The sequence below is a fragment of the Stenella coeruleoalba genome (genome assembly GCF_951394435.1).
Source record: "Stenella coeruleoalba genome assembly, chromosome: 8".
Classification (NCBI taxonomy): Eukaryota; Metazoa; Chordata; class Mammalia; order Artiodactyla; family Delphinidae; genus Stenella; species Stenella coeruleoalba.
Window position 1 is genome coordinate 4,539,866 of NC_137154.1, and position 142,923 is coordinate 4,682,788.

The 142,923-nt window shown below is 47.9% G+C and overlaps 2 protein-coding genes and 1 pseudogene across 6 annotated transcripts; 2 read left to right on the forward strand and 1 right to left on the reverse strand.

Annotated features, from left to right (window-relative positions):
* Positions 1-28,037: 28,037 nt before the first annotated feature.
* Positions 28,038-91,650, forward strand: CPT1A (carnitine palmitoyltransferase 1A). Of its 3 annotated transcripts, none has more exons than XM_079928371.1 (19): positions 28,038-28,167; positions 44,941-45,094; positions 47,666-47,805; positions 52,608-52,779; positions 54,654-54,755; positions 55,560-55,697; positions 56,614-56,691; positions 58,036-58,143; positions 59,145-59,232; positions 60,009-60,204; positions 62,638-62,826; positions 63,717-63,822; positions 68,910-69,026; positions 71,276-71,440; positions 84,193-84,327; positions 85,832-85,984; positions 86,937-87,050; positions 87,295-87,387; positions 89,469-91,650. In XM_079928371.1, the coding sequence occupies exons 2-19, from the start codon at positions 44,954-44,956 to the stop codon at positions 89,553-89,555; spliced, it is 2,322 nt and encodes a 773-aa protein (XP_079784497.1). In that variant the 5' UTR covers positions 28,038-28,167; positions 44,941-44,953; the 3' UTR covers positions 89,556-91,650. The 3 variants fall into 3 exon arrangements, with proteins under 3 accessions (XP_079784497.1, XP_079784499.1, XP_079784498.1); XM_079928372.1 differs by lacking the exon at positions 28,038-28,167 and adding an exon at positions 28,499-28,609; XM_079928373.1 differs by lacking the exon at positions 56,614-56,691.
* Positions 91,651-95,984: 4,334 nt separating this feature from the next.
* Positions 95,985-134,545, forward strand: TESMIN (testis expressed metallothionein like protein; the record flags this gene model as incomplete). 2 transcript variants are annotated; one of them, XM_079929663.1, is made up of 9 exons in its annotated part: positions 95,985-96,461; positions 99,921-100,079; positions 102,100-102,220; positions 104,076-104,152; positions 106,910-107,001; positions 126,423-126,525; positions 130,376-130,513; positions 131,798-131,973; positions 133,713-134,545. In XM_079929663.1, the coding sequence occupies 9 exons, from the start codon at positions 95,985-95,987 to the stop codon at positions 133,918-133,920; spliced, it is 1,551 nt and encodes a 516-aa protein (XP_079785789.1). In that variant the 3' UTR covers positions 133,921-134,545. The 2 variants fall into 2 exon arrangements, with proteins under 2 accessions (XP_079785789.1, XP_079785790.1); XM_079929664.1 differs by lacking the exons at positions 102,100-102,220; positions 104,076-104,152.
* On the reverse strand, positions 127,195-128,085 carry LOC307189731 (glutamyl-tRNA(Gln) amidotransferase subunit C, mitochondrial-like; annotated as a pseudogene). The gene has a single exon. The product of its transcript is annotated as a glutamyl-tRNA(Gln) amidotransferase subunit C, mitochondrial-like (transcript).
* Positions 134,546-142,923: the final 8,378 nt, after the last annotated feature.

A 142,923-nucleotide genomic window follows, 5' to 3' on the forward strand; every position in this document is an offset into this window, starting at 1 on the left:
CATGGAGGCTAAACAATATGCTACTAAATAACCAAGAGATCGCTGAAGAAATCAAAGAGGAAATCAAAAAATACCTAGAAACAAATGACAATGAAAACACGATGACCCAAAACCTATGGGATGCAGCAAAAGCAGTTCTAAGAAGGAATTTTATAGCAATACACTTCTACCTCAAGAAACAAGAAAAATCTCAAATAAACAACCTAACCTTACACCTAAAGCAATTAGAGAAAGAAGAACAAAAAAAACCCAAAGTTAGCAGAAGGAAAGAAATCATAAAGATCAGATCAGAAATAAATGAAAAAGAAATGAAGGAAACAATAGAAAAGATCAGTAAAACTAAAAGCTGGTTCTTTGAGAAGATAAACAAAATTGATAAACCACTAGCCAGACTCATCAAGAAAAAAAGGAAGAAGACTCAAATCAATAGAATTAGAAATGTTAAAGGAGAAGTAACAACTGACCCTGCAGAAATACGAAGAGTCATAAAGGATTACTACAAGCAACTATATACCAATAAAGTGGACAACCTGGAAGAAATGGACAAATTCTTAGAAAAGCACAACCTTCCAAGACTGAACCAGGAAGAAATAGAAAATATAAACAGACCAATCACAAGCACTGAAATTGAAACTGTGATTAAAAATCTTCCAACAAACAAAAGCCCAGGACCAGATGGCTTCACAGGCAAATTCTATCAAACATTTAGAGAAGAGCTAACACCTATCCTTCTCAACCTCTTCCAAAATATAGCAGAGGGAGGAACACTCCCAAACTCATTCTACGAGGCCACCATAACCCTGATACCAAAACCAGACAAAGATGTCACAAGGAAAGAAAACAACAGGCCAATATCCCTGATGAATATAGATGCAAAAACTTCAACAAAATACTAACAAACAGAATCCAACAGCACATTAAAAGGATCATACACCATGATCAAGTGGGGATTATCCCAGGAATGCAAAGGTTCTTCAATATATGCAAATCGATCAGTGTGATACACCATATTAACAAACTGAAGGATTAAAAGCCATATGATAATCTCAATAGATGCAGAAAAAGCTTTGACAAAATTCAACACACATTTATGATAAAAACTCTCCAGAAAGTTGGCATAGAGAGAACTTACCTCAACATAATAAAGGCCATATTTGACAAACCCACAGCCAACATCATTCTCAATGGTGAAAAACTGAAACCATTTCCTCTAAAATCAGGAACAAGACAAGGTTGCCCACTCTCACCACTATTATTCAGCATACTTTTGGAAGTTTTAGCCACAGCAATCAGAGAAGAAAAAGAAATAAAAGGAATCCAAATCGGAAAAGAAGAAGTAAAGCTGTCACTGTTTGCAGATGACATGATACTGTACATAGAGAATCCTAAAGAAGCTACCAGAAAACTGCTAGAGCTAATCAATGAATTTGGTAAAGTAGCAGGATACAAAATTAATGCACAGAAATCTCTTGCATTCCTATACAGTAATGTTGAAAAATCTGAAAGAGAAATTAAGGAAACACTCCCATTTACCATTGCAACAAAAAGAATAAAATACCTAGGAATAAACCTATCTAAGGAAACAGAAGACCTGCATGCAGAAAACTATAAGACACTGATGAAAGAAATTAAAGATGATACAAACAGATGGAGAGATATACCATGTTCTTGGATTGGAAGAATCAACATTGTGAAAATGACTATACTACCCAAAGCAATCTACAGATTCAATGCAATCCCTATCAAATTACCAATGGCATTTTTCACAGAACTAGAACAAAAAATTTCACAATTTGTATGGAAACACAAAAGACCCCAAATAGTCAAAGCCATCTTGAGAAAGAAACACAGAGCTGGAGGAATCAGGCTCCCTGACTTCAGACTATACTACAAAGCTACAGTAATCAAGACGATATGGTACTGGCACAAAAACAGAAATATAGATCAATGGAACAGGATAGAAAGCTCAGAGATAAACCCACACACATATGGTTACCTTATCTTTGATAAAGGAGGCAAGAATATACAGTGGAGAAAAGACAGCCTCTTCAATAAGTGGTGCTGGGAAAACTGGACAGCTACATGTAAAAGAATGAAATTGGAACACTTCTTAACACCATACACAAAAATAAACTCAAAGTGGATTAAAGACCTAAACGTAAGGCCAGACACTATAAAACTCTTAGAGGAAAACATAGGAAGAACACTCTTTGACTTAAATCATAGCAAGATCCTTTTTGACCCACCTCTTAGAGAAATGGAAATAAAAGCAAAAATTTAAAAATGGGTCGTAGTGAAACTTAAAACTTTTGCACAGCAAAGGGGACCATAAACAAGACGAAAATACAACCCTCAGAATGGGAGAAAATATTTGCAAATGAAGCAACTGACAAAGGATTAATCTCCAAAATATACAAGCAGCTCATGCAGCTCAATATCGAAAAAACAAACAACCCAATCCAAAAATGGGCAGAAGGTCTAAATAGACATTTCTCCAAAGAAGATATACAGCTTGCCAACAAACACATGAAAGGATGCTCAACATCACTAATCATTAGAGAAATGCAAACCAAAACTACAATGAGGTATCACCTCACACCAGTCAGAATGGCCATCATCAAAAAATCTACAAACAATAAATGCTGGAGAGGGTGTGGAGAAAAAGGAACTCTCTTGCACTATTGTGGGAATGTAAATTGATACAGCCACTATGGAGAACAGTATGGAGGTTTTAAAAAAACTAAAAATAGAACTACCGTACGACCCAGCAATCCCACTACTGGGCACATACCCTGAGAAAACCATAATTCAAGAAGAGTCATGGGGGCTTCGGGGGCTTCCCTGGTGGCGCAGTGGTTGAGAATCTGCCTGCCAATGCAGGGGACACGGGTTCGAGCCCTGGTCTGGGAGGATCCCACATGCCTCGGAGCAACTAGGCCCGTGAGCCACAACTACTGAGCCTGCGCGTCTGGAGCCTGTGCTCCGCAACAAGAGAGGCCGCGATAGTGAGAGGCCCGTGCACCACGAGGAAGAGTGGCCCCCGCACTAGAGAAAGCCCTCGCACAGAAACAAAGACCCAACACAGCAAAAATTAATTAATTAATTAATAAATCCCTACCCCCAACATCTTCAAAAAAAAAAAGAGTCATGTACCACAATGTTCATTGCAGCACTATTTATAATAACCAGGACATGGAAGCAACCCAAGTGTCCATCCACAGATGAATGGATAAAGAAGATGTGGCACATATATACAATGGAATGTTTCTCAGCCATAAAAGAAACAAAATCGAATTATTTGTAGTGAGGTGGATGGACCTAGAGTCTGTCATACAGAGTGAAGTAAGTCAGAAAGAGAAAAACAAATACCATATGCTAACACATATATATGGAACCTAAAAAAAAACAAAAACACAAAAAACAAAAAAAAAACATGGTTCTCATGAACCTAAGGGCAGGACAGGAATAAAGACACAGATGTACAGAATGAACTTGAGGACACAGGGAGGAGGAAGGGTAAGCTGCAATGAAGTGAGAGAGTAGCATTGACATATATACACTACCAAATGTAAAATAGATAGCTAGTGGGAAGCAGCCGCATAGCACAGGGAGATCAGCTCGGTGCTTTGTGACCACCTAGAGGGGTAGGATAGGGAGGGTGGGAGGGAGACACAAGAGGGAGGGGATATGGGGATATGTGTATACATATAGCTGATTTTATTTGTTATACAGCAGAAACTAACACAACATTGTAAAGCAATCATACTCCAATAAAGATGTTAAAGAAAAGTGGAGTCTTGCCAGCCCGGCAAGGCTGAACCCCACTTCTGCCACTTATTCCGTCTGTGCCCTGAGCAAGTTCTTACTGTGTGCGTTGGTTTCCTTGTTGCAAAGTGGGGACATTAGCGGGACTTCCCTGGTGGCGCAGTGGTTAAGAATCTGCCTGCCAGTGCAGGGGACACGGGTTCAAGCCCTGGTCCGGGAAGATCCCACATGCCGCAGAGCAACTAAGCCTGTGCACCACAACTACTGAGCCTGCACACTAGAGCCCGCGAGCCACAACTACTGAGCCCGTGTGCAACAACTACTGAAGCCCATGTGTATAGAGCCTTTGCTCCGCAACAAGAGAAGCCACCACAATGAGAAGCCCGCGCACCACAACAAAGAGTAGCCCTGCTCACTGCAACTACAGAAAGCCCACGTGCAGCAACGAAGACCCAACACAGTCAAAATTTAATTAATTAATTAATTTAAAATAAAATAAACTTACATTTTTTTAAAAAAGTGGGGACATTAGAGGCACCCGCCTTGCCTGGCACCAGTGGGTGTGCTGGGGTGAACGTGGGCATCATGCTAATTGTTAAGGCACGTTGCTCAGCGGCTCACTGACAGTTTCTTACCTTCCAGAAAGTTCTCTTCACAGGACCGTGCGATGCGTACAAAAGGAAAGATGTGATTTGCCTGCTCCTTTAAGGAAGACTCTGCTTTACTGTCAAACCCATACCTTGAAATTGAAACTGGTATTTCACCTGATATGAAAAGTTCCTTAAGAAAACCTTCCAGGAATTCCCTGGCATCCCAGTGGTTAAGACTCCACGCTTCCACTGCAGGGGGCACGGGTTTGATCCCTGGTTGGGGAAGTTCCACATGCCACACGGCCGAAAAAAAATTTTTTTTAATTCAAAAACATGAAGGGACTTCCCTGGTGGTGCAGTGGTTAAGAATCCACCTGCCAGGGGCTTCCGTAGTGGCGCAGTGGTTAAGAATCTGCCTGCCAATGCAGGGGACCAGGGTTCGAGCCTTGGTCCAGGAAGATCCCACATGCCGCGGAGCAACTAAGCCCGTGTGCCACAGCTACTGAGCCTGCGCTCTAGAGCCCGCGAGCCGCAACTACTGAAGCCCGTCCACCTAGAGCCCGTGCTCCACAACAAGAGAAGCCACCGCAACGAGAAGCTCGCGCACCGCAACGAAGAGTAGCCCCCGCTCGCCGCAACTAGAGAAAGCCCGCGCACAGCAACGAAGACCCAACGCAGCCAAAAATAAATAAATACATGAAAACATTTTTTTTTAAAGTGAAACTTGAGGGGACTTCCCTGGTGGTCCAGTGGGTAAGACTCCGCACTCCCAATGCAAGGGGCCTAGGTTTGATCCCTGGCTGGGGAACTAGATCCCACATGCCGCAACTAAGACCCAGCAAAAATAAATAAATATTTTTTAAAAAAAAAAAAAAGAGTATTAGAACTTTAATTAAAACTTTAGAACTTTAATTTTTTTTTAAAAAGTGAAACAGGAATTCCCTGGCGGTTCAGGCAGCCCAGTGGTTAGGACTCCACACTTCCACTGCAGGGGCCATGGGTTCGAGCCCTGGTCGGGGAACTAAGATCCCGGAAGCCATGCGGCATGGCCAAAAAAAAGTGAAACAGTGCCTCTGAGAACATAACAACGAAGTAGAAAGAAAATGACCAAATGCACAAAGAAAAACTGTAAGAGACCTGTGAATAGAAAAAACACCTGCATGTTTCTTCTCTGCTCTGCTCTTACGACCACCCTCACACTGCTCTGCACTCAGGACTTCATGTCTGGCCCCCCAGTGTGGAGCTTTCCCCACACCAAGCAATCCTCAGAATCTCGGGACACCAGCTGAGGGTCCTACAGCTGAATTCTGACACCATCCACCTGGGGAGAGCCCAGACCCGGTCCCACAAGACAGCCCCACTTCAGACGCCCATGGCAGGTCCAGGTTGTCACCTGTGCTTCTGACCGACAGCGATAGACTAGAGATTTCCATGACTCCCTCCTCAGGGCTGACTGTTTGCTAGCAAGCCTCAGAATGAAGGGAAACAGTTTCCTTACTAAATTACTCACTTATTACAGAGGATACTAAAGGATGCTAATGAACAGCCAGGAGAGGAGGCACACAGCACAGGCCTGGACGGACCCTGAGCCCAGAAGCCTCTGCCCCCGTGGACTTTGGAGTCACCACCCTCCTGGCACATGAATGTTCCTGTTCACCAAACCTGAAGTTCTCCAAACCCCGCGCTTTAAGGATTTTTAACGAGGCTTCATTATAGAGGCATGACATTTATTTTTGGCGGGGGGGGGGGGGGGGGGGAGTTTTTTTCCCAGCTTTATCGAGATATAATCGACATGGAACACTGTGTATGTTTAAGGTGTACGACATGATGATCTGATACACGTAGATATTGCAGAATGTTGACCACCATGGCGTCAGCTAACACCTCCACCGCATCCCATAATTACTAAGTTGGCAGGATGGATTAAATCATTGGCCGCCAGTGATTAACTCAACTTCCAGCCCTTCTCTGCTCCTCAGAGGTGGGGGGTGAGGCTTGAAGTTCGAGCTAGGAGCTTTCCGAAAGTCACCCCATTAACATAAATCAGGTGTGGCTGAAAGGGACCAGTTATAACAAAAGACACACGTTCCATTCTGGTGACTTTTATCCTTTAGGAAATTCCAAGAGTATGTTTAGGAACTCTGCCCCAGAAACAGGGATGAAGACCAGATATACTTTCCTTATTACAAATCGCAACACAGCTTGGAAACGGTGTACAGCAGGGGTCCCCAACCCCTGGGCCGTGGACCGGTAGCGGTCTGTGGCCTCTTGGGAACCCGGCTGCACGGCAGGAGGTGAGCAGTGGACGAGCGAGCGAAGCTGCATCTGCCGCTCCCCGTCGCTCGTATTACCGCCTGAACCATCCGCCCACCCCTGGTCTGTGGAAGAATCATCTTCCACGAAACCGGTCCCTGGTGCCAAAAAGGTTGGGGACTACTGGTGTACAGGGTGTATAATGCAGGGAAATGGTTAAAGGAAATTCGAGAGGATCGGTAACGTTTCTAGGATGATTTGCAGGAAAAGCCAGCAGGAAGGAAGGACTAGAGAAGGGTCAGATTCACGGGAGCCCTCAGTCAGCTGCAGATCTGATGGGTGTTGGTAGCGGCAGGTGGGCAGCCAGGAGGTCTTAAGGAAGGCCCAGAGCTCCCTCTGGGACCGTGGAGGGCTACTGCTGTCACAGCAGGATGGGGACTCATTGCGGAGGTCCCACCAAAGCAAAATTGGCCAAAGTGGTCCCAGCTGGACACCTGGGACCCTCCAAACACCTCCCCTCCCCTAGAGACTCTTGCCTTGTCTTTCTTGTCACATCCCCATCCTTCCACTGGGGATGGGTATCTGGACCCCTGGGACCAGTGGCCTTTGTCCTTCCCTGAAGAGTGGGGAGGGGTCCAGGGGTGGGTGCAGGGCTAGGATGATGAGACCTGTCTTGCTGCCCCAGAAAGAGTGGGGCACCTGGAAACTTAAGACCACCATTCCGCACCTGTCCTTCTTACCTGATGTCTATTCCAGAAGGAAGGGATTTGCCTGGGCCGAGGTGGCGGTTCCCAGGCTCCCTTCAACTTTGACCTTCCTGATTTCTGCTGTAGCCTACCAACATGGGCGTTAATACCTAACACTTCTCTCTAATTTCCCTCACTTTTGTATTTTTACTTAAACCCTTCCTTTAGCTTTGTCATGAGCCATTAGAGCTATGAAGTCCTAGCCTTGATGTAGCAGCTGTTTATTGACACAGATTAAACAAATGCCTAACTGTGAAAATCGATACTGTGTTCCTGTGTCACCCGAATCTCATCCTGTGCCCGGACGCACCCAGACCACTTTCGGTTCCAGCCTCCACTGATCACTGGCTACGGTCTGGAGCCAGTGCTCGACCCTCTCTAAGCCTCAATTTCCACCTCTGAAAAGTGGAGGGGACCTGGCAGGTGAGGTCACTGGAGGTCAGTTTACAGGTGGACTGCCTAGTGACCCACAGCAGGTGTGGGAGGTCTCCGCCTCTACAAGGTGTCTGACTCCGCCCCAGGCCAAGCTAAGCATGCAGGCTCCGCCCACTCCATCACTACCTTTCATCCAGTGCTTGCTGTAGGCCAGGTGCTGTGCCAGGCACTTTGCCGTGAGATACCATGCTGTGAAAATTAGTAAAGGGAACCCTCATTAAAATGGATTCAGGAGGCCACAAGGGGGAGCTCTCACCACTTGACCTTAATTCAGATTCTCCTCCGGAAGTGACACTGCTTACTTACTACATCCAGCAGGAGAAACAAAGATTTTCTCCTTGCCTGGCAACAGCTCAGCCAATGAAAGACTGTCATAACTCAGCCAATGAAAGGCCACTACACTTCCAGCCCCCAGTTTCCCCCAGTGGACTTTTTGTTTATAACAGTCCCTCCCAACTCCCCCTTCTCCTCTATAAAAGGGTTTCCTCTCCTCTGCTTTACTGGACTGGCATGTGGTTTGCCATGTTTGCATGTCTGTATTGCAATTCTTTGCTGCTCCTGAATAAACCCGTTTGCTGGTAAAATAACTGGCTATTTTGTTGTTTTAGGTTAACAACATTTAATCCCCCCAAAAATCCCATTGTGTTAGTCAGGGTTGTCCAGAGAAACTACCAATAGGATATATATAGATATAGAGAAAGAGATATATTATGAGAGATTGGATCATGCTGTTATAGAGGCTAAGTCTCTCAATCTGCCATCTTCAAGCTGGAGACCCAGAAAAGTATAATTCTACTACAAACCTGAAGGCAAGAGAACAAGGGAGCCAATGATGTAAGTCCCACTCCAAGTCCAAAGGTTAAAAACCAGGAGCACTGATGTCCGAGGGCAGAGGTTGGATGTCCCATCTCAAGCAGAGAGCAAACTCACTCTTCCTGGGAATTTCCCTGGTGGTCCAGTGGTTAAGAATCTGTCTTCCAATGCAGGGGACACAGGTTCAACCCCTGGTCGGGGAACTAAGATCCCACATGCCACGGAGCAACTAAGCCCGTGTGCCACAACTACTGAAGTGGCACGCTCTTCAGGGAGCGTGTGTGTCCCCTGCATTGGCAGGCAGATTCTTAACCACTGCACCACCAGGGAAGTCCCAATAAATAAATATATTTTTTAATTATGAAAAAAAAAAATTTCCCTTCCTCTCCCTTTTTGTTCAATTCAGGCCCTCTGTAGGTTGGATGGTGCTGTCTCATTGATGAGGGCAAGGCCACCTTCTTTACCCACTCTGTGATTCAAATGCTAATCTCTTCTGGAAACACCCTCACAGACACACCCAGAAATAATGTTTTACTAGCATCCCTCAGCCCCGTCAAGTTGACACATACAATTGACCATCACACCCATGTAATTCTCACAATAATCTTACAATAATCTTTTATTATCCTTTAATTATCAATACAAATAAGGAAATTGAAGCTGGGAGAAGTTAAAAAAACACATCCAAGTCCACACCGCGAGTAAGTGGAGGCACCTGGATTTGAGGCCAGGTGGCCTGTGTCCCGAGCCTCACTGGGGAGGTTTGTGCCAGCAGGGGAGGAAAAAACTATTTTCCTCTACCCATCATAGGTTCTCCAGCCAGGGCTCTAGAAATGAGATGGACCAAAGACAGGTTAATAAGAAAAAGGCAGGGACTTCCCTGTTGGTCCAGTGGTTAAGACTCTGTGCTTCCACGGCCGGGGGCACAGGTTCGATCCCTGGTGGGGGAACTAAGATCCCACATGCTGTGCGGTGCAGCCAAGAAGAATAAAAAGACAAAAAGAAGTTCATTAACATGGTCATCTCATGCGGACACAAGGGAGCACGAGTGATGAGTAACCCACTGCGTTCATTAGAACTTGACCTTAAATACTATCTTAGCTTAAAACCGAGGAAAAGGGTATTTGGGCTTTGAGGTGGGAGGGTACAAGTTATAGGAAGGTGACTGGGAAAGAACGATAATCAAGCGTTGTTTAGGAAGGTTTGCTATGCAGGTTTGTCTTTTAAATTTTATTTTTATTTATTTATTTGGCTGCGTTGTGTCTTTGTTGCTGCACGCAAGCTTTTCTCTAGTTGCGGCGAGCGGGGCTACTCTTCATTGAGGTGTGCGGGCTTCTTATTGCGGTAGCTTCTCTTGTTGCAGAGCACAGGCTCTAGGCACGCAGGCTTCAGTAGCTGCAGCATGTAGGGTCAGTAGTTGTGGCACACGGGCCCTAGAGCACCTTGGCTTCAGTAGTTGTGGTGTAGGCTCAGTAGTTGTGGCTCACAGGCTGTAGAGCACGGGCTCAGTAGCTGTGGCGCACGAGCTTAGTTGCTCCACAGCATATGGGATCTTCCCGGACCAGGACTCAAACCCGTGTTCCCTGCATTGTCAGGTGGATTCTTAACCACTGTGCCACCAGGGAAGTCCCGCTATGCACATTTAAGTCTTATCTTCTCTATTGATGAGAGTTTCAAGTTCTCTACCTCCTTGACGGGAGAAGGAGACTCTTCACAAAAGGAAATTGCCTTTATGAATAAAAATTTCTGGGAATGGGCTTCCCTGGTGGCGCAGTGGTTGAGAGTCTGCCTGCTGATGCAGGGGACGCGGGTTCATGCCCCGGTCTGGGAGGATCCCACATGCCGCGGAGCGGCTGGGCCCGTGAGCCATGGCCTCTGGGCCTGCGTGTCCGGAGCCTGTGCTTCGCCATGGGAGAGGCCACAGCAGTGAGAGGCCCGCGTACCGCAAAAAAAAAAAAAAAAAAATTCCGGGAATGCCCTGATGGTCCAGTGGTTAGGACACGGCGCTTTCACTGCCATGGCCCCGGGTTCAATCCCTGGTGGGGGAACTAAGATCCCACAAGCCGTGTTGCACAGCCAAAAATAAAATTAATTACTTAATTAAAATTTCCTTTACAAAGGAAAACCTGTGCCCCATCTTTAGAGCTTTTCCTGTGTCTACTGGTTCTCAATGGCCTTTAGGTCAAAATAATTCAAAGGCCAAAGGGGCCTAGTTTGCGGTGGCATGTGTGGTGCCCCCACCTGCCTCAGAACTGCTCTCAGCCACTCTGAGGACCCTGTGCCTGGAGGCCCAGACTCCATCAGAGAAGCCTGTTGAGCTCAGAGAAGTTGATCCAAGGTTTTTATCTCACCATCCTTGATGCAGAAGTCTTCAGACTTCTGTAGGGTGGGGCGTGGCTGAAGGAGGGCTGCTGGTGCCATCACAGCGTGCTCTGGGCAGGACCCTACCGGGGTACAGAGTGCTGTTGGGTCACAGGGAAGAGGCAATCCCATCAGATGTTAATGTTTGTTGCTTTCACAGCCACAAAAGTACCTCCCCCAAACAGCCAGCCCTTATTCCAAGCAGAAACATCTGAGCCACACTTGGAGCGTTAGCTGCTGCTGCTGCTGCTGCTGCTGCTGCTTCTCTTGTATTAAAAAGATTCAACCAAAAAAAAAGAAAGAAAGAAACAACAAAGAACAACAAAGAAAAAAATTAAAAGAAAAAATAAAAATAAATAAAAACAAAACGATTCAACTTTCCAGAAAGAAAACCAAATGTAAAGTGAATGTCATACCTAGCAAGCCTTACAAAGAGGGTTTGACAAATTGTCCCAAAAGTCTTAACCTTCATAACCTTCGGTCTGATAATATCAGTTCTAGGAATTTGTCCCCCAAAAATATTCAGATATGTGGAGATTTATGTTTGTACAAAGATGTGCATCCTGGCTGGATTAATAAATAGCAAAAATGGGATAAATGCAGATGTCCAACAATATAGAATTGCTCAAATAATTATGTAACAGTCACATAGTAAAAACTATGGAATCATTATCAAAAAGCAGATTGTTGGTTGCCTGCAAAGGGGAAGGAGTGGGGAGGGATCATCAAGGGCAGGAGGAACTTTTCGATGTGCTAGATGTGTTCACTATGTTAATCGTGGGGATGGTTTCATGGGTGTATGCAGATGTCAAAACTTACGAAATCATACACTATAATTATGTGTACTTTATTGTGTCAACCTTAAAATAAAATAGCCAGTTATTTTACCAGCAAGATGATTCAGGAATTCCAATTTGGGACATGCAAGCTATGGCAAACCACAGGCACGTTTGGAAAACTAAGGAGAGGAGCATTCTTTTATAAAGGAAAGGAGGGATTTGGGAGGGGCTATTATAAACAAAAAGCCCATTGGAGGAAAGCCAGAGTTCAGGGTGGTGATAGTTTCTCATTGGCTGAGTGGTGGTGGTTTCTCATTGGCTGGGGTGGTTTCTGGGCTAGGAGAAAACTTTCTTCCTCTTGCTGTAGTAAATCAGTAATCTTCTTCCTTCTTCTTTTAAACGTAAAACTTGAAAGCATAGAAGTACTAAAAGAGAATATAGGAAAATTTCTTTATGACCCTAGAGTGGGGACAATTTTCTCCATAAGTCAGAATTTGGAAGCCATAAAAGAATAATAAATTTATAGAAAAAAAATTCATTAAAAAAAATCAAAGTCAAAAGACAAATTGGTTAGCCCTCAAGGAAATGCAAATCAAAACCATAATAAGATACTCCTTCATATCCACTAGGATGGCTATAATCAAAACTACAGTGGGAATTCCCCGGCAGTCAAGTGCTTACAACTCCACACTCTCAATGCAGGAGACACGGGTTTGATGCCTGGTCGGGGAACTAAGATCCCACATGCTGCACGATGTGGCCTAATAAATAAATAAATAATTTAAAATTTTTTTAAAAAATCAAAACTGCAGGTAATAACAAGCATTGATGAGGATGTGGAGAGAGTGAAGCCCTCTTACACTGCTGATGGGAATGTAAGATGGTGCCTAGCCAAACAGTGGAATAGCCACCAACAGATGAATGGATTTTTAGAGGTGGTACATCCATACAATGAGACAACATTCAGTCACAGGAAAGAATTAAATACTGACGTGCACCACCACACAGATGAACCTCAAAGACACGGCGCTCGGTGAAAGAAGCTGGACTCAAGGGCCCCATGTTGTATGATTCCATTTACATGAAATGTCCGGAACAGGCAAATCCATACAGACCTAAAGTAGATTCATGCTCAGAGTAGATTGGTGCTTAAGCCTAGAGAGTTGGGGGCAAATGGGAAGTGACTGCTAGGGGTAGGAGGTTTCTTGTGCAGATAATGCAAAGTTTCCAAAATTGACTGTGGTGATCATTGCACAACTCTGTGCAACTCTGTAAATATACTAAAATATATACATTGCATACTAAATATATATAAAATATATACTAAATATATAAATATACTAAAATATATACATTGCATACTAAATATATACTAAAATATATACTAAATATATAAATATACTAAAATATATACATTGCATACTAAATATATACTAAAATATATACTAAATATATAAATATACTAAAATATATACATTGCATACTAAATATATACTAAAATATATACTAAATATATAAATATACTAAAATATATACATTGCATACTAAATATATACTAAAATATATACTAAATATATAAATATACTAAAATATATACATTGCATACTAAATATATACTAAAATATACATTGCACAACTCTGTAAATATACTAAAAACCATTGAAAATACACTTCAGATGGATGAATTACATCTTATATGTGAATTTTATACACACACACACACGCGCGCGCGCGCGCGCGCGCGCATTTCTTTTTTTTGGCCACACTGCACGACTTGTGAGATCTCAGTTCCCTGACCAGGGATTGAACCTGGGCCACAGCAGTGAAAGCCCGGAATCCTAACCACTAAACCATCAGAGAACTCCCATGAATTATATTTTGATAATGCTACTTTAAAAAAGACACACTGGTGAGGGTATGAGGAATAATTTTATATGTCAACTTGACTGAGCCACTGGAGGCCCTGAACTTTGGTCAAACATTATTCTAGGTGTGTCTGTGAGGGGGTTTCTAGATGACATTGACATCTGAATCAGTGGACTAAATAAAGCAGATTGCCCTCCCAAATTTGGGTGGGCCTCATCTAATCAGTTGAAGACCTGTATAGAAAAGGCTGACCTCCCCCTGAGTAAGAGAGAACTCCTCCTGCCTAACTGCTTTGGAAGAAGGACATCAATTTTTATCCTGCCTTCAGACTCAAACTGAAACATTGGCTCTTCCTGGGTCCTGAGGCTGCTGGCCTTCAGATTGGAACTACACTACGGGCTGTTCTGGGTTTCCAGTTTGCCAACTGCAAATCATTATTATGTGAGCCAATTCCTTTTTTAAAAAATTTTATTGAAGGGCTTCCCTGGTGGTGCTGTGGTTAAGAATCTGCCTGCCAATGCAGGGGACACGGGTTCAAGCCCTGGTCTGAGAAGAACCCACGTGCCATGGAGTAACTAAGCCCATGCACCACAACTACTGAGCCTGCACTCTGGAGCCCGCGATCCACAACTACTGAAGCCCATGTTCCTAGAGCCCATGCTCCACAACAAGAGAAGCCACCACAATGAGAAATCTGCACACCGCAAGGAAGAGTAGCCCCCGCTTGCCGCAACTAGAGAAAGCCCGCACGCAGCAACGAAGACCCAATGCAACCAAAAATAAATAAAATAAAATAAAAAATAAATAAATTTATTTTAAAAAGATTAAAAATTTTGATTGAAGTATAGTTGATTTACAATATTGTGTTAATTTCTTCTGTATAGAAAAGTGACTCGGTTATACATATATATTCTTATATATATATTCTTTTTCACATTCTTTTCCATTATAATTTGTCACAGAATATTGAATATAATCCCCTATGCTATACAGTAGGACGGTGTTGTTTATCCTGTATATAATAGTTTGCCTCTGCTAATCCCAAACTCCCATTCCTTCCTTCCCCTACCCCCTCTCCCCTTTGGCAACCACAAGTCTGTTCTCTATACCTGTGAATCTGTTTTTGTTTTGCAGATGTGTTGACCTGTATTTTAGATTCCACATATAAGTGATATCATATGGTATTTGTCTTTCTCTTCCTGACTTTCTTCACTTAGTATGACAATCTCTAGGTCCATCCATGTTGCTGCAAATGGCATTATTTCATTCTTTTTATAGCTGAGTAATATTCCATTTTATATATATATATATATATATATATATACACCACATCTTCTTTATCCATTCATCTGTCGATGGACATTTAGATTGTTTCCATGTCTTGGCTATTGTAAATAGTGCTGCTATGAACATAAGGGTGCATGTATTTTTTCGAATTATAGTTTTTGTCTGGGTATATGCCTAGGAGTGGAATTGCTCTATCTTTAGTTTTTTGATGAACCTCTATACTGTTTTCCATAGCGGTGAGCCAATTCCTTATAATTATTACTTTATATTATATTATATATAAAATTGTATGTATATGTATGTATATCTCCTATATCCGATTGGTCTGTTTCTCTGGAGAACCCTAATACAGAGGGCAAACAGTAACACACATCAACACTGTGCACACACAAGGCCTTGACCCAGCTATCACAGTTCTGAACATCCACTCTATTGATTGACTTCCAGGTGGGCAAATTGACCTTTGTATAGTTATTCACTGCAACAATGTTATAGGGCAAGAGACAGGAAACACCCTGTGTCACGCTCTGTGTTACAGGGCACAAATAGACTGTGGTAAAATAAACCATATTGATAGAACACTGTGTACCTGAAACAATTTACAAATAAAGTTGAACAAGGAAGCTCTCTATGTGATGACAGGAAAATAGCGCCAAGACATATAAGTAAGCAAGCTTCCTTTTACACGGGAAAGAAGGGAAGTATACATAACAACTCTTTTCTACTTGCATTTTCATAAGGAAATTCTGGAAGGATAACACAAGGAACCAATGAGTGGCTACCCGTGTGTCCGATGGGCAAGTGCGGGAGTAAGACATTTCCCTCAATACTTTTTTTTAATATAAACTTATTTATTTATTCATACTTTATTTTTGGCTGTGTTGGGTCTTCGTTGCTGCTCACGGGCTTTCTCTAGTTGCAGCAAGCAGGGGCTACTCTTCATTGCGGTGAGCGGTCTTCTCATTGTGGTGGCTTCTCTGAGTTGTGGAATATGGGCTCTAGGCACACGGGCTTCAGTAGTTGCGGCTCGCGGGGTCAGTAGTTGTGGCTCACGGGCTCAGTAGTTGCGGTGCACGGGCTTAGTTGCTCCACGGCACGTGGGATCCTCCCGGACCAGGGCTCAAACCCGTGTCCCCTGCATTGGCAGGCGGATTCTTAACCACTGCACCACCAGGGAAGTCCTCCCTCGGTACTTTTTTATACTGACTTGATATTTGAACCATATTAGTGATTGGAACCGTCCCTATTTAAAAAAATAAAATACCCGTCCTGACCCACCTACAGTGTACTTGTCAGTTGCCCTTGTAAAAGGTCAGGCCCAGGAAGGTGGTGTCTATTTTGTTCATTATTGTACTTTCTGAACCTAGGAGAGGTCTGGGTCTGGCACACAGCAGGTGCCCCAGAAACGCATTTGGGATGAATAGCTGAATAGAGAGAAACTGGAAACAAACGAAAAACAGCAAACAACAGAGAATGCTCGACAGGAATGAAGGTGCAAAGCATGGAATATCATAACGGAGTTAAGAAAGAGGTGTATCTAGACCAAGTGAGTTCCAAAACATACCGTTAAGTTGCGGGGTGGGGGGATTCCAAACAACCCAATCTGACTTATGTAAAAGAGACCCCTAAGTAAAACTATATGTGTGTGTGTGTGTGTGTGTGTGTGTGTGTGTGTGTGTGTGTGTGTGGTGTGATGTAAAATGTGGAAAGATCTGGAAGCACATCCAGCAGAGAGGGGAGTTGCCTGGGGTGGGGAGGGAGGTGACCAGGGGCTTCTGTGCAGTTTCCATGTATTCCAAGAGAATGCATCTAGTACTCGGGGAAAATGAATAACGTCAAATCAAAAAAAAACCATAGAGACGCTTGTGTACCATACGACTTCCATTTCGTAAACACGCACGACATGAGAGTGAAAAGATACACAGAAAGTAGCGCCATGGAAAGACGGCAAGGAAATGCAGCCGCGTCTTATCAGAGAGTGCGATTCCAGGCAATTTTAAAACTTTTTGATTACGGTTCAGTGTTCCCTGTTTTCCCACAATGAATACACCTTAATTGCGTAATTTAAAAGGTTAATAGAGGGGTGGCCTGAGCAGCCAACCTTGTAAGTCAACTGCCGCTCCAGCCCCTGCGGCGACTGGCCGCGGCGTAAGCGGATCCGCCGGGGTTGCACGGACCGAGGGCATCCGGCTTGCGTAGACGGAGGGCACCCCAGGAGGAAGCGCGCGGCCACGAGGAAGCCCCGCGCGTGGAAGGGCGCAGGGAGGGCGCGCCCGGAGTACCACCGGGGCTCCGCGCTCCGGCCCGGCTCGGGGCTCCGGGCTGGAGGGCACGCACGCCGCCCCCAGCCTCCTCCCTGCGGCCTGAAATCGGCCAGGGGGCGATTTCACACGCCCGCCCGGCTCGGCGCCGAACCGGTCCCTCCCGAAGTCTGACTCTGACCCCGCGGGCGCGGCCCCGGGCGGCCTTGACCCTCCGCGATCGCCCGCCGGCCGACCTCTGCTGACCCCGGGCGGGTGTGCGGGGAAACAGCGCGCCGCCGAGGCCGCCTCTCCCTCTAACCTCCAGCTCCTCCTCCTGCGTAAAAGAGCGGCCCTAGGGCACCCGGGGACGCACAGGGGCCGTCGGCGGGCGCCGAGAGGAGGCGGGGGAGGGAGAGCGGAGGAAGCCGGGGGGCGTCCCGGGGCCCCCTCCCCACCCGCGACCAACGCCTCCCCAGCGAGCAGGACCGGCGGCTGCGCGGGACGCCCAGGACCTTGACCTTCCCCGGGCCTACGGCGGGCACCCAGGCGGGCAGGGAAGGGGCCTGCAGCTTCGGGATCGTCCTCCGAGCTTCCCACGAGAAAAACAGATTCGAGGGAGCAAGACAATTGGGCATTTTTTCAACTGAAACTGCGTTCGGCAGCCGCCAGCAACCGCTGGTCTGCCGCTCCCGCCCCACCTGCCCCCCCCAATCCCCCCCAGCCCCGCTGCTGGGGCTGTCATTTCCTCCTCCGCACCCCACCCATCCCCGAAATTCCCCGGCTTTCCTCCTCCCGGCAAAGGCAAGAGATCTCAAGGAAACAATTAGTTTATGTGGCGGCCAGTTAGCGTCTAGCCAATCCCCCTCTCTCCTTTCCACAAAAGGTTTGGCGGGTTGGCAGAGTCCAAACGCAGGGGCTTCAGAAATGGGACTCCACCGCGGTTCCGAATCTGGAGTGGGGCGGGGAGACGCCTCAGGTCTTAGAAAAGGCAGGTGTCCTGGAACCAGGCCCGGTGGGAGGGCCCGAGAAAGGGGTCATCAGTCTATTTGGGGTCATCTGAGGACGCTTCTTGGAGCTGATGGTGTCTGAGTTGGACTTTGAAGGTTAAGTGGGAATGTTTCTGGTGGGAATGTTTCTGGTGGGAAGGGAGACGGCCAGCGGCTTGTATTTCAGGGTCAAGGTCAGAGTGGGGGGCTGCACCCCTCCCCAGCCCTCCCCCACAGGCAGATTGGCAGCCGGTGTGTGAAAGAGCTGTGAGCATCCATCAGGGGCTGAATGGATAAATAAAATGTGGCATACCCTTACCATGGGATATATGCGACCCTAAAAAGGGATATGAAGCGCTGACACAGGCTACAACCTGGATGGACCTTGAAGATACTATGCTCAGTGAAGGAAGCAGACATAGAAGGCCACATATTGTAGGATTTTATTTATATGAAACTTTCAGAATAGGCAAGGCTATAGAGACAGAAAGTCGATTCGTGGTTGCCAGGGCCTGGGGGCCTGGGAGGAGCGCTGCTGACGGGGGATGGGGTTTCTTTTAGGAAAAAAAGTTTTGGGGAACGTTCTGGAACTAGATTGTGGTGATGGTCGTATAACCGTGTATATGTAAAAACCACTGAATTGTACACTTTTTTTTTTTTTTCTTTTCGGCTGCCCCCTGCACGGCTTGCGGGATCTCAGTTCCCCGACCATGGATTGAACCCAGGCCATGGCAGCGTGAATTGTACACTTTAGGAGGATAATTTTATGGTACACAAGGGTCATATCTTAGTAGATTTTTTAACAGGGAGGAGGGCTACGAGCAGAGCCCCACGTGGACCCAGCGTCGTCCTCGTTGCTGCCTGTTTTGCAACAGAGGGAAAGTTGGCCCGCTTTGGGCCTCACAGCTGGAGAGAGCCACAGCTGTGCCAGAACCCAGATGCCCTCTGAGCATCTTCTCTGGGGAGTGGGGACTGGGTGTGGTTTTCCCCATCTCCCTTCCTGGCACCTAGCGCACGGCATGGGAAGGCACACTGGGTGGTGGGAACCGCGAGAATAGACGCCCAGAGGCCGGAAGTGAGGTGTGAGGTCTTGAGTGGAAGAAGCATCGAGCTCATCGAGGCTTTTGTAAACACCGGCTGGCGCGGTCTCTTGGGTGCAGACCTGGGGAGGTCTCGTGGCCCCGTCCTGGAGACAGGGCCGGCTGCCTGAGTGTCCCACCCGTGCGGTCGCAGGGCCAGCACTCGGGAGAGCCCTGTGGTTGGTGTAATGCCTCGTTGTCACTGTCTTGAAATTCTTACTGATTTTTGAACAAGGCTCTGCATTTTTGCTCTGTGCTGTGCTGGGCACATTACGTAGCTGGGTCTGCATGAGGTCACAGGAGGCATCAAAGGTTTTGAGATGCAGAAGGTGACTTTAGGAGCCCTAAGAAGAAGGACAGGCAGGAGTGAAGTTTAGAGGGGTTCCTGCAGGGGACTTTGAGATGGGATGAGGGCCCGGAAAGGAAAGGCCAGATGGGAGGGGCCCCAGGGAGCTAAGCCGGCAGGGCCCTCCCTCCATCTGCCCACCCATCCATCCACTCAACCATCAGTGAATCAGGCAGCTAGCATTTCTGAGACCATATGATGTATCAGGTGCTGGTTACAGCGTCCCCACCCTTTGGAGCGTATGGTCCATTGAATACCAGCTCCCATCCACTGCGTCCTAGGCCATGCACACTCTGTCCCACTTTCTGTTTTGTTTTGTTTTCTCATTTTCCCTTTCTTTTCACATGAGAGAGTGTTTGTTTCTCGCCTGCCTCTCCCACCAGAGTGTGGACTCCTGAGGGCAGGCCTTGGTCTAAAGGCTCTGTCACTACTGAGTTGCTCAGTATGTATTTGCCAAATGAATGAATGAATGGACAAATGAATGAATGGACAAATGAATGAATATGGGTAAGAAGAGGGCTGGATTCAGATCATTCGAGAGCCCTACTTGCTAGAAGGATTACGGTAACCTCTTCATGGGTAATTTAAAGGATTACGGTAACCTCTTCATGTGTAATTTAAAAGATATATACTAAAATAAGTGTAAGAAAATCCATCAAAGTTCTCATTCTTCCCTTGAGGGCTATTTGCTGCTTTCTATAACATAGAAAATATAACACCCCTCGCCCATTTTTCTTTTCTCTGTGGCCCTGCTTTGCTCGCACCTGAAGTTTGACTTCTCCTCCTGGTGGGTGACAGCCCTAGGAAGCAAATGAGTCAAGTCATTTCTCTTGGAGAGGGCCCCTCTGTTGGGGGTTTGGGAGGATCAGAATGGGGGTGCCAATGTGGCAGGGTGGAAGCTCGCAGGAGAGCAAGGCTAGTGGCAGACGCAGGGCCAAGGCAAGAGGCCGGGAGCCTCACCTAGCCTGGGGTGGGGGCCAGACAGAAGGCAGCCAAGGAAGGCATCTGAGAACAGGTCCCAGGGGAGGGGAGAAGTGGGGCAGGGGTGACGCACGGGTTACAGAAGGAGAGGATTCTGGCGGGGGAAGGGGGGAGATGGGGCAACAGTGAAATGCAGCAGAGGGTCCCAACAGGATGGAACCTGGGGAAGAGGCAGGTGCGGCTGGTCACTGGGGAGCCCTGTTGTCTCTTCATCTGACTGTTCATCTGCATCCTTTATCACATCCTTTACTGAGTTGGTACATGTGTTTTCCTGAGTTCTGTGATCCACTCTAGCAAAGCAAGCAAACGCAAGGGTGGAACCTCTGATCCGTAGCAGGGGGCAGAAGCACAGGTGATAACCTGGACTTGCAACTGACCTCTGGAGTCAGGGGACAGTCTTGTGGGACTGAGCCCTTAACCTGTGAAATCCGATGCTATCAATGGGTAGATAGTGTCAGATTTGAGTTGATTCTTGGATACCCTAGTGGTGTTGGAGAATTGCTTGTTGGTGTGGGGAAAACATCCACACACTGGGTGACCAGAACTGTCAGAAGTGAAGTGTTAGGGACTTCCCTGGCGGTCCAGTGGTTAAGACTCCACGCTTCCAATGCAGGGGACGTGGATTCGATCCCTGGTCGGGGAACTAAGATCCCACATGCCATGCAGCGCGGCCAAAAACTTTTTTTTTTAATTTTGAAAAAAGAAAATTCTTTTAAAAAAAATAAAAAAGGAAGTGAAGTGTTTCCTGTGAGCAGTGAAGAAAACAAACAGGGAAGAAACACATAGTGGGGAAGAGCTGGGGGTTTCCCTGCACAAGAAGGGTAGACAAAATCTGGTTTTCCTAAATAGGTACAAAACTGGTTAATATTCTACATGGCAATAAAAACACAACTTTGGCGAATACTTTTTTTCAACTGAAAGAAATCCTTGCATTGCTTTTTCTTTATTTAAAAAAAATTTTATTGGCATATAGCTGATTTACAATGTGTTAGTTTCAGCAAAGTGAATCAGTTATACATGTATAACATATATCCACTCGTTTTTAGGTTCTTTTCCTGTGTAGGCCGTTACAGAGTATTGAGTAGAGTTCCCTGTGCTCTACAGTAGGTCCTTATTAGTTATCTATTTTAATCCTTGCATTTTTGTGGGACAAACATCTACCAGTTACATGTAACTTTGTAAGAGTCTGGGGCTTAGTCAAAACACAATTCCCTAGAGAATGAGCCAATCCTTGGATGGGCGGGGTCAAAACACAATTCCCTAGAGAATGAGCCAATCCTTGGATGGGCGGGGTCAAAACACAATTCCCTAGAGAATGAGCTAATCCTTGGATGGGTAGTTAGACGGTGAGACAGTGAAACGACATTCCAGACATCCTTTTGCTTTGTTTCAAAATTTTGGATACATTTTTCTTAATCTATGTGGGTCAGGAGTTGATAAATGGGCTTCGGAAGGTCCAAGACTGAAATTATTTACCACTGTTGACGTGTGTGTGTGTTTTTCTGTAGCTGTCATCAGGTTTCCAAAGGGTCAGTGACTGCCTGCAACTCCCAAGTTTCAAAACTATTGACTCAAGGTATTACCTCCTCATCTCCTTCTGCAAAGGGGAAGAATTAGCATCTCGACACAGAAGTCTTCTGCCGATGCTTACTTGGATATTCAGGCATCGGTTCAAATGTGCTGCAGGCTGGTCACCTCTTCCCCATCTCTGGGGTCCCAGTGTCCAGGCAGGCCAGACAAGATGCCAGCTTCAAGGAGCATCTGCTGAGGTGTCGCCTGCTCTTTGCCCAGCACGCTGCTCTGGTCACACCAAGGAGCTCAGGTCCTGGCCCGAGCTCACATTCTCCAGGTGGGCTGGCTGGTGGGACCCTCAGAGATGACTGGGATCTGAGGAGGTCATAATGCTGACCTCTGAGCTATTCGGACCTTTCCAAATAGCCTTAGAAAGGTCCCACATTTATCTGAAACGAACCTACATGGATCAAAGTGCGCATGTCGTCTGCCCCTGGCTGGCAGCCCAGCAGGTCTTGGCGATCCCTGCGCTTAGAGGCAAGCATCTCTTGAAGGAATGAACACATCTCATGCTGATTGTAAGATGGCAATTGTGCCCATGTTTCTGATTAATAAATGAGGAAATAAGTCATTAAACGTGCTGTTTATAGACAAAAGCTTTTAAAACATGTGCTCCATAGAGGGAGAAGGATAATCACAGCCAACATTTATATGGCGCCTACTGTGTACTGGGGAACGTCCTAAGGGCTTCCCATCAGCTACTCAGGTAATCTTCATTAGGATCCTCCAAGGCAGCTTCCATTCCTCTCCTCATTTTCCAGGGGAGGAAACCACAGGACATAGAGGTTAGGATCACTTAGCTGGGAAGCAGCTGAGTCAGGGTTTGAAGGCCGTCTAACTTTGGAGTTCACACCCCTAAGTGACTAGAATTGCTGCTTCTTCAGATAAATAATGGTGGCGACAGACTTAGAGAACAGACTTGTGGCTGCCAAGGGGGAGGGGGGAGGGGAGGGATGGATTGGGAGTTTGGGATTCCCAGATGCAAACTATTATATATAGAATGGATAAACAACAAGGTCCTACTGTACAGCACAGGGAGCTATATTCAATATCCTGTGATAAACCATAATGGAAAAGAATATGAAAAAGAATGTACATATGTGTATAAATAAATCACTCAGCTGTACAGCAGTCATGAACACATTATAAATCAACTATACTTCAATTAAAAACAAAGGTGGTGAAAAGTTTGCTCATTATCGGCCCAGCGAACGTCCTCGTTTTTTTCTTTTAATTAATTAATTTTTTAAAATTTTATTTATTTTTGGCTGCGTTGGGTCTTCGTTGCTGCGCACGCAGGCTTTCTCTAGTAGTGGCGAGCGGGGGCTACTCTTCGTTGCGGTGTGCGGGCTTCTCATTGCAGTGGCTTCTCTTGTTGTGGAGCACGGACTCTAGGCATGCAGGCTCAGTAGTTGTGGCTCATGGGCTCTAGAGCGCAGGCTCGGTAGTTGTGGCGCACGGGCTTAGTTGCTCCGCGGCATGTGGGATCTTCCCGGACCAGGGCTCGAACCTGTGTCCCCTGCATTGGCAGGCGGACTCTTAACCACTGCGCCACCAGGGAAGTCCCTTTTTTTTTTTTTAAGTGAAGAAATTGAGGCCCAGATGGGGGAGCAAGGCACCCACAAAGCCAGCCAGGGTCAGACCTGGCCCAGGGTCCAGGCGTGTCCACGCCTGGCCACTGTGATGCCTCCCTGGGAAGGCAACCCTCACCTCTGCCCACCATCCTTGTGTCTACAAGGGCCCCAGCAGGGCCCTGGGTGTGGTGAGGTGCAGAGGAAAGAGAGTGGAGTCCACGCCCTGGAGAGGAGGGGGAGGCGACAGGACAGGAAGGAGAAGAGGGGCTGGGGCGCAGGTTTCCTTTGCCACTCCTGCCCACAGCCCTGCCACCTCCCTGGCTGCGGACACTCTCCCCGCTGCTCTCCCTGCCGCTCCCCTGCACCAGCGAGGAGCTGGCAGCTGTCCGCACTCTTTCTCTCCTCCCCAGCTCCGCAGTCGTCCCAGGTGACCCAGTGTCTCAGCTGCATCACCTCTTCATTTCATGACCACCCAGATGGCCTCACCCCTACCACCAACAGTCAATGCCCTACTCACCTCTAAATCTTTTTTTAAGTTTTGATTATTAAAATTGAGGCCATGGGAATTCGCTGGCGGTCCAGTGGTTAGGACTCGGTGCTTTCACTGCTGGAGCCCAGGTTCAATCCCTGGCCGGGGAACTAAGGTCCGCAAGCAGCGAGGCATGGTCAAAAAATAAATTAAATAAATAAATAAAATGAAATTGAGGCCTCACATCCAGGAGAAAACACCATCAAGTGTATAATCTTATGCATGTGGAGCAAGGCATTTTCATACACCCCGCCTCCCCCCACCCCACCCCCACCATGGGCTCCTTTGTATATTTCTAGGTCAATAGCCATCACCGCTGTTAATATGTCTCACTTGGGACTTCCCTGGTGGCACAGTGGTTAAGAATCCGCCTGCCGATGCAGGGCACACTGGTTCGAGTCCTGGTCTGGGAAGATCCCACATGTTGTGGAGCAACTAAGCCCTTGTGCCACAACTACTGAGCCAGTGCTCTAGAGCCTGTGAGTCACAACTACTGAGCCCACGTGCCACAACTACCAAAGCCCGCGCTCCTAGAGCCCGTGCTCCACAACAAGAGAAGCCACCGCAATGAGAAGCCGTGCATTGCAGCAGAGTAGCCCCCAGAGCCCGTGCTCGCTGCAACTAGAGAAAGCCCGCACACAGCAACGAAGACCCAACACAGCCATAAATAAATAAATAAAAACTATCAGAGAGAACAGAAAGAAAAAAAAACTGAAAAAAAAATATATCTCACTTATGTTATTGAAATAATACAGTATATTTATTTGTGTGTGTGTGTTTGGCTTTCTTTTGCTTAACATAAGCTCTGTAAGATTCATCCACCTTGTGTGTGTCAGTAGTTTACTCTTTTTTCTGGCTGTGTATTATTAAACTGTATGGAGAAACCACGATTTATTTAACCATTCTACTGCTGATGGGCATCTGGGTTGTTTCTGGATTTTTGTCACCTTGAGTAAATCTTCTGTAAACCTTCCTGCCTGAGTCTTTGCGTGGACGTGGGTTCTCATTTCTCTTTGGTGCATACCCAGGAGTAGGATTACTGGGTCATAGGCCAAGCCCATTCAATTAAGAATCCGTTGTCACTCTGAGGTCCTTTCACTGGCACATGGTCTAGCCGCCTTCGTCCTTTGCTTGCATCTGCATTATCTCATTTTGTCCTCACCAGATCCCAGTGATGCTGGCAGAGCAAACATTGTCACCTCCCTGATGTGGAATTGCTACTATTTACTCACTGCCAATGGGGCTCAAGGTCCAAGTTCAGAAGTGCGGAACTCTGCGATTATAAAATTGTTTCCTATGGGAAATAGAAACTGAGTTCCAAAAAGTCTCACACACTTTTGGACCAGAACCTGCTGGGAGCTGCCAGCAAGAAATGAGGCTGGCAAGGGTGGGTGGGACTCAGCTGTGCTCTTCACAGGCCCAGAAGGCTTTACAAGTTTTGTATTACAATTGTTTCTCTATTTTAGGTTGGACAATGGCATTGCCATTCTGTTTTTTATTTAAAAGGACCTTTATCTTTTTTTTAGCGATTCCTACTCAAGAACTTGTGGACAAAACGACAAGATTTCTGGGTTTGCTTTAAAGAAATCAGAAAAAAAGAGGGACTAGTTCAATATCCGAGTAATAATAAAAACATTACACGCATTTTTTTTAAAAAGTGCTCTTTATGGCCACAATAGGCGGCTGCTACAGTGTGTTCCAATCAAATCCGGGAAGAATTTCAAAAAAACAGAGCTTAAGAAAGATTACTTTCTGAGGCAGACTCTGGGATATTTTTGGCCCCAAGGGAACTCAGGATCCAACCAGGCCGGAGCTCCCCAGGGACCTAGTTCCTCAGTTCTTTATTAATAGCCACCCCGGGGAGCTGCAGTCCCAAGGAACAGAGCTCAAGAAGGGAATGAGGCCTCCACCGCTCGGCTGGAGTCGCCAGCAGGCGTGGGCTCATTATCGTCCCCGGAGAGAGTCCAGCCTCTGGAGCACAGGTGAAAGCGGAGGTGACCGCGGTCCCTGCCCCTGCCCCTCCCGGCCTGCAGGTGACACTGAGGCAGCGCGCAGGGAGGGGTGCACCATCAAGGCCACAGAGCCCTGGGAACAGACGGACGCCGGGCGCACGACGGGGCAAGGAGGGAAGGAGGAAGTGACCTTGGGACGGGGACCTGCAGACAGCTGGGGTTCCAGGAAGAGGAGGGAAGGGCATATGGGGTAGAGCGACAGTCCAACTTGGGAGGCACAACCCAGGAAGGTCCACAGGCTGGTAGAGGCGCGCAGGTGATGCTGGAGGAGCCGGGGTAGGTGCGGTGCAGCCGAGCCTCGGGCAAGTGTGCCTCGGCCCAGACCACCTGCCCTCTTGGGCCACGAGATCTTCGGGGTTCGGGGCCTGGGATCGCTCGCGGGCCAGACAGGAGCCAGCAGGGGAACGAAATCTCCAACTTCTAACTTCAAAGAAATGCGAATGAAAATAAGGGGAGATACCCCCCCCCACACTTTAGGATTGACAGCCAGCGGTGGTGATCTCCTGGAGACCAGGCCGCACTTCCACAACCGGGGAGGCAGGGGCGGGGGGTGGTGGACGCTTTTCCAGAGGGCAGCTCGGCAAGTAGCACCAAAATGTCACCAAGGTGTCTCACGTGCCCCTTGACCTGGCTGCTTCGCTTCTAGCGATCTACCGAGAGATGCAGGCGCTCAGAGATGCACATTGACGGCCCACACAGCTTCATTTGTGCCCGCTGCGGTGCAAAGGGGCCTAAGTGTCCATGGGGCGCGTTACATACCGTGAAAGCCTCGGTCATCTCTGTGCCTCGACAGGGGATCCCGTCCCCGACATAAGCCAAGTGAAATCAAAGGAGTGTTACAAACTGCACTCATCCTATGACTTCATTCAAAACAGCCTGGAGAGTGTGCGCCAACAGTGCACTGGGGGCGGAGGGGGGTGCGGAACTAGACAGGACTTTCATTTTCTCTTTGAAACCCATCTGGAAAGACAGAGGCCAGCAGGGAGGTTTCGCCGCCCGGAGGAGCGGCTGACTTTTAGGAAAGCCCGGTCTTTGTTCATAGAACTGGTTATTTTACGGAGCACCTGCTGTATGCGGGACCACCCGCTGGGGCCTGGGAAGCATTTTCGGCAGAGATAGGGAAGGGGCTGCTCACGCCGCGGGAAGCGCGGACCTCCACCCCGCGAAGTAGCTGCAGGTGGCAGCTACTGAATAGTTTACTAAATCTTACCTGAATAGTTTACTAAATCTTACCAAAGCCCAGCAAGGGAGCAATTTTTATCCCAGTTATATGAAGAGGGGCTCAGAAAGGTCACTGGAATAGGCATCACCGTGTCGGTGTCGCGAGCCACGCTGCCTCAAGATCCTATCAGCTGTCACTCCTGGGATAAGGTCCAATGTGGAGTGTGGGCTCTGAAATCAGACCCGGGCCCAATGTCGAATCCACCTTCTTAGTGTGATTGTGGGCAGTTTAGTGATCCCTCCTCTGACCCGGGCTAGGATCAGCTATTTATAGGGGTGCCGTGAGGATTATACGGGGCAATGCCTATAAAGGGCGAGCTTGCGCTAGTCACTGTGCTAAGCGCTTGTACGGGCATGGCCCTAATGAGTTGGCCCATTTTTCAGATGAGGAAACTGAGGCTCGCAGGGCGAGAAATCTCGTCCTAGGCATCAAGCTGGCAGAGGCGGAGGGGGCCTGCACCCCTGCGAGCCTCAGTTTCCTCGCCCGACCCGCTCCTCAGGGCGCCCGCCCCTGCTGATGCCCCGCCCCGTTCGTCCAGGTCCCGCCCTTGGCCCGCCGAGCGCCGGGAGTCGCCGCACAGCCCCTCGCGCCTCAGCCAATCGGCCGCGGGCGGCGTCGGGTGCCTTCAACCTCGCCCGCTGTCCTCCCGCCCGGCGCTCGCTCGCTGCCTCGCTCACTCAGCCGCCGCTGCTGCTGGGGCTGTTGCCGCGTCTCTGTCCACCGACTCGGTAAGGCCGGGCTAAGGCCGCGCGCCGCGGGGGGGGGGGCGGTGCTGGCGGGAGCCGGGGGCTGGCTGCGGCGGGGCCCAGGGCCAGGGGCGGACGGGGACTGCAAGGGCCCGGGCCGAGGAGGGGGACGGGGGGCCGCCGCCTGTGTCGGGGCGCCGAGGGACAGCGGTTCTTAGAGAGCTCGAAACCGGAGCGGGGCGGGACTCCCCATACCCCGCAGTGGATTGGGTCTAGGGCGTCCGCGTCAGTGTCAGTCCGCATGCGGGCAGGTCCGGTGTGGCTGCGGGAGGGATGCTCAACCCTTCGGACTTAGCAGGACGCCTCCGGGCTGGGGCCAGTAGGGCCACCGGCTATCTTTCCCTTCCCATCTCACCGTCACTTCCCAGGAGTGGGTTGATTGGGTCTCGGGGTCTGCCCGAGGATCGGTCGGCCTTGCGAGCAGGTACTGTATGGGAGCTGCAGGGACGCTTGACTCTCCGGACTTGGCAGGATGCCCCCGGCCAGGGGACCCCAGGACTGCCGGTTCCCTTTCGCCAGCATCCCACTCCCCTCGCCGAAGTGGATTGGGTCTGGGGATCCGCGGTAGGGCGGTGGAAAGGACGCGACGGCGGGATGGATGCTGAGCCCTCGGGATATGGCAGGGCGCCGCGGATCCTTCCTTTATCTAGCCCCATCCCCTCCCCCTCCGAGAGTGGATTGGGTCTGGGGGGCCGTCCCGGGGTCGCGGGCCGGCCCAAGCGGGAGCCAGAGGGAAGCTAGGGACTCAGCAGGGCGCCGCAGACCCCCTCCAGGCTCCCGACCCCCTCCAGGCTCCCGCCCCCGCAGCGCCGCCGTGGGGACACGCCCTTGGCGCTGGGACTCCAGGCGGTGTCCAAGCGCCCTAGGTGGATGCGAATGGAGGCGCCAGGCCTAGGTCCCCTCTTGCGAGCATCCTCCATCCCCCCATGCGGCGCGCGGTCTAGGGCAGGTGGGCGAGGAGAGCCTGCCCAAGGTCGCGCCGGGCCGGGGAACTTGCCTTGCAGGGGGTGGGAGGGTGTGGGCGCTTCACGTGACCAGGCCTGGGCGAACTTGGCCTGCGAGCCCGGACGGCACGGTCAGGGCGGTAGAGCAGCCCGGGCTCCGGGGCCCCTATTCCGGCAGCCCCTAACCCCATCGCCCGGGGCGAGCAGACAGTTCCTTTCGTTTTGGAAAGGCTGTGGATCAGTGTCTTTATAGTGTAAATCGGTGGTTGACTCGCATTAAAGCCGAACTGAACAAAGATGATCTTACTTTTTTAACTCCAAGAGTTAAAAATCTCGAGAAATCAGGTTGAATACAGAACTTAATATTCCCAACTCGGAGCTGCTTTCGGTTTCCTCTGTGCTCCATGTGATATTAAAATATTGAAGGGCAGATTTTAGTAGGCAACTGCTAACTTTGTGAGTCACCAAATAAAATCAGTTTAACCTTTTGAAAAGTGTATTTTGTTACACCATTTTCTCACACAGGCTTCCGGTTTCTGGTCATTCCAGATATTCAAGCATGCTTATTTCCTTCTAAACCACAAACCAAATGAATAAAAAAATGGCCGAACACACTGGTCTTTTAATTTTTTTTTATGCCAGCAAGCAATCACCCCCCCTTTCCAAATTATTTAAATGAGAACATTAATGCTGATGATAATGCTTATCGTTGAGGCGAGGGAGTGTTTAGTTGTAAGTGATAGGAGCTGAATGCAAAATTCTCGTTGGAGTTTGGGGTGGTTCTGCCCCTGCGTGCCCGGGGGCTGCTTTTCGTATGTAAATGAACGGTTTCCTTCCAAAGATGTGTGGCTAGACCTGATCTTGCACATTGAACTCCATCTGAACAGCTGTTGGAATCAGAAAAAGAGCCATCTTAAGGAGTGCACATACTTTGTATCAAGAGTGGCAGAAATTGGCGTCATGCACAGGCCGAAATAACCTTTCGAGTTTGTACTGAAAACAAGCGGCCTAACCCAGAGGTGAAAGGAAGAAAGCTGGCGTCGCTGCCGCCCGGCCTTGGCCCCAGATCCAGCCCCCGTGGTCACCGAGCGGTCAAGCCTGGGTCTCCGGGGAGTCCTGGGGCGAGGGCCCGGGCTTACGCAACTCTGGCCCCGCGTGCCCATTCATGGAAGCACAGTTAATTGTTCCTTGGGCTGCGCGGTGAGCCCCTTCCGGAGGCGCTCTGGGCTCGCGGGGCGCGGGGCAGCGTTTCTGGTGTGGGTTGCCTTAGGGCACACCAAGCTCTTAAATGTCCCCAAAGTTGACCATGCAGGGCTCGGCCTTCCCACCCAGAGGCGCTGCATTTCGCCCGCTGTTGCCGGAGTGGCAGCGCCGCCGACGCGCGCCAGCTCGCTCCGGAACGTGGCTCCGAGCCGGCCCGGTGGAACAGGATCTGAACGCCCGGGGCGCGCCAGGCCGGGGGCGGGGCTCGCGGTAACCTTTCCCCTACTTTTCTCAGCCGTCACGTGACGCCCGTGGGGGGAGGGGCGGGCCGCGCCGACCGCAGCTGCTGGCATTGCCTGTGAGGACGCGTTCCAAGCGAGCAATTAAAGTTGCAGCCTGGAGTCTAAAGGCGGTGGGAAGGTGGGAGGCGGAAACGCTTACCCGCTCCGGCCCGGGGCTGCTTCTGCACTTTGATCCAATGCATTTTTTCCTTTGTTGGAAAAAATGTTTAGTCACTCTGCATGGTTATTATTGGCAGACCTGACAGTTCAGTTACCGGTGGGCGCCTGCACTTTGAATTCCGGAAAAATTGCTGCTTTTAAGAATAAAATTGTTGTTCAAGCTGGTGTGTTTCAAGTGTGTTTCGGAGACTCTCCCTCTTACTTTAACGAGACCTCTACTTTCTTCGAATGGCTTGAGCCCCTCTCGAGCTTTTCCGGCGAGGACTTTTCTGTTTTAAAAATAAGTACTACAGGCACACGGTGCAAAATGAAGGGGGTGCAGGTGGGAATTCAGCACAAAGCTGGCCTCCTCACCCGGTACCCCTCCGCAGAAGCTACCACTATTAAGTTTCCTTGACAACTGTAGAAATAGTCTAGGCTGTACAGGGCATTAAAAAAAAAATCTGTTAGAGACATCTCACAGCTTCATCAACATCAAATTCTACTGCCAAAGAAACAAACGAATGCTTTATAAAATACAGAATTGGGAAGAATTAGGGAAGCAGAGGCCAAACTTTCATGGATATGTAAGTAAAATAGCCTTTTTGAGGGGGTTTCCTTTGCATTATATTTGTACACAATGATATTTATAATCTATATAATTATATTTTGAAAGATGTTGCATAAAAATAGGCAATATATGAATAATACTACCAACCTTCAACAGTTCATCCTAACGACATGGTAAAAATATGGATAATCTAAAGGAAGCTCTTAAAGATGTCTGTTACTTAACACGAGGAATATTTTCTGCTTGTTGATTTCTGATATTCTGCTGCGTTTTGTGAACTTTACCTTTTACCCCAAGCAAATATTAGGTGACTGAGAGCCTCAGTTCAGTGGAATGGCCTTTAGTTTTTTTGCATGTGAGCTGTTTTTATGTCCAGGAATGTTTAGGGAAGTTAATAATTGAAAGCAATTGTGCTGCCGAGTGCGGTGTGCCTCTCCAGGCGTACAGTAGGGTAGTGGCCACTATGGAGGGTTGGAAAATAGGGTAGCTACGCTCAGCTTACGAAGGCTTATCGGCTAATTGTTGGACACCGAGTTCTCTACGTAAAAAGGAAAGGAATCGTTCATACACTCCATGTGGTGGTTCACTCACCCATCCCAGGAATCTGAGGGTCATCCTAGATTCTGCTTCCTAAATGGCTCGTTTTTTTTTTTTTAATATTTACTTATTTATTTGGCTGTGCTGGGTCTTAGTTGCGGCATGCGGGATCTAGTTCCCTGACAAGTTTGTATTAAAAGCTAGAGTCTGTCATAGAGTGAAGTCAGAAAGAGAAAAACAAGTACTGAATGCCAACACATATATGTGGAATCTAAAAAAAAAAAAGAAATGGTTCTGATGAACCTAGGGGCAGGCAGGGATGAAGACGCAGATGTAGAGAATGGACTTGAGGACACGGGGGTGGGAGGGTAAGCTGGGATGAAGTGAGAGAGTGGCATGGACCTATATACACTACCAAATGTAAAATAGCTAGTGGGAAGCAGCTGCATCGCATGGGGAGAGATCAGCTCAGCTAGGTGCTTTGTGACCACCTAGAGGGGTGGGCTAGGGAAGGTGGGAGGGAGATGCAAGAGGAAGGGGATATGGGGATATGTGTATACATATAGTTGATTCACTTTGTTATACAGCAGAAAGTAACAACATTGTAAAGCAATTATATTCCAATGAAGATGTAAAAAAAAAAGCTAACACAAAATAACCTTTCCTTTAAGAAGCCGTCATATGCTGTAACTCGTACTTTGCTTTTTATGAAATAATACTTCATTTATAAGATTATACATGTATCACTGATTTTCCCAAGTGTCGGCCTCTCCGTGCCCTTAAAAAGATTTAATGCACGGAGTTTTGGTTTCTTTCTCCTTTTGCAAGCAGGCACTGTTGCGCAGAGTGAAGTACAGTAATGCTGCTGAAAGTTAAATGTCAAAGACGTTGGGCTGGGGTATCAAACGCAGTGGGAAGAGGAAGGATGGAAATCCACATTCTTGGAGGACTGCTGCTGGCCTGTGGCTGCAGTTGGGAAGGTACAGAGTATGTTCCTGCATTGGAGACCTAATGTGAGTTATGGGTAGCGTGCATACTTTATTTGACAGGAAACAGATCTTACGAATGGCGATGACATGTGCTCTAGCCGCCCCCCCCCACACACAGACGTCTAAGTGGCAGACCTGGAATTTGAACCCGGATCTGTGTTCTCCAAAACGTGTGCCCCCTCCTGCTGACAGGCTGCTTCCCAGACCACGGTGCAGGCAGAGGGCCTGGATGTTGGCACCTCCCCCAGCCCAGGGCCCACTGGATGTGACATTGAATCAGCTGTGTGTGTTTCTGGGTTTCCACTTCCTCATCTCTAAGGCGGTGCCTCTGACAGCTGTCATCCTGTCTCACAGGGGTTTTCTGAGGATCCAAAAGAGGCCAGGTGTGAGAGTAGCTTTGAGGGTGTGAAATGAATACAGCTTCCAGCAAACAATACCATGGCCGCAGGCAGGACTTTTTTTTTTTTGGCTGCATTGGGTCTTCATGGCTGCACGCGGGCTTTTCTCTAGTTGTAGTGAGCGGGGGCTCCTCTTCGTTGCTGTGCGCGGGCTTCTCATTGCGGTGGCTTCTCTTGTTGCGGAGTACGGGCTCTAGGCGTGCAGCCTCAGTAGTTGTGGCACGCAGGCTCAGTAGTTGTGGCACGCAGGCTCAGTAGTTGTGGCTCGCAGCCTTAGTTGCTCCGCAGCCTGTGGGAATCTTCCCGGACCAGGGCTCGAACCCGTGTCCCCTGCGTTGGCAGGCGGATTCTTAACCACTGAGCCACCAGGGAAGCTCCGCAGTCGGGTTTTATGGATACGGCTGCCTTCTGCAGCCCCCAGATTGTAACGTGTGGTTTGACCAGTTCAACTGTACTTCTGGGTGCAAAGGAGAAGCACGTGCGTGGGAAATACGGGGCACCCCCTGCAAGGTTTTAGGGACGTTTGAGGGAACCACACCCTGGTGGAGAGGAGAGGTTCGGGGACTTCTCTTGGGTGGATGCATGCCTCTCCCAGCCGTTCTAGCTCAGGCCATTGTCCTGATGTTGGCCAGGCTGGAGGGGGTCCTTCTGGATGGACGTACAGAGAAAAACACCTGAAGAGGTAGTGCAGGTAATTGGGTTAGACTATTGTATTGGCAGGTTACGCCTGCCAAGACATTCTGTATTTTCTTTCTTTTTTTTTGGCCACTCAGCACAGCATGCGGGATCTTAGTTCCCGATCACGGATGGAACCCGCGCCCCCTGCAGTGAAAGCGCGGAGTCTTAACCACTGGACCACCAGGGAAGTCCCCAAGACATTCTGTATTTTCTTTCTAAAAATGTGACCCTCGATGACCTTTCCCCAGTTCTTTTTCTTGGTGAAATCACATTTCTTTGTATTTAACTGATTAACCATTACTTGTTGATACGGCACCGTATAAGGGTTACATTTGAATTTGCTTTATTTTTACAGTACCTCGGTAGGCAGAAGCTGTCGTTTCTCGAGAGCCATAGAAGAAGGGATAACGATTCAGGTTTCCCCTCTAACCTGCCTTGACTCAGCATCTTTACCCTGTAAATGTGAACGGTTTATTATGACGTACTTCACTTCGGGAAATGAACCGTGTGGCCCGTTTAATTCGGCTATTCAGTGCTCTGTCATCAATTCAAGATGTAGCCATTCATAAATGAAAGTTCCTGCGCCTTGCCTGTGCACGAAGCCCTCCCCCAAATTTAAAGTGAGTCCTGAGTCTCATGTTCTTGCTTCTAAGATGCCTCCCTCAGATTAGGGAAAGAATAATTTGTATTTGTTTGTGTATACACTTGCTGAACAAACACAAGAGCACAATTACAGAGGATCATGTCTCCAAGGAAATAAGGACTGGCCCGTGGTGTGCAGAGAGGTGGGGTGCCCACACGCTAGTGGAGAGGAGCCCTTTTATGTTTTCTTCCCGTCACTGCTAATTTTTGCCTGCATCTAACCTCTCACCCTCATTAACAGCAAAATGGCAGGAATACTAAATACTAAAGAGCAAAAAGGAACCTGAGAAGACACATGAACCCCTGGGCTGGTGAAGCCTTTCCAGAACCTTCCTGGTGCTTTCCTTGATGTGCTTCAGGTGGCAGTGCTGAGGTAAACCTGGGTACCACCTTGGTTGTCACGTATGGCAGGAACATGGTCTCCCCAAGTTGGAGCCAGTCCTGGAGGGCAGAATCAGCTTTGTTAGCTGAACCCTCCCAGGCGTTGGTCACCGGCCCATGGAAGAATATGTGGTAGATGGTAAGATAATTGCTCTGCCCCCCGCTAAAGATGGTGCTGCAGATTCTTTGCCTGCACTGGCTTCTCACAGGAGGTTTTCCAGGGGTGGCAGCGCAAGTGTCATCCAGCCTCACTCTGATGAGGGATGCAGGCTGTGCTCCTGGAGACCCTGCCCGGCACTCGTGCTGCGCTAAGCTGTCGCTTCCTGTGGGTGACCTTTTCTCAGAGGATTTCCAGCTCAGCTGTTTGCCTCTAGATGAGGTGGATTTTAATAGAAGGCAGGGTCCGCTCCTGGGGGCCTGTGAACTGTGCAGTTCTAGTGGGAATACTGGAAATACTGCAACATGGGGATAATTTCAGAGTTGGCACCCACTGTATTTGTAGTTACTGTAGTTTGACTGCTGGTTGCAGTCACATCATTTTGGTTACGACAGAGTGACCTAATTTTATATCTGTGTTGTAACGTCAGGAATCTTAAGGAGAACTTTGTGTGGAGTACTTACCCCCTAACTTGGTAGGTAAGAACGTGAGTTTTGGAGCTGGACCTGGGACTGATTCCTCGCTCTGCTGTTTGCTGGCTGTGACCTTGGGCAAGTTTCTTGACATCCAAGTCTCCGTCTTCTCACTTGTAGGTGGGAATAGCAGGAGTAACCAATTTCTAGAGTTCCCGTCAGAATTAAACGGGGTAATGCAGGTAAAATACGGATCGCATTGGCTGGCACATGCCAAAGACTTCGGTAGGAAGAATATTTTGTATCTTCCTTGTTAAAAGCACAAAAATTAATCTGTACGCCTTACCTATCTATCTACCTACTAGCTACTTCTCTCCTTATCTGTTAATTTCATGACTGTTCTGAAAGGCTTCTGACAACACATAATTTATCATATATTATATTATTATATTCTGTAAAGGCCGTTTTCTGGGAAACCTGCTGTCACATGGCCAGTTTTTATTGTTTGTTTTTCATCATAGAGGTGATTTTCACACCTCAGTTTTCCCCAGGCCTGTTTTGAAGTCTGGCCCTGTACTTTCCATTGGGTGACCTTTCACCTCCTTTCCTGCTGCCTGTTGAAGAACCTGGGGGGGGGGGTGGAGGAGGACGGCTCTGAAGGAGGCCAGATGCCCTTGAGGGAAACAGGATGTCTTATGGATGACTTTTTAAAAATTAATCTGTTTATTTATTTATTTACTGTTGGCCACATTGGGTCTTCGTTGCTGCGTGTGGGCATTCTCTAGTTGCGGAGAGCGGGGTCTGCTCTTCGTTGAAGTACGCGGGCTTCTCATTGCGGTGGCTTCTCGTGGCACGGAGCACGGGCTCTTGGCGTGTGGGCCTCAGTAGTTGTGGTACGCGGGCTCAGTAGTTGTGGCGCACGCGCTTAGTTGGTCCGTGGCGTGTGGGATCTTCCTGGACCAGGGCTCGAACCCGTGTCCCCTGCATTGGTAGGTGGATTCTTAACCACTGCGCCACCAGGGAAGTCCTTATGGGTGACTTCTTGATCACATGACCAGTGTTACAATTTGCAGGCCACTGACCTCTGAGGTTAAAGGCTTTTGTTAAAAGGAATTGGTTGTGGAGAAAGAGGGCAAAGTGAACACATTTGACAAACAAAGTACAGACCAATTTATTGGCCAGGGAGTTAGAGGGTGGCAGTGGGCTGTTAAAACGAAGGTAGTCTCACCAAAATTGAATGAGATGTTGCAGCATTTCCCCCCCAGATTGTTCACTTCACGTTCACTGTTGGAGAACTGTCTGTGGGCTCATGGTTGGTTCAGAGAATCCAACAAGGATTCGTGTCCTGGGGAGCTTTACAGCTTATGTCGGGAGATTAAACGAATAACTGACAGGTGAAGGTCACTCGCCAGGAAGTGCAGCTGAAATGGCTAAATGTAACTGGTGGAATTCCTGTGCTTCCGGAAAGGAATTCCGAGGCAGGCACCTGGGCGAGGGGAGCTGTAAGCTAGGTGTGAAGCAGGAAAAGGGAAATCGAGAAAGGTCCGAGACATCCCGGCTCTGAGTCGGAGTTCACAGGCCACAGGGCATGACCAGTGGGCCTGGCCAAAGAGGAGGTGACCGGGAGACTGAGCTTGGGAGGGCCTCGGGAATAGCGGCGTAATTCAAGACCAGAAGTGTGACTTTTAAAAACTGCAATAAATAGGTCGTCCTTCTCAACCCGAGTGTCTTATTCTGGACCTCGGTGTTTTTCCTGGAGCGGATTAGCATAAGGTGCTTAAGCGCTCTGGCACAGACCTTGGTGACTGACTCCCTCCTTTAGTGGCCCTCCTGGTTTCTAAGGCGGCACCATCGCATGGTTGCCACCACGTTCAGCTGGGCGGGCAGCAGCGCCCAGGTGTGTCCCGGGCCGGCAGGTTTGTGCACGATCACCGTCAGGTGGGGCTCCAGGTGGGCGCTCTCCACCTGATGTGGCCAGAAGTGATTTCTGTCCTCCCAGGGGAAATAGACGGGTCCGTAGCCCCACAGCCAACATGCACACAGAGAGGGCTTTGTTTTCAGTATGTTGGATCAATTTCTGGATGTCTCCCCGCAGCTGGGGGGTTGCTGCCACCAGCGGCCACCTCCAGTTTACCCCCGAGCTGGTCTGGCGGAGCACTGCAGGAGGGGCCTCACACCAAGCACAGTCCCCAAGGGGCCTTCTCCCCCCACCTAGCCAGACCTTCAGCAGGGAGGAGCAGCCAGCCTGCACTTCCAGAAGGTTCTTCCACTGTCCCCCTGTTCCCTCCAGTTCAGAATTCTTGTCCGAGGGCCTCCGGTAGCTGCCCAGTGATGATTTGCGAGAACAACCGAGTGCAGAAGTGGAGACAGTTGGTGTGTTTTCCTCTCCAGCCTCCGGAGAATCCGGGGCACAGGTGCACATCCTGTGGGTGGGTCCCTGGGGAAGCCACGGCTCTCCACCCAGGTGGAGTGGTACTCGGGGAGAGGGGCAGCATACCTTCCCAGGACAGCAGGTTCTGGTGCTGGCCAGCATGGGGTGAGGGATGGAGTGAGGACTGCCCTAGCCCGTCCGTGACCCGGCGTGGCAGGCGGTTGGAGGTGTTTCAAGGAGAGAGTTGGCCGGGAGGATACGGGAAAGATGCAAGGTGGGTTTTCAGTTGACTTGGTTTTGGCATCAGTGTAGATGAGTTTGGAGAGAAACTCATGTGCACAGATACAGGGCAAAGCCCTGGGCAGGGCCCTGTGGGTGGTTGAATCCCGGGTGCAGAGGGGCTGGAGGAGGACCCTCAGCAGATGCACTGGTAAGACAGTCTATGCACCTGGTGACCTTACGTGGAAGGGAGAGGAAGCTGGAGAGGGGGCCGGCGCGTGGACACTCGGGGTTTAGCTGCACACCGTGTGTGGGCACGGCAGAGGCTGCGCCAGCCCAGGGAAGCTGGGAAGGGGGTGCTGCCCGCTCGCCTGGCCCTTGGGGCCCTGCCGTACCCTTTTTTTTTTTTTTTTTAATTTTTTGGCTGTGCCGCGCAGCATGCGGGATCTTAGTTCCCCGACTAGGGATGGAACCCGCGCCCCCTGCAGTGGAAGCGCGGAGTCTTAACCACTGGACGGCCAGGAAAGTCCCCTAGCGCGCCCTTTGCCTTCACCCTGGAAGGTGGAAGGGATGCAGAGAAGAGGCTGCCCAGGGTAAGTGGCCCGGATCCAGACACGGTCCCCAGCCTGCCAGCTGGCCCCAGGGCCCTTCCTCTCCTGGTGTGTTGAGGTTCCCAGCGGTGCTGACAGTGACAGGACAGCCGTGCCAGCCTGGGCTGGTGCGCCTCGGGGCTCCAGGGATGCAGGCCAGGAAGGGAGAGTTGGGGACAGGGCAGTCTCCGGTCCACATGGCGAAGTATTAGTATCTGTTCCTTCCGGGAGGGGATATGTAGGTGTGATTCCTTGCTCTCGTGCGTTGGCGGTATCTCCTGCTGTAAGACAGAAAACATCCTTCTGTGTTAACACAGTGAAGCTCACTGGGGCTCTCTTGCGCTCCTCATAACTCCTGATGTTCCTCGAGTTTATTACTGGCGTGCCTCCTTGCACCTGGAGCAGGTCTGGCCTCTCCCGGCATGGCAGGCGGTTGGAGGTGTTTCAAGGAGAGATCTGCCAGCAGTGGGGAGGCCATTCGTCAGCAGTGGCCCTTCAGCTCCAGGCACTTCTGCCAGCCCTGCGGGGCTGCTGACCTGATTGACTGCAGGGAAGTATCCGGAGGAACGGCTTGGCTCTCTGCTGGCGAGGTTCGCACCATTCTCACGGTGGTTTTCAGACTCTGGTCTGGAGCCCTCCACCCCTCAGGGCCAAAGGGAGGAAGAAGAGGGTTGAAAGGCTTTATCCACGAACCGTTCCTGTGTGTTTACATTTGAAGAAAAAGGTCCCCATTTTTAGAGATGTTAGGAACCCTCTGGGCGAGCGACCCAGGGGAGCTGCTTCATGTCCAGCGGCCACGGTCAGCCTTTGGGAAGTGATGGTAGCTGTGTCTTCATCAATTACTCCAGCTGCTGCTTCGGGGCGACTCGAAGGTGGGAGAGGCAGGGCAGTGCGTTCAGGCTGCACCCACACCCACCTGGGTTGGGTGGAAGGTAGGAGCTGGGGGTATGACCTGCGAGGGTGCCCCAGGGCAGGGGGCGCAGTGACCCCACAGGCAGCCTCGCCCTTCCTTTCTTCTTGTTTCTGCAGGTGTGGTTGGGTGGGTGAGCAGCTATTGAAAGTTGGTCTCTGGGTGTGAGATTTAGCACCGGCTGCAGTGGATACGTGTTTTATTTTCTTAAACATATTTTAAGCAATTATTAGAGCAGATGACAAACATACAGAAGAGACACAGGTGAGAATTCCCTGGCGGTCCAGTGGTTAGGACTCTGTGCTTCCACTACAGGGAACTAAGATATCCCGCAAGCCATGTGGCATGGCCCCCCCGCCAAAAAAAAAAAAAAAGAAGCACAGGCATAAGGATTCTCACTTGGTCACAGCCCAACTTCACCAGTTCTCACATATGGCAGTCCCTACCCCTGTCCATCCTTCCCCCACCTCCAGTGGTTTTGAAGCAAATCCCAACATGATAAAAGATAAAAGTGCATTGGTAAATATTTCAGTATGTATCGCCAAAAGATAGCAGCTCTTACCATTCAATTAAAAAATAGTTTTCTAACTTTGATTGTAAAATGTGTGCATATTATATTTGAAACAGTTGTTTTCAGGCACCTGCAAAAAGTCTCATCCTGATGAATGATAACATACAATACACCATGTATTTATATTTCCATGTGTATTGGTGAAGCAATGCATAGAATTTAATTTGAATCACAAAGTTGGTGATTTGACATTAAAAAAAGACAGCAGCTCTTTCAGAAAATAACCACCATATCACGTGACACTTAAAAGCATTTAATAGTCATTCTTAAGGTTATGAAGTAACAGTTGTTTAAAGGGGTCCTTAGCGTGAATGCAGAACTGGGGCACATCGGGGGAAAGGAGTAGTAATGCACCCGCCTGAATTACATGTCTGAGGAGAGAAGGTTCAGATGCATGAGTGTTAAATAGATAACACTTCTGTTTCATGAGACAGCGGTGTTTCTGTGACAGCTTTATTGGGAGATCATTCACATCCCATACCATCCACCCACCTCAAGTGTACACGTCAGTGATTTTAGTATATTCACACGTATGTGCAGCTGTGACCCTCATCAATTCTGGGACATTTCATCACCCCCCAAAGAAACCCTCCTCTCCTTAAGCCCCACCTCCCCCCGGCCCTAGGCAACCACTGCTTTCTGCCTCTGCGGATGTGCCTGTTCTGGACATTTCCCATAGGTGGAATCGTACAATACGTGGCCATCTGTGTCTGGCTGCCTTCACTCAGCATCATGTTTTCAAGGGTCACCCGTGCGGTGGTGTGTGTCAGCGCGTCATCCCTTCGTATTGCCTGTAAGTAGCATCCTGTTGTATGGACAGGGCATATTTTGTTTACCCCCGTTCGTCAGTGGGAGGGTGTTTGGGCTGCTTCCACTTTTTGGTTATTATGAATAATGCCGCCGTGAACATCACGTACAGGTTTGTGTGCAGACGCACGTTTTCATGAGCATGAGCCTAGGAGCGGAATTGCTGGGTCGTGTGGTAACTCCACATTTGACCGTTTGAGGAGCTGCCAGACTTTTCCGAAGGGGCTGTGCCGTCTGACATCCCGGCCAGACGTGCACGAGGGTTCCGATTTCTCCACATCCTCTCCAGCGCCTGTCATCGCCCATCCTTTTGATTATGGCGGTCCTGGTGGGTGCAAAGTGGTATTTTACTGCAGCGAAAGCTCTGCATTGTCCTGGTGGCTGCAGGGGGCAGTATTCCAAGGCTGAGTGTTTGCAAGTGCGAGGCTGTGGATGCCAAAATCGAGGGTGGAATTTTCACTCGATAGATTTGCAGAGGGAGCTTCTCAAGCCCTTGTCATCTGGTTCACTAACTCCTGCTTCTGGCTCAAATCGGGGGAGGCCGGCTCACGATCGTCATCCTGGCTCCTGCAAAACTAGAAAAACAAATTGTCCACCTGGAGGGCACTTAAGACTCTTCTATTTGGTTTTTAGTCTGAACCAATCAAAACAAGCAAATCACTAGTTAAATTCAGAGTTTTTTCATTTTTAAAAAGAATAATTTTTAGGGACTTCCCTGGCAGTCCAGTGCTTAAGACTCCATGCTTGCCCTGTAGGGGCCATGGGTTTGATCCTTGGTGGGGGAACTAAGATCCCACATGCCACATTGTGTGACCAAAAAATAATAATAATAATACAATAATTTTTATTAGAGTACAATTGATTTACAATGTTGTGTTAGTTTCTGCTGTATAGCAAAGTGAATCAGTTATATGTATACATATATCCACTCTTTTAGATTCTTTTCCCACGTAGGTCATTACAGAGTATTGAGTAGAGTTCCCTGTGCTATACAGTATAGGCCCTTATTAATTATCTATTTTTCAAAGAGTTCTGATAAAGGCCTCCAGAAACGGAGGCTGTAAATATCCTTGTCTGTGTGCCCCTGCCCAGCAGAGGTTAGCTCCCCGAGCAAACACCGGACACATACCTTTGGAGAGAATTGGCTACAAACACTACGTTTAGTCTACTGCCATTAATAATCCCTTCCTGTTCTGCAGAAAGCCCTTGAAAGATTTTAAAAATCATTGAGGGACTTCCCTGGTAGCACAGTGGTTAAGAATCTGCCTGCCAATGCAGGGGACACGGGTTCGAGCCCTGGTCCGGGAAGACCCCACATGCCACGGAGCAACTAAGCCCATGAGCCACAACTACTGAGCCTGCACTCTAGAGCCTGCGAACCACAACTACTGAAGCCCGCGTGCCTAGAGCCCGTGCTCCACAACAAGAGAAGCCACCGCAATGAGAAGCCCGTGCACCGCAATGAAGAGTAGCCCCCGCTCGCCACAACTAGAGAAAACCCGCGCACAGCAATGAAGACCCAAAGCAGCCAAAAATAAAAATTAATTAATTAATTTTTAAAAATCATTGAAAGGGTAGCCAGTCACATAATTTTATTTGCTGTGATGCATGCTGTGCAGAATTCTTATCTTTGTAAGACCTGCTTTGTGTTCACCCCAAGGCTTTGATGGGGGGAGGGCTTGAGTTAACCTTCAGGTTCTGGAAACATCTTAAGAGCCACCTTGGGTAGCTTTTCGAGAAATTGATTCCAGCTGTTGGTTTAAAATGTCTTCAGCATTTTCAATTTACCTGTAGCGAGCTTTTGCTTAGAGTCGTGCTGCTTTCAAATGGCATCTGTCTTCATAGTTAGCCAGGCTCTGGACGTTTGCTCTGTGCCAGGTAAATAATGTGTAATTTTTCTTATCCTTCTTTTTGCCCACGCCACACGGCTCGCAGGATCTTAGTTCCCTGCCCAGGGATCGAACCCAGGCCCTCAGCAGTGAAAGCACAGTGTCCTAACCACTGGACCGCCAGGGAAGTCCCAAATAACGCGTAACTATTCTTGAATGCTGGACACATGGCACCAGGCCAAGGTTCCGTGAGGGGGATGCAAGTTTCGCCGACTTGCTTTTTTTCTTTCAAGGTCATCCGAGCAGCACTCTCGGGTGCCCATCCCAGCCACTCCGTCTGCCCCAGCATCTCCACGTGGGTGCCCCGGTCCATCCCGGGGTGAAGGCTCCACTCCCAGCCCACCCCGCGCTGTGGCCTTTCTGTGTGTGGAGGCTCAGTGGAGCCCACACGGTTCAGACCCCAGCCCCAGGGCACCTCCGAAACCTGTCTGGAGCGGGTCACCCTCCCCGTCCCCAGTGTTCCCACTCTGGGCCACGCTCTCCTGGAAGACCACCCCAGCTTCGTACTGGTCTCACTTCCTCACCCCACCTGCCCCTGGCTCCAAACAGCGGCCCGAGTGGTCTTCTTTAGAACAGACACAGACACAGGAACTGACGCCCCTGACTCACAGCCCTGGGATACTTTTCCATTGCCCTTAGCATGAAACCCGACTGCCTCCGGGACCTCCCTTTCTGAATTTAGCGCCCACCTCGAGCCCAGCCACCCTGCACCTCCAGCCCTTTCCCAGGTCTGCCTTCAGGCCTGAAAGTCTTGCCCTCTGGCCAATCCTTCTCCTGGGCTTCCGTGTCGCCTGGGAGGTCCCCTCTGTCACTCCCTCTTCTTTCCACCCCCTGTCTGAGCTGCAGGGGGGCAGGGGGACCCCCATCCTCCCCACGGCTGGCACATAGGAGGCACTCAGCACACTCTTGTTGAACAAACCAGTGAGTGAAAGTTGAGATCATTCGTCCTGATCTGCTGAAGACTAAGCTAGTTTGACTTTTGTAACTGGGTGTCTCTGAAACCGCCTTGCCCTTGATTTTGACGGGTCCGACGTCTGCCCCCAGTGGGCTTATTACACGGGTAAATAAAGGAGACATAGCCTGCGATGGGCATACACACACGCACTCCCAATTTCGGATCTTTATTCTGGTTTGTTCTGGATTTTTAGCTCTTTATCCACGTGTGCTTGGTGCCACACGGTTTAGGAGGAGATGGTACCATCGCCCGCCTTCAGAAGGTTGGCAGAGGGGCTGGTGCTGGGGAGGCCAGGAGGGATCCCGCCAAGGAAGCGGGTGAAGGGAGACCGGATATACCCAGCAGGGGAAATGCAATGCACTTGCCTCTGCCAGGCAGGGAAGCCTGCAGGGAGGGCTGAGCCTGCAGCGGGGGAGGGAACGTGATACTGGCTGTTGACGGCAGTTGGATTTCTGCAGCCTCTGAGGAGGAAGGCCCAGCCTGTCTTGTCCACACCCCACCTCCCCCTGAGGGTTCTGTGCGTCTGGTTTTCGTGGAGTCCTTTGTGGAGCCTGAAGGGGTTTCTCGGGCAGCAGCCTCACGCATACCAGGGGCCAAGGTGTTTGGCGTTGGTCCTGTTTTCCCACCGTTGATCCCTGAAGATAAGGGATCAGGGGCCATTGTGGACGCATTTGTGGACTTTCTGTGCCAGCCTCTAGGCTGGCTGGTGGGCGGGAATGGGATTTGCCTCCCATTTGCGGGGCAAGTTGCTAAACCTCCTCGGGCTTCCTGGGTCAGCCGGGTGTAGACTGGGCGGCAGAGTTGGGTGGATGGCGGGTAGTGGAGGGAGGAACGAGGGGTTCCCGCTCCTGGACTCTGCTGACCACCCAGCGCCTCTAAGCAGAGGCCGCAATTGTCTGTATCTGGCTGGACCAGCAGGGGAGGGGTGATGGCTAATCACAGAATCGGGTGTGTTAATGAAAAACTTGTAATCTATCAAATGGGAGGAAACAATCAGATTCAGAATGGATTACGCTTCTCTACAAGTTAGAGGTTTTCTAACATCCGGTCAGTGCCCCCTCCATGTTACGTTCTCCCCTTGTCTTTCCAGGAGCTCGATAACCATGGCGGAGGCTCACCAAGCCGTGGCCTTTCAGTTCACGGTCACTCCCGACGGAATCGACCTCCGGCTGAGCCACGAGGCCCTCAGGCAGATCTATCTGTCTGGACTTCATTCCTGGAAGAAGAAGTTCATCAGATTCAAGGTTTTCAGACACTTGCTTCAATCTGTACAGTATTCCCTTTATTGAAGTTTCAGCGTGTCAGAGTGGTAGTTGACACATCATGTATGTTTCCGTGGTCCTTAAGGCTTGTGAAACACTTTCCCATGGATTGCCTCGCTGAATTCTTGGAGAAATTCTGTAAGGCAGGTAGGGTGAATCGGGGCCCCGTAGGGCAGATGAGGAAATCAGGACTCGGAGAGGGTAAGTGACCTGCTCGGAAGAAGCAGAATAAAGGCTAGACTCCACGTCTGGGCTCCGAGTCCAGAACCCCCTCTACACCTTGTAGGAAAAGGATTGTTTTTCAGCTGTGTGAAACCGCAGCGAGTTCAACAGCAGTCTCGCCAATAAAATAGTCCAGCGTTGAAAAACATGCACGTAAATGCAAATACAGCTAACCACTCATGCTCTCCATTCTGTTTACCTGCAGGAGTGGACATGCATTCACTGTTTTTAAGCACGTGTCTTGTTTTTAATTCACTTATGTAAAAAATTACAAAAGTCATGAACATGCATGTACCCTTCGCTTAAAACTTCCCCAATTGTGCTGTTTAGGGAAACACTGCTGGGGAAGATCCCCGGGGTGCTCCTTCCCTGCTGCTTGTAAGAATAAATCCTTCCTTCTCCCGAAAAAGAGAAAATAAGAATCACAGAAGGACAAATGCATGTTTAAAAAAATTCAAACAAGACGAAAGTGCACCAGGAGTGTCTGCCCCGCTGTTCCCCAGTTTGTGTGTTTGTTGTCCAGTTTTCCCTTCAGAGGGCAGCTCCAAGGCGGGCTTTTGAAAAGGGACTTCCCTGGTGGTGCAGTGGGTAAGATTCCACGCTCCCAATGCAGGGGCCCCGGGTTCGATCCCTGGTCTGGGAACTAGGTTCCACATGCATACCGCAACTGAGTTCACATGCCGCAACTAAGGAGCCTGCCTGCCGCAACTAAGGAGCCTGCGAGCCGCAACTAAGACCCAGTGCAACCAAATAAATAAATATTAAAAAAAAAAAAAGGCCCAGGAGCTAGGGTGGATGGGAACAGTGACCAGGGAGACAGTGGACCGGCCCCTGGGACCTGGCCAGGCTGGACAGGTGTTCCCGGGCTCTGCCAGAGGGGTCTGGGGCTCAGGTACATGGCCCCGTCACGCTGGTCCCTTGTGGGCGCCAGCAGCATGACCCACCCGAAGTGGAGGAGGGCGCCACCTACAGGGGAAAGTGCCCTTTGCGCTCCTGACCTTGCTGGGACGCCTCCTTTTACCTACAAATGGAGGAAAGTAGAAGCTTGGGTGCCCCGGTGTGGCCGTTGTCGTAACCCAGCGTAGACGTTGTTCCCGGACTTTAAAAACCTTGTGGTACTGCCGAGGAGGCAAAACTAGCGTACGAAAACAGTGCACAGCAAGGGTGCATCCTAACCACGTGGTTCCTTAGGGGACCGTCTGATGCTCAGAGGAAGCGGGGGGAAGGCTTGCATAGCTGCTGCCGGTCGGGGGGATGTGGTGAGCAGAGACCTTTAATCTAGAAACGTCCTCCCTCCATTTTAATTTAGCGTATGTACCTGTTTATTTTACAAGAACGGTTCAGAGAACACCAGAAGGCCCCCCTGCACCCAACCACTTTGTTTAAAATCTTTTGTGATTCTCCATTATGAGAATAACATGTAGGGATGTGTAAGTCTCTTCTGAGAGAATTCAGATAAAGCTTTGAGAGTTTTTTAATCTATTATCTTAACTATTATCATGGCTTCAGTAAGATTTTTTTTTTAATTTTTTATTTATTTTTAAATTTTTAAAATATTTTGCCTGCGCTGCGTGGCATGTGAGATCTTAGTTGCCCGACCAGGGATCAGACCTGGGCCCCCTGCATTGGAAGTGCAGAGTCGTAACCGCTGGACTGCTAGGGAAGTCCCAGGATTTTTTAATTGGGAGTTTTGAAACATACGCAAAAGTAAAGAGGGTAATAAAGCCCCACTGCTCGTTTGCACAGCTGTCAACGTTTTGCCAATTTGGGGTCAGGTGTCTTCCTTCCCCCTCCACTGCTCCTTTTTTTTTTGAAGGCAGGCTGGGGGAGCTTTGGCTGAAGCATCTTACGGCAAATTCTTGACATGAAGTGAGGTTTCCTGGAAATACCTCGGGTTGAATGGTGTCTGATTCAGGAGCAGCAGGAGGGGTGGTTTTGGAGTTGGGGGGGGGCTGTCCAGGCATCCTGGGTGTAGCATGTTGGGGAGAGGACATCGTGGTTGGCAAGGTGGCCAGTGTCCCGAGTCAGTCTGGGTGAAGCTCGGGAATCTGTATGTTAAACTAGTGCTTCGGGTGAGTCTAATGTCCTGGGGTCACTCTCTGGGGGAACTGTTTTAGGAAGGGTTTTGGCTCAGAAGTAGAGGAAGGGAAGGAGCTGGACAGAAGTCGGAGCAGCTGGGGGCTGGAGGCTCAGGGGAACGTTTCCAGTAGTGATAGTGTGGCCGCTTAGCTGCCCCTGTGTGCAGACCGCCCACCCCTCCACTGCCTGCCAGCTCACGGGCCCCCACCACCAGGAGGGACGTTGCTCATGCCGTGCGTGTCTTGTGTTTAGAATGGCATCATCACCGGCGTATACCCGGCGAGTCCCTCCAGCTGGCTCATCGTGGTTGTGGGCGTGGTATCAACAATGTACACCAGGATCGACCCCTCTTTGGGAATAATTGCAAAAATCAATCGGACCCTTGACAGGACGTAAGTAATCCTTTCAAATCTCCAACCGTCTAGGGAGTTATTGACTTCTTTGTTGCTGACGTTTTCATGTCTTCTCACACGTCATGGCTGTTGTGGATTCAGTTTGAGGCTTTTGCTGTGGTTGTCATGTCGGCTTTCTCCCCGTTTCCTGGACTGGTATGAAGGTCCCCTCGGGAGTTTGGGGACCCTTGTGGCCCTTTCTCTGGAGACCAGGGACAAGAAGGGCAGCCTTGGTCCTGGGGTACCCGCCAGGACATGTCAGGGCCCGAGGTGGGAGCCAGCAGTGGCAGTCAACTTAGCCTGGCCAGGGGGACCCTCGAAACGAATTTCTGCCCCAGAAGCCGGTTCTGGACAAGGTCTCTTCCCTGCACTGGGGTCCGTCCTGGAGTTCTGGGACCCCGGGAACTGACTGCTGTCGGGGGCTCTGGGGAGACCTCAGCCCCTCAGCTCCCTGTCTGATTGGCTTAGAACACCGGCGGGACCCCAACACTCTCCTGGTTGCTGTAGATTTTTCTAGAAGCTTTTTTAATACCATGATATTCGGCCAGGCGGGGCCTTGGGTTGATATTTTTCTTGCAAGGTACGTGGTGCTGGGGTCTCATGCCAGAATGTTGGCCGTGCCCTCGAGGGCATTTCTGGAGCCCCTCTTTCTTCCCTCCGGTCCTGGGGGTGGCCCTGGCTCCCGTGTAGCCTCTCCTGCCGTCTGGCCCCTGCGCTGCAGTGACCTCTCTCCCTGGGGTCTCCGACATGAAAAAGTGAGGAAATGTTCAGAGGTGCAGATTCCTGCCCAGAGTCACAAAGAGGGGAAGTGGGGAGTTGGAATCCAGACCTAGCTCCGCGTGGTCGGACACCTGTGCTTCCTTCAACGTGCCCTGAGCCTCCCCTCGGAGAACCTTCTTGCCAGGCAAACGCAAAAAACCAGCACCTCTGGGGGCTTCCCTGGTGGCGCAGTGGTTGAGAGTCCGCCTGCTGCTGATGCAGGGGACACGGGTTCGTGCCCCGGTCCGGGAAGATCCCACGTGCCGCAGAGCGGCTGGGCCCGTGAGCCATGGCCGCTGAGCCTGTGTGACAGGCTCTGCAACGGGCGAGGCCACAGCAGTGAGAGGCCCGGGTACCGCAAAAAAAAAAAACCCAGCACCTCTGCCTTACTGGTGTTTGAGTGGCCAAATGATGGGACACACACAGGGCTGTTTCCATTACCCCATTTGTGATGGCGGCCGTGGCTCTGGAAGGCACATTTACAATGTTTGTTTTGGCTGTACCAAGCAGCTTGTGGCGGGATCCTAGTTCCCTGACCAGGGATTGAACCCGCGCCCTCAGCAGTGAAAGCGCCAAGTCCTAACCGCTGGGCCGCCTGGGAAGTCCCGTGGAAGACATATTTTTATCTTCTGGTTGGAAAGTACTCGTGCCTCCAGCTCGGCTGTGGCTGTCCCCTGCCAGACCTTTGATCCTATTCCTGTGTTGCTTGTTACCACCGGAGGACGTCGTACGTCTGTTACTAGAGAAATAATAGTCCCCAAGTCCTCGTCCCGTGCTTGGGCTTTGCTTTTCGCGCCACGGGTTTTGGGAGGCAGGTGGGGTCTGTGAGGGATGGGGTGCATCCCAGGTGTGTCTACGGGGTCCCTGGGCCGTAGCTACAGGGTCGGGGCTGGGCCTGAGCTAAACAGATGAACTTCTGGGCCTTTTACTAAATCAGTTGGTTGTTTGGATTTGAATATCGTTCTTTCAGAAAAGAACAGGAAAGTAACGCGGCCAAATGTGACATAAAGGAAAGCTCCCAGCTCAGGACTGAATTTGATTCCGATCACTCTAAAGAGATGATTAAGCGGTTTTAAGCGAAAGGTCTGAATCTTCTTACATTGCTTTGAGCGGGTGCCCCTCGCTCCTGAAAGCTGCCCCACATTCATGGTGTCCGGGGAGACGCGAGAGTCACCGCGAGTCCAGCTGAGCCCCTCGGAGCCTCCGGCCACCTCGGGATCGCTGGCTCCTGCCTTTATAAGCGTCCGCAGGGCCCAGGATACAAAGCCCTGTCATTGCAGTGGAAGCACGCCTGTGCTGGACGCCTGCCCGACTCCTTGCTCTGCCTGGGGGCTGGGAAGCCAGGCAGGGACCCTGTCGCTCTCACCTCCCTGCCCCAGCCTCTCTCTTCCCCTCCTTTATTTCCGGGGAGCCGCAGGCCTGCGCCCCCTGCAGACAGTTCACCTCCGATTTCCTGTCTACTTGGGTTTAACACAATTTTTTAATTTACTTTTGAATGGGGGCCGTCTCTTTGCACTGGATTATATTTAGAAGTGTTGCCTATTTAAAGCCCTTTCTAATCTGGGTCTTTATAAGATTTGTTTCTTTGTCCCTCTAAACCAATTGCAGTAAACTGGGCCATCCCTGGCCCAAATTTAGAAAGACCAGGTGAAGGGGCCAGCGTCTTCCAGGTTCAAGGGCTGTTCTGCAAAGTCTTCCTGGAGGGGGTTCCCAACGTCCTGAGGTTGCAGCTTCCCCGAATGCAGGTGTACGGCGTGCTCTGTGTAAGCCCATCCCTTGCAGCCTCGGAAGGGGCATGCCCTTTAACAGAAAGCTATTAAAGCTGATGCTTGCTGTCAAAGTGCCTGTGTGCATATATATAAAAAATGCTGGGGGACTTCCCTGGTGGTACAGTGGGTAAGAATCCACCTGGCAATGCAGGGGACACGGGTTCAAGCCCTGGTCCGGGAGGATCCCACATGCCGCGGAGCAACTAAGCCCGTGCGCCACAACTGCTGAAGCCCGTGTGCCTAGAGCCCACGCTCCGCAACAAAGAGTAGCCCCCGCTCGCCACAACTAGAGAACGCCTGCATGTAGCAACAAAGACCCAACGCAGCCGAAAAATAATTTAAAAAAAAAGAAAAAAATATTTAAGAAAATGCTGAACACATCATTTGTTAATGTAAAAATACTACTTGATTTTTGTGAATCAAGTGGGTGTGTCTTTTCCAAGTTCAGTGACATAGGACTTAGAAATCTAAAGCATAGATTGTCTGAAACACAGGTTCTTAAATCCAAATTTGCTTGTAGATCAGACCATCAGAAAAGAAGGTAGAGGTTTAAAGTAGAGACTACAGTTAAACTTGAATGCAAGAATTGACAGGTTATAGAAAGAGACGTTTTGAAGCAGACGTTTTGCCAGTATTTTACTGTTCGTTTCTGTGTTACTGAAGTAAGAGAAGATGTTTAATTGGTGGTTTCCAAATATTGGCGAAACCTTTAGGTTAAGGGTATAATTGACGTAAAACATTGTATTAGTTTTTAGGTGTATACCATAATGATTTGATATATGTATATATTGCAAAATAATTACCAAAGTTTTGTTAACATCCGTCACCAAATATAGTTACAAATTGAAAATTTTTTAGATTTCATGTATAACTGAGATTGTACAGTATGTGTCTTTCTTTTTTCAACATTTTTTTAAAAATTGAAGTACAGTTAATGTATGATATTGTGTTAGTTTCTGGTGTACAGCAAAGTGATTCAGGAACATATACATATATATATTATAGTTTTCTATATCTGTGAGTCTGTTTCTGTTTCATTAAAAAGCTCATTTGTGTCATATTTTAGATTCCACGTTTAAGTGATATCATATGGTATTTGTCTTTCTCTGTCTGACGTATTTCACTTGGTATAATGCCCTCAAGGTCCATCCATGTTGTCACAGTGGCAGGATTTTCTGCTTTTCTTCCTAGCTAAATAATATTCCATTGTATTGATACATACCTACCACCTCTTCTTTATCCATTCGTTTGTCCATGGACACTTAGGTTTCCATATCTTGGCTGTTGTAAATAGTGCTGTCGTGAACATGGGGTGATTTCATTTTCTTCAGATAAAAGCCCAGAAGTGAAATTGTGGAATCATATGGTAGTTCTATTTTTAATTTTTTTTTGAGGAACCTTCTACTGTTTTCCACAGTGGCTGCATCAATTTACACTCCCACCAACAGTGCGTAAGGGTTCCCCTTTCTCCGCAACCTCGCCAGCATTTGTTATTTAAATTATTTTTATTTTGAAGATATATTGTGGTTTCCAAAACAACTAAAACTACAGCCCACAAAGGTGAATGAGTAGCTGCATTTCTTCTCATTTTTGAAGTCCCATCTTTACCAGGTAATATATTACTCTCCTTAGCAAACGAAAACATTTTCTTCGTCAGTTTTCGATTTAAATGATCATTTTACGTCATCAGTGTCTACGTGTATTCACGGTAAGTGTTCCTACCCAGATCGAAAACAAGCTCTTTAGATCTAAATGGTTGAAGTAATAGTTGTGCCAGTTGATCTGCGTTTCTTACGCATCCTGGTGAAATCCCAAGGTGTGTTTAAGGAAAAAGCGTCATGAGTAGCAGGAAGGGAAGGTGCAGGATTGCTGCCGGCTCCCAGCCCAGGAGAAAGCAGGTCAGTCTGGGGCTGAGCTCTCATCGTGGACAGGCCACCGCCTCCCCCGTAATCTCCGTCCTCATTCCTGGGCCTGGAGGAGGTCGTCCACGCTCCCCAGTTGTGCAGATTAGCCTTGGTTTGTTTCGAGGACCAGCAAAGCAGATGCGGCTGGTTCATCTCAAATCCAGGAGAAAGATGGCCGAGTCTTCTGAGAGTTGACCTAACACGGGTTGTCGTCTCCCTGATCAGGCCTGACTCCGATTGGGGTCTGTGGCCTCAGCTGTGTCCGCAGGAGACCACCCACCTTGTAGCACGTGGCGCCTCTCGGCGCCGTTGCCCGTGGCCTCCTTTCCACGCGGACGAACCTGTGGCTTGTCTGGTCTTGTCTCGGCAGTGGCTACATGTCCAGCCAGACGAAGAAGGTGGTCAGCGGCGTCCTCTTCGGCACGGGCCTGTGGGTGGCCCTCATCTTCACCATGCGCTACTCTCTGAAGGTGCTGCTGTCCTACCACGGCTGGATGTTCGCCCAGCACGGCAAGATAAGCCGCGCCACCAAAGTCTGGATGGTAATGATGCGAACTCGCCCCAGGGCACAGCTGGGGTGGGCGTTTCTAACCCGCTCTCTCCAGGTATGCCTGACACCTGCGAAGCCGCAGCTCTGTCACAGCCTGATGTGTTCGGAGATAAGTGTGCACTCGTGACGCCTTCATCACTGCCAAGGCCACAGATTTATCCACTCTCCAGAAGTTTCCTCGGGCCCCGCTTAGGCCTCTTGCCTTTGGCCGTAAGAGCATTTAACGTGAGATCTGCCCTCTTAGCAAATTCGGAGGAGCCCAGCACAGGAGTGTTGGTTCCAGGCCCGATGCCTTAGGGTAGGTCTCCAGGACGTACTTATTTCTTGGAACCGAAACCTTGTCCCTTTTAACCATCCCGCAGCCCCGTGTCCCCAGCCCCCGGCAGCCCCCATCCCTCCTTGCTGCTTCCATGGTTCCACGGACCTGTGAGACCACGCAGGATGTGTCCTTCTGTGCCTGGCCCATCCGTCAGCTCCACATCTGGTGTGGGAGGCTTTTCCTTCTGAAAGGAAGGTCCTCGCTGGGCCTTTACCCCGGGGTGACTTTTTTTTTTTAATTAATTTTTGTTGGGGTATAGTTGATTTACAGTGTTGTGTTAGTTTCAGGTGTACAGCACAGTGAGTCAGTTACACATATACGTATGTCCATTATACATATATCCATCCTTTTGTAGACTCTTTCCCGTATTGGTCATCACAGAGTGTTGGCTAGAGTTCCCTGTGCTCTACAGTCCCCTTGGTGACTTGAGCGTTGCCCTGTACGTGCCAGAGAGCTCTGATTCAGCGTGCCTCCTTGTTTGGGCCAGACGCTCTTTTTCTCTAACGGTCTTAGTGGGTTCTGAACATCTGGTATTAATGTCTGCTGGGTTTCTCATTCATGTCACCCATCAAATAAAAGTACCATCCGTCCGCTTCTTTGTAGCTTTTCTAACCTTAGCCGACCAGTTGACCGGGACTCGCTGACTCACCCTTAGCTTCTAGTACCTTCCATCAGCTCACCTCAGCCCTTAGTCCGCCTGTCACTTACCGGCCACGTGCGTGGAGGTTTGTCCCGTGATGGGTTCATCGGTGGCTGAATGCTATCCCCTGGGGCTCCTCGTGAAAGGAGCAGGCACCCTTGTGCCCAAGCCCACCGTACACCCTGGGCTTCACTCTTCCCGAACCGACTTCCTGCTGTTGCTTGGATGTAAGATTTCTGATTTCCAGAGAAGTAGAATTCAACTCCCAGGAGAGATTCTGAGATGGTTTCCACACTTTACAGAGCAAGGTAAACGACCTTCCCCAGGGTGGCCTTCATGGCTGGTGTCCAGGTGAGTCCCACCTGCTCTTCGACATCAAGAATCACCCCCCTGTCCACACTCGCACTGTGAACCCTAGAAGTTCCTTTGAAGTCTGGTCTGCATGAGATGACCAGTCATCACAGCAATTTAGATCATTCCAGACTAGAGCAGGCAAGTATGTGCCGCCACCAGGCTTGATACTGACCGAAGGGGCTGCACTTGGCTCCAGGCCCCGGGAGCCAATCCCGAAACCGAGGGCCTTGCAGAAGTAGGTGGGTGGAACTTACCCGCCGTGCAGAAGTGCAGTCAGACCCAGTGTCAGGGTGCCCGGGGGACAGCACCGCCTGGACAGGGCAGGACGTCTCAGGCATCTGTCAGACCTAGGGTTTTGTTCACCCTGGGTCTTATTTGGGGTTACTTGTTTGCTGAGGCCTGCAAGTGTAGGGGCAGAAAATGGACTAGAGGAAATGAACCAGCACAGAAAATCAGTCCGCGGTCGTCAAGTTGTATATCCTGGAGAACTGGTTTCGGATCTCTGACAGAGCTCCTCTTTGAGAATGTACCTTTTTTTTTTTTTTTTTTAAAGGGTATGGTCAAGATCTTTTCAGGCCGCAAACCTATGTTGTACAGCTTCCAGACATCTCTGCCACGCCTGCCGGTCCCAGCCGTCCAAGATACCGTCAACAGGGTAGGTGCGGCTTCACGCGTCCCCAGAACGCCCGCTCTGAAACGTTAAGGTCTGTGACTCGATGGGACTTCCCTGGCGGTCCAGTGGTTAGGCCTCTGTGCTCCGAATGCAGGGGGCACGGGCTGGATCCCTGGTTGGGGAACTAAGATCCCGCGTGCCCCACGGCATAGCTGGAAAAAAAAAAAAAATCTCATGGCAAACCCAGGGCCCAGCAGCAGTTTTGTGTCCCGTAAGTTTGCTTATGCACGTGGTAGATGCGGTTGAGTGCTGTGAACTGCTGCCTGCCTGCTCTTACCTGCAAGGGCCAGAGCAGATCGACATGGGGACCCCGAAAATTCTGAACTGGAGGCCTGGCCTTGACCTGGTGGCGTGACCTTCTCCGTCCCTATCATTCTGGGTCCTTTCCCGTCCTGGTGTCCTGAACACACCAGCCTTTGGTCCTACCCTTGGCTCTCAGGGCCTCCCCACCCATCTCATTGGCACCTGTGAAGGTGCTTAGGTGAGAGTAGAGCTCTTATTAAGGACCAGATGACGGAGAAAAAAATACACATTGAAAGTTCCTTGTCGATCAAACCTCGATCTTGTCAGTCTAGCATCCACTTTGATGATTTTTGTGGTGATTCAAGATCTGGGAGCTTGTATGCCAGTAAAGGACAAAAAAGTTTACTTGTTGAGTTATCACTGACCTAAAACATCCTTTAGTATTGGAGTTAGCTACCTTGTGTGAAGACCTGCCTTTGTCTAAGGCACGAGGAAGGAAACCATCTGTTTTAACTAGGCTTATGTTTTTTCCATCAACCCCAGTACCTGGAATCTGTGAAGCCTCTTATGAAGGAAGGAGACTTTACACGGATGACAGCTCTGGCACAAGATTTTGCTGTCAATCTCGGGCCGAGATTGCAGTGGTATTTGAAGCTAAAGTCCTGGTGGGCTACCAATTATGTGAGTATACATACACGCTATTTTTCTTGGTGGAATTTTCTGTAGGAGCATATAATCTGTTCCATGAGCCAGCTAGCTTCCCTGCGCATGGCGGGCGGGAGGAGACATTGGCTGATGAAATGAGGCCGGGGTGGGGGAGGGGGGGGATGAGGTTTTGAGGAATGGCTAGCTTGGAGGAGAAGGTGTGACCCAGACACACCTGGTGGGTGGGGCTGCAAGTGGGCGGTGGCTGGAGAAAACCCGCCAGAGGCCACGGTGGGTGGGGCAGGTCGCCTTCAAGTTTGATCCTGCGCTGGTTACAGGGCGTGTTGAGTTTGTAAACATTTTCACACGTACGCTGAGGTTCTTAGATGCGCACTGTTCTGTATGTGTATGTACTTTACAAAGTGAGGGAATCGTGATCCTTGGGTCCTGGAGGTTGTGGATGTGGTTGGGACGAGGTTGCTGGCCTTCTAGGGGACATCGGGAGGACAGCACACATGGACCCTGTGTGGCTCTGAAAGGGAACTGAGCACGGCTGAGTCAGTGGCTGCCTTGGGGAGCCTTGGCGGCAGAAGGCGAGAAGCAGTCTGTGGGGCGGTTTGGGGTGTTGTTGATGGTCAAGAAATGTTAGCAGTCCGACATTTATCCCTTCTTTTCCGTTTGGTCTTTTTTTTTTTTTTAAACCCTGTATAAAATGAAGGTGATCTACCTTCTAGCTATGTCCTGACTCAAATAAAACCGCTTTCCAGTTCCTTCCCACTGTTCTGCATTCCATCTAGTTAGGGCTGTCTTGGCCCCCAAGAGAGGGAGAAATGATGTCAAACATACATGACAAAGCACGAAATGCACCCTCCCCGAGCCCCCCACACCCCGCCTCCGCCCTGGGCAGCCTGGTTAAGCCTGTCGGTTGGTCTCTCCTGTGTGCACCTGACAGGTGAGTGACTGGTGGGAGGAGTACATCTACCTCCGAGGACGAGGGCCACTGATGGTGAACAGCAATTACTACGCGATGGTGAGTCCCGAGCGGTGTCTGATGGAGACGATGCACCAGGGTGGCCTCTTCCCGGCCCTGTGGGCTGCCTGGGGACGCTGTGGGTTTCCCCGTGCTCCTCTGGCCCTGCCGTCCCCGTCCGAGGCCTCACGCCCCTAGCAGGGAGCCCAGGACCTGCTTTGCACACTGGAGAGCCCCGTGGATGTCCTTTTGGAATTGCCAGGTAGCTCAAGGCACCCACCAATCTGCTGCAGAGAAATTCGGATCGCACAGGTCCTCTCGTGGCGACTGACTTTCCTCGTGGCAGCGAACCTCTCCCTCTTTTCCTTCCCTCTGTTTTCCTGATGGAGCCTGCGTGGCGGTGAACGATCACATCCCTGCCCACCCCGAAAAGCTCAGGGTCTGTGGGGCGGCTGAGAGTTTGTCCACACGCTGAGCTTTGTTCTTCTGGGCCCTGGGACGCCAGGGGTGCTGCGCTGAGTGTCGTTTTCACATCTCCTCGGTCTTTCTTGCCTTTTGAGACATAGGTGGTCTGCAGAGCACACCCTGTTATTTTGTTAGAAGCACCTCATTGGGGTCTAATAAGTGGCCTTAAATAACTGGTGAATCTGTCTTTCCCTTTCTTTCTGCTCTTTGCTTCCTTTGAGTTTTTCCACCTTCTTCTGTCTGTTTGCTTTTTCTGTTTTTCTCCTTTAAAATTTCTACTGTTTAAAAAAAATTTTTTTTCCATTGGAAACAATCGCAAACTTAGAGAAAAATTGTTGGTGTGGCCCAGAAGACCACTGTTTGAGAGTGAGCTGTCCACCTGGTGCCCTTTCGTTCCTGAAGACTTTGGTGTCTACTTCCCACGTAATCAGGGGCAGCCCTGCACATAGGTTCTCTCAAAATATAGTTGAGACAAGCATCCCTTGGACTTGAAAAATGTAGACACTTAGAAATGTGTCCCCAGATTTAGAAAGTTGCAAGCACTGCTCTATATAAAAGGTTGTTTTAACCTTTGGTTCCTTCTCATTCGGAAAACTTCCTAATTATCTCATTGCTCCTTTTTTCTGCTTTCCTTTTGATGCATTCTGTGAGGATAATTGGGGTGAAGCGCTGTTATCTTTTTTTTTTTTTAGGCTTGAGTTATATTTATTTACAATTCACTTTTAAAATATACTGTTACCTTTCCTAGCCCAAGAATTATCTGGGGGCTTGAAACGTGAACACAATAAAACTGAAAAAGTGTAGAAAATGAAAACGATTTCTTTTCCAGCAGAGCAGATGTCATTAACACATGCATAGAAATATTTTAACTGTGTGTTGAAGTTCACTTGTCTTTTCCTATGCACATTCTCCCTGCTGTCGTGTGTTTTCTTGTATCAGGATTTGCTGTACATCACGCCGACGCACATTCAGGCAGCGAGAGCAGGCAACGGTATCCATGCCATCCTGCTTTACAGACGCAAACTGGACCGGGAGGAAATCAAACCGGTATGGAAACAAACTGCTTTCTAAACAATTCTTTTCGAGCAGCTTTATCAAGGTGTAACTGACGTACTGCACACGTTTGAAGCGTCCGCTTTGCCAAGTTCTGATGCACTGATGTGTATCTCTGTACTCGTGAAACCATCGCCGTAGTTGAGTTAGTGAACCGCCCCCAAGAGTTTGCTGGCGTCCCTTTCCACCGCCCCCCACCGTCGCCCTGACCTGCTTTCTGTCACTCTAGGTTAGCTTTGCATCTTCTAAAACTGGTGAATGGAATTTGACAACATGCATTTTTTTTTTTTTTTTTGGTCTAGCCTCTTTCACTCAGCATAATTACTTTGAGATTTAATTCTCCTCTGTATCCTAAATGGATATATGTTTCATGTATTTTAGTTCTGCAGTCTGTCCTACGGAGAAACCCTCACTTGCTTGTGAAGGAAATGATATAGCTGTCTAGCTACTCACGAGAAGGCATTTTTTCCTTCTTTCTCCTTTTTTAAAATTTTTAGTAGAGTATAGTCGTTGTGTTAGTTTCAGGTGTACAGCAAATTGAATCAGTTATGCATATACGTATATCCACTCTTTTTTAGCTTCTTTTCCCATGTGGGCCATTACAGTGTTGAGTAGAGTTCCCTGTGCTATATAGCAGGTCCTTATTAGTTATCTATTTATATATAGTAGTGTGTATATGTCAATCCCAATCTCCCAATTTATCCCTCCCCCCCCGCCGGCATTTTTTTTTTCTTAAATACCCCTTTGGTTTAAGTGTCAGTTTATAAATGACCCGTTAGGGTGTGTTATTTGGGAATAAGAAGCAGGATGTTGTACGTTGGCCTGGTTCTGCAGACTCCAGGGCAGCACGGTGTCCCAGGGAGCCCCCATTCTTTATAGTGTTTGGAAAAGATGAAGTCCAGCCACGCTCTGTGCACAGAAAAGAAATCCAGCCTTTAACTGTGTGGACTGGGTCTGCTCCTCGGATTTGTGTTTGATACATGCTTCTATTACAGATTTTTCTTTTGGGATCTACAGTTCCGCTCTGCTCCGCCCAGTGGGAGCGAATGTTTAATACTTCTCGGATCCCAGGAGAGGAAACAGGTGCGTGACCTGCTCGGGGTTCCTTTGGGAATCAGAACGTTCCATCCTTATGCTCAGGAGTTGGTGGAGGAGACCACACTGATGAGCGCTGACCTTCTAAGATTTCAGAGATTTCAGGCTCGTCAACCTTCCTTCTGTTGAATTTCCTTTGTCTTTCTGAGGCCTGGACAGTTGACCGATTTTCAGACCTCAGTTTCTCTTTGGTTGAAGGCTGTCTTACGGTGGAGTTTTTTCTAGGTTGGGTTAGGAATATTCCTGTTTCTTCATCTGGATCTTTCAGGGGTGTTTTGCTCTGGCCCCCACGCAGGGCTTATGGTGGAAAGCGCCCTGCATCGTGCTCAGGGAAACCAGATTTGTGGTTCAGCAGCTCACTTCCGGCAGCCTGACCTGGGACACCTGACCCGCCTCCTTTCCCACTGCCCAGCATAGGGGGGCCACATCTGTCCCAGCCGGGACACCCTCAAGAATGTAAGGGAGAGACAGTGGCGCCCCCCGGGTCCATCCCAGGCCCGCCAGGGCTCAGGCTTAGCGAGGGTTGCGTCCTTCGCTCCAGGGGACACGTCCGGCGAGCGGCCGAGCAGAGCTTAGCACTCAGGCCTGTCTGATCCCAGAGCTCTCGATCGGGCGCTCTCCCAAGTCCTCTGCGGACCTTCGGGAAGTGGACGCGTGAGCTGGGCGGAGCGATGCGGGCAGAAGAATTGGTGCTGTCACGGGCGGTTTCCTCCCCTCCCCTAAGCGGGTGCCTCTGGATTCTGTCTCCCCCACCCCCTCCCCAGACACCCTCCAGCACCTCAGGGACAGCAGGCACATCGTCGTGTTCCACAAAGGCCGCTACTTCAAGGTCTGGCTCTACCACGACGGCCGGCTGTTGAAGCCCCGCGAGATCGAGCAGCAGATGCAGAGGATCCTGGATGACCCGTCGGAGCCCCAGGCTGGCGAGGCGAAGCTGGCGGCCCTCACGGCGGGAGACAGGTGTGCAGCCCCTCTGTGATGCCGTTGTGTCTGGGGGCCATCGGGGGCGGGTGCCCCGAGTGCTGTCCTCACCCAGGGTCCCATCTGGCGGGGAGGTGTGTCCACTACTGCGGTGCTTGGCTTGGCTCTGTCCCCTGGGAGCGGGCTCTGCCCCCACCCTCAGGTCCCCTTGGGCATCTCTGTGGGACAGGCAGGCGTGCATGTGCGCGGGTCCCAGGGCACGTGACACGAGGAAGGAGGTAGGCGTCTTCCCCGGGCTGCGGCATATTTAATCTAGAAACAGACGTGTTTAACCAGGGCCTCTGCGTTAGGGTTAACTTCCTGCCTCGTCTGAAGCTCGAGGACCTGGCTTGTGCAGCCGCGGCTCTGATACCTTTGGGGCTGGATAAGTCTGTTTTAGGTGGCGGAGGGGAGCCCTGTCCTGTGCACCGTAGGGCGCTAAGCAGCATCCTTGGCCTCTCCCACCGGATGCCAGTAGCGACCCCCAGCGTGGCAAGCAGATCTGTCTTCAGGCTTTGCCAGGGCCGCTGGGGCAGTGTGGTCCCTGGCTGAGGACCCCTGAGATCAGCAGTGTGGCCACCGTTAGGGCAGCACCGGGAATACGGCGGTGAGTGACCGACCTGTGGAGAAGAGGAAGATGCCCGGGTGAGGGCACACAGAGGCCGGCAGTGAGCCGTGGGGACCGACAGGCCGCAGAGGCGTCCGGGGAGCAGATGCTGGGAGCCGTGGAGTGGGCCGGGGCGCCGGAACTCCGGGTGGGATGGGTCCCATGTGCCCGGCTGTACTTGGGCTTGATTCTGTGATGGGCTGCTGTTAAAGGGGCCGTGTTAGGCTGGCGCGACCTGAGCAGACTTGGGCGATCGTTCTGGTCCAGGGGCTCCTGGAAGCAAGATCCTTGCCGCTTGAGGACCAGAAACAGGCAGTGTGAGTAGGAAGGGAGGCTCAGTCCGAGAAGCTGGAGTGGTTGGCCATCTCTGGGGGGCAGAGACTCAGCTGGAACAGAGGAGCCGTGTGTCCTGGGGAATGAGCCCTGGGTCCCCAGTGCTGATTGAGTGTCATTGGGGCACCCAGTTGGGCAGAGGTGGGGCGGGGCGGGATGCAGGCTCAGTGAGCTCCACCCTGATGCCCCCCCCCCATGGGGGCATCGCCCATTTCATCTGCCTGAGCGCTGACGCTGTCGCCAGGCACTGAGGAGAGCGGTTGAGGCTGAGCCCGTGATGGGACCCGTTGTGTTTATGGCCGTTTTGGCCCCATGGGCGGCCTCAGCTGAGCACTCGGTGCACGGGGAGAAGAGGGTGGGAGACAGAGGCCAAGTGGCCCTGACGTGGAAGGGTGGGCGGGGGCCTGAGTGGGGGGGCCCAGGAGCCATTCGGGGAAGCCACGGCTGGGGTGGCTCTCAAGAAACGGGCGTCCCGTTAGCTCTGTGTACCCCACGTAGGGCGGGACGGAAAAGGATCCCTGAATTCCGCTCCCGGGGCGCCCCTTATCACGGGGGTGTCGTGCGGTGTTTGTAGCATGGACGCGTGCACCTGGGGCAGGCTGGCCTGGGTAGGAGCCCAACCTGCCACGAAGGAGCTGTGACTTCACCTCTGTGCCTCAGTTTTTTCATCTGAAAAATGGGACAGTGGTGTCGGGGCCCGTGAGCTCGTCCCAGCACCAGGAAAGTGCTCTTGGCCCTCACTGTGGCTTCCGTGGGGTGGTTCCGTGGAGGGGGGCTGGGCGCGGGGCTGGGAAGGATGTGAGGGGGGCCCTGCCTGCCTGTGGGTCCGCTGCCCTGGACGGCGGAGCTTGGGGCCCGTCTGGATTCTTGTCCTTCACTTGGCATTTATGGACGAGGTTCCATGCCTGCGACCGCCCTGGAGCAGGTACAAGGAGAAGGCGAGGCCCCTGCCCGCAAGCAAAGCAGCCCAGCCGGCAGGCAGGTGGGGGCCTGCAGATGCAGGAAGTCGCAAACGTGTAGTTTTCCTTAAATCCTTACAACACGGGAAACTGAAAACCGTTGTCGTTTCAAACATCCCACCTAAAGAGATGTCACCAAACTGCTGCAGGTTTTTTTATATGTTTCTTTTTCATTTACTTCTTTTCATTTTTGGCTGCGATGGGTCTTCGTTGCTGCGCAAGGACTTTCTCTAGTTGCGGCGAGCGGGGGCTGCTCTTCGTTGCGGTGCGCGGGCTCTAGGCGCGCGGGCTTCTGTAGTTGTGGCACGTGGGCTTCAGTAGTTGCGGCTCATGGGCTCAGTAGTTGTGGCACATGGGCCCTAGAGCGCAGGCTCAGTAGTTGTGGCGCACGGGCTTAGTTGCTCCGCGGCATGTGGGATCTTCCCGGACCAGGGCTCAAACCCGTGTCCCCTGTGCTGGCAGGTGGATTCTTAACCACTGCGCCACCAGGGAAGTCCCTGCTGCAGGTTTAATTGTATTTAATCCTCGCTACAGAGTCCCCTGGGCCAGGTGTCGCCAGGCCTATTTTGGACATGGGAAGAACAAGCAGTCTCTGGATGCAGTGGAAAAAGCCGCGTTCTTCGTGACATTGGACGAAACAGAACAAGGGTATAGGGAGGAAGACCCGGTTACGTCGATGGATAGTTACGCCAAGTCTCTGCTGCACGGCAGGTGTTTCGACAGGTATCATGCTTACCTTCTGAAACACAGTGGTTTGCCTGTGGACTTGGAAGAAATGTTACACGTGGCTGACACCCAGCCGCAAGCATGTATCTACGCTCTTAAGGAATAAGGCTAGCGTGAAAATATGACTGGTAACTCTCTTCTTTCCACCAAAACTGTTACACACACACAGCTTAAGCAGCAGCTTTGAGGTCCTTCCCCTCTCTGTGCACGACACCTCCACTTGGAGTTGCTCGTGAGGAGTGGCTGTGGGTCACCTGGAACCAGGTGGGGGAAGGTGGTACCCGGGGTCTGACCTGGATGTCGGCTCTGGCTTTGCTCACCGAGCGTGTGATTGTGGTGAGGCTCTTCCACCTCCTGGAGGCTCCTTTGCCTTGTCTGTAAAGTGAGGTCCTGCCTGCCCATCAGGTTGGGGGTGAGGATTGGCTGGGGTGGGGGAGGGGTGCGGCAGGCACAGTTGGTCTTCCGTATCCGCAGGTTCAGCTAACTACAGACCGTGGACCGTTGTTTAAGAGCCTCGGTTGTGGAGCCTGCGGATACGAAGGGCCAACTGTGTGGGGCTGGAGCATCCTCAGGTTTTTGGTATCGGCAGCAGGTCCTATGACCAACCCCCCGGCAGATACCGAGGGACGACTTTGCAGCCTCCTACTTCTCCGCAGTTGCCTTGTGCATCCGTTTTTGTTACAGTGATAACGCCCTGTTCTCCTGCTGTCCGGTACCTGAATGCGTATCTCAGCGTCTTACCTGCTTTTATTGTTACCTGCAGAGACCCGTTCACCCCTGCGGGTGCCAAGTCAGCGAGCCCATCCAGAGGAAAACAAATACATCGTTTGGGTTTATTTTTGTCTTTGTAAACATGTAAGTCATATAAACATTTTTGTTTCGTGTAGGTGGTTTGATAAATCGATCACATTTGTCATCTTCAAAAACGGCAAAATGGGCATAAACGCGGAGCACTCCTGGGCCGACGCCCCCATCATCGGTCACCTTTGGGAGGTGAGTGTCTGCAGGTTTAACCTGAGTGTGGAAATTGCTGTTGGAATTTCTGAATTTTTAACTTCATAGTATCTGTCTGGTGATAATAAGTGTTTTCAGCGGGTATCGGCACCGAATGTAAAGTTAAAACAGTAACGGAAGTCATTCCTGTCTTCATTCCCTACGGCTGAGGTTCCTTAAATGGAAACATTTAATGTCATGTCGTGATGGAGCTAAAATAGTGAGATGGCCTCAGCTCCAACGCAGTGACATCAGGGTGGAACTGAAGCTCAGTTATTTTGAAATAAACCACCCCTTCTTTGCTGTGTTTTCTAGATTTTCCTATCTGCCGAGCGTTAGGCCAAATAAAGGCAAGGGTATTAAAAATCTTGGTTTATAAAAATGCAGCGTGCCTTTTACCACTTCACTTAATTCTTAGAATTACCAAGTTCTAAGAAAACCCACCAAATCCTTGTCATCCTGTCCCTCCACCTAATATTTTATTTTTATTCTTTTGGCTGTGCCGTGCGGCATGTGGGATCTTAGTTCCCTGACCAGGGATCGAACCCGTGCCCCCTGCAGTGGAAGCGTGGAGTCTTAACCACTGGACCACGAGGGAAGTCCCCCACCTAACATTTTAAAATACAGTGCGGGGCTTCCCTGGTGGCGCGGTGGTTGGGAGTCCGCCTGCCGATGCAGGGGGACACGGGTTCGTGCCCCGGTCTGGGAGGATCCCGCATGCCGCGCGGCGGCTGGGCCCGTGAGCCATGGCCGCTGAGCCTGCGCGTCCGAAGCCTGTGCTCTGCAGCAGGAGAGGCCACAACAGTGAGAGGCCCGCGTACCGCAAAAAAAAAATAAATAAAATAAAATAAAATACAGTGCATATTGGCCCTGCCACTTTTAAACTGTTTTAAAATTCATTTGTGTCTGAGCTGTTTGACCTGTGTCATGTTTGGCATGAAAAGCTGAGTGAAGGTTTTGTTTTCTGAGTTCGCCTGTCAGGTTCTTTTGTAAGGAAATTGCTAAATTCTAGGCCTGTCAACAGTGGACTTGACAGAGAAAGACAAGTACTATACGATATCATTTATATGTGGAATCTAAAAAATAATACACATGAATCTATATACAAAACAGAAACAGAGAATTCCCTGGCGGTCCAGTGGTTAGGACTCTGTGCTCTCACTGCTGAGGGCCCGGGTTCAGTTCCTGGTCAGGGAACCCGAACAAACTTTTTGGCCAATCCAATAGATAAACAACAAGGATTTACTGTATAACACAGAGAACTACATTCAATATCTTGAAATAACCTATAATCTGAAAATATATACATAAGAGGGAATCATTTTGCTGTACACCTGAAACTGACATAATATTGGAAATCAACTATACTTCAATTAAAAAAAAAAAAACAAGGGACTTCCCTGGTGGTCCAGTGGCTAAGACTCCATGCTCCCAACGCAGGGGGCCCAGATTCGATCCCTGGTCGGGGAACTAGATACCGCATGCCGCAACTAAAGATCCCGCATGCCACAACTAAGACCCACGCAGCCTAAATAAATAAACATTAAAATAAATTGGGTGTCTTTAAAAATAAATAAATAAATACAACAACAACAAAACACAGTGGACTCGACTCAAATTGTGTATCATCCCCTTTGACCAGACTTGAGGTGACTTTGTTGAACAGAGAAGCCCCTTTGAGAGTCACAGTGAACACAGTATTTCTGCAATCTTCATGTTGCCGCCGCCCTAATAAATGGAGTGGAACACAGTGACTCACTGTCACTGCCCATGTGGGAGACACACGCCCGTGACCGTGACCGCAGGCCGATCGCCTCACTGTCCCGCCCAGGCCGTAGAGCCCGGGTCTTGTCCCTGAAATCAGATCGTGTAGTGCACTTGTGATGACATCCACAGGGGAGCTCCTGCTGGGTCTTTCCCACTTTACTTGACTGTCTTCCCTGTGGTTAGGGTCTCAGCAAAACCTAACCTGCCGTTCCTTCAGCCAGGGGAGGTTTTCTATGTGGGAAAACCTTTAAAAAGGGGAAAAAAATGCTCCAGTCTAAGACAACAGCAGCGTGGTCCTAAGACATTTATCCATGATAAGAACAACCGGGTATCCGTAAGGCTCATCACCACCCTGGTCTTTGCTTCTGCCGACAAAGGCTTAGAGACCCTTTCAGCTGCAAATCAAGCAAAGATCAGCCCCCCTTCGGCACCACTGGACACCACAACAAGACCGTTTAAGTCTGTTGGCACAGGATAATGATCTAGGTCTGTTACACCCTGTTCCAAGGACTCTCCCAGTAATAAGTGCATAAGAGCTGTTTCTTGGTAAACGGGAAAAGACTCTGAATCCTAGGCAGTCTGGACTACGTAGGGTACATTTACCAAACAGAGAAATCTACTGGCTGCTGACAAGGCCAGGCTTATTTTTTCAGTACTCTGGATAAGATAAGGTAAAGGGATTTAGTCGCAGACCAGGGTGACCAGTTGGAAGTGGCAGTGTTTAACTGTTAACTGCCCAGTAGACAGAATGGCCTGTGACTCCAGGGGTCAGACAGGAGCCCAGTTGCTCCCCGCACGGATGGGAACTGACCCACTGTCTTGTCGTGGAGGCCCACGCCAGAGCCAGTTAAGGGGCCATTACAAGGACGCCAGCCATGCCAGCTAAAAACAAATCTGGTCCAGGCTGAATCCTGTTGGCTGTCGGTGTGTTCCTGATGTGTAATTGTGTTGGACTCTTTAGGGGCTCTGACACAGTGCAGACACAGATAGGCTGGGCTCCCTCACCTGCCCAGCTCTGCAGGATGCCGGCCGCACATGCATGTGGCCCCGCTCCACGCTCCCTCATCCTGGAACCCCCCTGCCCCCCTCACCATTTGACAGTATCACCATCTGACCTTGGGTTGTTTTTTTAAATTTTTAAAAAATATTGTAAATTTTATTATTTATTTTGGCTGCGCCGGGTCTTAGTTGCAGCACGTGGGAACTTCCTTGCAGCATATGGACTTCTTAGTTGCGGCATGCATGCGGGATGTAGTTCCCCCACCAGGGATCAAACCGGGGCCCCCTGCATTGGGAGCACCCACTGGACCACCAGGGAAGTCCCTTGAGTTGTTTTTTGTTTGTTTGTTTTGCTTCCCCCACTGGAATGTAAGCTCCCCCAGTGCAGAGATTCCTTTTTTAAAATACTTTTGTTTCTGTTTTATTGGATGTAATTCCCATACCATGAAATTCACCCTCTTAAAGCAAACAGTTCAGTGGCTTTTGTACATTACGAGGTGGTTGTCTATCCATTGCCACTAATTCCAGGACGTTTTTATCACCCCCCTGAGGAAACTCCCCACCCTCAGCCTCTTGCCGCAGCCCTGGGTAACCACTAAGCTCCTTTCTGTCTCTGTCAGTTTGACTGTTCTGGCCATTTCATAGAAACGGAAACACACAGTACGCAGCCTTGTGTGTCTGGCTAATGTTTTCAAGGTTCATCTACATTGTACTGTTAACGGTATTTCATTCCTTTTTATGGCTGAATAGTGTTCCTTCGTATGATTAGACCACATGTTGTTAATTCATCACTCAGTGGACATCTGGATTTGTTCCACTTTTTTTTTTTTTTGCGGTACACAGGCCTCTCACTGTTGTGGCCTCTCCCGCTGCGGAGCACAGGCTCCGGACGCGCAGGCTCAGCGGCCATGGCTCACGGGCCCAGCCGCTCCGCGGCATGTGGGATCTTCCCGGACCGGGGCACAAACCCGTGTCCCCTGCATCGGCAGGCGGGCTCTCAGCCACTGTGCCACCAGGGAAGCCCTTTTTGACTACTATAAATAATGCTTCTGTGGACATTAGCATACAAGTTTTATGTGAACATATGTTTTCTTTTTCTTTTCTTTCTTTTTTTTTTTTTTTTTTGCCGCACTGCGTGGCTTGTGGGATCTTAGTTCCCTGGCCAGGGATTGAACCCAGGCCCTCAGCAGTGAGAGCGCAGAGTCCTAACCACTGGACTGCCAGGGAATTCCCTATTTTCATTTCTTTTGAGTACATACCTAGGAGCCAAATTGCTAGGCCATGGCCACCTTTAACCTTTTGTAGAAGGGCAGACATTCTTGTCTGTTTTGTTCACTGTCCTATCACGGGTGCTCAGAAGCATTGCTGACCCATAGTGGGTGCTCTGTAGATACCGTTGAATAAGCTGACTTAGGTTTACCTGCCAGTGAACAGGAAACATCCACACCTGGGCCCACATCCTGGCTCCCTGAGGAGTGTGAACTGGGACAGACTCTTCACCCCTCTGAGGCTGCTTTCTCATTTATACAAGCAGGAATGATAGTTAGTACTTTACAGGCTAGTGTAAATATCCAGTGGGGTAGCACCCGGAGGGCACTAGCGCACAGCCTGGGACCTCGAAGCAGGCTCTGAGCTGCTTTCTGTGCGTCAGACGCTCTGCTCACATCCTGGCTGTGCTCTTTACCTGTCCAAACGCTGTTGAACCTCTCCAGGTCCATTTTTCTTGCCCCTGAAATGGAGGTAAGAATATCTCATTAGGTGGCTGTGCAGAGGATGTCAGATGCACAGCAGACTGTAAGCAAGTAGTTATGGTTAAGTCTTTTTTTTTTAAATAAATTTATTTATTTATGTATTTTTTAAATTTTTGGCTGGCATTGGGTCTTCATTGCTGCGCGCAAGCTTTTCTCTAGTTGTGGCGAGAGTGGGGGCTACTCTTCATTGCGGTGCGCAGGCTTCTCATTGTGGTGGGTTCTCTTGTTGCGGAGCACAGTCTCTAGGAGTGCAGGCTTCAGTGGTTGTGGCACATGGGCTCAGTAGTTGTGGTGTGTGGGCTCTAGAGCGCAGGCTCAGTAGTGGTGCATGGGCTTAGTTGCTCCACCGTGTGTGGGATCTTCCCGGACCAGGGCTCGAACCCGTGTCCCCTGCATTGGCAGGCGGATTCTTAACCACTGCGCCACCAGGGAAGCCCTATGGTTAAGTCTTGATGTTATCTCTAGAAAGAACGCGGGTTTGTCTACTTTGGGAGGTCAGATAACTTTTGTGTAACGCTATTAGCTGTGATGAGCTCTGACTTCACAGATGTATCTTTTTATTTTCGACAGTACGTACTGGCCACGGACAGCTTCCAGCTGGGTTATGCAGAGGATGGACACTGTAAAGGGGACACCAACTCAAACATCCCATACCCCACCCGGCTACAGTGGGACATCCCGCAGGAAGTAAGTCCCAGTGATCAGGCACTTGTTAATTATGTTGGGTGGGAAATGAGTTTAAACTGTAACAGTCGACTTTTCCAGCTGTCCTTCCTAAGTGTTCACGAGGTCAGTTGAAGACCCCCGAGATGGAAATCTGTCTGCCTGGGGGTTTCTTACTGGGACCTCAGAGTTGCTACAGCTCCAGTTGCCTGGGAAGCCCCAGTAAATATTTCTTCTTTCATTTAAAGCATTTGGCTAAGATTGTCAGTGAAAATTCCAGCTCAAACTTAGCTAGACATCACAATGAAAAAGTGAAAACCAAAATCACTTGCTTTGGAGTTGGAATACTCTAAATCACTAATTTGTCATTTTTGTTCCTCTAAGTGTTCTCCAATGCAGTTCGCTCAGTGGAAGCCATTTCCGGAAGGAATTTAAGGGTTGGAAATACCAAATCCTAGCTTACCCAAGCCAAGCAGGAATTCCTGGGGCCTGTGAAGTGTTTTTCTTTTTTTTTCTTTTTTTGGCCGTGCCGTGCAGCATGCGGGATCTTGATTCCCCAACCAGGGATTGAACCCACACCCCCTGCAGTGGGAGCACGGAGTCTTAACCACCAGACTGCCAGGGAAGCCCCAAGAAGTCATTTTTTTTTTTTTTTTTTTTTTGTGGTACGCGGGCCTCTCACTGTTGTGGCCTCTCCCGTTGCGGAGCACAGGCTCCGGACGCGCAGGCTCAGCGGCCATGGCTCACGGGCCCAGCCGCTCCGTGCCATGTGGGATCTTCCCGGACCGGGGCACGAACCCGTGTCCCCTGCATTGGCAGGCAGACTCTCAACCACTGCACCACCAGGGAAGCCCCCAAGAAGTCATTTTGATGTGGAAAATATTGCATCTAGTCCTGCAGTCTTGCCCATCTGCACTTTTTTGTCCAGTCTGCCTTCCTGGGGCTGATGTGTGTTCCTCAGAGAGATGTAACCTCTGCTGAAGTGTGTGGTTGAGGGTCCTTTTAGCTAACCAAGTCACTTACCGTTTATTAAAAAAAATTTTTTTTGATGGACTTTATTATTTAAAGCAGTTTCAGGTTCACAGCAAAGTTGAGTGGAAGGTTCAGAGAGTCCCCACGCTCTCGCTGCCCTCAAACATCACAACCTCCCCTGCGACCAAAGTCCCCTGCCACTTGGTGCGTCCGTAACAGTCGAAGAAGCTGCACTGACAAGTCAGTATCACTAGAGTCCGTAGTTCACGTCAAGGCTCACTATTTTTTTTCCCTCTGTCCGTGCCGTGTGGCTTGCAGGATGTCAGTTCCTTGACCAGGGATTGAACCCAGGCCCTGGCAGTGAGAGCCCAGAATCCTAGCCACTAGGCCACCAGGAAACTCCCCAGGGTTCACTTTTGGTGTTGTGCATCTGTGGTGTGGACAAAGGTGTACTGGGGGTCATCATAGTATCATACAGAGCAGTGTCACTGCCCTAAAAAACCTTTCCTCTGTCTATTCATCCCTCTCTCCTGCCTCACTCCCAGCAACCAGCGGTCTTTTCACTGTCTCCATCATTTTGCCTTTCCCCGAATTTCATAACTGGAATCGTACAGTCTGCACCCCTTTCAGATCGGCTTCTTTCACTTGGTGGTAATCATTTAAGATTCCTCCATGTGACTTCACGGTTGAGGGCTCATTCCCATTGTACGACTCGACCACAGTCCCTTTCCTTTTTACTTTATTTTTCTAATTTTTTGGCCACACCGCATGGCGTGCAGGATCTTTTTTTTTTATATTTATTTATTTGGCTGCGCTGGGTCTTAGTTGCGGCACATGGGATCTTTGTTGAGGCATGCAGGATCTTAGTTCCCCAGCATGGCTCGAACCCATGCCGCCTGCAGTGAAAGTGCGGAGTCTTAACCACTGGACCACCAGGGAAGTCCCAGTCCATTTCCTTTTTAAAACTAGTTCCTCAATGGCCAGCATATAACAAGAGTGGATCTCACGAAACAGAACCTGTGACACTTTGAAATGCCCTTTGGGGTCCCACTGGGAACCAGGAGTTCCTCCTGCTTGGGCCACCCCACTGCTCTTCAAGGGCAGGGGGGGTTGCCATGTTGCTAACTCATTGCAGCTCTTAAGTTAGAAAGGTTGGGGAAAACCGAGAAGAAAAAGCGATGTGTGTATTTCCAAGCGGCAAGTCTGTCAGCTGTGCTGAAAGCCAGCTTGCTCTTTTCTTCAGAGTATGTGTCAGTATTTTCCCTCCCATTAAGTGAAAGCTTTTCTCCTTTTTTCCCAAGTGTCAGGAAGTCATAGAGACTTCCCTGAGCAGCGCGAACCTCCTGGCCAGCGACGTGGATTTCTGTTCTTTTCTGTTCAGTGCTTTCGGTAAAGGGCTGATCAAGAAATGCAGAACCAGCCCGGACGCCTTCGTGCAGCTGTCCCTCCAGCTGGCTCATTACAAGGTGAGGAGACCCCAAGCTGGGGTTTTCATCCTGAGGGCTGCTGGGGTTTTCATCCTGAGGGCTGCTGGGGTTTTCATCCTGAGGGCTGCTGGGGTTTTCATCCTGAGGGCTTCTGGGGTCCCTAAGTGCAGGTCCAAGGCCGTTTGCCCAGCGGATAGGGAGGACCCATCATGGGAGCAGGTCGTGCCTGTCATGGTGTGGGGGCTCCTCCCACAGACAGATGGGACAAGCATCCAGCAGAAGCGCCTGGAGCAGTGGCGGTTTCCTGTATTGCGCAGGAGTAGAGGGAGAGTGTGGGGGATGGTAGCCAAGTGAGCTCTCATTGCTCCACAAAGTGGGAAATAAACCTTTAGGCTCCCAGTCCTAGGGTTTGGTAAAGCAGAACTACTTAGGGCAAATGACTGGGTGTCTCTGACCTTTGACACCCTCTTTCATAAAAGTGGATATGCCAGGCCCTGGGAGGTGCTCTGGGATAGATGGGGTCCCTGTAGGATCAGAAGCTCGTGGTGTTTCCACTGCCTCTCTGGGCCTCTGGGCACATTCTGGCTTGCACGTGACGGTCCCATCAGAGACATAGCCCAGGCCCCAGGAGGACCTTAGTGGGATTCTTTTCTGTTGGAGGGAGCGTTCCACCCTGAGAGGGCACCCCTAGTTTCCAGGGCTGGCAGAAATCCTAGTGGCATTGGCTCAAGATATGCCCTGGTTTTCTGTTGTTGTTGTTTGTTTGTTTTTAATGTTTTTTGTTTTCATTTTTGTTTTTTCTTTGGCCATGCCAAGCAGCAGGCAGGATCTTAGTTCCCTGACCAGGGATCGAACCCATTTTGTTTTTTCTTTAAGAATTTTTTTTTGATGGGGAACATTTTTAAAGTCCTTATTGAACTTGTTACAATATACTGCTTTTGTTTTATGTATTGGTTTTTTGGCCACGAGGCATGTGGGATCTTAGCTCCCTGACCAGGGAACGAACCTGTACACCCTGCATTGCAAGGCAAAGTCCTAACCACTGGACCGCCAGGGAAGTCCCAAGATGTGCCCTGTTTTTAACAGAGAACTTTCGTTTTAAAGCTTGAGTGCTGTGCCCAGATGCAGTGCAGCATCCCTGGATACCGGTTCTGCCCTTGTGAGTTTTGCTTTGTGCCAGGCACTGGTCTCAGCGCTCTCACAGTCCCCTCACTAGGGAGGAGCTATTGTTCGCCCATTTTACAGGTGAGAAAACAGAGGTTCAGAGAGTTGAGGTGACCTGCCAAGGTGACACTGGAGTCGGATGGATCCAGGGGGTGGCCTGTAGGTTCGATTCCTCTATAACTCAGGTCAGGAAGATAAACAGATGCAGAAGAGCACAAGAGGCAATGTTAGTATCAGGTAAACGACAACTGATGGGCCACAGTTGTACCTAAAATTAACTGTAATACAGTTCTTAATAAAGATGGTCATGATCGAGTCCCTCCCATCAGGGAAACTTGCACAAGCCTCTTAGATAGCCTAATCCACCAGAAGGCAGACAGCAGAAGCAAGAAGAACTATAGTCCTGCAGCCTGTGGAACAAAAACCACATTCACAGAAAGATAGACAAGATGAAAAGGCAGAGGACTATGTACCAGATGAAGGAACAAGATAACACCCCAGAAAAACAACTAAATGAAGTGGAGATAGGCAACCTTCCAGAAAAAGAATTCAGAATAATGATAGCGAAGATGATCCAGGACCTCGGAAAAAGAATGGAGGCAAAGATCGAGAAGATGCAAGAAATGTTTAACAAAGACCTAGAAGAATTAAAGAACAAACAAACAGAGACAAACAATACAATAACTGAAATGAAAAATACACTAGAAGGAATCAATAGCAGAAACTGAGGCAGAAGAACGGATAAGTGACCTGGAAGACAGAATGGTGGAATTCACTGCTGTGGAACAGAATAAAGAAAAAAAATGAAAAGACATGAAGACAGCCTAAGACACCTCTGGGACAACATTAAACGCAACAACATTCACATCATAGGGGTCCCAGAAGGAAAAGAGAGAGAGAAAGGACCCAAGAAAATATTGGAAGAGATTATAGTCGAAAACTCCCCTAACATGAGAAAGGAAATAGCCACCCAAGTCCAGGAAGCGCAGAGAGTCCCATACAGGATAAACCCAAGGAGAAACATGCCAAGACACATAGTAATCAAACTGGCAAAAATTAAACACAAAGAAAAATTATTGAAAGCAGCAAGGGAAAAACGACAAATAACATACAAGGGAACTCCCATAAATTAACAGCTGATTTCTCAACAAACTCTACAAGTCAGAAGGGAGTGGCAAGACATATTGAAAGTGATGAAAGGGAAGAACCTACAACCAAGATTACTCTACCCAGCAAGGCTCTTATTCATATTCGATGAAGAAATCAAAAGCTTTACAGACAAGCAAAAGCTAAGAGAATTCAGCACCGCCAAACCAGCTCTACAACGAACGCTAAAGGAACTTCTCTAAGTGGGAAACACAAGAGAAGAAAAGAACCTACAAAAACAAACCCAGAACAATTAAGAAAATGGTAATAGGAACATACATATTGATAATTACCTTAAACATGAATGGATTAAATGTTCCAACCAAAAGACACAGGCTCACTGAATGGATACAAAAACAAGACCCATATATGTGCTGTCTACAAGAAGATCCACTTCAGACCTAGGGACACATACGGACTGAGAGTGAGGGGATGGAAAAAGATATTCCATGCAAATGGAAATCAAAAGAAAGCTGGAGTAGCAATACTCATATCAGACAAAACAGACTTTAAAATAAAAAATGTTACAAGAGAAGGAAGGACACTACATAATGATCAAGGGATCAATCCAAGAAGATATAACAATTGTAAATATATATGCACCCAACATAGGAGCACCTGAATACATAAGGCAACTGTTAACAGCTCTAAAAGAGGAAATCGACAGTAACATATTAATAGTGGGGGACTTTAACACCTCACTTACACCAATGAACAGATCATCCAAACAGAAAATTAATAAGGAAGCAGAAGCTTTTTAATTTAATTTTATTTTTTTTTTCTGTACGCGGGCCTCTCACTGTTCTGGCCTCTCCCGTTGCGGAGCACAGGCCCCAGATGCGCAGGCTCAGCGGCCATGGCTCACGGGCCTAGCCACTCCGTGGCATGTGGGATCTTACCGGACCAGGGCACGAACCCGTGTCCCCCCCTACATCAGCAGGCGGACTCTCAACCACTGTGCCACCAGGGAAGCCCCGAAACACAAGCTTCAAATGACACAATAGACCAGATAGATTTAATTGATATTTATAGGACGTTCCATCCAAAAACATCAGATTACACTTTCTTCTCAAGTGCGCACAGAACATTCCCCAGGATAGATCACAGCTTGTGTCACAAATCAAACCTCAGTAAATTTAAGAAAATTGAAATCATATCAAGCATCTTTTCTGACCACAACACTATGAGATTAGAAATCAATTACAGGGAAAAAAGGTAAAAAAACACAAAACACATCAAGGCTAAACACTGCTGTACTAAATAACTAAGAGATCACTGAAGAAATCAAGAGGAAATAAAAAAATACCTCGAGACAAATGACAATGAAAACACGATGATCCAAAGCCTATGGGATGCAGTAAAAGCAGTTCTAAGAGGGAAGTTTATAGCAATACAATCCTACCTCAGGAAACAACAAACACCTCAAATAAACAATCTAACCTTACACCTAAAAGACCTAGAGAAAGAAGAACAAACAAAACCCAAAGTTAGTAGAAGGAAAGAAATCATAAAGATCAGAGCAGAAATAAATGAAATAGAAACAAAGAAAACAATAGCAAAGATCAGTAAACCTAAAAGCTGGTTCTTTGAGAAGATAAACAAAATTGATAAGCCATTAGCCAGACTCATCAAGAAAAAGAGGGAGAGGACTCAAATCATTGAAATTAGAAATGAAAAAGGAGAAGTTACAACAGACACCACAGAAATACAAAGCATCATAAGACACTACTACAAGCAACTCTATGCCAATAAAATGGACAACCTGGAAGAAATGGACAAATTCTTAGAAAAGTATAACCTTCTAATACTGAACCAGGAAGAAATAGAAAATATGAACGGACCAATCACAAGTAATGAAGTTGAAACTGTGATTAAAAGTCTTCCAACAAACCATAATTCAAAAAGTCATGTACCACAATATTTATTGCATCTCTGTTTACAATAGCCAGGACATGGAAGCAACCTAAGTGTCCATCGACAGATGAATGGATAAAGAAGATGTGGCACATATATACAATGGAATATTACTCAGCCATAAAAAGAAACGAAATTGAGTTATTTGTAGTGAGGTGGATGGACCTAGAGTCTGTCATACAGAGTGAAGTAAGTCAGAAAGAGTAAAACAAATACCGTGTGCTAACACATATATATAGAATCTAAGAAAAAAAAAGTCATGAAGAACCTAGGGGCAAGACAGGAATAAAGACAGACCTACTAGAGAATGGACTTGAGGATATGGGGAGGGGGAAGGGTAAGCTGGGACAAAGTGAGAGAGTGGCAAGGACATACATACACTACCAAATGTAAAATAGATAGCTAGTGGGAAGCAGCCGCATAGCACAGGGAGATCAGCTCGGTGCTTTGTGGGTTAGGGAGGGTGGGAGATGCAAGAGGGAAGAGATATGGGGATATATGTATATGTATAACTGATTCACTTTGTTATGAAGTGGAAACTAACACACTATTGTAAAGCAAGTATACTCCAATAAAAATGTTAAAAAAAAAATCTTCCAACAAACGAAGGTCCAGGACCAGATGGCTTCACAGGTGAGTTCTATCAGACATTTAGAGAAGAGCTAACATCCATCCTTCTCAAACTCTTCCAAAAAATTGCAGAAGAAGGAACACTCCAAACTCATTCTATGAGGGCACCATCACCCTGATACCAAAACCGGACAAAGATACCACAAAAAAAGAAAATTACAGACCAATATCACTGATGAATATAGATGCACAAATCCTCAACAAAGTACTAGCAAGCAGAATCCACCAACACATTAAAAGGATCATACACCACGATCAAGTGGGATTTATCCCAGGGATGCAAGGATTCTTCAATATATGCAAATCAATCAATGTGATACACCATATTAACAAATTGAAGGAGAAAAACTATATGATCATCTCAATAGATTCAGAAAAAGCTTTTGACAAAATTCAACACCCACTTACAATAAAATCTCTCCAGAAAGTGGTCATAGAGGGAACCTACCTCGACATAATAAAGGCTATATATGACAAACCCACAGCAAACATCGTTCTCAATGGTGAAAAACTGAAAGCATTTCCTCTAAGATCAGGAACAAGACAAGGATGTCCACACTCACCACTATTATTCAACATAGTTTTGGAAGTCCTAGCCACGGCAATCAGAGAAGAAAAAGAAATAAAAGGAATACAAATTGGAAAAGAAGAAGTAAAACTCACTGTTTGCAGATGACATAATACTATACATAGAGAATCCTAAAGATGCCACCAGAAAACTACTAGAGCTAATCAATGAATTTGGTGAAGTTGCAGGATACAAAATTAACGCACAGAAATCTCTTGCATTCCCATACACTAATGATGAAAAATCTGAAAGAAAAATTAAGGAAACACTCCCATTTACCACTGCAACAAAAAGAATAAAATACCTAGGAATAAAACTACTTAGGGAGACAAAAGACCTGTATGCAGAAAACTATAAGACACTGATGAAAGAAATTAAAGATGATACCAACAGATGGAGAGATATACCATGTTCTTGGATTGGAAGAACGATTATTGTGAAAATGACTATACTACCCAAAGCAATCTACAGATTCAATGCAATCCCTGTCAAATTACCAATGGCGTTTTTTACAGAACTAGAACAAAGAATCTTAAAATTTTTATGGAGACACAAAAGATCCTGAACAGCCAAAGCGGTCTTGAGGGAAAAAAATGGAGTTGGAGGAATCAGGCTCCCTGACTTCAGACTATACTACAAAGCTACAGTAATCAAGACGATATGGTACTGGCACAAAAACGGGAATATAGATCAATGGAACAGGATAGAAAGCCCAAAGATAAACCCACGCACCTATGGTCAACTAATCTATGACAAAGGAGGCAAGGATATGCAATGGAGAGAAGACAGTCTTTTCAGTAAGTGGTGCTGGGAAAACTGGACAGCTACATGTAAAAGAATGAAATTAGAACATCCTAACACCATACACAGAAATAAATCCAAAATGGATTAGAGACCTAAATGTAAGACTGGACACTATAAAACTCTTAGAGGAAAACATAGGAAGAACACTCTTTGACATAAATCACAGCAAGATCTTTTTTGATGCACCTCCTAGAGTAATGGAAATAAAAACAAAAATAAACAAATGGGACCTAATGAAACCTAAAAGTTTTTGCACAGCAAAGGAAACTACAAACAAGACGAAAATACAACCCTCAGAATGGGAGAAAATATTTGCAAACAGATCAACGGACAAAGGGTTAATCTCCAAAATATATAAACAGCTCATGCAGCTCAATATTAAAAAAAACAATCAACCCAATCCAAAAATGGACAGAAGACCTAAATAGACATTTCTCTAAAGAAGACATACAGATGGCCAAGAGGTACATGAAAAGCTGCTCAACATCACTAATTATTAGAGAAATGCAAATCAAAACTACAATGAGGTATCACCTCACACTGGTTAGAATGGGCATCATCAGAAAATCTACAAACAGCACATGCTGGAGAGGGTGTGGAGAAAAGAGAACCCTCTTGCACTGTTAGTGGTAATGTAAATTGATATAGCCACTATGGAGAACAGTATGGAGGTTCCTTAAAAAACTAAAAATAGAATTACCATATGATCCAGCAATTGCACTACTGGGCATATACCCAGAGAAAACCATAATTCAAAAAGACACATGCACCCCAGTGTTCATTACAGCACTATTTACAATAGCCAGGACATGGAAGCAACCTAAATGCCCATCAACAGATGAATGGATAAAGAAGAAGTGGTACATATATACAATGGAATATTACTCAGCCAGAAAAAGGAACGAAACTGGGTCATTTGTAGGGGCCTGGGTGGATCTAGAGACCGTCATACAGAGTGAAGTAAGTTAGAAGGAGCAAAACAAATATCGTATATTAATGCATATATGTGGAACCTAGAAAAATGGTACAGATGAACCGGTTTGCAGGGCAGAAATAGAGACACAGATGTAGAGAACAAACGTATGGACACCAAGGTGGGAAAGCGGCGAGTGTGGTAGTGGTGTGATGAATTGGGAGATTGGGATTGACATATATACACTAATATGTATAAAATGGATAACTGATAAGAACCTGCTGTATAAATAAAATTCAAAAAAACAAAAAAAAAAAGATGGTCGTGATGATGATGACGCTTTCTTTTCCCAAGTATCACATTCCCTGAAATGAATGCGCCCCAGGCGGTTGGAGAGAAGCACAGTCATTGTAGGGGACTTGAGCTTTGTCTGACAGATGAAGTGAATAGAAGATATAATGGGATTGAGGTCCTGGATCTTAGATTTAATTATCTTGATTTTTAAAAATTGATAAGCAAATGGCACGTAAGTCTGCAGCGTTAGGAACTGAGGAGGTGGTGACCCTTCAGATACAGAGACGATTTTAATCAGAGGATCCCAGGTTCCATAGCAACACGTTTGAAAATCTCGAGGAAATGAGGATTTTCTGCAGGAACACAAATGCGTAAAGTGGGCCCCAGACAAGGTAGACAGTCTGAGAAGGTCGGTGTGCGTGGATGACAGACAGGTAGTTGGAGAGCTGCCCACCCGCCAGTGTGAACCGGCAGGCAGCAGCTTCGCGGCTTTGAAGAGCGGGCAGCTCCAGAGGCTTCAGGAAGGAAGGAAGCTGCCTGATGGCCTCCCAGGACTAGCCTCACTCTGGTCGTGACAGTGACCTGCACGGAGCCTGCCCAGTGCCGGGCTGAGTGCTGGCAGCAGCCGGTTAACCCTCATAGCAACCCCGAGGAGGGTACTTTCTCATCTCCGCTTTTATACTCGAGGAGGTGGGGTATCCTGCCTGCAATCTGTAGCTCGTTTGTGGCAAAGCTGAGGTTGGATCCAAGCAAGCTAGTCCTCAGCCGCTGTGATACAGCTTTTCAGCTGATGGTTGCACGAATAAAGGAAGCCATGGGTCAATTTTGCTCACAAGTGCAGATGCAAAAAATCTGAGTATAAGAAGAGCGAATAGCATCTACCAGTACAGGGAAGATACAATCACCAGCAATAGTTGATCCCAGCGGCAGGAGGACGGTTTGGTATTAGTAAATCCGACAGTAGATTAAATCATATTACTAGATCAGAGAAGAAGCCAGTCATTGTGGCAGTTGCTAAGAAGGCATTCAAAATGTAGCATCCTGTCTCGATAACTCTTAGTATGGGGGCTGTTTCCTTAACACAGTAAATCCCATCCTGCATCAGCCACCAGCGTATTCCTCAAAGGTAAAGCGTGGAGGCGACCCCATTAAAACAAGAAGGATGAGGAGGCCCCAGGAGGCTGTTCCCAGACAGCTTTCCGTGAAGTACAGCGAGTGCAGCCGACAGGCTCATGGGGCAGGAGGAATATTCGCTCATCTGCTCAGAAGATGGAGCGGGCGGAAAAGCTTTTACGGTTAAGAAGCGTGTTCAGGAAGGAGGGCCGGTGCAGAATTATGCAAAGATCAGCATCTTCCTCGTAGAGCCACAATAGCCAAGCAGGAAACATCGTAGGAAAATGTGATGCAAACTGGAAACAAAAATCTGGGACCCCAGGTGTTTCTTTCTTTCTTTGTTCCTTCATGCAGGCAGGCGTGCTGTGCCACGCGGCTTGTGGGATCTGAGTTCCCCGACCAGGGATCGAACCTGGGCCCTAGGCAGTGAAAGCGTGGAGTCCTAACCAGTGCACTGCCCAGGCGTCTGTTTATAAAGCAGACGGGACCTTTGGGAAGGAAGGCCCAGAGCTGTCGAGAAGCGATGGACTCTCAGAAAGGGAGAGAAGGCTGTGATTTTGGATAGAAAGACTTGTCACCGTGGAGATGGATGTTCCTGGTTCACGTGTGCAGTGTGAACATAGTAAGAGGTCTGGAGGTGATTGTAGGAAAGGAGCTGACGGCTTTACCTTCAAGTTCATCTGGAGGGCTAACGTTTATATGAAGCTTATAGTGATTAATATGGTATAGTTTTGGTGCCAGAATAGTTCTGTGAAATCATATAGCGATTCATTTAACATTGATGGGAAGGAATGACTTGAGTCATCAGTGGAGTTGGAAAAACGGGCTAGATGGTTCCACTTCGGGAAAATAAACCGCCCAATAGAAAAACATGGAGTCAGAGCAGAAATTGGTGGTTCACAAGAGAAGAAAAATAGCAACAAACAGTCAGTGAATGTACAGCAAGAGTTTAATCTTACCAGGAATCTAATAAGCGCAGCTTAAATAAGACTGAGTTTTTGCCTGTGCAGTTTGCAAAGAGCTTTTCTACATTCTGTGTTTGGAAGGGTGGCCTGAGAAAGGGGTGTTCGAACTCAGCAGTGGGAATGGTCATCTGTGGGGCGCACACAGCCTGAAGAATCACTGGGAAGGCACACCTGTTTACCCAGCAAATTCTACTCTGAGAATTGTATTCAGTGAAAGGACAGGTTGACAAAGATGAGTTTAAGCTTGCCCCTCTGTAAAAATTTGAAGCAATCTAAAAGGTTCTCAAAGTGAAATTTGTTAGACTGTGGCATTTTTATACATGGAGTATTATGTAACTATTAAGTGATTTCTATGGTGTATTCTGGGAAAAAACTTAGTCATAAAACAAGATGTTATTCATTGTTTACAAGGGATCTGCAAACTCTGGCCCACAGGCCACAGGAGCCCTTCAGCTAGTTCACATGGCCCTTGAGTGGAGAATGGTCTTACTTTCTTTGTTGTTTTTTTGGCTGCGTTGGGTCTTCGTTGCTGTGTGCGGGCTTTCTCTAGTTGGGGAGAGTGGGGGCTACTCTTCGTTGCGGTGAGCGGGCTTCTCATTGCGGTGGCTTCTCTTGTTGCGGAGCACGGCCTCTAGGCCTGCAGGCGTCAGTAGTTGTGGCACGCGGGCTCAGTAGTTGTGGCTCGTGGGCTCTAGGCGCGTGGGCTTCAGTAGTTATGGCGCACAGGCTTAGTTGCTCCGTGGCATGTGGGATCTTCCTGGACCAGGGCTCGAACCCGTGTCCCTGCATTGGCTGGCGGGATTCTTAACCACTGCGCCACCAGGGAAGTCCCTGGTCTTACAGTTTTAATAGTTGAAAAAAATTAAGACTGTTTTGTGATAGGTGAAAATCAAATGAAATGTCAGAGAGCAGAGATCAAGTTTATTGGCACGTGGTCATACCCACTTTTTGGCGTATTGTCCACGGTTGTTTGTGAGCTACGGTGGCAGAGCTGAAAAGTTGCAGCAGAGACCACCTGGCCCACCAGGACGATGATATTTACCACCTGCATTTTACAGAAAACGCTTCCTGACTCTCACTTTATTCTATGCAAAGTCTGGAAAGGAGAGAGGGGAAAATACTGGCAGGCAGCGCTCTGAAGATTGATCTTCATTTTCTTATATTTTTCTATGTTTTAATTTTTGCATAAGCATGTATTACAGTGACTCTTAAATCAAGTTACTCTTTCAAAGTTAAGGATTATTTGTTTTTTGGTTTTTTTTTTGCGGTACGCGGGCCTCTCACCGTCACGGCCCCTCCCGTTGCGGAGCACAGGCTCCGGACGCGCAGGCTCAGCGGCCACGGCTCACGGGCCCAGCCGCTCCACGGCATGTGAGATCTTCCCGGACCGGGGCACGAACCTGTGTCCCCTGCATCGGCAGGCGGACTCTCAACCACTGCGCCACCAGGGAAGCCCAAGATGGCCATATTTTAAAATTGTGGATATAATGCATGATTGCGCTGACCACTTATACAGTTGAAGTTTGATGTTGGAAAGCTGACTTCAAATAAATCATTGCATCATCTATCCCAAGTTAACCTGTATTAAATGACTAAAATACTACATTTATACTTCTTCCTTGTCCCCTCCTTCCCTCCGTGCTCCCCATGATGAGCCCCTTGGAAAGCACCCCCATAGTAAGCTCCCCTCCTGTAGGGAGTTCTCCCAAAGGCATATTTGGTAAATGACCTGGGACCCCCTGCTGACCGTAGGCCAGAATGAGGAGTTAGAACCTCTCGGACCCCATCCAAGGGAAATTTAATAACCGGTGTATTAAAGGACAAGTGTTGTGAGCTGGTAGGTCTTTGTGCTGGGTGCTGGGGGCCACCAGAGGCTGGGATGGCACTCAGACCCCATGGCCAGCTGGCTTCATCCCTGTACATGCAGGATGGTGGGAACAGCCAATGTTAAGTCAACCCTACCGGCCTTGGGGGTCGGGGGAAGAGCCCTGCAAGGCTACTCACGGGTCTGGCTCACACACCGGAGGTTCAGCCTTGCCCGCTCCTGAATTAACAGTATCGGCCTATTGCAGGGTGTCCCCTGTCACCCTGGGGCCACCAGGACCCAAATGCCCAGAGGGGTGTCATCTGGTCAGGAATCATCTGGGTCTACAAACTGCCGCTCAGCACTTTTCCCGTCCATGTGGGGGAACTTGGTTGTCTTCGAGCAGGTGGTTTGCAGATGGTTTCCTCCCATGGCACGGGTGCTGGGCTGCCCCGAGCTCCCGTGGACCTGACCCAGCTCTCATGCGTCACCTGCTGTGCCATCCGCATATCACCTGCAGGGTCCCAGCCCCAGGCGCCTCTAGCCCTTTCCGTCATCCCGTCTCCTCTCTGCTCCTTGACACCAGCGTCCCTGGACCCCATCAGGGCCTCCACCCTGCCCTTTCCTCTGCCCATCTTGCCTCCCTCTTTTTCTCTCTGGACTTGGATTCCACAGCCTGTCACCATCACCCCGACCTCGGCCCTGGGGCCCCAAGCACAGCAGACCCATCCCCAGCGCGGTCCAGGTGTCTGCCTGCTTTGGTCCTGCACGGCCGGAGAAAACCCCCAAATCGCTGGCTCATCTTCCTTAATTCATGAGCCCTGACTCTGATGGCCCCAGACCACCACTCTCTGTGCCCTTAGAGCCTGTTTCACACCTGCTTTCTGACTCCGGTGCCGTCTCCCCATCCTCACTCTGAGTAGATGAACTTATTTCACTGAGAAAACATGAACATTCTAAAGAGACCTCCCGTCTGCCTCCCACCGCCTCTGCCAGCTCCCACACAGCTGTTCCCTCCTGCTTTCTCTCCCTCCTGTCTACCGGGGGGGGGGGGCAGGGGGCTGTGCGCTGCAGGCGCTGGCCACCCACCCACTTCCCGCTCCCTGGAGGAGGACGTTCCCAACCGGTCCCCTCTCCTGAAGTTAAATAATTTCCTACTCTTGCATGCCGATCTCCCGGTCCTGTCCTGTATCCCTCCGTAGTCACGTCTGCACTCCGGCAGGTGTGTGAAACTCAGGAAATCGGGTCATGGCCCCAGCTGCATTTGGAAACAGAAACCTGGACCGCCCCCTTCCTTTGCAAAGCTAGTGACGTTTCCACCTGCCTGCTGCATAAGCCCGAGTAAAAATTGACGATGACTATAAACTGCAGCTGACGGTGAAGTGTGTTTTTCCCGGCTGATCTTAAGCGATGCCTTCTCATGCTTTAGTTTGTCAACATGCCCTGCCTTGTGTTAAAATATTTTTCCTTTCCCAGGACATGGGCAAATTTTCCCTCACCTACGAGGCCTCCATGACCCGGCTCTTCCGAGAGGGCAGGACGGAGACCGTGCGTTCCTGCACCACTGAGTCGTGCAACTTTGTGCTGGCCATGGTGGACCCCACGCAGACGGTAGGTGCTGCCCGGCCGGGAGCGGGACAGTGCTTTTCACAGAACAGCCCCTGAGGTTGACACGCAGCCTTCCCTGATTAAATCCCGTGCATACTTTCTCCAGCAGGTCTGTATCCAGCATCTCCTTTCCTTCACCCCTCTCGAAGGGACAGAAAATATTAAAAGGTGACTGTCGGGGTCTTCCCCGGTGGTCCAGTGGTTAGGACTCCGCGCTTCCACTGCAGGGGGTGTGGGTTCAACCCATGGTCGGGGAGCTAAGATCCTGCATGCCTCGTGGAGTGGCAAAAAAAAAAAAATTTAAAAAAAGAAAAAAGGAAACCGTCAGGACAGACACAAAGGTTCATGTTTGCATCAAGCTTCTGTCCTTCTGTAACTCCTATAAATCAGATTATACTTCCTAAGAGTCTTCAAATCAGAGCAGTACACAGCCAGTGAATAAAGGAGTGGCAGGGAGATGCTGCAAGACAGTGCAGGTAGTCGGTGTCTGGGTGGGAAAACTGACTATCACAGGAGCCTTCTGCTCGGGGTTCCTGAAGCCCGCTGCCCGTGCTGAAGCTCCTTGAGCAGGCTTGGGGCTCCAGGTTTTCTGTACGTCGCCTTTGACGATCCTAGCGGTGGCCCATGACGTATCATCAGTTCATTTTTGTAGGTAAAGGAACAGAGACTTAGATGGATTCAGCAAACTGCTGGGCCGCACACCTGGTTAGGGGCTGAGGTCCATCCACAGCCAGTTCTGCCTGACCCGGAGGGCAGGTGCCTGCTGACCCCCGAGGAGACATGGCCCAGGGCTCTTGCTCTGCCCTGGAGGAACCTCCGTTCTGGAAAGGCTTTCGATTCTGTGGGAAGAGCTCAGGAGGTCTTGTGACGGATTGCTCTGATCTGTCACTAGCTGCCTTCAGAATCAGCCTTGAGGACCGGTTCTGGAGTGGGTGGGCCAGAGCCCGGATGGGCCTCCACATCCCACGGAAGGGTGCCGTGTCACCTCGTTCTGTGATTGACTGAACAGGGCCCAGACGAGCTGAAGCAGGCTTTTCGGGTCCAACCTGAAGGCCCCGGAAGCGCTGTTTTAGTAGAGCTTCCAGACCACTTTGGAGGGTTATTTATGACCCGCAGGAACATCACAGCCCGCTGAGAGGGACAGACCGTCATTTCCACCTGATGAGGCTTGGAGGCTGGCGCTTTCCTACCTGCTTGGTGGTCTCATTTGTATAAAAGGTGGAATGATTGATGCCCAGTGGGCTGCACACAGGACCCCGAAACTGCCTCTCCAACAACTTGTCCCCCTGCAGCCTCCACGCCGCCCCGTTTGCAGCGTATCTGCGGAAGGGGCAGTCGGCCAGTGGGGTTTCTGGTCAGGTCGCCTTGGCAACCACCCAGAGACACCCCACACACACACCCGCACCACCACCAGTGACGTGCTTTCTCAGCACCCCGTCGGACCGCTGGATCCTGGAGCTTAGCCCATGACGCACGACTTGAAAGTCCCCGTCTTTTGTTATTTTAGGTTGAACAGAGGCTCAAGTTATTCAAGATTGCGTCCAAGAAGCATCAGCACCTGTGCCACCTGGCGATGACCGGCTCCGGGATCGACCGCCATCTCTTCTGCCTCTACGTGGTGTCCAAATACCTCGCTGTCGACTCCCCTTTCCTGAAGGAGGTGAGTCACTTCTGGGGCAGCCCACTCAGCTTTCTTGGCTAAACCAAAACTTCGTAGATCAGTAGCACAGCTTTGCCAGTCGGAACTGGCCTCACAGGTGAGTCTTGGGGCTCAACTGTCCTCACCATGGAAAATTGGAGCCGCATTTCTTCATCCCCTGGGATGCCATGGCTTGTACTAAAATAATTAGCAGGGGATGAGCTCTGAGTGTTGTTTTTCTTTTTTTTCGGCCGTGCCACGCAGCATGTGAGCTCTTAGTTCCCCAACCAGGGATCGAACCCAAGCCCTCTGCAGTGGAAGTGTGAAGTCTTAACCACTGGACTGCCAGGGAAGTCCCAATAAAATTTAATTTTTAATAATGGCTGTGTTTGGGCTTCCCTGGTGGCGCAGTGGTTGATAGTCCGCCTGCCGACGCAGGGGACGCGGGTTCGTGACCCGGTCCGGGAGGATCCCACATGCCGCGGAGCGGCTGGGCCCATGAGCCATGGCCGCTGAGCCTGCTCGTCCGGAGCCTGTGCTCCGCAGCGGGAGGGGCCGTGACGGTGAGAGGCCCGCGTACCGCAAAAAAAGTAATAATAAAAAAATAATGGCTGTTTAACAAGCAGCTTGGAAAGTTCCGGAAATCTGGCAGCCATCTTAGGGGAGCTGGTACCAGTCAGCTCCAGCACACCACTGCCCCCGTTCCAAATCTTACGTATCTGCCACCTTCCCTGCCTTAAGACCCCATCAGCCGGTGTTGGCCCCTCCAGTCCGGGTGTCCTCACCTGCTCCATCCCTCTCTGCAGACCTCCTGCCCCGAGCCGGCGAGGCCTTCAGGGACATAGGCCTCTGGTGTCTGAAACAGTGTGAACACCGAGCAAGCCCTTTCTTGTCTTCCACCCGGGCTCCTCGGGGCCAGAAGAGAATGGAATTGGGAAGTGTCGTTGGAACATTTCCTTGTTTTACTCCACAGGTGCTATCTGAGCCTTGGAGATTGTCCACCAGCCAGACCCCTCAGCAGCAGGTGGAACTGTTCAATTTGGAAAGGAATCCGGAGTACGTGTCAAGCGGAGGCGGCTTTGGACCGGTAAGCGGCCAGGCGTCTGCAGATACTGATGGCAGTCTCACAGTGAAAATGTCAGAAATCCCCTTTGCCCATGGCCGCGTTGCCCAGGGTTCTACTGATGGATTGGCCGTGCCCCGCGGCATGCAGGATCTTAGTTCCCCGGCCGGGGATGGAACCCGTGCCCCCTGCAGTGGAAGCGCGGGGTCTCAACCCTTGGACCGCCGGGAAGTCCCCCACGGATCCATTTAAACCTTCTTTTCCGCAGGTTGCTGACGACGGCTACGGGGTGTCGTACATTCTCGTGGGTGAGAAGCTCATCAGTTTCCACATTTCTTCCAAGTTCTCCTGCCCTGAGACAGTGAGTACGAAACAAAAGTTCTCTTTTCTAAAGTTGGGGTTTTTCACTGTTTTCTTTTGAGCACATCCTTGATTTGACAGAAAATTTCAATTCAGTTATGTACTCTTGCTTGGTTGGGACATTTTCAAAACAAGGATTTTGAAAGTCTCTTAATAGTTTTAAAGGGATCGATCTTATTTGGTTGAAAGTGTGTATCTTTGCTGGTCACAGTGGTTTTAGATTGTAACGTTGGAGTGCTTCTGCAGCTTCCAGACTCTCTGCAACATTGGAGGGTGGATTAAGATTCGTGTGCACACGCTAAGAAAGACATATACACATTGAAGCAGGGGTCTGCAGGGTTCTCTGTGAATGGAACCCGCGACCACCTTCCTGGCATGGCACATTTAATCCTTGTTTATATTCTCTCCTTTCCACATGGTACATAGCCTGACAGGCAATGCCAGGCTCACCTTTAACAGAGAAGATTGGAATTCACTTGCGTATTGTGTTTTATGTAACGTATTGACATTAGGGGAAGCCGTAGATTAGGGGAAACCACACCCACACAGAATGTAAATTGGTGCAGCCACTATGGAAAACAGTATGGAGGTTCCTTAAGAAACTAAAAATAGAGCTACCATATTACCCTGCAATCCCCCTCCTGGGCATATATCCAAAGAAAACTCTTCATTCAAAAAGATAACATGCACCCCAATGTTCATAGCAGCACTATTTACAATAGCTAAGACGTGGAAGCAACCTGAATGTCCATCAAGAGATGAATGGATAAAGGAGATGTAGTGTGTGTGTGTGTGTGTGTGTGTGTGTGTGTGTGTGTGTGTGTGTGTGTGTGTACGTGTACACACACAGTGGAATATTACTCTGCCATAAAAAAGAATGAAGTAATGCCATTTGCAGCAACATGGTTGGACCTAGGGATTATCATACTAAGTGAAGTAAGTCAGACAGAGAAAGATAAATATCACATGCAATCACTTAGATGTAGAATCTTAAAAAATGATAAAAATGAACTTATTTACAAAACGGAAATAGAGTCACAGACATAGAAAACAAACTTATGGTTACCAAAGGGAAAAGGGGGTGGGGAGGGATAAATTAGGAGTTTGGGATTAGCAGATACACATTACTATATATAAAGTAGATGGTCAATAAGGACCTACTGTATAGCACAAGGAACTCTACTCAATATTCTGTAATAACATGTATGGGAAAAGAATATGAAAAAGAATGGATATATGTATAACTGATTCACTTTGCTGTATATCTGAAACTAACACAACATTGTAAATCAACTATAATATAAAATAAAAATTAAATTAAAAAAACAAACTATCAGAGTTATTTCACTGCAAAAGATAAAGTGTTGGAAGCTAATGGAAACTTCAGCAGGTGTGTGACAATTAGCTGAGGCATGGAAACGATGTTTGCTCCATACAATAAGTTATATGACAAGAATAAGACAAGTACTGTTCAAACTACTCTTTTTTTTTTTTTTTTTTTTTTGCTGTACGCGGGCCTCTCACTGCTGCGGCCTCTCCCGTTGCGGAGCACAAGCTCCGGACGCGCAGGCTCAGCGGCCATGGCTCATGGGCCCAGCCGCTCCGCGGCATGTGGGATCTTCCTGGACCGGGGCACGAACCCGTGTCCCCTGCATCGACAGGCGGACTCTCTACCACTGCACCACCAGGGAAGCCCCAAACTACTCTTAATAAGTTGTTTTTACAAAGAAATAAAGCACCTTAGTTTTCAAAAACAAAACAAAACAAATATACACTACTATATATAAAATAGGTAAGGAACCAAGTCATACTGTACAGCACAGGGAACTACATGCAGTGTCTTGTAATAACCTATCATGGAAAAGAAAAAAAACACACACTCACACAAACATGTTTGCTATCTTTTTTAACCCTTAATATCTCTCCAGACGCTATAACTTAATGATTAAGCGACTAAGTCAAAGCTTAGAGAATTGGTAAAAAGGAATGTTAGTTCTTCGAGTCAGATTACAAGTGAAAAGCCTTGAAATGTGAGAATTTCCACGTTGTAACCTGTTTCTGTTTTTTGTTTTTAAATGAAAGGATTCTCATCGCTTCGGGAAGAACCTGAAACAAGCAATGATTGACATCGTGAGTTTGTTCGGGCTCAGCTCCAATTCCAAAAAGTAAATCCCTTAGCGCTGCCGGGAAGGAAAATGAGCTCTTCGGATGAAAAACCAAATGAAAAGTAGCTGTGAATCCTGATTGTAGTTCAGGATGAAAATTTGCTCTAAAAGACTCAGACGTTTCCTTTCCTTCGAGGGTTTGGTGTTTTTGCTTTTCTAGATGGCAGGCTCCACCCCATGAAGTATAACCCTACTCCTTCCAAGCAGGTCCTAACCTGGGGGACATTGGATAAAGTCCCCCCTAAGGTCTTCCCATCGCCTTGTGTTTCTTAAGGGGTGAAACTGTCGTTGAGCGATTTATGGAATGAGTGGGGCTGTGGCTTCATACGCGTTGGAAACGACCGACCCGGCACGCTTCTTCGGCGGCCACTGGACACTTGGTACTTACGGGCATTTAATTTTATCAGAGCGATGTAAACATTTGTTTCCTTCCGGGAGAAAAGCATTGTTTAAGCTGCAGATGTTAGCAGTTAATAGCCAACGCACATGCAATGCACTAACCAAGAAAAGTTGTGCTTTTGGAACCCATTCTGTCCCTGTGGTAACTCTGTCACTGTCTAGTTTGGTCGTCTGCATTTGCCTCCATGTTTGAAGCATGTAGTATGTCTCATCTTTAGTTTTCCTGACCTTGCAAGTCTTCAAAACCCAGTGCCTTAAAAACGGGAGGCCCTAAATGTAAGGGAGACTGCACGAGAGATTTATTTTGTAAAGTCTTTAGGTGGAATTGTGGGTGTCTTACTCCTTCTCAACTTACTGGGTGGATAACCCTATGTAGGCATTTTACTGTGGTGTCCCTGTATCCCAGAAGGACCAGTTCCCTTACGAGGGCAGCTGTGCTGCATTCCCCCATCAGACTGCCTTCCTTATGCTTCCTCCTTAAGCTGCAAAAGAAGACGTGGGCATGCCTCAGAAATGGGGAGCGAGGGATGTGGTGGTCGAAGATTATGTGTCTGGAGTACTCACCGAAAAAGCAAACATCCTAGGTACCTCAGGATTCCTGCTTACCCAAACTGGCGACATTTGCCACTGAGGAAGGAACAAAACTTGAGAAAAGCAAACCTCAGGGCAGTCAGAGTTGGGCATCCCAGCTGGTGGGAGAGGAGACCCGCTCCCGTTTCCAGGGAGACGGAGGGAGATGGGTTATCGGTGACCTCCTAGAATGTCGCAGGTGACAGGTGCTGGGTTTAACACAGCCTACCCTTCGGATGGGAGTGCCTTGATCGAGTGACCAAAAAGCGATGAGGCGCTGAATCGTCTTCAGTATTTTAAAAGAACGGATCATGGAATGAAATAATACCCACTGCCTCTGGGCTGTAATGACAAGCTTAGCTGTCCGTCTGTTAAAATCATGTATTTATTTTTCTGACCACTATGTTCTGGTGGGGCTCGCCTCTCTAAGAGTTCTGAACTCCACTGATGCGGGGACGAGGCCGAACCCTCGGAGCCGGAGGAAGGCGCTTGCTGCAGAGCACGTGCATATTTTATCCCTGTACATGTTGTGATGTAAAAACCCCACCTAAATGGGCCAAAGACTTTTTTTTTTCTTTTAAAAGCAAGCAGAAATGAGAACAGACAAAAAAAGCAAAAAGGGATATCTAACCACCACAGCAACAAAAGGCCCTGTTCATCTGTGTTATGTAGTCAAGGAGGCGTGAGGGGTACAGCCCCTCTGCCTCAGCGAGGCGTAGCTTCCAGTCGAAGCCAGGGCCACTGAAATCATACACTGTTGACCACTGAGCAGTCTGTATTATGATTCACGGGTGAATTCGTGTTAGCAGACGTGTTAGCACTCAGACTTATTTGGGCTTGTCTCTCAGGTTTTAAGTGTTTCCAATGTAATCACTGCTAATCCGTGCAGTTATCAATGCAATTTTATATTCCCTAAAAGGAGGAAGAGTGGGTTTTTACTGTACATGTTGAAAGCAGGAGGTAGGAGTGTGATGTATTTAATTGAATTTGGAGTAAGCCATAGTCTTCACGGAGCTGTGGTCTGAATTTGTGATCTTGAATTGGCCATTGCATGTAAATACAATATGCTTTTTTGGATAAATCTTAGAAATGCAGTATGAATGTTATCATTAATAAAACCATTAATCCCAGTCTACCACAGTATTGCTTTCTGTCTCTTTTGTTATACTGATAAGGAGGCTATAGGTCAAGTTCCAGGCTCAGGCACTTGGGACAAAGGTGACCGACAAGATATGCAGAAAAGGCCTCGGGTTGGGCAGAGTGGGCATCGCTCGATTCACACACCTGACAGAGAAGGGTGGCTGCTAAGAAGGGCTGTGGATTTTGCTGTGTTCATTTGTGCATCCTCACCCTTGCCCCGGGGCTTAGAACAGTGCCTGACATAATAGGTGCTCAATAAATACCTGTTAAATACATGAATTCTGTTTTCTCCACAGTTCTTATTGAACACCTACTGTATGCTTAGCTCTGTTCTAGGCACTGGGAATACAGCGGGGACCCCAAAAGGTTCTGGCTGTCGTGGAGATCAAATTTCATTGGGAGGAGGTTGAGAACCAAGGAAACCTCTCAAAGGATCTTAAGGGTTCCTGGGCACTTGTATGTGTGTGTGGGGGGGGTGGGGGAAGAGTAGCTGGCTTGGGGAGGAGGCTGATTTAGAAATGGGTTTGGGGGAATTCCCTGGTGGTCCAGTGGTTAGGACTCCTCGCTTCCTCTGCAGGGGGCCCGGGTTCCATCCCTGGTCAGGGAACTAAGATCCAGCAGGCTGCATGGCCAGAAAAAAAAAAAAATGGGTTTGAGCTGAGGCCTGAATGACAAGACAGAGCCGGCCTTGGCCAATCCAACAGGGCCAGAGGAGCATCTCAGAACTGCAGGTGCTCAAAGGCTCCAGGCCTTTGATCCTGCCCGGCATGGTGACACACAGGTGGCCACGCACGCCTGACCCATGGGGACTGCTCACTAGAAATGTCTGATGTGTGAAGGAGTGAGCAGTACGGCCTGGGGGTTGATGTGCTTCTCAGGCTATTCAAGCTCTTCACGGTTTTTCACTTGGGTTCTTCAGTTTATATTGCCTACAGTTTGGGAAGCCTGAGTTGCATTCTCAGGCCTGCCCCCAAACTCAGCTGAGTTCAAAAAGATGTGGCTTTTCCAGCCATAAAATTAAGAGTAAGGAGATCCAGGGCTTCCCTGGTGGTGCAGTGGTTGAGAATCTGCCTGCCAATGCAGGGGACACGGGTTCAAGCCCAGGTCTGGGAAGATCCCACATGCCGCGGAGCAACTAGGCCTGTGAGCCACAACTACTGAGCCTGCGCGTCTGGAGCTTACGCTCCGCAACAAGAGAGGCCGCGACAGTGAGAGGCCTGCGCACTGCGATGAAGAGTGGCCCCCGCTCGCCACAACTAGAGAAAGCCCACGCACAGAAACGAAGACCCAACACAGCCAAAAATAAATAAATAAATAAAATTTAAAAAAAAGAGAGTAAGGAGATGCACATGCACATGTGTATGTTGATCTCCAGAGAAAGGGCTGGAAAGATGCACCGCAGACTTCACAGGGATTCCCTCTGAAAGGCAGCGTGATCGCGGATGGTAGGGAACCCAAGGGGACTTCAGCTTTATCTGTAATATTTAATTATTTCGGTAGGAGAGTTTATGTACTGTACAGGTCTTCATCGACCTGTGATAGGGTTAAGTCCTGATAAACCCACAGGAAGTCATAAATGCATCTAATAAACCCACCCTACCAAACAGCACAGCCTAGCCTAGCCTACCTGAACTGTGCTCAGAATACTAACATTAGCCTAACATTAGCCTAGCCTACCTGAACTGTGCTCAGAATACTAACATTAGCCTAACATTAGCCTAGCCTACCTGAACTGTGCTCAGAATACTAACATTAGCCTACAGTCGGGCAAAACCATCTAACACAAAGCCTATTTTATAATAATGTGTTGACTGTCTCATGAAATTTATTGATACTGTCCTGAAAGTGAAAAACAGAATGGTGGTAAATGTATCGGTTGTTTATCCTTGTGATTGCGTGTCTGAGAGCTGCCCAGCATCACTAGAAGGGAGCATACATATCCCTAGCTTGGGAAAAGAGCAAAATTCAAAATTTGAAGTTTGGGTCTTCCCTGGTGGTGCAGTGGTTGAGAGTCCGCCTGCTGATGCAGGGGACGCGGGTTCGTGCCCTGGTCCGGGAAGATCCCACATGGCACGGAGCGGCTGGGCCCATGAGCCATGGCTGCTGAGCCTGCAGGTCCGGTGGTTTCTACTGAATGCATATCACTTTCCAACCATTATAAAGTTTAAAAATCCTAAATGTCCATTGACAGATGAATGGATAAAGAAAATGTGGTACATATATAAAATGGAATATTACACAGCCATTAAACAGAATGAAATAATGCCATTTGCAGCAACATGGATGGACCTGGAGATTATCATACTAAGTGAAGTAAGTCAGAGAAAGACAAATATCATATGAAATCGCTTATATGTGGAATCTAAAAAAAATTAGAATGATACAAATGAACTTATTTACAAAACAGAAACAGACTCACAGACTTAGAGAAGGAATTTATGGTTACTGGGGGGAAGGGTGTGGGGGAGGGATAGATTGGGAGTTTGGGATTGACATGTACACACTGCTATATTTAAAACATAACCAACAGGACCTACTATAAAAAAAATCCTAAATTACAGATATTCTGTATAACTAAAGAAAAAATCTGTCCTAATTTTAATCTGAAGAAGCAACTAAAGCTTTCTATGGAGTCCTGCCCTATAGATCATAGGCACACAGGAAATGAATTCTCCAAGAACTGGACAGTATTTCAAGGCAAGTATGTTTGCAATGAACTAGTGGCTGGGAATATATTTTAAGTCGTTCACATGGTAGGAAAATTCCAACAGTGAGAATTTAATTACATTATGTTCTTTTAATGTCAGCTTTTAATGTCCCATTATAATTTTTCAGATAAGAAAGTCCCAGCAACTTAAAGCTGTGCCTTAAATTTCCGGATTGTCGACTGTGCAAAATTTTCTTGCGATTTCTTGAACGCTGAAGTGTACGGCCAAATAGTGCATAGTGCTGGTGTGCCTTGGTTACTACTGTTTGATTTAGGAACGTATTTTTTCAGTGAGATTAGAAAGCGAATGTCTTACTTTTTTTTGTTTTTTTTGGCCGCGCCGAGGGTCTTGAAGGATCTTAGTTCCCCAGCCAGGGACTGAACCCGGGGATTGAACCCTGGGCCCTGGCAGTGAAAGCCCGGAGTCCTTGGGTTGCTTACATTGACAAGAGACGCCTAGTCTTCCTCCCAAGCTCCGGCACCAAGGACCTGAAGTGCACGCTAGGTTGGGAACTTGCATGTGCCGATCCCTGGCCGTCCACCCACCCGCGGTGCTCCGTGGCTGGCCGGGCTCTGTCCTGAGGAGCTGAGGGGCAGAAAAAATACACGGTCAAGATTAAGGTCTGAGGTCAAGCCAGGGAGTCCCAGCCAGCGCTGCCTCAGACTGGCCTGGGGGCTTCTGGTTCCCCACCTGAGCCTGGAGCTGCTGGTCCCGGGAGTGTCCTTCCCCGTCCACCTCCCCTCAACTGGCCGGTCCCTGGCCTCCGGCCCCGACTCCGCCCAGCTCGCCCCGCCCACCACCCTCCAGCACTGTCACGGGGGCCGCCTCCCCCGCCCCCATCCCTGCTTATCCCCTCGCACTTCCGGGACCCGCCCATGCCCCCACTAACTTCTGCGCCCCGCCTTCGCATCACCCCCAACCTCTCCCACCCTCTGACCCCGCCTCACGTGCCCCGCCTCCGCCTCCGCCTCTCCCTGGCCCCGCCCACCTCCGCGAGCCCCGCTTCCGCGAGCCCCTGGCCCTGCCCCAGTCCGTGGCCCCGCCTCCTCCCCAACGGCCAGTTGCTCGGCCCCGCCCTGCGCTCGGTGGTCTGCCAGCTCCCGGGGCCACAGGTGCGCCGTCTGAGGAGTCCTGACTCGGCGCCTCTCCGGTGCCTGAGACCCCGGCCGCCGTCGGGTTTCCCCGCGGCCCCCGGCCCGGCCTCGGGTCTGCAGAGGGGAGGGGGACGGTGGGCCCCCTAGTCAGCCTCGAGGGGGCGGCGGGACCCCCCTCTCCAGTCGTCCCCGTCAGGGGCGGCGGGACCTCCAGGTCTGCCCCTCGGGAATGACGGACCTCCGCCCCTTTCAGTCCCAGTCGGCCGGTCGGGCCAGCAGGGCCCCTTCTCCGGTCGGCCTCGCCGGTGCGGGGTGGGGGGTGGCCCCCTAGGCCGGCCTCTCGGGAGCGGCGGGCCCCCCCGGGTGAGATCCCCGGGAGCGGCGGGCCCCCTGGGTCGGCGGCCGGGGCGCGTGGGGGCCGCCGCCCTGACTGGGCCGCGTCGTTGCAGGTGTGCGGTTCCCGCCGGATCCCCCTCGCGCCGGGTGCGGGGCGATGCCCGGGCCCGGGTGCCCCCAGTGGACATGGAAGAGGCCCCTCTGCTGGGCGGCATGTGCAGCCCCGAGGACGAGATGATGACAGACCTTTTCAGCGCCGAGAGCCAGTTTGTTCCTGAAAACCTTCCCCTGAAAACCCCGGTGTCGGTGAAGCACGAGGCAGACGAGTTCCACGTCTTCAAAGACGCGTACCTGGGCTCCGCGGACCCCAAAGAGCCCCTGCTGCACGCCTTCAACGCCCCGCTCGACGGGGACTGCAAGGGCACAGTCAAAGTGGAGCTGCTGGTGGATGAGAACGGAGATGAGGAAACGCGCGGGGAGTTCCCGAGTCTTCCCAAACTCAATCCCCTGGAAGACGCCGTTCTTCCCGCCGCCCAGCAGCCGCAAGCCTACAACCTCTACTTCCTGTCCTCCCTGCTGACCCCGCACAGGAGTCCTGCTGTCGGGCCCCTGGGCACCTGGGCCAGGGAAGGAGCCGCCCACCCCGGCGTCCGCGTGATTCCAGTAAGATCCACGTCGCACAGTACCCCCTGCACCCCTGCCCTAGTGGAGACGGGAGACTTCCTGCTTCTACCAAGATTTTTCTCTTGTCCGTAGCATCCCTGATCGGATTCACTCATTCCCTGCAGGGCGCATCCCTTGCTAAACGCGAGATGCATTATCCAGCCAAGCCATTCTACCTGAAGGTGAATTAGGTCCTCGGTCCCTGGTTCAAACCTGGCCTAACCCAGCAGAGATCATACAACAAAAGAGGAGGGAAACAAGTAGATTTTTTTTTTTTTTTTGCAGCCAGGCATGTGGGAGCTTAGCTCTGTAGCCAGGGATCCCACCTGTGCCCCTTACAGTGCAAGCGCGGAGCCCTAACCACTGGACCACCAGGGAAGTCCCTAGGAAGTTTTAAAAGTGGCTTTAGGAAAGAAACCCTAGTGTCTGTGAAAACAAATGCAGCGGGAGTCTTCACGTGCCCAGCTTTTACATTTTTCCGCTTTAGATTGATAAGGGTTGTAACTCACAGCCAGGACTCACAGTTAGCACTTGTGTTTGGTGAGCCTTGAAATCAAGGTGTTAGGGCTTCCCTCTGCTAATAAGTGGTTGTTCCTCAAGCGTATGTAACATGAATCAGAGTCTCCACGAATTCATGGTAATTGTCGGCCAGCTCTTTGGCTGTGGATAACTACCGGCAATTTTCTGCTTTGTTTGTTTCTCTCTTTATTTTGAACCCGGACACTGGGCAGTGAAAGCACAGAGTCCTAACCACTGGACTGCCAGGGAATTCCCCTTTTCTGCTCTGTTCTTGCTGAAGCTGAACAAATCAGTTTTAAAGGAAACAAAGGATTGTAAGGACATGTGTACTGGCCCCTCAAAAGGATCTAGTTTGGAAAACTAGATTACTCAGCTGTTAAATCATTTCAGTAAGTCATAAATTAAGCTTTTGTGGAACATTTTTGAATTGGTGTTGAGATGGCTGGAGCCTGACTTTGTTTGCATATCATAAGCCGTAGCAGCAGGAGCTTAGATTTGTTTTCTGGTGTTCTTTGAGCATAATCACTGCTCCTTAGTGACAGGAAAGGTGGGGAGGAGAGGCTGGGGCCTAGAGAAACCAGAGAGCACACCTAGTCCCACCAGCTTTCAGCTGGTGCAGAGGTCTTCCTCGGAATCTTTTTCAGATGGCTTGAAATGTCAGACACTCCATTTTGCTACCAGACCAAACGTGTGTCCCAGCACCGTTTGCCTGTTGGTTCTCGCACGGCTCCCTTCCTGTACCAAGGGGACTCAGTGAGCATTCACCAGAGCAGGAAAGGAACTAGCTCACGTTAAAATAGTAAATTCTCTTTAAATGTAATTCAATTTTAGCAAAATAAAGGAGAGACTATTTGGATGATATTTCTTTGTTTTTTTTGAATTTTTATTGACAATTTCCTAATTCATTAATAAAATGAAAAAGACTTAGCATGGACATGTTTGTCTTTTAAACAGAGTGGAACTATTTTTCAGTAAATATTCAGGGTTAATTGCTAATTTCCTTTTTCTAGAAATTCATTCCCACATATTGACCTCTGTTTATTCTGTAAAAATAGGATTTCACTATACTGTAAGTAGTTCAGATATCAGTTGCATGGGGCTGAGGAATTGATATATTTACTGCATAAGTATTTGTTAATTACAGGGAGATAAGTTAAATCTAAACTTTGATGATGTGGGACTTCCCTGGTGGTCCAGTGGGTAAGACCCTGTGCTCCCAATGCAGGGGGCCTGGGTTCCATCCATGCTTGGGGAACTAGATCTCACATGCCTGCCGAAACTAAGGGTTCCAACGCCACAACAAAGATCCCGCGTGCTGCAACTAAGACCCGGCACAGCCAAAATAAATAAATAAATAAATAATTTTTAAAAATAAAAATAAACTTTGATGATGTGTACATGACAAATTCCCCAAAGCAGAAAGCAGAGGAAAATTGAAAACTTTCTACGTTTCTATAAAATTTGAAATATCTAAATAAAGTTATAACTTGAAATATAGCTAAACTTTCCTCTGTCTTTTGAAACATTTATACCTAGATGCTAGTCTGCTGTGCTAAGGGATTTGGCAGTCCATGAAAACTATTAATTGTTTAGATCCCAGATTTTAAGTTAGACGATCTCCAAGTTTGGAGTCAACACCCACACTTTGAAAGATAGTTGTCTGTGCTGTGATTTTATATGAGGTCTTTAGAAAGTTATCACAGAATCACTCTTCTTTGAAGGACTTTATGACCTGCCTCCTGGCCTCTGGGGAAGCTCACCTGTACTCTCTAATAGGCAGTCTGGGCAGGTGGAGGTTAAGGAGGGGAGGGAGAGATGATGTGAGTGCAGGCTGACTGCTGCTTCCCAATCCTCCGCACATTATCAAATCTTAAAAAGAAGCACCCTGATTTTAAAACACTTAAATCTAAAGGTTATTATTTTTTTAATCATCGAGACTTTTTAGTTTTTTAAATTCTGTTGATTTTCAGTAACATCATTGGTATCTCTCCGTATTTTTGGTAATTTTGCCGGTGTGTCACTGAGTCGTTGCAGAGGATAGCTTAAAAACAAAGTTAAAGTTGGCAGTTATTCCCTACCGTCACTGTTTTCATGTTAATTATTGTCCTACCATTCAGTTAGGGAAGTGCTACTATTTACTTACAAACATTACTCTAAATACATTGTAAGTTACAATATAAATATTACTGAAACATCAGCAAGGATGTCAGGCTTCTTGATGGAAAAGCCAAACAATAGACTAGAACATTAATACAGCCTAGTGAGTGTGCTCCGAAAGCGGCCATAGAGGAGCAGCATTTCACGCGGTTTTAAGGAAGGTCCCATGAGGCAGCAGCCCCTTTGGAGTAGGGGGCTGTCGAGGAGCTCAAGGGGCAGCTGACCAACTACAGAGTCTTCTCAAGCTACTTATACTGTGTTTTTGAAGCCGCAAGAGGGCCACGTTAAAATCACATCTCCACACCTCGTGGGCAGATGGTCCTTGTCCTCGGGGTCCTTGATCCCCAGTGAGGCTGGTCAGAGGACTTGTCACCCCATCTTGCTGCCCCAGAGAGAGAATAATAGTTGGGGAGAGAGGACACTAAGGGTAAGGCTGCTCTTTACTTAAAAAATGTAACTTCTAGGGGGCTTCCCTGGTGGCGCAGTGGTTGAGAGTTCGCCTGCCGATGCGGGGGGCACGGGTTTGTGACCTGGTCAGGGAGGATACCACGTGCCGCGGGGCGGCTGGGCCCGTGAGCCATGGCCGCTGAGCCTGCGCGTCCGGAGCCTGCGCGTCCCGAGCCTGTGCTCCGCGGCGGGAGAGGCCGCGGCAATCGGAGGCCCGCGTACCGCAAAAAAAAAAAAAAAAAAAAAAAGTAACTTCTGCAAAGAATTTTCTGTATTATGCAACTGTAAAGTACAACGTCCAAAATGTGATTTCTAAAATAACGTTTGCTTTTTTAGGTTGAAATCAAGGAAGCAGGTGGTACTATCGCAAGTAACAATCTGGAGGAAGCAACTTTTCAGAGCCTTCCGGCCCAGGAGTCCTGTTGCAAGTTCCCAACAGCACAAGAAGCAGAGGATGCCTCTGGGGGCTCTCATAAGAAAGACTCTAACCCAATGGTAATTATGCCAAAGAAAATGTGTCTGACTAACATATCAAATGTTTGACCCTTACCATTACTAAGTCAACAGTAATATATTTTCAGTCATTATTTTTCATTCTGTTTACTTGTATCAGCATTTTTGGTTGTCTTATCTATGAAAAGAGGGATATAATTAGAGCCTTTGTAATGTTTCTGTCACGTCTAAGATTCTCATTTCTACTTGATCTTAGCAAATCAAACAGAGATTAGGACACCGCTCTCTTTGTTAAGGAGAGAAGCCATAAGTGACATCAGTCCGTGCAGACCAGCGGTTGGCCCAGGAACGGGGCAGCTGGCTGAGCTGCATGGTTTGGCATGTTGCTGGGATGGTGAAGCTCCCGTTCTGTGGCTGCAGCACAGAGGCTGCTTTCCTTCCTGCCTGCCTCCAAATTCCTGATACTAACATGCATGTAAGATAGGTAATCAGTAACATTTGTGGTTTATGCGATATTTTTGCATGTTTGTAATTTCATGTAATCCTCTATCAACTCTGTAGGGTATGCATTGTTTTTATCTGCGTTTTATGGATAAGAAAACAGAGATGTTACATAGTCTTCTTGTAAGTGGTACGTTGAGGACTCCAGGTCTCGGTGTCATGAGGACTGGGAAGTGGGGGGAGCTAGGGAGCCCAGCCCCAAGCTTTATTTTAGCGGAGCCCGGAGAACCAACATCTGCCGTCCCCCCATCAGCTCCTTATTCCGATAAAGGAGGCCTTAGCCCTAAGGCATATACTTTAACTAGAAAATACTGGAAAATGAGCTTAGCTGTGGCATACACCAGTACTCGCCTCTGTCCATGGTTCTCAGGCCCATGCGTTCTGAGAGCAGAGCTGTTCCAGGACACCTGGAGCAGGTGAGCAGGATGAGAGCTCCTCCAATTCCACCAGCCTCCTGAGTAATGTTAGAAGGCTCCCAGGAGGGACAGGGCAGAGCCCAGAATTGTGCAATAGGCAGAGGTCTGGAAGGTCCACTCTGAGCCTTTCCCCCCAGTTTGTGCACCTGTGTGTCTGTGGCTATAACTTTATCCTCCACATACAAATAAAATTCCAACCAAACATGAATGCTGGCCTCTTATCCACCGTCAGGATGATCTGAAGGTTTGACCCAGTGATCAGCACCTCATTAACGTAGGCTCTGTGTGTGTTATTTTGGTAACATTGATCCTTTATGGTTATTTGGGTTTTCCTGTCTAGGAAACCCAAAGGCAACCTAACAGCAGAAGCCATAGCTTCTCTGGGTATCTGTGGTTTTACCGTCCGAATTAGAAGCTATGTGCAAGCAGAAACAGTGACTTCTCTCACCTTCATGTTCAAGCTGCATCCCTGTGGACAGGGCTGACTGGTGTGGTTGACCGGCCAACTCACCCGGCTCACTGAGGACGTATTTATGGTCGGAGCCCAACTAGGTGATCTTAGGGTTAACCTTTCTAAAGCGCACTTGTAGGAAATGAAATAAGTGGGTATTTTAAAAACACCCTACATGTTAACTAATAACATGTGCATGTGGCAGGAAAGAACAGCTGCCGTAAAATTGACGATTATTCTAAGTATCTGGTCAGCTACAGAGATGGAGTCAGGGGGGCAAAGTCCTTCGTATAGTTCACTGGACCTGAATGGGGCCGGGTCTGGATCGGCACACTCTCTCCGTTTACGATGACCACGGAGCACGTGGACAGGTGACGGAAGCTCGGGCTCACAGTCACCTGTTCCCTACCCTAAACCTCAAGGGCCAGACACCCGCAGAGAAAGGCGTGAGCAGGAACTTCTCTTAACACACTAAGCACATCTCACAAGACATTTCCCAGGGGTTTTGCCCTGTGGTACCTCCAGAGAGCACGTTATTGCAGGGTAGGAAACTGAGAACATGTCTATAGTTAACCGCTTTCCATGAAAACTTAAATTCTGGATTAAAACTGTGTTCTCAGATTTAAGTTTACTTAGGTTCATATTACTGGATATCTTTTGAAAAATGAAACCTGATCATTATTTTTCATTTTAGGTGATATATCAGTTGAAAGGGGGTACACAAATGCTGTGTATAGACAATTGTGGCACAAGAGAACTAAAAGCACTTCATTTGGTTCCTCAGTATCAAGACCAAAATAATTATCTACAGTCAGGTACAAAGTAAATTAATAGAAAAATATGTCATATATCACATGGAAGTTGGTAAGTGACTATGTTTGGCTTTGTATAGAGAGTAAAAGTGAAATTGGCAGTGAGGCAATTTGGCAATCCCCATAGCCCATATGAGTGAGCTAAGAATAGAAAAAAATATCTTTAGAGATTAATTTATGTGCATTGTACTGACAATCTCAAATTCTTGGATAGCTTTCCTCTCCTTCTGCTAGTTGCAGAGAGCTTTGTGATCCTACCAGGTGACTACTTGTACCCATGAGTGCTGTGGATAGAGGTACCTGGGTTGAAACATCAAGCTTTCGCAGATTGGGCGGCGGGTTGACTGTTCAGATGTGGTAAAAACTGCATATGTTTCAATGTAAACGTTTTCATGTAGTCAGTGAGAACTGCCACCCTGCTTTAATCACCATGAGTTCTGAAATGACTATATCAAATGCTGATTTATCTGCCATTCAGTTACTCAGAATCGTCTTTAAACTGGTGCGATAGTAATAAATGATCTATAAGTACTTGATTACCATCAAATGACTTAGGAATGAGTAAAGAAAGGCCAAATGACACAGTTTTAGGATTGTGTTTACAAAGGTTAGACATTAATACTTGAAAACTGGGCCCCTATGTGTACTGTATACATAATTGCGTTACTCTAAAGCTTGGCCTAACCAGAGCCTCTCATTATCAGATGATTCACGGACCTTGTCAATAATTTAAATCAGTATTACATCCAAATGTCATATCAACGGGCCTTTGGAGCCCAGTGCAAAAAGAAAGAGTGTGACTCCCATTCCATCCTGGTGGTCTCTTTATCCAGGGACAGGGAACATGCCTTTCGGACAGTTACTTTTCTATGGTGCAGAGCGCCTTCAGGAGCGCTTTGCTGCACATCAGCCACGGCTTCTCCGGCTCCGTTCCCTGCGGGTCAGAGCTGCATCTGCTCCTCTACAGGCAGAGGAGGGTTCTTCCCTAATTCCCTTCCTTCTGGAACACAACAAAATCCTAATGCCTTTAGATCACCTACAGAAGGAAGATTTACATAATGCTCTCCAAGTCTATTTCCGTGTCATGTCATCGTAACTGCCCCCCCAGCCCAGTCTCCTTTGTTTTGCTGTGCACACATTAAATATCACCATAAAATAAATGCATTCTGTTACCGAAGTCTTAAGGTTACATCATTCAAAGAATGCACAAGCCTGGAGCAGGAAATGTGTTCAGCTGGTGGGCAATCAGGAGACTAAGACACATTTCTCTGGCCACTTTGACTCAAACATAGAGTTTCACAGGGACCTTAGTGTCTCAGGGATGTTTTGCACGGCACCCTGAGGCCAAAGAATACCTATCGGTTCCAGTCTTAAGTAGTTTGGTCCCAGTAGCCTAATAAGTATTTACATCCTGATTAGTTAGTAACCATTTGAAGAAGAGTGCAGGTAAATTGAAAGTAGTTCATGTGGCGTCCTACAGATGGTGCTGTGCTCTCCTTGAAAATGTGACATGCCTAGCGCGTCCCTGGTGAGTTCGGGGCAGCACTGGAGGGCACCTTAGCGCACAGCTTGGGAACCTGGGCACTGACAGCATTTTTTAGCATAGCTATCCCTGGAAGCTCGAGTGAAGTAGCATTATGACAAAGAAAAGGGTGTAATAAGTAAAAAAAACAACAAAAAAACCCAAAAACATTGACCAGAAAGGTTTTATAGAAAACATAAATAGGATCAAGATAAGTGGCAATGACTTTGCACATGTCCAACTCAGGATACATGGTCATTTTTGTACTTTCTTCCATGTGCAAGTGGGAGAGGAACAATATATGCTATCAATTAATTGTAATTGTCTTCCTTACAGATGTCCCTAAACCCATGACTACTTTAGTAGGAAGATTTTTGCCAGTACCAGCAAATTTAAATCTCATTACACAACAAGTGAGTCATTGTTTTAATAAAAAAAAATACAATAGGGGGCTTCCCTGGTGGCGCAGTGGTTGAGAGGCCGCCTGCCAATGCAGGGGACACGGGTTCGTGCCCCGGTCCGGGAAGATCCCGCATGCCGCGGAGCGGCTGGGCCCGTGAGCCATGGCCGCTGAGCCTGCGCGTCCGGAGCCTGTGCTCCGCAACGGGCGAGGCCACAACAGTGAGAGGCCCGCGTACCGCAAAAAAAAAAAAAAAAAAAAAAAAAAAAGTTTAAAACGCTTTTATGATTACACCATAATATGCATAGATTAAATATAAGAAAAATGTGCTCTTTTCCTTAAGTCTTGTTTTTTTTTAATTTTTCAGTTTTGACAGTCTAGGGTTGTATTTTTTTAAATTAATTAATGTATTTATTATTTATTTTTGGCTACGTTGGGTCTTCGTGGCTGCGCGCGGGCTTTCTCTAGTTGCGGCGAGCGGGGGGCTACTCTTCGCTGCGGTGCGCGGGCTTCTCATTGCTGTGGCTCATTGCGCAGAGGTGGCATTTAAAGCCACGAGACTAGAGGAGATCTCTGAGGCAGTGGGTATAAATAGAGTGAAATATTTGCTGAGTGAGTAAATAAATACTTCTCGAATGAAGTATTTATTAGCCAGGAGGGGCAAGGAGTTAATCAGGGCCGGAGATGAGTGTCAGCCTGATGCTATGAGCGCCTGATGCAAGTCTCTGTTGATGCTGCACGTAGGCCTCTACCTCCTTGCCTCCTCCACACCACCCGTCTTGTTTTGCTAATGGTTTCAGCCCCAGTCAGCAAGGCACACGTTGGACTTGCTTTTCTACCACTGAACTCGTGCACTGAAAGGCCCCTTTGGACCATAGTCTCCCTCTTTCTGCCCCTCCCCTCTTTTCCTTGGCTGTGTTTAGACCTACCTCATTTTGGCTCCTCTGACCTCTTATCCAGTGTGGACCTTGGGGTAATTATTTTAGCAATGCCTTTGCTGCAACCCTAGAACCCCGGCTTCCTTGCCAAACCCCGATTCTGTATATTCTTCAGCTCTTTGCTACTCAAAGTGCGTGCGGTGTGTGGACCAGGAGCGTGGGCATCACTAGGAAGCTTGTTAGAAATGCAGGATCTCGGGCTCCACCCCAGACTCACTGACACAGAAACTGCATTTTAGCAAGATCCCCAGGTGACATGACGGGGAAGCACCCTCTTAGGTTTTATTTCTTCCATCCTAGGCAGTTCGACATTGCCGAGGAAAGTCATGGATTCTAGTATAAAGCTGCCCTAGATTTACCACCTATGTAGTACTGAAAAGACATCTCTCTTTCTCTGCTTTACTTTGGGGCTAAATAAGCAAAGGAGAAAAAGAGCAATTGTATCTGGTTTATGCAAAGAATTGTCTCAACCCCAAGGACTGTGAAATCCTTTCTTCAAAAGAATGCAAAACTTTGGACTGCCACCTGGAGATGTTGGCCCAATAATTAGGTGTCTGGGTGACTGCAAAGGAAACAGTTGCAGTAACCTGTGAACACTTCCCTCCAGTAAAGTGAGTGAGAGGAGAGCAGAGCCCCCCAGCTCTCGGCCAGACCCAACAGGGCAGGTCCTGGGGGTGACTTCTCAGTGGGACTCGGGGTTTGGGGTGGGGGGCGGATTTGTAATGAAGGAGTTGGACCCAGAGCGGTTTCTCAGTGTCTTCAGGCCCCAACAGGGATTACACACTATTTAAAAACAGGCAGAAGAGAGAAAAGAAGGAAGATGAATAAAATGTGTTTTTCTAAGACCATGCTTTTTCTTTCTTTCTTTCTTTCTTTTTTTTTGGCCTCACGCTTGTGGGATCTTAGTTTCCCAACCAGGGATTGAACCCAGGCCCTCGGCAGTGAAAGCACGGAGTCCTAAGTCCTAATTCCCTGGACCGCCAGGGAATTCCAAGACTGTGCTTCTTAAATAAAGCTTATTTTTAAATTTCAAGTTTTCAGGGACAAGGATAGGATGTTTAACTGTGATATATACAAATAATCTCAAAACCTAAATTTATTCAACACTTTAAATTTCTTCAAGCTTCTGATAAGAAGAAAATTAGGTCAGTGTTGATGATGCTACCCTTTCCTTTCCCTGTGAGCCATGCTAATGGATAATATAAAGGAAAATGAGAACGGAGAAAGCAAAGGACATGGATGATGCAGAGATTATGACATTGCTTTTGAATTTGTTAAAATTGACTACAAAATTTTTTATGACTAGATGAAAAAGTAATGGTTGCCAATGAGACTTCAGATGTCAAGATCTCTTGTGTTGTACTAAGAATATAATAATAATTAAAGAACATTTTTAGCTTACAGAACTTTGTAGTTGAATTTATTTCACAGTTGGTAGTTCATCAAAATGAAAAGGATGCCCATTGCAATGTCGCCGCCAGCCCACTGACAGCTGTGTGCACTGCTTGCCAGCTTGTGGATGGCCCGGCCCAGAATCCACAGCGCACTTCTGTCTCTGTCCACAGTCAGGGCTTTCTCACCCCAGGGCATCCTGTGGTCAGGCGGGGTGAGATGACTGGGCTGGGCTCCTCCCACTTCTGCTGAAAAGCCTCGGCTGGAACCTGCTCAGGTGTTAGCAGAATCATGGTGGTAATAAGGCCTGGATGAATGTAAAGGGATTGTGATGTAAACCTAGAAGAAAAAGAATCATTTTTATCTGTACCTAGGGGCTGACGGGAATAAACTCAAAATGTATACTAATTCAAATCATGCTTGCCTTTGACTTTACACAGCTTGATAATGGAGCCTTACCATCCGTAGTCAACGGGTCTGCTTTCCTTTTGGGATCAACTCCTCCAGGACCACCAAAAATGACTTCGGCTAGGTAAGGATTAAAAGCAATCAATTGTCACTTACTTTAATGTAAGAGTTTAAGAGGCTCTTGGGTACATGTGTGATTTTTTTCCTGAGTTTTAAAATTAGTTTTACCTGAAAACCTTTATGACTTCTAAAATATGATGTTTATATTCAGCAGTGCACTAACAGTGTTGCTGCGCGTGTCTGGTTTGTGGCTGCTGGAAAGACTGGTCTGTAACCTCCATTTGCTTCCACTCTCCGTCCACCGTCCGCTGTCATTGTTTCAGAGACTTGCTGCCGTTCCTAGCTCTGTCTTGAGTTCACGTTGATTTAAACTTAGCTGCCGTTTCTTTTTTGCTGTCATCAGCATAAGTAATGGTGTGGCAGTCACTTAATGTCACTTAATGTCGACGGCAGTCTTTATGTGCCTTTATGGCTGCCTCTGCCCGCTGCCTTCCCTGTTCTGTCAGTTCACGTTCAATGGCAGGGGCCGAGGCACACAGTCTCCAGGTGGACGTGGCTGCTCTTATCTGGGGCTTCGTCTTGCCATTTTAAAGTCATGTCTATAATCGTAACTAATTAAACTAACCAAGCCGGTTGAAACTCTTTGTTGAGTTAAAGAGTAACATTCATGTGCTATTAGTAGATGGGGCAGCCCTTTCTGTTCACGGAACCCTTTCGTTGGTGATGGAGATCAGTCTCTTACTGCCTTCCGAAGTTTTGGGGCACACAGCCTAATGCAGATGTACATCTGAGGACCCGAAAGAAGTCAGGGCAGGCAATTTAGGAAACGTAGACTGTAGCCTCTGGAGCCTCCGGGCTCCTGAAGTGTCCACCATCAGGCACATCCCCACCGCGGCGCTGCTGAGTGTGAGGACGGTTGTCCGGGGCAGTGTGAGAGGCTCAGGTGGAGTTCTGGAGACTGGCTGGGATTCAGTCACACTCCACCTCCGCGACGTCGCTGAAGAGTGTCGGTTGCTCGTGTGACTTGCTGCTTCGGTCTTAGCTGTTGGTTGCGGAGCTGGTCAATGACTCTCACTTAATTTGATGGACTAAGACTATAGGAGCCTTTCTCCTGCCTCCACTCTTGCGCCATGGATCAGCGAGGGTATGGCTGCTGTCGCTGTAATTGGTTCTAGAATCACGGCTCTTAATGTTTCTGGACAAAACAACTCTGTGGGCAGCCTCTAGATTCTGCTGCTATGTAATACTGCCAGCATAGTGTTACACCATGTACCCAGGGCGTTACTGTCCTGAAGATACTCACTTCATCTTTCTTGCCATCTGGGAGCATCTGGCCAACAGTATTGCACCACCACGTGCTTTAGCGTGTCCAGCGCATTCAAGGGAACTTGGTGTTTCTGACACTAGTTCAAGTGTGTGCTCTCAGAGCTACAGTGCCGTTTGAGGTTTCTCTGTGCTGCAGCTGGCACCCGTTTCCACAGAGGAGCAGCAGTGAGGAAGTTTTCACTGCAGTGTACTTCTCCTTTTTCCCACCCTCCCCCTGCCTTCTTCCCAGTCTCTACTAGGTTTTCTCTAGTGTGAAGGAATTATGCAGGTCATAAAATATTTTTCTATTATAAATGATGTGCCAGGAACAACATGAGCTTTGTTTTCGTATTTTTTTGCTGCAAATAATTACTTGATGTCACACCACTGAACCAGCCAGATGATTTTCATCTCAACATCCATGGTACTGACGGTGTGCTGGAATCTCTACCAATTTATTATTTGTGGTGAGGGAGCTGTCAGAAAACTGTTTGCTGCCTGTCTCGTTCTGTATGAGTTCCCAACCACAACTAATTGGCTAGACCTCTTTATCTCTTTGTTAGGCTTTTTTTCTTTTTTTTTTTTTTAAACTTCCACGAGATAAGAGGGTCAAGCTAGGTCTGAAGACATCAGAAAGGAAATTCTGTCAGCCCAATACTGTTTAAACGTTCTAAAATAGTAGATGACGTAAAAGCAGGCCAGCTTGGGCCTTACGGCCAGCAGTCCATATGGGTGAATTCACCCAATCGTCATTCTTCAGAGATAGGTGGTGAACTGGCTAACTTATTAACTACCTTATCATATGAATAAAAATTCACGTCCTGTCACTCTGCATAGCTTTAATAATCTGATTATCAGTCAGGCGTTAATGTGAATTTTGTTACATCATTGAGGCCTTTATTTTTGGTGACATAATGAACATTATAATATGCAAGAGTCCGCTTCTCTGGAAATTTTTTCTTAAAGATAAGGTCATATCTCAACTGTGGTACAGTTTATTTATAATACTTTTCTGAGGCAGAGTTGTCCAGATCTCTTCTAACCCTTTACTCTTCAGATTGGCAAAAAGAGTAGTCAAACATTATTAGAGCCATGGAAGTTTTTTCCCAGTTTAGTCCATTACAAGGAACTTGTCCCTTTACTGTCCCCTCAGGCGCTCTGTGCTCATCCCTGATGTGGTGTCTTTGCTCGTGCTGTTATTTCAACTGAAACATCCTTTTGTTGAATAACAAAAAACTTCACACCCTTGAAAGTCAATGTCAAGTTCTACTTCTTACAGAAGTAGTTTGTTTTGTTTTTACATCTCTATTAAACTGCCCCTGAATTTTGTGTCATTTACAATCAGTATCATATAATTTGATAGTTGATTATATAATATCTTCTGTTCTCTAATTTTTCAATTTTATATATCATCTCATGTCCCAAATTATTTGGTGGATTCCTCTAGAACAGGCACTGTAAATTTAAAAATATATATATTTTTTGGTGTTCCCCTGAAGCTCTTATGACAGTCCTGGCCACATGGTGATCTCTTAGTCAGTGCCTGTTGGCATCTTCCTGACACTGTAGGTACTCAGTGAATTGTCCTCTCTGCTTCCACAATTGTGGCGGATCACCACTGGAGTGTCTCCATGGACCTCCACCTCATTCTTAAAGAGAAGAGTTTTGGTTCCTCTGGACAGGTAGTGCCAGGCCACCCCGTGCCCCATTTTAGAGGCAGGGCTGAGGGCAAGAGCAGTGAAGTCTGTGCGCATGTCCCCTTCCCCTGAACAGCCCATGTGTGATCCAGGGTGGGTGGGCCAGGAGCAGTGTAGCCAGATCTGCCACCTCCAGGCACCCATGAGAATAGAAGGCTGCAACTCTCCTCTCTCTAAAGGAGAGAACTAGACTAGACGAAGAATAAATAAATATAGCATTCAGTAACATAGTATGGGGACATTATTTTAAAAACGAGAGACATCTCCAGAAGAAGGAACACTTAGCAGCTCACCCAGGAGTCAGTTACCATTTGCTGTTTCAAATGAGGGAGGACGGGGTCACGAAACAGAAGCAGAGCCGGTGAGAAGAGTGGCGGAGCCCTGATGAGCGAAGCAGCCAGAGCAGAGGGGAGGGTGGGCTGAGCTGAGGCTTAGACCGACCTCAGCCCTGACTGGAGACGGTTGTGTTTGTGAGGGCACGGAGCACAGGCCGAGGGTAGTTCCCGTGCTCCGTGGGGTGACAGGGGACTGTCAGCAAGCCCTGTGTGTGCCAAGTACTGTAGCAGCTCCTGTAGGAAACCCGGGACCAGGATGAGTCCCTGCCCGGAAGCAGCCAGTGGTTGCAGAGGCGAAGCCTGCACACGCGTCTCGGGGAGCAGGGGGCCGAACTCGAGCGAGGGAGGGAGGGAGGGCCCCAGTCACAGCCGGGGTTTTGACACGTGTGCTCCTTCTCGTCCCCAGATCTACCCACCGCCTCACGTGGCCAACATCCCAAGTCCCCTCAGAAGCAACACTTCTAAGCAGCCCTTGGGAACTTGTCCCGGTTTCTTAACCCACAGCCGCCTCTCAGGTTTAGCCGCCTCCAGCGCACACTCATCTCTCCTCCTCCTTCACCCTTGGAGATGGCTTCTAGGCTAATCCCCAAAGGAATGGTGAGGAGGGAGGTCCCCAATGCCCACATGACACATTCCAAACACGCTTTGATACTGGCGGTAATCCTAGCTGGACAGCTCTGACAATGTGAACAGCCGTTTATCTGTTAGTCTTTGATTCATACTTTTCGTTAGTGTTCTGATTTTGGAAAATACAGAAAATAAAACTAAAAAGCTATTTGGTGTGGGGAGCCACACACAGTAGAGGTTTAAACAGATCAGTGGAAGAAACTCGGGGAAGGCTTCTTGGGGAGCAGACAGCGATAGGGTCCCTGGACGTGCAGCTGGACCTGGCCAGGCTCGCGCCCCCACGTGTGAATGTGCGTGCCGCACCCCCTCCTGATCAGGCACCGATAAATAACACCTGTAACTCTCTGGTGTTGAGATTTTCAGTATTTGTTCAAAAACACCAGCTGCTTAGCTAATTCTCTTTTTAAAGAGTAATGATCTGAATACATTTTCTTTTTTAATCTTTATAGAGTAACTGTTAGTTCATGGGACACAGAGTCTAAAAAGCCATGTAACTGTACCAAATCACAGTGTCTGAAATTGTAAGTAATCCCAAATCCTTCATTATTAAATAGAAATAAGGTCGTTTAGATGTCAGTAAGTGGAGCAGAGTCCAGACAGACCTGAATGGCTAGTAGCGTGTAGGCTACAGTTGAGACTCAACAGCTGGGTCCTGACGCTCCTTGTAAACCAGAGCAACAAGAAGCCACACATTCTGCATAAGCCTGGTTGGGATCTTTTGGTGTTATCTTGACCAACTAACCTAGGAAAGGACCGCAAGTGGTGTGATTTTCTTGGATTTAGGTTTACCTTGTTCAGCGCCCCAGACAAGTGCTAAACACGGCATCCTTGTTGAGCATTAACTGTAACATTTCCACCTCCTAGTTTTTAAAAGTTTGATGCATTGGTTTACTCTATATTGAATTCCTCTTAGAAACATTCTCCCCCAGGGGTGCCAGCTCCCTGGAGGCTCGCTCAGCAGCGTGGTAGGGCAGGTTGTGAAGCAGAATCATGGGCCGGGGTGGGTGGTGTGGCTGAAATAGGAAGCGGACCAGCCACCCCGACTGACGGCACCGTGTGCTCGAGCCGCCGTCCCCACCCTGTCACGCGGAGACTCTTACTGGTGTGGTCTGCCGCTCTCAGCCTCTGCTCCGGGCTGCTGCCTTCTGCCCTGAGTGCCTGCCTAGCTTTGTTACGTGATGGAACGGGAGATGCCGCCTCGCCCGATGTCTAACAACCCTAGCCACCATCTCCACGTGATTTTTCCGTTGCAGAGCTTCTGCTGAAGTCACTGAGAGCTCCAGTGATGGGACAGTGATGTGGGGGTGCAGACGTGGCTAAAAATCCAGAAGTCCATGAAACTTGGTTCACAAAACAAAATGGAGAAAAAATCTGATTTTTTAAAGTTAATGTTGAAATCTAGGGTTGACTGTATGTGAATACTGAGCTGTCATTGGTTTAGTCTGTGAATGCGAGGCCTGTACCTGTCTGAACGTTGGAAACGCCACGAGACCACTGATCAGGAGCTCTAAAAATGCAGCTGGGTGAGGAGGAAGGAGAGCAGAGGGCAAAGCCTGGACCACACGACACTGTCAAGCCGGAGTGGCCGGCCCAGATGGAACTTCTGATGCGGTGGAGGACCAGGTGGTAGAGTCTAGAGTGGACAGAGCCGGGGGTGGGCGCGGCTTCCTGTGCACAGGGGCTGCCAAGCTGCTGGCTGGGCTGGCGACTGGGGAGCCTGTGAATAACCCATGAAGCCTAGAGCAAGGTGTAGACTATGACCGGGGACAGAATGAGGTAACTCTTAAGGACGTGGAGATAAGATGAGTCTCCAGGAAGGGTTTAACTTATTGATTACCTCATAATGGAAAAGCCCAAGAAAGAGCTTCCTGCCTAGAGGCAGCTTTCCAGATTAATCGGTGACTTGACACACTAAAGGAAGAATTTGTCATCACAAGGGGGCTCGGTCAGCACTGGAACAAAGGAAAAGGAGGCTCAGAGCGTTTCCAGTGCTGTCCAGGGAAGGGAGGCAGTGTCGCTGGGGGCCACGGGTGCGGCCTTCTCCAGAGACGTGCTGTGTGCTGTGTGCCGTGTGCCGGGGGGCTTGCACCCTCCCGTTGTGCCCCGTGACTCTGCGCCTCTGTTAGCACACTCAGCGCCGCCGTTTAGCTTCCTCAGTAGCTCCATCCCGAGGAGCAGGGGGCCCTGGGTAGAGGCTGCAAACGTTATGGGCACCGGAGGGGTTATTTCCACCATAAATTAACACACAGCATTCTGAGCAGTGCATCGCAGTTTGGTTGTTATCAGTCTGTCACTGAGAAACCAACTATCTCTGGAAATACTGCTTTTGGAAAGGCCAAGGAATGGGCAAATGTACCCCTGCGGAGCTTCTTGGAGAGACCCGTGAACAGGTGCTGGCGGCAACACCACTCTGTCTCTCAGTGTGCCACAGGCACTCGCACTGGAGCGAGTCAGGGGTGGGTTCACCGTTGCCTGCTTCGCCACCAGGCTTCACTGCTTCGCTAGCAAGCATCACCACTGGCTTCCTTTAGCTCTTTACTCCCCGCAGCTAAGCCACGTTCAAGGCAATGGAATCTAATTTTCTTGGAGTGCATTTGTCCTACTTTATTTGGGAGTCTCTCCTGGATAAAGGTTAAGAATGATTACTACTAATTGGCCATTAATAAAGAGAAAAACACATTATTGTATTTTTTAGAAATCGAAGTGATACATACACGTGGGTAAAAATCAGTGACTATATCTGATTATGATGGAAAGTCCTAGTACCCTGCTCCACCTCTCCCCACTCTCTGGACTCCTCCCTAGAAGCTACCATTTTAGTGACTTCTGTTTTCAGGCTTTCTGAAGCTTGCTTCCGCGTCTGGAAAGGTTATCTATTGCCTTCTTGCTGTGGGAGAGGAGGGGCCCACTCTGCACTCACCCCCTTTGCTAGAGCCGCTCTTTGTCGTGCCTTTGCTGATTATGCTCGAAACCTGAAATCATGTGCTCCAACCTTTTGTTGTTGTTGTTCCATTAGCCAAAAAAAGCTGAGAATTATTTTTAAATGATAAAGTTAATCTGTATAATTAAAATGGTGTTGATGTAAACTTAATTAAAAGGTAGATAAATGTTTTGTGATTATTTTATTGAAAATTTATCGATTATTAAAAATTGATTTTAAGATTTTATAAGTAGTTCATGTCTACCTTTCCATCACTGTGGGAAATGATTTTCTTAATAATTTTTATGCATTTTAAACATTGATTTACTGCATCATGATTAGGTTATTAAAACACTGATTTGTAACCCACTTTTGTATCAGGATGTTTTTTGATACAGGCAGTGACATGTGTTAAGTTCTGAACCTTTGGACAATAATTTCATAGAGTGATAAGGAACCCTCTGCAGTGGAGTGGAGAAAGGGCTCTTCTCTTTCACGAGCACGCTGAAGGAAGGAATTGGCTTTATGTTATGAGTATAGGGTTTTTCCATGGCAGTTTTAATTAGCCCTTTCATGTATCGACTTTAAAGAAATCCAAACTCAATTTTTTAAGCATCTTCCATTCCAACTCAATTTTTGCTGAGATACTGGGTGGGACTTGTTGGGAGAAGTTATACTATCTAATTTTTCACCCTAATCAAATCTAAATCAAGATTTTAATCATAGATTGGGTAGTCTCCAATATTGCTTCTTCAAATGGCCTTTGCCTCTGCCTCAGGTTAATTGGATTAATTAATTAACTAGAATGAATTAATCAGAATTCTGTGGAGTAGAAGGTCAAATCTGGATGGTCATTTTTTTATAGTCTCTTGTTCCTTACTTATACTTTTGATCCCTTCTTTTATATTTTAGAATAATAAATAATTTATATTCTATAGCTTATAATTCTAATATTAAAGTCTCTGCTTATCTGCTTCTGGTGTTTGTTTCTTCTCTCGATCTTTCACTCATTATGGCTTGTTACCTCATGTATTTTGTGATTTTCTGTGTGTGTGTGTGTGTGTGAGAGAGAGAGAGAGAGAGAGAGAATTATAATCACTGGAACTTTATATGTGGGAATTCTTTGAGGTTGGCTTGAGAGTACATTTCTTCAGAGAAAGTTTGAGTTTGTTTCTACTTGGGACTTGGTGGCCCCTTCAATTTGGACAACCTAAAATTTTTGGCTAAGACTTTTTTTTTTAGGCCACACAGTTAATATGAATTCAGGTCTCAAACCCAAGTGAGCCCCCTCCTCTCAAGCCAAGGCACACATGCATTTTTCTTGCCCTTTCTTTTGCAGGGCATTTTTCCTAGTTCATTCTTCCACTGGGTACAGACCTTCTACCGTTCCAGCTTTATGTGTAGATCTTGGAGCTGGTCCCATGCCTTGAGCATTAATGTATGTAAATATATTAAATATATGTAAACACATGCGTGAGTGTATAAAGTACTTAGAGCAATGCCTGGCATATTGTAGATGTTCTGTTTGCCATTATTATGGTTGTTGTCGTCCCCCGCTCTTCCTCCCTGTAACAGTTAAAACCAAAGCCTTTGGTTGTTGGGATCAGCGGAGCCCTGAGATAGCTGCAGGCTTCAGCTTCAGCTTACCCCGCTGAGTGTTTGCTTCTCTTTCATTTTTTGGTCTCTGAGGCATTTCTTTAATTTTTTTTACCAGCTCAAATATGCATCTAAAGCGTTTCAAATATTTATTCCAATGTTTTCAAGTGTTCCTAGCTGGGGATTTGTCAGGGTGCCAATGAATGAAGAGTGAGTTTCGAATATATATCATCTCAAATCTTTTCAAACACTACAGCTAATTCTAGGATACAATGTGCTTATGAGAAGTGACTGTACCACGGGGTATCGCAGGTATTTTCTTGACAGTATTATCACCTTCTCGTTAAGTGACAGAGTAAGATTACCCACAGAGTGCTGGAATGTTGCCAGCCTGCCAGCACTAAAACAGTCTGTACCTCAAGGACAGCATCTTTAACATATGGTGCTCCCTTGGTATTTCACAGCCAAGAGAGGGGCCACCAAACCTCAAGTGATGGCTGTAGATGTGGTTTCCTGGGCAATGGTGACAGTAGACTGAAGAAGGGGGACAGCACGAATACCTTGTACGAGAATACCTAGACTGCAGATGGCACGGTGACAGAGCATAAACTCACAGGAATGAGGCATGCCCTGAAAGACCACCATCCACTCTCATTCATCAAGCTGCAGGCAGTCAGATTTCCTTCCACTGAAGACTTGGAACCCTTACCTCTGTCTTGACTGACCCACCAAGCGGGGGAGCCTGAGACCAGAGAGGGTGATGCTTTTCCAGCTCTCTTCTTGTGGCTGCCACTATCGCTGTTACCAACAGGAGCAGACCAGTCTGAGCCTACTAGGAGAGGACAGCAATTCTGCGTGGAGGGGAAGCCCACATGAGTAGTAGAAGGGAGTGGAAGTTTGGCTGGGGGCCAAGGTGTATATCCCGGCCCTAGACATGGGTTTTCAACCCTGTCTGACCCTCATTCTAACCCCAAGAGGGAGCACGACCGTAAGTCTTATGACAAGGAGGACTGTGTCTTATTTACGACTGTATCACCAGTGTCTAGCGAGAGCTCGATGTCTACTGGGCCCTCGATACGTATGGCTGAAGGTGAGCAGTGACTTTTGATGAACAGAAGTTTTAAATTTAATGTAGTCAAAATTATCACGTGTCTTTATTAGTTTTTTTACGTGTCTTTATTATTATTGCCTTTTTGTGCCCTGTTTAAGAAATCTGTCCATATCCCAAGGTTACACAGATGTGTCATTAGACTATTTCCAAAAGTTTTAAAGGTTTGCTTTTTGTCATTGAGGCCTTATTGCACCTGAAATGGATTTTTCTGGGTGGCATTAGGTAGGAATCTAATTTTTTTTCCCACAGGTACAATTAATTTTCTAGCACCACTTCTTGCAGAACCGTAATATGGTCCCCCACGAACTGCAGTGTGTTCCCTGTCAGCTGTCGAGGTCTGAAGTACACATGTGGGTGTGGTTCTGGGTTCTTAATCCTGCTCCTTGCGTGGATCCCGCTTCTTAGTTGTAGTGATTCGCCTGTGAATTTCCTCCACCTTTGTATTTAAACAGTCATCTTGCCTGCAGAGAAGGACCATGGTATCTTTCCTATCTCATCCTTTTCCTTGCCTTATAGTCTTAGCTCGGACCTCAGCGCGGTGATGAAGGGAAGTGCTGGTGCTGGCATCGCCTTGCTCCTGATTTTAATAGAAACACTCCTAAAATTCCCTTACCCTGCCCGAAATAAGATATTTGCTGGAGGTTTTTGAGAGATGCTCTGTAGTAGGTAGAAGACATGCTTAGACACTATTTCAAAGACTCTAAATGACAACCATTTCAGGGCTCTGGGGCAGCTGATCAGTATCAGTGTCTCCACCTCCTTTATCCGCTGCTCTGCCATCCTCAGGTGAGTGGTTCGGTTCTGTGGGCTAAGAAGGCTGCCCCAGCTGCCGCCCTCACATTTGCATTCCACCCACTGGGGAAGAAGAAGAGGAGGGCGAAGGCACACTCCTTACCTTCCAAGGCGTAACCAGAAACTGCCACAGTCACTTGCACTCATATCCCTTTGGCCAGAACCTAGTCATGTGGTCAGACCATACCGGGTAGGAAGCTGGGAAGCGGAGTGGAAATTGAGCGGAGTTGACCACATGCTCAACCAGAGTTGCTGGCAAGGGGCAGAGTAAGGGGAGGGTGGGTCCTTCTCTGCCACATGCCCACTTCGAGCTAAGGAAGTGTCCTTCTATGCCTGGTTTCCTAAGAGGTTTTCTTTTTAAATTCTTATTATAAATGAGTGGTGATTTTATCAAAGCCTTTTTGCCTGCATTCATTGAAATGATCAGATTGTTTTCCTCTTTCCTCTTTTAATCTTACAGTTTGATCTATTACAACATTTTCTAATGGTCATCCACCCTTGTAGACCAGGGATTAAACCCAATTTGATCATGATGTACTAATGTTATCTTTTGTATGTACTGCAAGATTTAGTTTTCAATATGTTGCTTGGGATTTTTGTATCTTTTTCATGAGTGAGATAGATCTGTCCTTTTCCTTTCTCATATTTTCTTTGGTTTTTGTTTTAGTGCTGAATTGCCTAATAAAATGCATTAGCAGTCTTGCCCATTCCCACTGGACTCTCTTCTTTTTCTCTAGCCTCTGAAAAGGTTTGGGCAAAGTAGGACTTACTAGTTCTCTGAAGTTGGATTAAACTTTGTGCGTAAAGCTTTCTGGGCTGGCGTCTTTGGGGGCTGGAGTGGAGATATGAGATGGATTACTCATTCATTTTATTTAGTACTTATTGCTCTCTCTAAGTTTGTGTTTCTTTTTGAGTTCATTTTGTTATTTTATTTTTTCTTGAAAATTGTTGATTTCTTTAAATTTTCAAGTCTATTAATATATCCCTGTTCATATATTCTTTTATTATTTTAAAAATTATCTCTGTATCTGTAGTTATAGCCTTTAACTTTTTCTAATTTTAATTTCTGCTATTGTTTATTTGTACCTTTTCTCCTCCTCAGTCAGTCTCATGAGAGGTTTGTCTGTTTTGTCAGTCATTTCAGAGCACCAACTTTTGGTTTTATTGATTTTCTTGCTAGTCTTTCTTTTTTTTTTTTTTTACATCTTTATTGGAGTATAATTGCTTTACAATGGTGTGTTAGTTTCTGCTTTACAACAAAATGAATCAGTTATACATATACATATGTTCCCATATCTCTTCCCTCTTGTGTGTCCCTCCCTCCCACCCCCACATCCCACCCCTCCAGGCGGTCACTTCTTGCTAGTCTTTCTGTTTCCTATTTCAGAAATACAGTGACTTTTACTCTTTACTATTTTCTCCCTCATACCTTTATTATTTTACTCTCTTGTTTTGCTAGCTTTTTGTGTTAAATGCTTATTTATTTCCAGTCTTTTTTGATTTTTGAGGAAATGCATGTAAAACTATAAACTGCCTGTAGGTACTGCTTTGCTACATCCTCCAAGAGTTATGTGCTACTTTCATTGTCATTCACTCAAAATATTTTGTAATTTTCATTATAATGTTCTCTTCACCTCATGACTTATTTAGGTGTACATTTCAAAGTATCCAGACATGTATGTATGCATATATGTGTATGTATATATATATTTTAAGCAACATTTTTGTTGTTAATTTTTATGTTTAATTATAATGTGGTAAGATAATATGGTCTATGTGATATCAATGCTTTGAAATTAATGAAGACTTCCTTATGACTTAATGTTTGATCGATTTTTAAAATATTCTATATTAACTTAAAAATGTATATTCTCTATTTGTTAGATACATTTACTATCCATTAGCTCCAGTTTGATAATTTTGTTTTTTAAATCTGCTAAATGCTTATTAAATTTTGAGTGATTTATCTGTTTTTGATAGAAGTGCATTAAGACCTCTCACTGTGATTGTGAATTTGCTTATTTTTCCCTTATAATTCCATTTTGGTTTGTATATTTTGAGTCTATAGTGAAGGGTTATACAAATTCATGATTGTTATATCTTTTTTGTGAATTATTCCAACGACTGTTAAATATATCTCTGTAACCTATTGCTTTTTGCTTTATATTTGGTTTTTTTTTTGGGTTTCATATTAATGTTGCTATACCACATTTTCTTTGGTTAGTATTAGCAGGTTGTGCTCATAACATCCCTTTATGTTCATACTTTCTGTGTGGTAGTTATGTTTTAGGTGTGTCTCCTGTAATCTAAATATAGTTGGCTTTTTAAAAAGCAAATCTAATAATCCATGTTTTAATAGACTTTAAAAATCCATTTGCATTCTTTGTCTTATTATTGGTATACGTGGAATTATTTGTACCACCTTTTTTTGAAGGCTTTTTTTTTAACATCTTTATTGGAGTGTAAATGCTTTACAAGGGTGTGTTAGTTTCTGCTTTATAATGAAGTGAATCAGCTATACATATACATATGTCCCCATATCTCCTCCCTCTTGCGTCTCCCTCTGAAGTCTTAAAGTTTATCTATTGAAGTTCTTTTCTTTCCCCAGTAAAATGGCAGCATTTCACGCATGCTCTCTGCACCTTTTGCTTTTTAAAATCGTGGTAAAATATGCAAAACATGAAATTTACCATTTTAACCATTTTTAAATGTATAATTCAGTGACATTAATCACAGTCACGATGCTGTGCAACCATCACCATCATCCCACATGGAAACTCTGCCCACATCAAGTAGCTTTCCATTACCCCCTTGCCCCAACCCCTGGTAACCTCTGCTGTACTTTCTGTCTGGCCTTTTAGTTTTCATATTCCAGGCACCTCATGTAAGTGGTTTCAAACAGTATTTGTCCTTTTGAGTCTGGCTTCTTTCACTAACATGATGTTTTCAGGGTTCACCCATGTTGTAGCATGTATCAGTACTTTATTTTTTTTCAGGCTGAATAATATTCCACTGTATGTACAGACCACGCGTGTTTATCCGTTCATCTGTTGACGGACACTTGGGTTGCTTCTGCCTTTTGACTGTTGTGAACAATGCTGCCTGTGAGCACGGGTGTGCAAGCATCTGCTTGAGTCCCTGCTTTCATTTCTTTGGGTGTATACCTAGGAGTGGCATTGCTGGATTATATGGTAATTCTATGTTTAACTTTTTCAGGAAACACCTTACGGGTTTTCACAGTGACTGCACCATTTTACATTCCCACCAGAAATACACAATACCACTTTTGTGTTTTCTGATTACCGCTTTTTCTTTGCTTCTTTTTGCCTGGTATATGTTTTAGGAAATTAGCCCTAACGGCAAAGTGGAGGAAGTTGAAAGTTAAGAGGCTATCACAACAGTGTAGACAAAAGATGCTGATGACCTGAACTAGGGCAGAGATGATAGCAACGAAGAAAAAATACACAGATTTAAGAGACATTTCAAACATACGCATTGTAGCATTTTCTCCACTCATCATTTATTCTTTCCACAAAGTTTTTTTGAATGCCTGTGATTTCAGGAATAGGGAAGACAGAAATGAGCAAGAGAGTTATGGTCCCTGCCCTCTCAGCAGTCACAGTCTAGTGGGGGAGACAGACATGAATAAAACAATCACACACGTGGAGGTCATGGTGGAAAGGAGCAGCAATGGGCAGAGGGCGACGGGGGGAGCTGACCAGGTATGACAGCCAGGAAAGCTTCCCAGAGGACAAGAGGGGTGTTGGATGAGGGGGCAGAGGTAGATTGAAAGTGGGTTGATAAGAGTGTTCTAGGCAGAGGAAGCAGCAGGTGCCAAGGCCCTGTGGCAAGAGAGAGAGGGTACACGGTTCTCGGAACAGGAAGGAGGCCAGTGCCACTTGTGTAGTGTTGTTCATTATTCCAAAATATATAAGATAATCTGAATGTTCAGTATAAGGGGAATTATTAACTAAATTATGATGCCACTGTAGAATGGGGTATTGTTCAGTCATTAAAATGGCATGTAAATCTATTTACATGTAATATTAACACTCATAACATTATATTGATAAGTAATGAAAACAAGCTGTCACATTGATTACTGACATTGTTACATAATGAAAGCACATTGAAACAGTGTATAGAATATGATCTTTTTTTATATATTATATGTAACCAAACAACATGTATTTATTTTAATATGTATCGTTTTACAGAAAAACTCTGAAATATATTTGCCAAATGATCATCTCTAGGGAGTGGGATTCTGGGTGATTGTAATTTTTCCTTTTTGCTTATTTACATTTTTTAAAACTACAACAAATGTGATTTACTTGTATCAAGAATAAAATTAGCAAAGACATTCTGAGCCAGAATCAGTAGACTTGGTTAACCCCTTGGATGTGAGTAAAGAGAGAAAGGTAATCGTCAAAAATGACTCAGGGGTCATGTTACTGGGTGGATGGACACCATGAATGCAGAGAGAGACTACAGAGTGAGCACAGTGAGGGCTGAAGGTGAAGGTCAGGAGTTAAGGTGTGGACATGCTGAGTTGGAGGTGGAAATGTCTGATAGGGTGGAAATGTCTGATAGGAAGTGGGGAATGTGGTTCTGGAGCATAATAGTGTCACACGTTGCTGAGAGGTAAATGCAGTGAAGAGGTCCTTGCCTTTCTGGTTAAGGAGGTTGTCTGAGAGTTAGGGGGATGGAGAAGACGGTCTGAGCGCAGTAGGTTAAAGAAAGAATAGGAGATGAGGAAGGATAAGCAGCAAGCGTAGAAACCCTTTCTTGATGTTTGGGGAAGAAGAAAATGAGTGTTCAGTGATACACAGCTACAAATCTTCAACATAGAGTTTTAAAAAGTAGAGGGGACAGAGTTAATAAATAAAAGCACCCAGCAAGGTGTGGGTGCAAGAAAGGAAATATGCCTAGCTTGGACCTTGGTGAGTAAGCGTAGTTTGACTAGGTATAAAATTCTAGATTGTCAGTTTTTCTCTCAGTGCTTCGAAGGTATTATTCTACTGTTTTCCACTATTTCTAACATGAAGTGAGTGGTTAGTCTAGGTAATGTCTTTTCTTCTGGCCTTTTTACAATTTTGTCTTCAATTTTTCTTTTTATTTGCCTTTTTGGGGTTCATTAGGTTTCTGAAATCTGAGGATCCACAACTTTCAACAGTTCCAGAAAACTCAGAGATATCCTCACTCCAAATATACCTGTCTTCCATTTTCTCTTTTCTGTCCTTCTGTAATGCTAAGCAGACATACGTGAGCCCCTGTAACTAGCGACCATTTCTTTTAATCTCTCTTCCATATTTTTAACTTTTTTGTCTTTTTATGCTGAATCTGGATCTAATTTCTTTATCTTTCAGTTTATCCTTTCTGACTTTTCATTTAGTTATTATTTTTATCCAGCTCACATGCACATAAAGAGCCAAATAGTTATACAAGGCTTATGACAAAAAAATGTAGTTCCCTGACAATTGTTCCTTATTTTCTGATCCCCAAGAACGTTTAGCCCTTAACCAAATCTTTTAATATTTGCCTCCATAAATCTAAATAATGTGCTTGTGTTGCTACTTCTTGGCTTTTCAGTTTGGGCATGATCTCTTGTATTTGTGCCATGAAAGATGTGGATTTAGCTCTCTTCCCTCTTGCTACTCACACGTAACCCCCCTCCCAACACACACGTCCTGTTCCCAGACATCAGATGTACTTGGTTGGATCAGTAGTATTTATTTTTTATGACTATGAAAACACTACTCACTGCTGAGCCTTGATTAATTTTCTTCCTGCACTTCTTTACCTTTTCCCTTGAGTCAATACTCAGTTTTCTAATGTACCTAACACCAACTCAACCCTTAACTCTCCTCCGCTTGTGTAACTGTTCTCTCAACGTGCTCCAACACACTAGGTACTCAGTGAATTGGTCTGGAGGAAGCCTTTCCTGCAGCCGTCACCGCCCTGCTCTTGGGTGGTTGGTTTCCAGGCCTGCTGCACAGTTCTCTTGGACCCTCCCTCCAGCATCAGGCCCAGGGTTCCCTTTGCTTCTTCCTCAGGTTTCAGCCCCTGGCTCCTGGATTCCATTATCTTCCTCATTTGATTCACTGCATCATTTTGGGGCAGCATGTCCTCCAGTAGCTTCCCGAGCAAGAGTGATGGGAGAGAATGTTTTCAGACCGTATGTGTCTAAAGATGTCGTAGTCTGTCCTCTCACTGACATGATCATTTTGGATGGACAATGGGATTTCCACCTTCAACTAGTGGAATTTTCCTTTAAATTTTTGAAGGCTTTGCTGCATTTTCTTCTAGATTCCAGTATTGCTGTGAACTTTTTTCTTGCCCTTTGTATGAAACCTATTTTATTCTTTCTAGAACCTTGTGGGAGCTTCTCTTTGTGCCCCGTGCTCTGAAATTTGGTGAGAGGTGTCTTGTTCTGGCCATTTGGCAGTCCCTTTCACTCTGGGAACCCATGCCCCTTAGCGCTGGGAAATGTTCTTGACTTACTTTCTCCCCTTCATTCTTAAAATTCTGTCTTTCTGGAACCCTTATTTTTTACATAAGTGTTGGACCCTCTGATGCTCCTCTACATTCTTCTTTCTCCTATTGTTTTCTACTTTTTTGTATGTGTGTTCTGTTTTCTTATCTTCTGTTAAGTTTTTCATCCCTGTGATTACTTTTTTATTTTACATAATGTATCTTTTGTACTCTGAGTGTTTTTTAGCATTGTGTTCTTGTTTCCTGGATACAATAACTTTCCTTAATCTTTCCAAGGCTATTGATACCCCCTTGTCCCCCGCCCCCTTTTCTTTTCCCTTCAGAGTCTGTTTCTTTAGGCCTCTGTCTTTCATATTGGATGAGTCCCTAAAATGTCTGCAGATCTTGGCCTGCCACTCTGCTCATGGTTAAGAGCAAGGCAGAAGGGAGGGGGCTCTTGGTACGTTGGTGGGAGCTTGCTCCCTGTGGCTCCACCGTAGGGTGATCTTACCAAGCCACTTATCGGGGGATCTCAACGTCAGACTCTCTATATTTTCTCTTGGGCTAGTGGGTCCTCAGAGAAGGCCTTTCCAATCTCCTGCTAGAATTCTAAGGGCTGAGTGGAAAAACCTGGGGGTCTCAGATTCACCTTTCCCCCTTTTGTTCTTTAGAATACCCCAGTCCTCAATTGTTTTACCCCAGAGAGTAATTTCAGTCTCTTGCCATGGTGGTGGAGGAGCAGTCAGGTACTGGAAGGGAAGGAGCCTGGGGACCCCCTACCTCCTAAATAGAATTTCAGCCACCTTCACCCACTTCAGAGCAGCCTGGTGCCTGCCACCCATTTGTGCCTTCAGAGCTGCTTCCCCACTCTCTCTTGCTAGCTCAGGTTTCAGAGTTCTTGAATCTGCTGTCCATTAACTCTCTCCCCTCTGTTTTCCAGCCTCCGAATCTTCTGTAATTGTCTCCGCTCCCTTCTGTCCATCCTAGTGGTCAGGAAAAACTCTCACATTTTCCCCTTGCTCTCTGCCTGTGGCTCAGACAGTGCTGTGTCTCCACGCTCTCCTTCTGTGAAGTAGCTTTGTGGGGAGGTGGCCTTTCAAGGATTCACACTTTATATGGGTTTTTTTTTGATCCAACTCCCACCTTCTGTAGCTCAGACTTTGTCTCCTGTCTCCTGCAGGAGTGGCCCATTTGATCCCTAGGACCTGCAGAGGGCCCAGGACAACACTTGGCAGCTACAGAACTCACCTGTCTGGCTTCACAGTTCCTTATCTTTTCACATCTGACAATCTCCTTTACTCTCCTCTTGGTTTGACATGCATTTTGACACATTATTTAAAAATATTAAAATAATAAATGTTAAAAAAATAATAATAATGTTAAAAGAATTGTGTTCAGGAACTCTGTAACAGGAAGGTTTCTGCAAACATCCAGTCCACCATATAGCCAGACGCAGAGGCCCTCCTGCATTCGTTCAGCACTCTGTCAGAGGCACCCGCTATGTGGGAAGCACGCCAGGCCTTCCCTCAGCAACCCTGCGAGCCCGGGAGGTCAGGTGCCAGGGCTTCCTGCCTCCAGACGCTGACTGATAACCTGGATCAGATAATGTGGGGGGCCAGAAGCAGAGCTGATGTTAGACCTGCATTTGAAGCTCTTTTCAATGAATCACGCTCTCGGAAGAGAACGCCGTGGGTCTTCTCTAGTCACAGGCTGAGGCCGTGGAGTGGCTGATGAGCCTCCCGAAGGCTCTCGAGGGCGCAGGTTACAAGCAGGATATTTTACATGAATCTTTACAGGAGTTGAGGAAAGTGTCTTGCCCCCGCCCGTACTGAAAAGGTGTAAACCTCAGGCCTATTAGGGCCTCTGTCGCACAGCACAAGAGCAGGCTCCTACGAGAGCATGTAAAGCGGTTCACAGTCATAAACGCTGAGAGGTCTTCAAGGGAAACGCAGCAGAGAAGGTGCTCGGCACTGCCCTTGAACTGCCGGGCACTGCCCGTCTGACTCCAGGATCCCAGGGGCAGGTGCTGGAACAGGGTCTGCTCAGCACGCTGTCCTGTGGACTCTGCTCGTGGACGATATGTATTATCACAGTGTGGCAGCAGTCGTGCCACACCCGTGTTTCTGACCCAGTCATGCCTCCTTTCTCCACCACTGACATGGAATGAAAGTGACGCAAAGCCTGGGCCAGGGGCCAGCCACCTCTAGGTCCCTTCGTTCTTTTCTCGTAGGCGGGGTCTGGCCGAGAGGTGAACTCACTTTCAGCCGGGTTGGGATGGTTGATGGGAAAGTGGCTCTTTGCTCACCAGCTTACAGTGTTCCTGGGAGAAGGGCGGCGGGCATTAGGGGCAGGAGACAGTGGACGCCAGCGGACACTGTCCAGGAAATTGTTTACTCTGCACATGCCTATTTTATGAAACCAATGGTTTTTAACGAGTCTCTCTCTCCTGTGTTGGTCACTGGAAAGCATCATCCCAGTGGATCTAATTTTCACATGAAGAGGAGAATCGCGTAACTAAAAGTTGTGTTGACTTGGCGTGTGACCAGCTCTCTCCCTGTAGGTGTGTGCACGCTTGTTTTTAACTACTCGCAGCGGTGCCTTTGACACACTGTGTTGTTTTATTCACAGGTACTGTGATTGCTTTGCAAGCGGGGACTTTTGCAACAAGTGCAATTGTAATAATTGTTGCAACAATTTACATCATGACATGGAACGGTTTGAGGCCATTAAGGTAACAAATTTCCATTAAATACACACATTCTGAAAGCATTTAAAAGTGCAGGGGATATTCACAAAACGATCTCCTCAGATTTCTAATTTCAGTATTGGGAAAACCCAAAGTGTTGAAGAGTATACGTTAAATAGGACTCTATGCCTGAAGGTGGCGGTATTGACCATGACTGGGGCTGTTGTGAGAGTGGCGGCTGGAGAAAGACCTTTATTCTCCACCGGCACGGGAGGGCTTCATGGGGGCAGCAGGGTCCCAGAAGGGTCTGGTTTAAGAGCATGGAAGTACCCACGTTGTCTTTTTTTTAGCCACTTCACTGAAACACAGTTGACCCGTAAAAAGCTGTACACTTAATGTATACAACTCAGCGAGTTCGGGGTTAAGTATACACACGCGAAGTCACAACCATGAAGGCCATAAACATATCCACCCCCCCCCCCAAGCTGCCTCCTAACCTTAGCAGAAAGGCAGCCTTCTGCTTGGAACAAAGTGGGCACCCAAGAACAAATTTAAGGGTGTTCAGTAAAGATAAAAGGCTGCTCAAGTCACTGGAAGCAGCAACTGAAAAGGACAACTCAGGGTGTCACACAGTGATCAGATACAATGTCTAACAGTTAGAAAAACTCACTTAAATGCAGTTCGGTAGACAGTCTTTTGGGGAGGGGATAAGGTCTTCCATACAGAAAAGCCTGTGAGTACATTTGATCCATTTCCTTGGAAACTGGCAATACCTTCTACTTCCATTGGCATCAGGGACTCTGCCTTATTTTGGCTAGATCTTTCCCAATTCTGTCTTCAAAAGAGTTAGTTACTAAGAGATACCTAGCCGTCGCTTTATTCAGGTGGCTGAAGGGAGTGGGAGCATTAGTGTTCCTAACAAAGCAGTCATTGCACGCCCACGTTTTTAGAGGGCACCCCTTCCCAGAACAGCTACTCAGCCGTGTGCGAAGGGCTCTTTTTCATCCAGCTTTGGTCGAGAGATATTACCTGCGGGAGCCACAAAACACTCCTCCACACCCCGGTGGGAGTTTTGTAGTAGTTCCTCAGCACAGTTGCCTCTACCACATTGTCGGATCTCAGGTGCAGACATCTGTCCTCCAGAACTGACTCTTTGGGCTCCACCCGGTCCGTGTCCACGGCGCGGAGCCGGTCGGCGAAGGCGATGGCTTTCTCCAGCCGTGCCACGGCCTCTTGGCTGCCGAAGTCCACAAGCGCTAGCCGCTCCAGGTGCTCGATCAGCTCGGCCGTGACCCGGCGGCTTCCCTGAGGATGGGCCTTGGAGGTGAAGCCCCGGCACCCGCCCGCCAACACCCGAAGGCCCAGACACACGGCCCGCGTCCACATTTCTCTCCTCCTCGGCCTCCGTAGAGCGTCCTCCTCCACGTTGCCTTGATTTGAGGTTTAGAAATTCGGATTGTGTTATGCAGCAGATAAGCCTGAGTTCAAAGAGTGTAGTCTGAAAAGGCGGAGAGGTCCACTGTGTGAAGAAAGTCGGGTGAAAGCTCTCGGCCATCGTTACCTAGACTGATTTTTATTCTCCTTGGCTTCCCGGTGAAGGGAGAATCTAGGGGCAGACGGCACCTTGGAGAGCCCCGCAGGCCACCTGCTAAAGGCTAAATGCATTAGGGGCAGTTTTCATCCCTTCCCGTGGGCACGAAAGATTAGCAGAGAAGGGAGCACAGCCCCCCTGCTCGGGCCACGGCTTGGTGTCCTCTCACTTACCCAGGGAGACTGAGGGCCATCCCCTGTGGACTCGAGGCTCTCCTACTGTGCCATGGTTGGGCTGTTTATGTTTTCTAAAATACTTTAACTTGCCTCTTGAATTATAGATACATCAGTTGAAAATATCAATTTTGATACAGGCAGATCCACAGCTTCAATTGCATCTAAGCTTCAGTATAGTAGCCTTTTCTTCAGGGGTAAAGGATACTGTCTGCAATTAAAAGTATAAAAAGTTCTATTTGAAAAGTGTTGGGGGACCTCCCTGGTGGCACAGTGGTTAAGAATCCACCTGCTAACGCAGGGAACACGGGTTCGAGCCCTGGTCCGGGAAGATCCCACATGCCACGGAACAACTAAGCCCATGCACCACAACTACTGAGCCTGCACTCTAGAGCCCACAAGCCACAGCTACTGAAGCCCATGCGCCTAGAGCCTGTGCTCTGCAACAAGGGAAAGCCCGTGCACAACAACGAAGACCCAATGCAGCCAAAAATAAATAAATAAATTTATTTTTTAAAAAAAGTGTTGGAATTCTCATGCATTGCTGGTAGGGATGTAAATTGGTACCAGCACTTTGGAAAATTGTTTGGCAATAGTTACTAAAACTAAACCTTTGTATGTGCTGTGATCCAGCAGTTCATTCCTAAAAACAGAGCCCCTAGAAATGAGTTTACATGTCTACCAGAGGCTTGTACAAAAATGTTCACAGCAGGGCTTCCCTGGTGGCGCAGTGGTTGAGAGTCCGCCTGCCTATGCAGGGGACACCGGTTTGTGCCCTGGTCCGGGAGGATCCCGCGTGCCGCGGAGCAGCTGGGCCTGTGAGCCATGGCCGCTGAGCCTGCGCGTCCGGAGCCTGTGCCCCACAACGGGAGAGGCCACAGCAGTGAGAGGCCCGCGTACCGCTAAAAAAAAAAAAAAAAATGTTCATAGCAGTTTTATTCATAATAGCCCGAAACTGGAAACAATCCGTGTGTTCAGTGGTAGAATGGATAGATCTGTCGGGGTGTATCATCTAACAGGTGACACACATCAATGAAAAACAAAGACCCACAGCTCTGTGCCACAGCCCGGAGAATCTCACACGGCGCTAATGAAAGAAGCCAGATGGAAAAGAATACACACCAAATGGTTCCACTTAGATGAAGTTCCAGAACGGGCAAAATTAAAGCAATCCCAGTCAGAATAGAGGTTCCCTCAGGCGTGTGTTAATGGGAAGGAGTCATGAGGGACCTCGGCATGGGTGGGCTGGACTGTCCTCTGACCTGGTCTGGCTGGGGTCGCACGGGGCTCACACATGCTCAGATTCATCACGTCCACCATCCCTCGTGCTGCAGTAAAAAGTGAAAGCACACAAACACAGCAGCCTCACTGCAAAGGCCCTTCTGCAGCGATGGGGACCTCCAGGGCTCTGGTGCCGACCGGATCCCCGCTGCTCACCTGTGAGGGGAGAGGGAGGACGGGGGCTGCCGCTGTGCCTTCCGCGTTGCTCCAGCCCAGCTTTATAAAGAGCACGGCCTCACCTTGTCATTGACAATAGTCTAGATAGGTAGCAGACAGGTAGAAGAGTCAAACAAACAAAGCACGATAAAAAGCCGAGCGTGATGTATGAGACAGGCACCTGCTGGTTGAGAACCGGGGCTGGACGTGAGCACAGGGACCGGAACCGGACTCCATCACTTGGTCGCTGTCATCTGACCTCTCGGTGCCTCAGTCTCTTCATCCGGCAGACAGCAAGAACAGTGGTAGTGTTTCCTCCACAAGGTTGCTGTGAGGATTAAATGAGAGAACGCGTATAAATCACACAGAAAGTGGAACGCCGTGCACGTTTAGCAAACGTGAGCTGGTGTCAGAGTACCATGATCCCAACTATCTCAGGAAAAAAAGTACAAGAGATGCAGGAAGGAAATATGTCCACATGGACACAATGATTTCCATCACATCGTTACTGTCCATAAATTTTCTACCTTTAAGTGTTCAAATGAATTAAAATGAAATGGGGGGGTGATGCACTTCCTCAACGATGTGAGGAGATGAGGCACACTGCTCGTCGGGCAAGCCAGGTACTTTGCACTGAACATTATTTTTAAATAATAAAATATATCTTGATGGAGTTTTGCATTTTCTGTCTTAGGCATGTCTTGATAGAAATCCGGAAGCTTTCCAACAAAAAATTGGGAAAGGACAATTGGGAGACGTTAAGCCTCGACACAGCAAAGGATGTAATTGCAAGAAGTCAGGCTGCCTTAAGAATTACTGTGAATGCTTTGAGGTCAGTCAGCAATTCCTAAGTATTATTTTTAAAAACCAGCTAAATATATGGCCTAAGTAACTTTGTGGTTAAAAAATCTTCAATTTAAAGGGAGAAATATAATTTAATTTCTTCCTTCCAGGGCTTCTAAAAGGGCACCCACCAATCTACCTTAATTTCTCAAATGTGAATTACGCCTTACGAATCAAGTAAATGAGCTCAGGCCTCCTTTGGGAGCATGTTGTCTCCCCCGAGCCCGCCCTGACTGTCCAGCAGAGGGTGCCCAGTGCCAGGGCCTTGCCCGCCCTGCAGCTGCTGACCAGGGGCTGGAGCTCCCCTCAGTGGCCAGCACCTGGTGGCTCCCAGAGGCGGGCCTTTTCCTTGCTGAGCAGGGCGGAGACGCTCTGGGTGGGGTAGTGGGGGCAGCCTTGTCCTCAGGTGAGCATTCACCTGGGTGCTCTGAGCAGGCAGCTCCCAAGCAGCTCGTCTGGCTGCCGAGACAGTGTGTCAGCCCACTTTCCTCTGCCGGGCAGTGGCCCACGCAAAGTGCTGATGTCCTGTAGCGTCTGGCATTACAACAGACTAGCAATCTCGAAGAACCTCCTATTCAAAACACCCAGAGGTGCAGAATAAAACACACCCCATTAGATGCATGTCTGAGCTGGAAAGGACAGACGGAAACCCCCAGGGGCTGAAACTAAGAGGAAACTGGAAACCAGAGTGTCACAGGGCCAGCCTTCTGACTGCCCCCAGGCCGGGCCTGAGCAAGGGGTTGGTCCCCAGCCCTGAGTGTCACACAACTGTGTGGCAAGAAACAAAGTCCACCCACAAGGAAGCAGGAAGGGCCTCCCCCTAGAATGCCCACCGCAGGCCCGGCCTCGGGTGGGTTTCATGTTCTACCACGCGCACGTTCTCTGCAACAGCGGAGCCAGCACGACACCCTCGGTGCTGAAGGAGAAGGGTGGTCGGGCTGGAGTGCTATGACCGGCTGAGGCAGGCTTCGATTAGAACAAGGGTCAGATGGAGCCTTCGCTGTGCTCCGCTGGACGAGGGAGAGACCCCACTCTCTGCTCGGGGCTCACACCCACACCCGCCCCCTGGCCCTCGGGGGCCCCTCCCCACCTCCCTTCACATCACAGTCACCTGCCCCTCTTCACTTCTGCCTTTCTTCGGTATGAAAATCGCAGATTACATACGTGCGTGCACACACAGATATAAACAGTTATTTAAGATCCACATAGAATTTGTTGGTTTTTGATGAATGGTAGGACAACCTAATTTTATTGAAGCATTTTACATTACCAGGCCAAAATTATGTGTTCTTCTATTTGCAAATGCATCGATTGCAAAAATTATGAAGAAAGCCCAGAACGAAAAACACTAATGAACATGCCAAACTATATGGAAATCGGAGGTTTTGAAGGCGGCCATCATTTGTCAACAACTAAATTTTCAGGACTACCAAAATTCAGAAAAGATAGGTAGGTACTCTGAACTAACCCTCCTAATAGGGGAATTCAAGGTTATTTTGAGAGGAGAGTTGGAAATTCCCTGGCAGTCCAGTGGTTAGAGCTCCGCGCTTTCACTGCCGGGGCCCGGTTTCAATCCCTGGCCGGGGAACTAAGATCCCCCCATAAGCCGTGCAGCGCGGCCAAAAAAAAGATAAAATTTGAGAGGAGAGTTAAAACAGTTTACACACTGGAAAGAAAGCGTGTTTGTCTGTAGGTGGGGGACAAGGGATGGGGAAGGAAGACGCCAGTTTCTTTCTCTGTCTTGACCAACCCTAGATCACACACTGTTAGCTCAGAGGAGCGCCTGCTGTCGAATTCGCTTGGTCCTATTTGTCCTCTTAGCTTGACCTTTTTGTCCTGACCGCCTGAGTTACCCCTGGTTTCGTACGAGAGCAGAAGGTCCCTACAGGACCTCAGGAGGCAAGGGCATGATCTCTAGGCAGCAAACACCCGAACCACTCTTTACCACAGGAAGTGACGGCAGAGAGATGTTCTCGGTGTGTGCTGTATTCCTTACTAAAGTGATTATGGAGTCCACTTTAGTTGGATATCTTCCCATTTAATTATTCTGAGGTCATATTATACTCCTAGCAGGTCTCAAAGATTGAGTAATAATTTTATTATATATTGGACTAGATTCATCCATTTTAAAAAGTTTCTTTGAGTTCTCTGTGATGGGTCATGTCATGATAAAGTACTGGATATCATTAATTAATTGATAACATGTAGAAAAGCCAAGTTCATGCTTATTTGGTTAGAGACATCAGAAATACTCATCACTGTGACCTGCAGAGGTCGTCATTGGTAAAAATGTACTGAAACATGGCTGCATCTTCTGTGAAATTATATGTGAAAACATTGCCTGACATGGGGATGTTGTGTGTCCGATGGGATGTGATAGGGGTCCACGCTCCATACGTTGGCGTCTGGCCTCAAAGTGTTAAGACTCTTGACCCGAGGACAGCCCTGTTCTTTCATCTTCAACAGAAGTCATCGTGTATTGCCTTTATAGAGAGATTTTAACCAATCCCAACGTCTATATTTTCATAATCCAATACTTTTTAATACTTTATAGTTTTCCTAAATTTTTTCAGTTTGAGCATGACTTGGGCAACTATCTAGCTAAGCCACAGTTGCCCCTTGAGCCCAGTGGGGAGAGTGGCTGGTCCCGTACAACAGAACCTCTTCAGGGATCCAGGGGGCATTCCGAGGCAAGGCCATGCTGACAAAACGCCCCCTAGGAGGCGAGTCCTCAGAGCCATTGTGCGTCTGTAGCGCAAGGGGCCGGTGCCCTGGGTAGCTGTCCTACTGCCGCTTTCCTCAGGTAGACTTGTGCACAGAGCTTAGAGCAAGGCTGCATGGCTTGTCTTAGCTAAGATTCCTGCTGCTTCGACCGCTGCCCAGCCCATGGGCTTGATACTGCAGCCCAGGTCTCTGGGCTCCTTAGTGGATCTCAGTTTGAGAAAATTTAGGATCTGCCGTGAGAGGGACGTCTAGGAGCTGACAGATTCACCTGACCTCTGTATTCTTCTTCTAAGAGCAATCCTTTATGTCATGACAGGTAACATAGCTTCCAGTGTTAGGAAGACATTAGATTTTACCGGTGACATTCTTACAATGCTTTGACAAACACGTCTCCTTGAATACGAAAGGTATTTAAAAACAGTGGAGTGATTGAACGTGGCCTTTAACTGGTCTGCTTCTGACAGGCAGTCAGCCTCATGCATCTCCTGGGAGGTGGTGGAAGCCACGTGCGCCTGCCTGCTGGCTCAGGGCGAAGAGGCCGAGAAGGAGCACTGCTCTGAGAGCTTGGCAGAGCAGATGATCTTAGAGGAATTCGGGAGATGCTTGTCGCAGATTCTCCATATTGAGTTTAAATCCAAAGGGTTGAACATTGAGTCAAGTACAACGTGGTGAAATGTGCCTGCATGTGGATTTCGTCTCCATATTCTGCAGGAAAACTCGTTTAGAAAAGTTGTTTTAAGGACCAAGAGGCCAGGTCTACACCAACAGCTTCATCGTTAAAATCAAGCTTTCCCTCTGCATCAGGGCACCAAGGGGTTACTCAGAGTCTCTGAGGGATTTGGCGATTAAAACCCTCCCTCTGTTTTTGAGGAGGTGCATGACATAACTGCTGTTGTCTGGACCCGAGGAGAGAGCATGTGTTCCTGTGATCCCGGGAGAACTGTCTGCACTAACACTGAGTCATGGAGGGTGGAAGCAGGCCCTGGAGAGAAGTAGAAGTCCATTCCTATTGACTTCACCCTCTCCCGGGAATTTCTTCCTCTGGCGGGTTCTCTGCATAAAAAGCCATAATGATTTTCCCCTAAATTGTTTAGAAACAAATTCTCCAGATAGGCTGCTAAGATACAACTTAAAATCTGTAGAGAACTACTGAATACCTTGGAGAATTTCTGAGTGTAGATGTTTCCCCAGAGTCACAGGAATTACCAGTCTCCTCTAGGGCCACAGTGAAATGCAGACAGCAGGGTTGGTTTGGTCAGTAGCATTTTGAGTTGTGGGACTGAAAATTATCTAGTTTCTTATGTGTTTCCATTTAAATTGTGGAAAAGCTCTATTATCCAATTAACTTCTCCATAATTATTGTTATAATATTATTATTGTTTGTAAAGTAACTAGTTTGCAGAAATCAGCAGGTAAGATAAGTTATTAAGTTGACTCTCTTTTGGTTCTATTGTAAAAGAAAAGAGGAATAAAATTTTGACATGTCTTCCATTGTTGTAATTAACTTAGTAGTGGAAAAGTCTATTTGTTATGTTTCTGTGTTCATTAATAGTATTGGCCCCTTGGAGAATGTTTAGAAAGCTCATTTACAAACACACCACTAAAAGAAGTGGGGTCGGGCTTCCCTGGTGGCGCAGTGGTTGAGAGTCCACCTGCCGATGCAGGGGACACGGGTTCGTGTCCCGGTCGGGGAAGATCCCGTATGCCGCGGAGCGGCTGGGCCCGTGAGCCATGGCCGCTGAGCCTGCGCGTCCGGAGCCTGTGCCCCACCAACAGGAGAGGCCACAACAGTGAGAGGCACACGTACCGCCAAAAAAAAAAAAATAAATAAAATAAAATAAAATAAAAGAAGTGGGGTCATAGGGCCTGGCCACTAGGCACACCAGTAAGCCAGGAGCCAAGGAGCAAGCTGATGATTTGTTGAGTTGTGTTTGGAACAGCCTAGCTCTGATGGGGAGCCAAAGCGGGGAAAAGAAATTCTTAATTCTTCTCTGTTTCAACGCCTTTGTGACCCCTTGGGATCTGGGTTCTGTGGCAGAAAGCCGGAGGTAGAGACAAGCATTGTAGGATGACGGAGTTCTCCATGAGCAGTGTTCCCTGTTGCTCTGCGTGCTTTCAGTCCCATCAACATCTCGAGACAGAGCAGGGAGGGGACGCTGTGGAGGAGCCCACCTAGCCCACTTCACCCTTGGGGGCTGGAAGGGGACTTGGAAATGGGGGGCTTTGTGACTCCTTCTGGGAGGGCTGCCCTCCTTTCCATGTCCCTCTTGGCAGTGCTGCCAACTGCAATATCTGCCGACCACATATAATTTAGAATTTTCTAGTAGCCATATATGAGAAAAGTAAAAAAGGAACAGGTGAAATCAGTTTAATAATCTTTTATTTAACCCCATATATCCCCAACACTATCATTTCAACGTATAATCAAAATAAAAATGATTGAGATAGTTCACATTCTTTGTATGTACCGAATATTTGAAATCCAGTGTGTATTTTACACTTGTAGCACATTCCAATTTGCATCAGGCACATTGTAAGTGCCCAGGAGCTGCACGGTGCAGGTGTGGAGGGAGGGGAAGGGAACAGTGTCCTCCAGGACTACTTTGAGGCAAACAGCTGCCTAGAAAGACCCTGCAACTAGGTACAGCCCCCTGCAGAGGCCGGAGGCAGCCCTGACCAGCAAGGTGAGCAGCAATCCTTAGGGCAATGACCCCAGCATTTCAGGGGAGTCCGCCTGGAACCTGGGCTCCTGTGAGCTAAAGGACCTTTGGTGCTGCCTGAGGATACTCAGGCTGTGGCCAGGTACACTGAGCTGAAGCCTGAAAGTTAGGGAAAGGGCATCTGGAAAGGCATGACCCCTGCAGGGATTCTCAGTGGAGAGAATTTATTAAGTCAGTACAACTTGTAGAAAATTCAGTATGAGAAGTAAAAGCCAAAGTAGAGTTGTGAATAAAGCCACTCTAATGCCCAGGGTTAAAGTTACATAGGATGACTAAAAAAACATAAAAGCACGTCTTTTTGCTTCTGAGAGAGAAGTAATGCTATTTTAAAACCATATAAAAATAAAAATAGTATGTCCTTATTTCTGGGTGTGGCTGTGCAAATTTAACCACCTTGTCATCTTTCTACCTTCTGTGTACTAAATGACATGGGCCACCTTTGTGATTAGGTTAGATTATCTGCAGGGTTTTTGTTTTTCCAGAAATGCAGTTTAGCTTACATCTTATCTTTTCAGGAATCCGAGAAAAAGTCATTTAAACAAAAATGGCACACGCTAAAAGAGAACTATTTCTCTACTCACACTTCCGACACCAAATGCGTGGTGTTTTAAATTTTTTCCAACACCAACCAATTCTCCAACTCTCAGGTGTCCTGTAATTGAATTGAATTGAATTCAGACTCCACAGGATTAAGGCCTCAGTCCCACAAGACTGCCCCCACTGCAGACACCAATCACACGTAGTGGGTCCCAGGTTACCCCCACTTCTGTCTGACTTCACTACAAACCTGAAGCTCCCATGACCCCTCCTCGGGTTAGATAATTTGTTATAACAGCTCACAGAACTCAGGAAGACACTTTACTTACCATTACTGGTTTATTGTCAAGGGTATAAATGAACAGATGAAAAGGTACATAGGGCGAGGTCCAGAAGGGTGCTGAGCACAGGAGTTTCTGTCCCCTGGAGCTGGAGTGCACCACCTTCTTGGCACATGGATGTGCTCACCAACCTGGAAGCTCTCCACACCCTGTAGTTTAGGGATTTTTACTGAGGCTTCATCATGCAGATTAACTCAATCTCCAGCTCCTCTCCCCTCCCTGGGGGATGGGGACATGGCTGCAAATTACAAGCTTCTAATAATGGTTTGGTCTTTCTGGAGGCCAGCTCCCATTCTGAAGCTATCCAGGAGCCCACCAAGAGTCACCTCCGTGGAACAAACGACATTCCTACCACCTAGGATATTCCAAGGAATTCAGGTGCTCTGTGTAAGATGCTCCTACCACCCCTATCATTCAGGAAATTACAGGAGTTTTAGGAACTCTATGTTGGGGGCAGAGACCAAATATATATTTATGTTGCACATGCTGAAAATCTTCTTTCCTATCAGTTAACCACAAGCTTATACACAATACAGAAAATGTGGGAGCAAGCAAACCATCCTTAAGAGACAAGCTTCTATTGGCTGCAATATATCAGCAGGAACCTACTTGTAACCCTCATCGTGGCTCTGAAGACCTTTATCCCTTTTATTAAACCCTGCACCAATACCTAAAATTCTGCCAGGGATTGTCTAGTTTCAGTGGGGTGAAGCTTTTAAAACCACAATAGACAAATTATTGTAAGAAGTAAATATACTTGTTTAAGGAATTGAAGGTGGAATTTTCATTGAAGATAAAAATGATGGGAGAAGTTAGAGAATCTAAGAGAACAGCAGTTTGAGGAAAGGATAAGGACAACTGGAGGGGAAAGGCACAGCTCATTCTGCAGGTGAAGCTCTCTTTATGAAGGTCGTGGGCCCAGGTGGGCAGAAGTGAGCATTGGGTGGTGTCAATGTTTTGGATTTTGGCCATTTTGATAGGTGTGTGGCCGTATCTCATTGTTGTTTTAATTTGCAATTTCCTAAGAACAAAAGATCTAAAGTATCTTTTCATGTGCTTACTTACCACCTGTGTATTTTCTTTAGTGAGGTATCTGTCCAGGTCTTTAGCCCCTTTGTAACTGGGCTGCTCATTTTCTCACTGTTGAGTTTTAAGAGTTCTCTGTATATTTTGGATAATAGTCCTTAACCAGATGTGTCTTTTACAAATATTTTCTCCCAGTCTGTGGCTTATCTTCTCAGTCTCTCAACAGTGACTTTTGCAGAACAGTTTTTAATTTTAATGAAGTCCAGCTCACCAGTCATTTATTTTATAGATCACAATTTTATCTTCTAGGAGTTTTGCATTTTACAGTTATGTCTGTGATCCACTTTGAGTTAATTTTTATGAAGAGTATAAGGTCTATGTCTAGATTCATTTTTCTGCATGTGGATGTCCAGTTGTTCTGGCACCATTTGCTGAAAAGACATTCTTTCCTCTATTGTATTACCTTTGCCCCTTTGCCAAAGGTCAGTTGACCGTATTTATGTGGGTATGCTTCTGGGCTCTCTATTGTGGTCCATTGACCTATTTGTTAATTTTTCCACCAAGACCACACTGTCCTGATTACTGTAGCTTTATAGTAAGTCTTGAGGTTGGATAGTGTCAGTCAAACTTTGTTCTTCTCCTTCAATATTGTGTTGGCTATTCTGGGTCTTTTGCCTCTCCATATAACTTTAGAATCAGTTTTTTGACATTTACAAAATAACTTGCTGAGATTTTGATTGGGATTGTGTTGATTCTATAGATCAAGTTGTGAAGAACTGGCACCTTGGAAATACTGAGTCTTCCTCTCCATGAACATGGAATATCTCTTCAATTATTAAGTTCTTCTCTGATTTCTTTCTTCAGAGTTTGTAGAGTTTTTAAAATAAATTTATTTATTTTTGGCTGCGTTGGGTCTTCCTTGCTGCACATGGGCTTTCTCTAGTTGCAGCAAGCAGGGGATACTCTTCGTTGCAGTGTGCAGGCTTCTCACTGTGGTGGCTTCTCCTGTTGCAGAGCACAGGCTCTAGGTGCACAGGCTTCAGCAGTTGTGGCGCACGGGCTTAGTTGCTCCGCAGCAAGTGGGGTCTTCCCGGACCAGGGCTTGAACCTGTGTCCCCTGCATTGGGAGGCAGATTCTTAACCACTGCGCCACCAGGGAAGTCCCTGTAGTTTTCCTCATATAGATCTTGTACATATTTTGTTAGATTTATACCTAAGTATTTTAACATAAATGGTATTGTGTTTTTAATTTCAAATTCCACTTGTTCGCTAGTGTTGTATAGGAAAGTGATTGACTTTTATATATTAACCTTGTATCCTGCAACCTTACTATAATTGCTTTTTCTTTTTTTTTTTTTTTGCGGTACGCGGGCCTCTCACTGTTGTGGCCTCTCCCGTTGAGAAGCATAGGCTCCGGACACGCAGGCTCAGCGGCCATGGCTCACGGGCCCAGCCGCTCCGCGGCATGTGGGATCCTCCCGGACCAGGGCACGAACCCGCGTCCCCTGCATTGGCAGGCGGACTCTCAACCACTGTGCCACCAGGGAAGCCCCTATAATTGCTTTTACATTCCAGGAGTTTTGGGGGCTGATTTTCAGATTTTTAACACAGACAATCATGTCATCTGTGAACAAAGAAAGTTTTATTTCTTCCTTCACAGCCTGTATAATTTTGATTTCCTTGTCTTCTCACATTAGCTAGAACTTCCAGTATCATGTTGAAAAGCAGTGATGGGGGACATCCTTGCCTTGTTCCTGATCTCAGTGGGGAAGTTTCTAGTTTCTCACCATTAAATATGATGTAAGCTTTAGTTTTTACTGTAGGTATTCTTTATCTATTCATAGTTTGCTGAAGGTTTTTATCACCTCTGGGTGTTGGATTTTGTCACATGCTTTTTCTGCATCTACTGATATGCGCCTGTGATTTTTCTCCCTTAGCCTGTCGATGTGATGGGTTACATTAATTGACTTTTGAATGTTGAACCAGACTTGCTTACTTAGGTTAAATCCCACTTAGTCGTGGTGTATAATTCTTTTTATACATTATTGGATTTGATTTGCTAATATTTTGTTAAGAATTTTGGCATTTATGTCCATAAGAGATATTGATCTGTAATTTTCATGTAGTTCCTTTGTCTGGTCTTAGTATTAGGGTAATGTTGCCCTGATAGAGTGAGTTAGGAAGTAGTCCCTCTGCTTCTGCGTCCTGGAAGACATTGTAAAGAATTGGAATAATTTTTTCCTTACATGTTTGGTAGAATTCACCAGTGAACATACGAGGGCCTTAAAAAATATTTTAAATAGCTTTTAAAAAAGTTAAACATTTCATTTTGAGATAATTGTAGATTTATCTGCAATTGTAAGAAACAATACAGAGAGATGCTGTGTCCCTTTATCTAGTTTCCCCTGGTGGTAACATCCTTGCAAAACTTTAGTACAATATCACAGCCAGGATAGTGACATTGATACAGTCAAGATGCAGGACTCTGTCCCCTCAGCGATCCCTCAAGTCTCTCTCTTTCCCACCGTCTGTCTTCTTTCCCGCCCCCTCCCGGACCCTCGGCAGCTAGCCTGTGCTCCATTGCTTGACTTTTGTCATTTCAAAAATGATATATAGGGACTTCCCTGGCCGTCCAGTGGGTAAGACTCCGCGCTCCCAAGGCAGGGGGCCCAGGTTCCATCCCTGGTCAGGGAACCGGATCCCACATGCACGCCGCAACTAAAAGATCCCGCACGCAGCAATGAACAGCCCGCACGCTGCAACTTTAAGACCCGGCGCAGCCAAATAAATAAATAACTATATATATTTTTCATTTTAAAAAAGAACGCTACGTAAATGGAGTCATACAGTTTGTAACATTTTAGGATTTTTTTTCACTTGGAAGAATTCTCTGGAGATTCTCCCAGGTTGTTGTGTATCTTAATAATCTCTTATTTTGTTATTGCTGAGTAGTAGGTACATGGTGTGGATGACCAGAGTTTAATCCACTGAAGGACATCTGAGCTGTTTCCAGTTGTTGCCTGTTATGAATAAACTACTGTGAACACTTGCGTGCAGGTTCTCGTGTAAAGGTGGGTTTCCATTTGGCTGGGGTGCACGCTCAGGAGTGCAGGTGCTGGGCTGGACAGTAGTTGCGTGTTTGATGTCAGCATTTCACCTTCTCAGCAGCGACGTACGAGTCATCCACTCTCTCTGCATCCTTGCCAGCATTTGGTGCTCTCACTGGCTTTTATGGTAGCCGTTCTGATAGGTGTTTAGTGATACCGCACTGTGTTTTTACTGTGCATCCCCCAAGTGACTAACCATGCTGAACATCTCTTCTTGAGCTTTTTTCCATCTCTGTAACCTCTTCGGTGAAGTGTCTGTTCATGTATTTTGCCCATTTTAACTCGATTTTTTGTTTTTGTTCAGTTTTGAGGGTTCTTTATATGTTTTAGGTGACAGTCCTTGATGTCCCTATTTTGTCTTTTCATGTTCTTTCTTGATGGGAACTGTGTTAAGCCTGTGTATCAGCTTGGAGCAGATCGACCTCTTCACCCTGTTCAGGAGGCAAGCAGGAAACCCAGGGTCTCCGCACCGTGTCGCCCTTCACTCCCGAGCTCCCTGGCTGGGCTGCTGCTTGACTTGGAGTCTCCTCGTGCTTGTTTCATATATAATGTCCAGGCTTTTCATTTTGCTGACAAGAGGGTAAGAGAAAAGTATTCCCACTCCGGAAAGGGGAAGTCAGCAAACATTTTTCTTAAACTTAGATCAGAGGTGGTCAAGCTTTCTGTTTTCTAGAGCCTTCTTCGTTTTTACCTTGGGTAAAGTGGGGTAAGATCCAGACTTTAAAATGGACTGCTAGAATCTCTCTCTCTCTTTCTCTCTTTTGCAACGTACTAAAAGCAAAAGCTGTGGGTTGTACGTGAGAAGGTAATCAGCTGTGATTTTTTGTCTTTCTAAGACTTCACCGCCCCGCCCTAGGACCCCTTCAGCCTCCCAGTACCTCTCTCCTCTCCTCTCAAGCATCACTTTCCCCTGCCTCCCGGAAGGGCCTCCCGAGCGCGGCTCTCTCTTCCTCGGCCTGGGCGGCCACTCAGCAAGCGCCCCCGCACTGAGTATGACCCAGCAGCGTGGTTCTGGGCAGGCGGCGGGGCTGGGGCGTAGCCATCAGCGTGCATGACTGCGCCTTCGTGGGATGGATACGGCCACCTCCTCGAGGTAAATGACGCCCACGCTGTCCTCTTCCACCTCTCGGCTGCCACCTGGGTGGCTCTCAGCACTGTCTTCGAACTCTCCACTTCCTCCGGCGGCCGGTGGACCCTTTTCCTTGAAAATACCGCCATGGCTGGCGACTGAGTTATCCGGCACAGCCGCAGACAGCTCCTACCACGTTCTCTGGAAGTAAAGGGTCTCTTCTGCAGCCTCTCTGAGAATGGCCACCTCGTCCACCAATTTGTTGGCCGGCAAACAGCACCACGGCCGCCCCCGCCCCTCACCTGTGGCTGCGACCACCTCTCCCACGGCAGTTATTCCGTAAAGGAGGAAGAAGCTCGGAGGAGGTGGGTGGCTGAGGGGGGCTGAGACTGCAGAGCCCGATTCTGGGGCGCACGCCTCTGCGCTGAGGCAGGGCCGCCTTGGCAGTTCCTACCTCTGCTCCCGAGATGTGTGCTGTAAAGCTCTCCTGCCCGCCAGGTGCCGTGCTGGAACGCAGAGAGTGGCCCAGGTGCACCTCTGTCCCACCCAGCACGGTTTGTTTCCTGAGGGAGTTACAGCGTGGTGAGGAGACACAGCCACAGACGGAATGAGCGGTGCGCACTCGACTGGGGCAGCACGGCACACACTGGGCCTGCTCACAGCTCTGCGGCGGAGGGCGAGCAGGAAGGCGCCCCTGAGCGGCCGCGGCAGAGTGGGGTCCTGTGGGACGTGGAGGAGTTTACCAGGCACCAGGAGGGATGTGTGCAGAGGTTTTGGGTGAGCGAGGCTGGGCCAGGAGCTGCAGTTGGTGGGGGTCTGGCGCTTAGGGCATAAGGAGGCTACTAGAGCGGGCTGGGGTGGGGACAGGTGTGTCC

Excerpts from the sequence above, each read along its gene's own strand:
- CPT1A (XM_079928371.1), top strand. The coding sequence starts at position 44,954 with ATGGCGGAGGCTCACCAAGCCGTGGCCTTTCAGTTCACGGTCACTCCC. Across the intron at positions 45,095-47,665 it reads AGAAGTTCATCAGATTCAAG|AATGGCATCATCACCGGCGT; the intron begins GTTTTCAGACAC and ends TCTTGTGTTTAG. Across the intron at positions 47,806-52,607 it reads AATCGGACCCTTGACAGGAC|TGGCTACATGTCCAGCCAGA; the intron begins GTAAGTAATCCT and ends TTGTCTCGGCAG.